Source organism: Numenius arquata, chromosome 5 (assembly GCF_964106895.1).
Source record: "Numenius arquata chromosome 5, bNumArq3.hap1.1, whole genome shotgun sequence".
Lineage (NCBI taxonomy): Eukaryota > Metazoa > Chordata > Aves > Charadriiformes > Scolopacidae > Numenius > Numenius arquata.
The window spans coordinates 21,568,966-21,712,471 of record NC_133580.1 but is presented as its reverse complement, the minus strand read 5'-3'; the positions used below and the strand labels follow the sequence as shown (position 1 = coordinate 21,712,471).

At 45.2% G+C, this 143,506-nt stretch overlaps 2 protein-coding genes across 2 annotated transcripts in view; one reads left to right on the top strand and one right to left on the bottom strand.

Annotated features, from left to right (window-relative positions):
• Positions 1-79,578: 79,578 nt before the first annotated feature.
• Positions 79,579-126,171, top strand: HTR2C (5-hydroxytryptamine receptor 2C). The gene is made up of 3 exons (XM_074147897.1): positions 79,579-79,963; positions 111,622-111,822; positions 125,339-126,171. The coding sequence occupies exons 1-3, from the start codon at positions 79,579-79,581 to the stop codon at positions 126,169-126,171; spliced, it is 1,419 nt and encodes a 472-aa protein (XP_074003998.1).
• Positions 126,172-139,226: 13,055 nt separating this feature from the next.
• The window catches only part of IL13RA2 (interleukin 13 receptor subunit alpha 2), a 13,930-nt gene continuing 9,650 nt past the window's right edge, over positions 139,227-143,506 (bottom strand). Inside the window, exons 6-9 of the mRNA XM_074148095.1 lie at positions 142,457-142,614; positions 140,912-141,056; positions 140,174-140,276; positions 139,227-139,269 (exon numbers count right to left, since the gene is read on the bottom strand). Of these exons, the coding sequence (XP_074004196.1) occupies positions 139,227-139,269; positions 140,174-140,276; positions 140,912-141,056; positions 142,457-142,614 (449 nt within the window). The remainder of the gene's footprint in view (positions 139,270-140,173; positions 140,277-140,911; positions 141,057-142,456; positions 142,615-143,506) is intronic.

Sequence of the window (143,506 nt, the reverse complement as noted above, 5' to 3'; positions counted from 1 at the left end):
ATTGTGAAAATTGTGTCTAGACTTTGTAGGAGATATTATGATTTCTACAGAAATGGAAAAAAACCCTAGAGGATATTCATACTGCTCCACAGGGCCTGAAAAAAAACCACAGACACTTATTTCACCATATTGAGTTATTGAGATTAAATAGAAAAGTACCAAAATGATATATGGTGCAGTCTGCAGGCCCCCGTTGGGGCCGTGCCAGCTCTCCTGCGGGACCTCTGACAGCGTTCTCCCCGGTGGCCAGGAGCCAGGCAGGGTCCCGTGCCACCGGCTGTCTCTTCCTCGCCTTGGTGCCCCTGCGGTCTCTGGGCAGAGCAGGGTCCCCAAAGGCACAACCAGAGCAGAGCCTGGTGGGTTTGGCAGCGGGGGTCCCCGGACAGACCCTCTGTGCGAGGCTGGCACGGCCGGAGCAGCGTGGACCCGGGTCGCTGCGGGCCGTGGGGATCGGGAGCTGTTTTTACGGGAGCTGGTGGTCGTTGCGTGAAGCCGGTTTGCTCCGTTTGTCCCATCCCGCGGTGTGTCCTTCACCTGGGGCTCGGAGGAGCCGGCAGTGCCCTCCGAGCTTCAGGTGACCGGGCGGGCAGGACCAGGCAGGTCTTCATGGGCAGGTGTTCCCCCCAGCAGGACGTGTCGGGGTCTGTCCGTGTCCCTGGGAAAAGCATGGCGTAAAGTGAATGGATTTGAGGTTTACTTGGCCATTCACTTTCATATCATCCATCTTTAGAAAGAAATCTCCTAAAATAACGCTATTTTGATGACAGCGTTTTTTCATATAGATCTATAGGGAACAAGGTCTTCTTATGATAATCCTTTTGTATATTTCAATTCAGATGAAATTCATATTTAAATCATTCTATTTAGTTAAAATGTTAATTCAGATGCTAAACTGAACCGATCTGTCTGCTGCATATGCTTTATCATCTAACTGTCTTGACAACCCTTGTTAACATTAACATAAACTGTACAGGCTAATAATAATGATGGTGGTGGAATTAGCTCATTACTATCTTATTTTTGTTATATAATTTTAATCTCTGTAGGAAGGAGAGCCTCTATATCTTTTGAATTACTCGATGACTCTGCTTTACTATTATTAGTTATTTGTATGCATTTATTTCTCTAGATAGCACAGAAAAACATGCTGGTTCCCTTGCAGGGTATCTAGAAAGCTGTCTGTTGTGCTTGTCATCTAAATTATTATATCATTTAATAATGATATTTTAGCACATTTAACTGATCTTTCTGGGAAACGTATTCAGTGCTGGATCTAGTCGACAGTAATTTGCAAAGTGATTGTGGACAACGTGATCATGCATCTCATCTGCCCTATATGAATTTTTTGGAAGTCGTGTCGTGGACTTGCGCAGGGGAGCGAGTGACCTGGTGTGGAGCTGCCGAGCCCTCGGTAGAGCGAGGGGAGAGGTCACAGTGTGTGGCCTGGAGGAACAGACCACAGCCATCTTACACACCTAGGGGTCCTGAGCTTTTTCAGTTCCACCGGTCTCTTTGCAGTTTTTATAAGATATGTACGTTTGGTGGTTAATATATTTCTGTATTTTTTTCTATATTGACATACAGGGGTTTTTTCCTTCTGCTTCTTGTGTCAGTAATACATAAAGGCAAATATAGGTAATTTAAATCTTTTATATTTTGAGTATGAACTGCTTAAAATTTATGCAAAGGTATTTATGAAGATTTTGAAATAGGGAAGTAATCGTGGTTGTTAACCAATGTACCAGAAAGAAAGAACCATAAATTTAAAATGGTTATATGAAATATATATATACTCAAGAACATAGTTTCACCACGAAAAATGGTTTATTGAGCTAGTTTAAACTTCCTATTTAGGATTTTCACATGAGCAATGATAGCATACAGTTTTGCAAAAAAACCTCACTAAAAAGCTGATTTGACTTTAGTTTTTATTTCTCTTGTAAATTGATCCTTTTTTAAATAATGTGAGGGAACAAGCTGTGTGACTGGCTGAAGCTTGAAATGCCTGTTTTATAATTATAGCTTCTAAATTATAGGAAAAAGGAGAAACTCCCTTTAATTTTAAACGTTATTTTTATGTGTAGGGAGCAAAAATCAGTGGTGCCAAAGCACAGAATTATAGCCATATAGATAGCACGGTATGATACTGTCAGGGAGAGACTTGAAAAAGAAAAAAAAACCAACATTGAAAAACTCCGCTGGCCATTTTGAATGACGGGAAAGAGATTTTCATGCCATAAATTCCCGCCTACCATACTGGCTGGTTTTGATTTGTGCTTTCAAGGTTCTTATCGGCCATGCTGCTTCTTTTCCTCTGTGCTTTAGTCGAGGACCTTCAAAGCCCCCCGGCACCCCCCCGGGGAGAGCTCCTCCTGCCCCGGGTCGGTGCCTCCGGCTGGTTCCTCTCCGCGGCTGCTCCCCTCTCATGTGCTTGGGCACAAGCCCACGAATCCGAGGGAAAACGTTGCCATTACATAAGGGATGTGACTTGTACCGTGCACAAGTGGTGTGTGGGTGAAGGCACATCTTGCGGAGAGCGCAGCGATGGGCTGGGTAAAAATAGGCATTGCGGTACGTGCCAAAATGAGTAAGTTATATTGTCGCCTGAACAACTAAACCTAATCCCCCTTCTCCTGCCCACTTTCCTCCCCCAGCTTCTAATAACTGTAATCCAATAAAATAAATGACACGAGCTGAAAGGAAGTAGAAACTGGCTTAATCTCTGTCACTTGTCAAATATTCAGTCATTTTCCCTGCTGTGAATTGCGTTGACAATCGGCCACTTTTTTGAGTTTGTAAAATATTTTAACGTGCAAACAGAAAGCACTGGTCAGCACTGTGTGTATATGTGTGTGTGTGTACAGGTATATACATATACACATATAAATAAGAATCTACACGAAGGACCGTGCTTCACTGGCTTATTTAAGGATCATTCAACTGCTTTTAAAAATGTGTTAAATAGCAAACAGGGTGGAAGTTGCGAATAGAATGGTTAAGTGTGATGAATTAGTGTCAAAATGTGGAGTTGATTAGTCATTTTATATCAGCTGTAATTATGGAACATTACTGCAAATAAATCATGTACACTGGGATATACCAAAAGGTAATGTTATTGATTGCATCTGACATTTAGATAATAAGCTCCTATTGAAATCATACAAAAGGTAATTTTAAATCTTATGTCTTTGTCAGAGTTATGGTTTTATGGTCAAAACATCAAATTAGTTAGTTTTATGCTACAGCCGTGTGCAGTTCAATGTTGCAGCGTTGGAAAGACAGCTCTGTGTGTAAGAGGCGAAGTTTTGAAGACGTTTCTCACGGTGCACTGATGGGGACAGCCACCGAGCCAGACCCTCCGCTGCCGAGAGCTCTCTTTTAATATTGCACTGGTTGGCAAAATGCCTTTGAAAATCCCATCTGTAGGGGACTTCCATCTTGCACAAACCTAGAAACCATTGGTCTGCACTCCGGCTTTGGGATTTGTGACGTGTTTTCTGTATGCGTTTGACTTAGAGCCAGAGGAGAGCTGAAACTTCCTGCGCTGCTGCCATCTTGCCAGCCAGCTTTGGCTCAGCCTTGGAGCTCGCGAATGGCTCCCACGTGCCAGGAGTCACCAGTGTGAGTGTGGGATGATTGGAGAAGTTCACAGTGCTAGGAAAGGGGCAAGGAGCTTGTTTTTCTCCTTAAAAAGGGTGGTTTGCTGGTGCGGTTTGAGCCAGACTGGCCACTGAAATGAACAGCAGGTGCTCTGAGAGAAGGGAAAGGAGGAAGAGAGAGAGAGACTTATGAATTTAAAAGAAACTACTTTAATGTAATTATTAATAAAATCATAAAAAAGAAAATAATGAAATATACACAGTACATACAAAACCATATTGAGCTCCCAGGATGACGATGATGTCACCAAGAGGCACTGGGAAAGTGTCCCGGTTTGAAGTAAAACCGAACCAATTTTCTGTTCTGTAACTTTACATCCTGGCCAGGCCTCCTCTAACTCTCTGAAATTAACGGCACATTGTGGAGAAAACTGCTCGTTCTCAGAATGATCAGCCCAATGTTTGTGCTCCATGCCAAGGGATGGTGAGCAGGGAGGCCCTTGCTTATCCTTATTGCTGTAACAACCAAGGGCAGCCAATTTCCTTATTTGCCCCCTTAGAGGGTCGGAAACGGAAAAAATGTAGAGGGGTCACATCGGTGGGGAGGAGTGGACGGGAGAGGTGACCCAAACCTGACCAACTGGGGTATTCCATCCCATCTGCCCCACGCTCAGTATAAAAGCTGAGGGATCAAAGGGTCAGCCCCTTCCTGCAATGGCCGACGTCCAGAGAGGACTCTGTCTGTCCATCTGCCTTTGATCCCGATCCGTGTGTTCCTGACTCCAGAGCTGGAATCCAGTTCTCATCCGTCGCTGAGTCCAGTCTGGGACTCCCCCAGTGCCTGCCGGTGACGTGACTGTCATCCTGGGAGCTTGATACAGTATTGTATATATTGGATCTATTTCATTATTTTCTTCTTCATTTTTATTTTAATATTAATTCTTCATTAAAGTAGTTTAGTTCATTCTAAACTTCTGAATCTCTTTATCTCATTCTCCTCCTCTCTCCTCTTTTTGGGGGGGGAGAAGGGGGGGGAGGGCTATCTGTCGGTCCGGTTTTGGTAAATTCGGCCGAAACCACGACAGAAAGTCCCAGACTGGACTCAGCGACAGACAGGAACTGGATTCAGGTGTGGATTCGGGAATGCACGGATTGGAATCAAAGGCAGATGAGCAGACAGGGTCCTCCTCGTACGCCGACCATTGAAGAGAGAGCTGACCCTTTGATCCCTCAGCTTTATACTGAGCGTGATGTCGATGGGATGGAACACCCCGTTGGCCAGCTTTGGGTGTCCTGTCCTGTCCTGTCCTGTCCTGTCCCTTCCCGCAGGTGCGACCCCTCTACGCTTCTCCGCTGCTGACCCTCCAAAGGGGAAAATAACAAAGTGAGCTGGCCTTGGCTGTTACGGGAGTAAGTGTAAGCAGGAGCCCCTCTGCACACCGTTCCTTGGCATTCACTATGAACATAAGGTCTTACTGGAAGTGGACAGTGTCTGAAAAACACGCTGTTAGTTCCAGAGAGTTCAGTTAAGTAGAAGAGGCTTAACTGAAAAGTGAAGTTACTGAACAAACTTGGTTCTGTTTTACCTCAAACCAGGACGTTTGCTAGGATGGGTAACACCATCCCATTTATGTGCCTGTTTGTCCTCAAGTCCTGGGTGGCCCAGGGGAAACCTCTTACTGGATGTGCACCAAGAGTGGTTTTACGTCGCCCGGCAGCCGCTGGTGGGTGCTCGAGGCAGCTGAGCAGCGCCCACCTCAAGGTACGGCTCTGCTTTGCTTTGCCCGGTGTTTCAGAGAGAAAGGCCAGCAGTCTCAGTGAAAACAAGGGATTTGGCAGGTCTGAGCTTTCAGCAGCTTGTGAGATGTCCCCACCTAAGGAACAACTTTGAGCCGCGTGATAGAGATGTGTGATGTCCACTTTGGGAAAAGAGTGCGCTGTTTGGGGTGTGTGCTGAGCTGCCTGTTCCCTCCCGTGCTGTAGGGCCTGCCGACCTGCAGGGCTGTTGCTATGATGGGTGAGCTCTCTTTCTCTAGCAATTAGAGAAATCTGCTATATACTAATTAGAAGCGCAACAGTAAAAGGTTTTTCCTGAGAGGTATGTCAGTGTAGGTTAATTGTGCTCAATATACCTGTGTGTAATTACATAAATCACAGATTATTTAAAATTGTGACTGTGATTTGATGAACCTGACTATTGAGCATCTTGGGGGAGCGAGGGAGACTTCCTAGGGTTTGTTTGCAATAAAGAAGCTTAACTCTAATGCTTTGCTGTTCATGTTTGTGATGCGTTCGCCTGGTCTCTGTTTGCAAAACTCAGAGTCAGTGGGCCAACACTTAAAATCTTTGAGATCCAGGCAAATTGCTTTTGACTTTATGATAATCTCAGCCTGGGAGCGATAAAAGACTGCGTGAAAACAAACACAGGAGTCGGTTGACCTGTTGTTTGCAGATTGACTCTGACAGCCTGGCCAGGGACTCGCCTGTACCTAAAGGCGTCAGAGAAAGCATATGCCATACCAACCTGAGCTTGCCAGCAGAGGAGATAACTCACGTGTGGCATAACTCACACCTGACTTCTCCTTGTTGTAAATATTGTGGTCATATTAGGATTTTTTTTCTGAACTGCTCTCAGTGCTGTCTCGGTCAGAAGCACACGACTGACTCATTCTTACATCTGGGCATTGACGTCATCGTGATGCACTTTTCATTCTAGCATGAACGTTCTAGTCTCTCCAGTAGGGAATTTAAAATGAATACATGATGCCATTTATTATTGATGAGAAGTAAATGAACTAGAAAAATGACATTCATGGGCTTTCCAACTCATTCTCCATTGCATTGAACATATTGGACATCAGAGCCTGTCAACACAGTCATCTGAAAATGTCTCCTTCAGTGTTTCACTCCTAAGAGCCTGAATTATTCATCAGAGATTTTACTATGTTAACATATTCTTATGATCACATTGAATTTAATTCCAGTGCATGAAAAAGCAAGTTCGCTGTTTCTGTTTGCATAAAAACAGATAAATGTATTAATGCTTTATCAGCCACCCTTCTAAATCCATTGTAGCAAGTCAGAGCAGAAGGAAGCGCAAAGTAGTGTCAGATCACGTAAAATTAAAATGTTTATAAAAGCCGAGGTGATCATGAAGCACTAGTGGAGAAGTTTCTAGTTCTTGGATGAGCAGCATGAAATAGCAGATGTCTGGATTTAGGAAGGTGCAGTGTTTTATTCTGCGGGATGGGGAGGCACAGCAGGATGCCCTCTGTGCTGGGGTCCAAGCGCGCGGGGCACGTCACAGCCCTGGGGCACAGGGGGTGGGAAATGGATGAAATACTTCAGAGCACAACAGAAAGCGATGCAGGAGGCCTGGAGTTCTGATTCAGTTACTGCTTGGTAAAAGGGTGGGAGGTTTATTTTCTAGTCTTTTTTTTCTTTTTTTTTTTTGAGACAAAATAAATGTATTCTAGAGAGCTTCTCAGAGCTGATATTGAGGGGCTTCTTTATGACCAGTGCTGTGACAAGGGACATAGCAAAAGCAAATCGATTTTTGGGGGGAGAGAAATTACATTCTGTTGTGTCAGCAAAAATGCACTGATGACTTTTTTTGAAACCTAATCAAAGTATTGTAATTATAGGGCTATTTACAAGCTTGACAATATGTTTTCAGGGTTAACACACGTCATAGAATCATAGAATCATCTAGGTTGGAAAAGACCCTTGGGATCATCGAGTCCAGCCATCTACCCTACTCTACAAAGTTCTCCCCTACACCATATCCCCCAACACCACATCTAAGCGACTCTTAAACACATTCCGGGATGGTGACTCAACCACCTCCCTGGGCAGCAGTCTGTCTGTCCATCGCTGTGGATGGTGTCATGGATTTGGTTCTGCACACGTAGCGTCGTTTAACCTACGAGTGGAGGTTAACATGCTGGAGCAAAGCTCTGCGCCTGAATCCACGCAACTCATCTGCTCCGAGCGCTCACTTGGAGAGAGGAGATGATTTTGTTTCTGTGCGTTCACTGAATTTCACTGAATTTTTAGAGTTGGAAGGGACCGTAAAGATCATCTAGTCCAACTCCCCTGCTGAAGCAGGATTGCCCAGAGCATGTCAGAGCATGTTACTCAGGACTGCATCCAGGTGGGTCTTGAAAATCTCCAAAGAAGGGGACTCCACGACCTCCCTGGGCAGCCTGTTCCAGGGCTCTGGCACCCTCACTGTGAAGAACGTTTGTTTTCATGTGTCCATAAAGCATCGTGGTGGCCGTTCCCCGTCAGTGCAGCAGTGACATCTCGGGTCACGGGGGCCGGCAGCCCTGCGGCAGCGGACGGCGGTTGCGTAGGGAGCGGGAACGGTGGTTCCCAGCGTCCACAGCAGTTCTGCTCCTACGGTCGGGGAGAGGACCAGTGCTGTGGACAAAGCTAAATATTTCGACATAGCGTGAACAGAGTCCGGGAAACACATTTGAGTCCCAAGTGCCTCTCAAACAACTGAACATCCGTCCTTTTGCAAAAAGAAAAACATCTCCTAAAATTACTGGCATCATTTAAATGTGTGCCAAGTATGAATTTATCTTAGATACTGAATTGAAGGATAAGCATAAAGTAGGCCTAATAGGCCTAATAGCAGGATTGTGGGTTCTGTTTTTTTGGTTTGGGTTTTGTTTTTTTGGTTTGGGTTTTGTTTTGGGGGGGTTTCTTTTGTTCCCCTGGCTGTTTTCTTTCTTTCTGTTGGGTTTTGGTTTGAATCAGATTGAACACTATTTTTAAAAAACTTCGGTGATTTGGAATTGCTTAGAAAAGTTTATTTAAGAAATCCCAGTCCGCAAGCCTTCTTGAATAAGATGTATCCAGTGAGTGCCGCTGACACAAAGCCAGTTTAGAGGATGTCGGCAGAGGGAAAAGGGGATGTGTCGAGTACAGATTGCCTGACACCACGGGGAGCCTGGAGTCTCTCTCATCCATCTGTCTCTTCCCCGATCAATTTTAAAGCCCTCTGCAGTTGGTCGCCTGAATCCCACCCACAGACCTGATGGCCCAGTTAAAGTCTGGGCTTTCTGTCTGACGGCCGGAGCAGGGTTTCCTGGGCTGGGGGCTGCCGGGAGCCAGGGACGAGGGGTGCCCGGGGGCGGCGGGCGAGCCCTGCGGAGCTGGCAGAGGGGGCCCGAGACGCTGGGGGGCAGAACTAAAGTGTCCCCTCTTCTCCAGGGTGGAATCCTTCAGGCAGAACAGTGGTGTTCTCCACTCGCTTTTACTAGAGTAGGCAAATCAGCAGCATGGTAATTACAATCTGGCTGTTTTGAAAACTCTTTATTACTCTCTTGCCACTCAGCAAGCATAGGCTTTTGATATGTATATGGAAAATACACAGATAAGAAAGCATTAGAGGTGTTTGTGTGTCTAAAGTACTGCAATTCAGTGTGGAATATTAAAGGAGAAACTATTTTAAAATTTGCTGCCTAGGGATACATGAGTATTTTTGTAACAGGAACATTTATGTAAAACCAACTTAATTTCAAATATTCCTATTTTATGAATGTGAAATTCAGCATATATATTTGATTATTGTTGGGAAGGGGTGCTGCATTGTGCTGACTGCTAATGATTGCATTGGTATTGCAGCTCATTGGTAACAAAATCATGACAGGCGTGCATACCTAAAAGCTTGAATGATGCATATTTCCACCTCGGGTTTGCAAATGCAGTCCTGTCAAATGCTTTGCAAAGAAATTAATAAGTAATGCTTAATTTGACACCTTTTTGCACTACTCCTACCTATTTTGCAAGCAGAAAAAAGCTAAATTCAGAAACAAAATATTAATTGCTAATTACTGCTTAAGCCTGTATGACCTTAGATTTCCTCTGGAGTTTAGCGTTGAACAAATTATTTTTTAAAAAGCCCTCATTGCGTCTTATGTCACTGTTTTTAGCACATTTTTGTGAGGTTTTGAGAGCCATATACGGACCATGAATGTATGTGGTGTAAAAGAGGTGGAGAAAAGGCTACAGTAGATTTCATGAGATGGTTTTGTGAGGAAAGAAGGCAGTAGGCAGTACTGGAGCCTTTGTGTCAAGTAGGAGCATCCAAGCTTCAAGCCCTGTGTGGTTCTTCTGCCAAAGAATGACGACAATTCTCAAAACAAAGCAACCCCCACCCACCCCCAGCCCGTACGCTTTGGATGCGAGTATCACCTCCGTGATGCGTGACGACTCATGGCGCTCACCAAAAACACCCTCTTCTCATTTCAATTAATGCTTTTTGGCTTTTTATTTTCTACTTTTGTGTTTGGAAATTGTCAGTTTTCAGTTCTGCCCCCTTCACCTCTGACTTCTAGGTTGCTGGCAGACTTTCACAGCTGGAGCTGCGCTGCCACTCGGATCTTTAAGACAGTGGGTTTTCAAATGGCTGTTTATAGGCAATTGCTCAAATTTGGTCTTGTGCATGAAGAGTTGCTTCTTGTCTCTAGAATTTCATGTAGTGTATTCTTGGAAAGGAAGTAGCATCAGGAATGTCTCCCCTTTAAAACTGCTCCTGTTTATAAGGTGAAGGGCTGAAGGCACCAACAGCCATCACCTTCCCAAGGGCTGGACTTCGGCTTCGGGATGGGAACAGCTCCTGGAACAACCCACACATGAAGGCACTCAAGGGATGCGAACACCAAACAGATCAAATCCAAACTCAAAATGAACAAATGAGCACAAAGTTCTTAGCTTTCTTATCAGCATGATGCCTTCTAGGAACTTAATCTTCTGCACTTCACTTTGATTACAAGAATAACCAAGTCTTGCAATAGTGGTTTGGTTTTTTCATATATTGATTTAAGCTGCAATTTAATATATAACTAGTGGATAACATATTCTAGGAATATAGTGTTATGCTAAAATGTGATTGAGAACTGCAGTTTGATGCATAACATCTATTTAAAGTAGCCATGTAATTTATTGGCGCTGAGATTGTACTGAAATAGTTCTGCAGTTTCATTATCATTTCTGTAGGCAGACCTCTGATCTAGATAACCAAGTGAGTGCTATTTGGGAAGAAAATATTCTAAATGCTTTCCTCTTTGTGAATTACAGGGGGATGAAAGGGGGGAATACTTCCCTTGTGAATCAAAGGATGGTATTTATTTCTCAAGTATTCCAAGGCTTGCTTTTCTTGAAGATTAAAATAGAACTTTGAGAGTTTTTCACCTTAACAAAATGCTGGGTTTCTAAAATGGAAAGATTTCTGACAGTTTTTCTTGTAGGGTTATTTTTGTATAAACTGTGATTTTTCAGCCCATTCTGTAAAGGTGTGCCGGACCTCTTCTGCAAATCCATAATGCAGGTTTAGCAGGTCTGAACAATATACATGTCTGTAGGCTCTGCATTGTGGTAGGAAAGGTATCACCCTGGTACCTTAAAAGCTGGGTTCCATCTCAGAAATGTCAAATTGTTGGTTTTTATGTAGAGACTTTCAAAGAGACTCTCTTTTGGGGGCTGGGCTCTTCTCCCAAGGAACAGGCGATGGGACAAGAGGAAATGGCCTCAAGTTGTGCCAGGGGAGGTTCAGATTGGAGATTAGGAAAACTTTTTACACTGAAAGGGTTGGAATGTGCATTGGAATGGGCTGCCCAGGGAAGTGGTTGAGGCACCATCCCTGGAGGGATTTAAAAGCCGGGTTGACATAGCGCTTAGAGACATGGTTTAGTGACGGTTTTTATCAGAGTTAGGTTGATGGTTGGACTAGATGATCTTAAAGGTCCCTTCCAACCCAGACAATTCTATGATTCTGTGAAAGTTGCAGTCTGTGAGTTTCTCTCTCAAAGGTGGCTTTGGACAGGACCTGCTCGCCGCCCCGGCCTTTAGGGCTCCAGAAACTGCAGCTAAGTATTGAGACTTGAAAATTGTTGTGAACATTTTGGCTCTGCATCAGCAGCATCCGGTGATACGTGTGATGCAGGTGATCCTTCGTTTACCTGTGTCCGCGTTTACATTAGCCTATGGAAAACTCTTGGTTACTGCTTTTCTCTGAGCAGCCCTTTTCGGAAGGGCTCAGCAGGCGCAGGGAGAGGCGAGCAGAGGGGCGGCAGCGAGCGCTGCGAGAGCTCTGCTCTGAAAACACATCCCCGCAGCCCGGGGCAGACACAAGATCAGATTTTGCAGCATGTAGAGCTGTGGTCCTGGCTTTCAGAGAATCACTAGAGCTTCTGCACATCGTTTGTTTGTTTGTTTGTTTGGGTTGTTTGTATTTTGGGGGTTCTTTTGGAGGGTTTTTTTCCTTAGCCCTTCATGTGCTGCTAATAGCAGGAGGTAGCAAGCTGCTGAGTCTGCAGCATGATTTTGGCAGATTTCCTTGACAGAGACTGAAAAAGCTTGAACTATACTCCACACCTCTCCTTCCCTTGGTAGCAAAAGCACAGCTGACCTCTTATACCTGTAAATGTTTTAGTAAGAAATAGTTAGGGAACTTATGTAAAACTCCAAGCCATGAGAAGGCTGCCTTTGGCAGCCAAGGAGATCTGTGGGTCTCGTCCTGGCTCTGACTAAAACCAAAGTTTTCATTACATGATTATTTTTTCCTTGGTGAAAGACCTGATTGCTGATCTCTCTGACGTGTCATAAATATCCATTGCGTTTATGTGATCTGGTGGTTTGGGGGAGAAATATTCTTAAAAGCTCTGTGGTTTTTTTTGTGAACAAACTTTCTGATTAAAACTTGTCTACAGAAAGATGCTTTCTGCTACTTTTTATTTTGGGGGAGGAGGAAGGGAATAATCGTTGCATATGTGTAGGTAGTGTTAGAACTTCCTACTTTTTTTTCATTTTTAGGCCCTTTCTTCTTGGTGCTGTGGGAACATTTAGCCCATCATTTTCTTGTGTAGCTCTCTAAGCAAGAAGTGACCTACGGTGCACTGTGCAGTCACCTACATGTGCATTTTGGCAAACTTCTCCAGTGCTGCGAGCTTTGTAGTCTGGGAAAAATTGGAAAGCTAGGGAAGGCTGTTCATAACAACTCCATGGAGCTCTAAATACTATTGTTTATTTCACTAGTAAGATGGGATCTTTGGAAGGTTCTTAGGAAATACATCCTGTAGTTCAGAGCTGGTAAAAGAGGAGCTGGGAGGGAGAAGGGAGGGAGCGGCGAGGCCGTTTGATTGTGCTGCAGGCTTTAATGTCTCTCTGGTCTTGTTTCAGAGGTTTGGAGTCACACTTTTGCTTGCTCAGCTAATAGTACACAAAGTGATCGTTAATCAAAGTAAATAATGTGGCCGTAGCAAGAAACATAAGGCACTGGATGCAGAGAGAGTTTGCATTGATTCCAGGGGATTTTGGACAGATGGGTATCATTGCCGCAATGTAAATAGATAAGGTTTCGGGTTCATGATTAGTTTTACAGTTCACCTTGCGTCACCTGGGCTGTAGTTCGGGTATATGAGCCCTTAGCCTCTGGGAAACGCTGGGGTTTTTAAATGCAACTGTAAGCCTCTTTTCTCTTTAGTGCGGGCCAAAATCATGCATTCTCACAGTGACTGTTGCTCAGTCCCTGGTGGGCTGCGGGGCATTCGGCTGCCACGTGTGAAGGGTTCCCGGGAGGAGGCTGCTGTCACACCAGGTCCCCACTTGCCGGGTTCACCAGGTCATCATCGGGTTTTGTGTCACGCTTACAGAAAAAATATTAGTGAAGAATGTAATGAGGTGATTGTACTTTTAATATTTTGTACACGATGCATAAATTTTGTCTGCTGTTCGGAAGGCTGCACTAGAATCAAGCAATTTGAAGCGAGAACGTGCTAATTATCAAGCAGTATGTAAATCCACGGTCCGGCAGGCAGGCTGTGTGCGGTACCAGGGCGGGCACTGCAGTACCAGCCACGGGGGAGGAGGAAGCCCTGCTCAGCCGGCAAGAGATGCTCCACGCTTGAGCTGAGAGCATTGGCACCTTAACAAAGAAATCCTGCTTTACCTCAATAGCAGCAGTTCTCACTTAACCACAGAGCCAGGGCTGTGAGCTAGTCGCTTTAGCACGGCAGGAGGACTTTTTGTGTGTTCTGTGTCAATCAAGTTTTCTCGTTTTCTCTCTTTACAACTTTGGAGAAAAAAAAAAAAAGTTTGAAGTGATGTAATTTTTTTTTTTTGTCTGGTGATGGAGTTGGTGGGAAAGTGCAGCTGCTGGGCACTCCTGTCCCAAGGATGGGGTGATTCATAAACTTGGGATACATAGATAAACAGAGGGATTGAGAGCACCATCAGCAAGTTTGCAGATGACACCAAGCTGTGTGGTGTTGTCGATACATCGGAGGGACGGGATGTCATTCAGAGGGACCTGGACAGGCTGGAGAGGTGGGCACAGGTGAACCTCATGAGGTTCAACAAGAGCAAGTGTAGGGTTCTGCACCTGGGCCGGAGCAATCCTCAGTATAAATACAGACTGGGGGATGAGGTATTAGAAAGCAGCCCTGAGGAAAGGGACTTGGGGGTGCTGATGGATGAGAAGCTGGACATGAGCAGGCAATGTGCACTTGCAGCGCAGAAGACCAATCACATCCTGGGCTGCATCAAGAGATGTGTTGCCAGCAGATCCAGAGAGGTGATTCTGCCACTTTGCTCTACTCTGGTGAGACCTCACCTGGAGTACTGTGTGCAGGTCTGGAGCCCTCAATATAGTAAGGACATAGACCTGATGGAGCGGGTCCAGAGGAGGGCCACTAAAATGATCAGGGGGCTGGAGCACCTCTGCTACGAGGACAGGCTGAGGGAGCTGGGGTTGTTCAGCCTGGAGAAGAGGAGGCTCCGGGGAGACCTCATAGCGGCCTTCCAGTCCCTGAGGGGGGCTACAGGAAGGCTGGGGAGGGTCTGTTTACAAAGGCCTGCAGTGACAGGGTGAGGGGCAATGGCTTTAATTTGGAGAAGAGGAGATTTAGATTGGATATTAGGAATAAGTTCTTTACCATGAGGGTGGTGGAACACTGGAACAGGTTGCCCAGGGAGGTGGTTGAGGCCCCTTCCCTGGAGATATTCAAGGTGAAGCTCGACGAGGCCCTGGGCAACCTGGTCTAGTTGGGGGTGTCCCTGCTGTCTGCGGGGAGGTTGGACTAGATGACCTTTGGAGGTCCCTTCTGGCCTGGACCAATCTATGAATCTATACTGGGACATCTTCACTCTCCAGCCCCCGAGCTCCCGGGTGGGAAGCGGGTGGTGCAGTCAGGCTCCACGGGCTGGCACAAGAGCTGGCTTTGTGGTGAGGAGGGGAAGGCAGTGAACGCTGGGGTGGATGGGAGGTAGTGATGGTGATAAGATCTGCTTTGCTATGTGGTGTGGGAAACTCAATCCCAAGTGAGTTTATGGCATACTTGGATTTAAACCCAGAATCAGCAAAATCCAAGCACTGGGGAGTCATAAACTCATGAAGTAGTTCAGGTCAGACAGGACCTCTGGAGGTCTCTAGTCCAACCCCCTGCTGCAACAGGGCAAAATTAGATGAGATCTCTCAAGCCATAATCCAGTTGAAATTTGGATTATGTCCAAGGCTGGAGAGTTTCATCCTTTGTTTTCATGTTTAGATGATATAATTAAAGAATCTTCCCTCACCTTGCCCAATTATGGAAGTTACAGAACATGATTTTCCGTGAACATCAAAATAACGCAGGTAGGATTCGATTATTAATTAGCAGCTTAACTGCGAAAGCCACCTAAGTAAGTGTTGTTTTACAGCCTCAGGACTAGTTAAGGTAAATTGTGCCCCTCGTGAGGTGAGCTACTGGCCTGGTCGAGGCAGCACAAATTGCTGAATTGTTATGGTGGGGCATGGCTGGAAGTGGTGATTCTGAGGGCTTCCACTGCCGTGGGGACAAACCCAAGACTAGTAAGGTTATAGCCCAGAGAGAAAGATTTGTATTTCCCCCTTTCTAACCCTAGCATCAACTTTTTTTTTTCTGTTTTTTTTTTTTTTCTTCTGTTTTTTTTTTTTTTTCTTTTTTTCCCCTCTCTGGATAGATGTTTAATTCTTCATTCAAGATTTTTCACCTTCAGTTGTGAAGGTGGTGCACAAGAACTGGGTTGAGAACAGGATGTTAGGTAAAACATTTGGGCACCAAAAAGGCCATCCACAAGCTAGAGTAAAAGGAAAATCAGAAGCTTCTTTTGCCCTCTTTTTTCCTAATCATCAGAACAAACGACTTTGTTAACATTTTCCCTAGATTAGCCTCAAGTGTTTTTATAAACATATGTATACTTGACAAGAATTTGGGGCTTTTTCCTAGCAGAAAAGCATTGTAATTATTACTCTTTAAAGATGCATCATTGTGTAATTTGTAAGAAATTTAAGGGGCTTGGAAAATGTTCCCTTTGAAACCTGCACTGCATTTTGTCTGAAGAGTCGTAACTTTCTATAGCTGTGCATCCTGGCAAGTGTTCAGAATGTATCTGTGAGCTTTTTGCTGTATGGGAATATTGCAGATCTGACCATATAAAGATAATCTGTCTTGTAGTACCCTACAACACCATAAATTCTTGTAGACCTGATAATGAAAAGTTATCCAGTAAGCTGGCACCCAACTTGATGGGGTACGGTGAGCCTCTAACAGTCGGGCTCCTGCAGGGGATTTCAATTCGGTGCAGCGCCACAGTCACTTAGTTATCTACAGACACTGTATTTGTGTGTTGTGTGGCATGGCATCTTGGTTTAGATGAAGCTGTATCCCCTTTGCAGTTGGTCTCTAACTGACTGAGCAAGTTCTGGCGATCGAGGCCCAAGGCTGGGAGCTGTGGTCTGTCTGGGTCGTCTCCCCGCCGCCGAGGCTGGCACTGTGCGGCGCTGAGCAGGAGGTTTGATTTTTTCTGTGCTATTGTTTCCTTCCCTGTAACAGCCAATAAATCTCCGTTGCTTGCAGAGGATTTTGAGAATGCAGATATGTTAACATTGGCTGGCTCAGATCCCTTTGTAGGAAAACCCTTGGAAGGGCTTTACAGAAGCTGTAGAAGACTGCAGCTGGTACGGCTCTGTAGTGGGTCCAAAAGGTCTTTTGGCACAGACCCTGATCCGAATGAGGAGGAAGGGCCTTGACAGCAGGAAGTGAGTTACAATCCATGGAAGCTGGTCTGCTCCCCTGGGTAGTGCCAAGGGGCGTATGAAACACTCCTGCCCTTTCCTCATACAAATCTGCAGCTGATGCCCTCCTTCTTGAGCCTCACATGCACTGAAAGTTATTGTGATGGTATGGGTGGTCAGCTGAAGAAATCATTGCTTTTGTGTCTAGGATTTGCTATTATGCATTTGATGCTCTGTAACTCAGCCGCATTGAGTGTTAAAAATAGTTTCAGCCTTCAGCACACGCAACTGCAAAGAGCCCCGTGCTTTGGTGGCGGCAGAGAAGTGCGAGCGGCTGCTCGGGGAGCACAGCTATTCACATGCTAATGCTCTTTGTTTCCCCAAACCGGTACCCTGAAACTCATCGCTGGAGTAAGTGTAGCACAAAAATTTGGCGTGCCCTGTGTTGCACCAGTAGAAATCCGAAAACTGTCTGTGTATATAGAAGTAATGGTACTATAAAGCGGCGTGAATTCAGTGAATAACACACTGAGGAGGAATATCTAATGACTGATTTCTAAATACTGGGCCTGAGAAAATGTCGATATTAAATCACTCATCACACTGGCTTCCTAGCTGCAACGTACCTGCATTGGGGCACAGCCCTTCATTTTGAAGAGTACGAACACGTAGGTAGCAGATATGGACTGGTGGTGTCTCTCCAAGTACAGAAAGATCTCAGGATCTGCCGTGGCTGCAAGGTGATTGCTTGGGTGCCATGGAAATCAGTGGCAAAACTTGCACGGGCTTCAGAGGGGCTCAGAGGCGAAGGGGCATCTGCCTTCCCCTCCTGTAACTCAAAACTTCTTTATCTTGGGGATTATTAAGTAGTAGTTGTGTAGTTGACAGTGTGCTGGTGAAAGAAACTGTAGAAGGAGGACAAATAGTAGTAAGGAGATAGGAATGGAACAAATTCTGAGATCAAGGGTGACATTCGTGTGCCAGGCTGTCAAATTAGAGACAAAAGCTAACGCAGAGCAGATTGTGTTAAGTCATCTGACCTGCTCTCGTTTACACATGGTGCCATGCAAAGTGACTTTGGAAATGATTTGGTTTTCTACTGTGCACACACAGGGTCCTGAAAATAGCACAAATACTTGAGCAGATTTACTTTAAAAAACTGAAAATTTTCCCTTCTGTGAGAGCTCCTTTGGTTGTTGTGGTTTAAAATAAATCACGTTTCCATGCATTTTGACTTCCTTGGGCATTATGGGAGATTATAAACTACTTCATATGCAGGGTGACATTTCAGATGTGGGTGTATGGCGCCCTCACATACATTTTGCAGCTATTTGCTTTGTCACTTACTTCATCTGTATGTGACCGGTCTCCGTCAGCAGAACTTGACATGTTCTCCAAAGTTCCTGCAGGCTCCAGTTTGCTGAGAGGATCTGTTTCTTCATTAAACTGTAAATACGTGGGCACTATCACTCAGCTTCTCGGCCATAGCTGCTAATGCTATAAACAGTCTCTGGGGCTCTTTGATCCCAAACCGCTTGGTGACTCTTGCATGCCTGATGGCAGCTGTAGTTTGGACCCACCAACCCAATCAAGGAGGCCAGAAGGGACTCCCGTGGAGACCAGAGAGCCTTAAGCACCAGCCCTGTAGTAGCATCCAAGACGTGGTGAGAATCAGAGGTGCTTTAGACGCTGTGGGGTGGCTGAGGATTTGCTGAGATAGGAAAATAGTGAGCTCAGGCCAGTTCTGAGGTGCCTTTGTGGCATTGTAAGGTGCATCTCGTGGGGTATCTGATTCATCTTGCTGAGTAGGGCGGAGGAGGCTGGGAACAGAGAAAAATGCCCAATGGAGTAAAGCAGAAAGGCTGAAATGGAAAAAATGAGAAGAGAACTTTCTCCCAAAGAGACCGGGTGCCAGAACTACGCAGCTGAAGGTGGCCCTTGCTTTTTACGAAGTACCACCAAGTACCTCCCAGCGGTGGCTCTGGCAGCAGGGAGAAAAGTGATTATTGTCGTGCGTGACTGTAAAGAAATGCTGAGACCCTGCAGATCATGCTGACCCACGGGCAGCTGTCTTTGAGCAAATAAACCCTCTGGTCCTCTAGGTAACAGTCAGCTGTGGAGCAACACCTGGAAACTCGTTAAATGTCACAGACAGCATTTAAACCAGAAGCCTCCCACTGTCTCTGAACAGTAAAGTCAACTCCAGCAATAATGTCTGCAGTGAGAGGTAAATGCTCTCTCAGCACAGAACGACACGATCGCCCCTGCTGTGCGCTTTAAGATCGGATTTGGACCGGTAACACCTTGCTCTGAGGTATGGAAATCTGAGATTGGGATTTTTCCAGTGCCTCACCTGCGTATTGGCAGTTTGCGACCCGCAGCCAGGACACCTCGATCCCTCTCAAACCAGTGCAGCCTTGGGCTCGTCCTTTCCGGAGGTGGGTATGATCAAGCAAAGAACTTGCTTTACTTCTTCGGGAAGTGATCACAGCTATTGCCTAGTTATGGAGATTTGTCCCCAAAGGCAATATTCAAATATATCGATTGATATCGTTCCAGCTTCGAAAAATAAACACAGGGACATTCCGGTGCCTTTTCTCAACAAGGTTTGCTCACCTATTACTTCTCATCAACTGCAATATCACATGTTTTGCAAACAAATAATTTACTTACTGCTAGCTAGTACTTCTTACTAAGATTTTTTTTTTTTTCCTCAGGATACTGTGAGAGACATTTCTTTGATATGATTAACCTCAACGATACCCTGCAAAAGAATAACTTTTGTACAACTGAAAAGCTTTCTGGGACTACCAGAGAAAGATAAAATTTTAAATTAAAGATTGACACATTGATTAAAATACAGTTGAAAGTAAGGAGCGATAGCTGCGCTTGTCCAGTGTGGATCCTGTTTTCTTGTTTGCAGAGGTTATTTATTTAGTCATGCACTTGCAAAACAGCCCAATTATAAAAACAATCCCTAGCATAATTTTTTTTTTTCTCCAAGTGCTTTAAACTGAGGAACTGCCTGAGTAATTTTCTTCTGAGTATTTCTTCTGAGTAGAAGTAATTACCCAGGTTTGTACTTGGTGGCTTTCCTTTTATTAAGGTTTAGAAGCAATGCTGTATTTTGAATCCCGTTATCCTCTGCATCCCTAGCGTTAAGCACAATGTTAGTGAGCCAGCGGGGGGGCACAGGGTCAGCTCAAAGAGGTTTGCTTTGCTTGGGGAGGAAAAACATGATTGATGTTTATCAGTGGTTAATAAATTCTGTGGCTAATGTCGATCTGCAGCAGCAGCAAAGATTGTTTTATAATGCGTTTTCCTCTGTAAATGACATTATAGAATTTCCTTGATTATTCAACTTTCTGGTTTTGAAAATTTCTAATTTATTTTGGAATCCGGGTGGTAATGAGCTTGCAGGCAGCTTATCACATCATTTCCAACTGGCAACAACACTGGTCTGTGATTGTGTTTTTTGCTTCTGATAGCGTGTGTTTGCTTCATGCTTTACCAAGCATTAAGGTAAAAAATGCTCTCTCTGGTAATTGGGAGCTCTGCCTGTGCTCCCCTGGAGAGAAGATGAGTTTAGGGGTATCTTATCTATCAACATGCCCCTGGAAGCAGGTCTGAGTCTCTTTGTGAAACCCTTGCAGTGGGAGATGGCACTGGGGAAGTGGCTGTGCAGCTGCCACCCAGCACTATATGATGATGAATTCCCATCGACGGCAAAGGGATCGCCTTCATCCTGCACAATACTTCTTTTCCCATGTCAAACGGACTTAGAAAATGAACTCCACCTTCTCTGCTCCTCTGTGCCGCGGCTCCAGGGCCTGAGGAACTGGATTTGGGCCATGAAAACTTGTCTCCTGGGGTACAGGGACTTTCCTTCCTGCGGCCACAGGCTGATTGAACCTGCAATCAGGGACACGTGGCCGAGGCTCCAGGAGGTTTCCTCCCCGGCACCCGGGGGTTTGCAGCCCCCTTCGCTGAAATGGCCACGCTCTGACCATGGCAATTTCCCCCAGAGCGATGCGCCCACGACTGCGGTCAGACACGGGTACAGCCGCGTCTCTTGAAACCAGTGCTTTCGTCTGCACCTCCAGTAGAGCTCCCAGATGGTCTGTGCTAAATGAAATGGATGTGTTTGTTCATTTAGCCTATATCTTAAGAGCAGGGTTTTCAAATAATCATGCATCAAACCCGTCACATTTTGGAAAGCATTACACTCAATAAAATAAGCAACTAAAGCCATCATCCTCCAATATTCTTGCAGCAAGTAAATTTAAAAATCAGGTGGTGTTGGGGGCTATCACAGCAATTAATACGCTGAGACAGGGTTGAGACTAGATTTTTGGCAGGTCAGAGGAATTATTCCCGATGCTCACAGCGGATTTAGTCCTTTCCATGTGGGGTTCAAACCTTGCTGCTCTGAAAGAATTAGCATGTCGACCACAAACTCAGCATGAGTTACATAAGATAAAAATGGACGTTTGTTATTAAATCATGATGGGTAAAAAAAAATACTATTTTGAAAACTTGAGGGAACTATTATGACAGCTTATACCAATTGTGTATGAGCTCACAGAGGAGATACAAGGATGACTACAGAGCTCATGCAGGCTCTGCTGGTTTAGAGTTGGGGTCAGTTTCTAACTTGGCTTTCTTCTTCCAAAAATTCTTTACTGTCAACAATAATTACACATTTTTGTGTTGGACTTCTTCATACACTTGCCTTTCATGAGGAGAGGTGTACGTACGGGGCTGTATCATGCTCTGTGCCGGAGTCGGTGCTTGTTTGCCACAGCTAATGTCTGAAGCATGGAGATGTTGCACCACGAGGGTGTTGTGTTGTTTTTTGAGCCTTAGGTTACAGGTGAAGAAAAGTTTGATATATTTGTTCTGGATATTTATAGAGGTTTATTTACATGAAATTACTTTGAATTGCTCAGAGAAAGCAGGCTATTTTCTCCCTGCTTCACCATTCGAGGGGTCTGATCTAGCTAGGGAAGAGTGGAGACCTTGGGCTGTGCTGCAGGATCTCCTCTGGGGTACAACTTGGCGTGTCGGTGCATCTGCCTGATGCTGAATTGCTGTCAGCCACTCCGTTGCCAACAACCCATCTGAAGACCTTTCTGACTGATGGCTGTGCCTAGCTGCGGCCATTAAGTTATACATACGTAGGACGTTACAGGCTGTTGGTGGCTTTGGAGAGGCCAAGGCTTGGGAGCGAGTCCCCGCGTGGGCATGTCCTCAAAAGCAGAGGCGCGGGGCTGCAGTGAGCGCCTGGAGCTGGCCCGGGCACCGCGCCAGGACCACAGCATCTTCTCAGCAGCTTTACAGGAACATAAGCAATATTTTCTCCTCTCTTTCCTGGTGTGACAAGTCCTTTTGAAATAACAGCAAAGAGATCTTTCAGGTATAGAGGGAAGAGGAGATTAAAATGGAAGAACAGGTTTTTATAGAAATCTGCACCTCTGTGTAATAAAATATTGAATGTTATGAAGTGAATTCAGCCTCATAAAGTGAATTTAGTCTCATTTTAGTCCTCTTAAGGTCAGAGGATGATAATGTAAAGGAAAACCTATTCTAGACATTTCTTCAGGCAGTGCAGTTACTTCATTAGCCTTTAATTCTTCTCACTTCTGCTCTCTCACAGCTTTTCAAGTCTCAGGTTCTTGCTTTTTGAAATGCTTTGATGTGCTCGTCTGTCTGACAAATTGTTTAAGGTCTTCATCTTAATTTAACATTTGTAGATACCCACAAAGAATTTTGTTAATGAAGTCTTTAAAATACTAAATTAAGTTCTAGTTTTCTTCATGAAGAAAGTTTTACCCTTGCCATTATTTTTCCTTTGGAATGATGTTCCTATTTAACATCTAGAAAACTGATATTCCTACAAAGCAGCAAGGGGCTTTTAGGGCTAGGGATGTTATTAGAATTGTAGAATTGTCTGGGTTGGAAGGGACCTGGGTTGGAAGGGAAGATTATCTAGTCCAACCATCAACCGAACTCTGATAAAAACCACCACTAACCCATGTCTCTAAGCACTATGTCAACCCGGCTTTTAAATCCCTCCAGGGATGGTGCCTCAACCACTTCCCTGGGCAGATGAGGACTTCCCCATTAAATGAGGATTTTCTATTTCTTGGCGGGGAATGTAGGGCTTTTGTTAAAAGAATAAGAATACGACACAAGCCTTTGATACAGTAGAGGCATGAGAGCAAAGCAGTTGCCTGACCTCAGATTAGGAGTGCTCCTATAAATTGATGTATAGTACAATGTTGTCTGGATTGAAGCTGTGGTTTTCCCTATCTCAAGTTCGGTGTAAGGTAATGAAATTGAACTGAGCTTTGCTCATAAACTGTATTCATTAATTTTGGAGCTACTGACGATGATAGCAATCCAAATTCCTGAATCTGTAACATGGGACTGATGGGAATAATTCATGGCAATGTTGGAGCCTGATTTGGCATTTCAGATCCATAACATGAAGCGCAGTGGCTATAAAAGCCTCCTTGAGGCAAATGGAAGAGACGTATATAAGAGGAAAAGGTTGACATTAAGAGGAAGAAAACACTTCCGATAGGCCTGTGAAATTAGGAAGCCATGTCTGCCTTACTGTTTCGAATATTTGGGGCTATTATGGGAGCCCTGCAGCGGTGTTTAGGGACCACTGCAGCCTGGAGGAGGAGCAGGGATGAGAGAGGAGCATGTCCACGCTGTCCTACGTGCCCTCACTGACATTGGCATCTGCAAACTTCCAGTCTAATCTGAAACTGCTTTCTGCTTGAATCACACACAGTATTTCTTTGCTATAGTAATGTCTGCATTTTTTAAAAAAAATATATCAAAAATTAAAAAATCCGGTGACAGCTTTCCTGGCAGTTTGAATGCCAGTTTTAAGGCCTTTGTCGTAACCTTGGTCGCAGCAGACTAGTAGTCAAAATGTGATCTCTTTTTGAAAAGCCTAAACAATCATATTTTTTTTCAAGGGGAAACTTTGGGGAAAAAAATTACTTCTGAAATGTAGAATTTGCTATTGCTTTTAATCTGCCAACAACTGGCAGTGTTTTGGTTGTTTGCTGCTTTTTTTTTTTCCTTTTTCCTAAGTGCTTTCTCTCACAAATGAAATAATGTAAATAAAGTATTTGCATTATCTAAAATAACGTAAAGTAATTCCATTTGGTTCTTCTCAATTTTGAAAAGAAAAATATTTTGCCTCTGGCTGAAGTTAAGACTTGGCGTGCACAGCCCTACCACTAAAAGGGAGACCTTTACATCATAATGCTGGCTCATTCCTGAGATAGGGACTTGAGTGATCTTTAAAAGTGAGAAAGCCGCATCAAGAGGTTTGACAAGATTCATTAAAGTCCAATTAGAAAATCCATTTTAACACTAGGCATCCAGCCCCTTTTATCTCCCAAGCGAAACCAATAAAAGTTTCATCACATACAAGTATATGCATATTTAAAATGTATTGTGGAATTAAATAATCTTCATGTCTAATTCATCTCCTTGTATACTAATTGATGTCCATTAAGAATTCTGACCAGGCCATAGGTAGGACCAGCTTTGTCATAACGCAGTGTAGCATTGCACGGGCGGTTCTCGATTGACCATAGTGGGACTTTTATCGAGGGAACTGAAATAAAACTTATTTTCAGAAGAGTTACGAAAGATCTTTTTTAAATACTTCATCTGTTTTCTGAGCAGTGCAGTCTTGGCACACACTCAAAAAACCCTGACTCAGCACCTTTACATTGAGGGATTTTTTAATGGTTCTTTTAACTACTTCTGTAAGTTTTATTCATTTTAGGATCATATTATTTTCAGTTGTTGGTTCTCAGCCATGGGGAATAACCTCCTCCTCCCTGCTGCAACATTGCGAAAATTGAAATTTCCACTTGGCTGTTGGATTACGGAATACGAGTTTTGTGAGACTCATAATGATGTGGACACTTGCAGCGTGAGTAAATCCAGACGTAACGTTCACGCGGTCAGCAGCCCTTTCCTCCTGCGGCTCCTCAGGCTGCTCTTAATTCCCTTTTTGCGGCACCAAACCTGCCGAGCCGCGGTGTGTGTCACCCCACGGCAGACCCGTGCGCCTGCAAAATTACCCATTAGAAAATAATCGGGGAAAGGTAAATGAATTCTGCGAGGCTTTTTAAAATTGCATTTATCACAATTACAAGCAATTCATTTAAAAGGAGGAATCAGGAATCTTAAATATAGAAAGCAGAGTTTTATATGAGCAAATTTCAGGGAAAAAGATACCCGTCGCACTCTCACTCGATTTCTTGGCCATAATGGGTTTAGGATGGTTTTTAATTCCCAAACTGATGATGTTTAAAACTTTGCTGGAAGTTGCAGCTGCTCAGTTCTTAGTCCTGTTGCACGGGTCATTAGGGACTGCAGCGTTTTGGCTGCCCCGTAAGAAATGTATTTCCATGAGCTTTAAATATTATTCATTGGTACTGACCTTGCAGTAACAATATTTCCCAGAGGAAACTCAAGTTTTAAGGCTTCATAATTTTCAATGTAAATCACTCTGTAACCCTGCATTAAAGGGGAAAACCCTCATAAGAGATTTACTTCACAACTGTAGTTATAAAAATAATGTTCTAATCTGAAAAAGAAAAAAAGACTAATAAATGGAAAAATCCAGAGAGAACCCCTTAACATCTAAAACCAAGCCAGCCCAGTGACTCAGATATTATTAGTTGTTATTGCTTAGTGTTCTTAAAGAACTTTCTCTGAGACTGTCTTGAAAGACTAATAACTAAATGAAATAAGCTGCGCTTTTCCTGTCTTTGCTAGGCTAGGTCTTAAAGCCAACAGCGCGAAGTGTAGCCTCATAGCCCTTAAACATTAAATAAGCATTTTGCAAAGCAGTGGCTGTAACAGGGGCCCTGGTGTGTGTTTCTTCACTCCTTTGTCAGCACTCGGTCCGTTATTTTGGTGAGTCCCACCTGAGGGGCCAGAAATAAGCACACCCGTTCTCGTAGGAATGGCTCAGTAACTTTTAGATGGTGACAAAATTAGGCTTGTGACTACGAACTCCTGGGGTAAGTACGCTTCGTCATTCCTAAACAGTTGTCTTAAATTCGACCCGAATGTTTCCTGCTGATAGAAAAGCCACTTCCTCCACTTTGGGTATATCCCGAGTCAGTACCTTACGTGATGCCTGGGGGGTGGGCAGTGCGTGTCATTCTGTGAAGGACAGAGCAAGCTAACCTGGAATTTGCTCTCCCCAGTGATACTGTTTGGAGGTTGGGCTCTCTTTTGGCTGCCTGTACCGGCTGTCACCCAGGATTAAACGCTGTAGACATCCCAGGGCTGCAGCAAGGGCTTTCAGCAGCTTGGATGAGGACTGCAAAGATGCATCAGAACGGTGTGGGCAAAGACTTCTGGGAAGATCATGAAAAAATAAAGTGTGGCTAATGGACCTGAGTCCCGCTCTCTTCCCTCTTGGCAGTCGTTCATGGTAACACAAAGTAAGTATAAAGCCTGGCGCCAAGATGAAACGCTAGTGATTTATGCTTACTTTAAGAGATCGAAAAGCCAAGAGGGATCTTTAAGGGCTTCCCTGAATTAATTCCTCTTTGAACTGAAGCTGGAAGCTTCAGCCAGACCTTGCAGGACTGTAGCTGCCTGTACCATGGCTCAGCACTGGGAAGCTGAGCTCATGGACCGTCTTTGTGGCAGGGCTTGGGTCCAGCTGGGCACGGGGACAATCCCGCCGGCAGGTTTGAGGGGCTGGTTTGCAAGCTCAGAGCTGAGCAGGGGGAGAGCTTTGCTGGATGGGGCTGTGGGGAGCTCTCTCCTGGGCTGCCCTGCATCTGCTGCCCCACGGTGACATCCTGGTGTGTGGGGACGAGCCTTGCTGAGCATCTGGAGCCCCCGGAGACCAGCATGGGTCACGTTTGTGATGTTGAGCATAAGTGATGTGGCAGAACTGCCAGGGCAAGTAGCATGTGGAGAGTTTTCCCACTTTGGCAAGCGGGTCAGTGGGAGCCGGTGAGCATCAGAGACTGGAGGAGAGGGTGTCTGAGCCAGGTGATGAGGTGAGATGAGCCCGATGTCCTGCTCAGCCCAGGCGCTGCCTCCTGTTTTGGGCAAGACCCCTTTGCTCCTGTGAATCAGCTTGGGGGGGGGGGGCGGGGGGGTGCTGTTCTACCTTTCCTGCCCCATCTGCTCAGCTGGCATCGAGGATTAAGTTTTTGGATCTGCCTTGTGCTCGTCCTTGTTGATGGCATCCTGCAGATCAGTTCCATCTCCAGGGGGTGTGAAGTGTCATGGCTTTTTTGTTGTTGTTTTTTTTTTTTAATCTTATTAACTTAAATCTGGTATTTGTATTTGAAATCAATACATTTGAAATAATCCCCTTCAGAATTAAAGTGGCATCTCATAATTTCTCCATTAAGATTTAAACCCATCATAATATCTTAAATTTACATAAACCCAATATTTAAGCATTAAACGTTTCCTAATAACGTGTAAAGAAAGCTACAACCCAGGGAATTCTCTGGCTAAACACTTGAAATTATGCTTAATTGCAAACCATTTTAGTTTGGTAGAGCAGCGATCATCGATCCTTTCTTAGGCAAAGGTGTAGGTGAGGTGAAGTCTCTTCTAGCCCTTTGATCGCATTATAAATCAGCAACAATTGTCTCAAGTCACTAATTATGGGGATAATTTTCTTCGTATGATGACTCTCATTTAAATGCAAGTCATGTTTGATGTTTTGTAGCCAGTGCACCTATTAAAATACTTTTTTCTGTATTGTTAATTGAATTCCAGCTTCTCTCCAAAAGCAGTTTGACACAAATTGCAGGTAAAATTAATCATTCAGTAAAAAAAGAAATGTAAAAATTAGGAAAAAGTATAGTCGCAAACCAGTGTGCTATCAGCATAAAAAAAAATGAAGTTACTGTAGTGATACAACCAGTGATAACTGTTACCAGGCAATCAGAATCCCTCTTTTCCTTTGGGGGAAAGTTAACAGGTAACTGGGATTACAGAATCAGGTTAACAGCAGTTACTTGAGTGAAAATGTTTTGGCTGCAGCCAGTGGCTCCTCGTTCAAAACTCTCTTTAGCTCATACTTCTGCTTTGCAGAGCATTCCCTCCAACGTTTCCTGCTCTTTCAGTGCCAGGTTCAGCGCGTGTCGATGGGGAGGTCAGGGGGTGCTGAGGCTGCTCTGACCCTTCCCGGGAAGTTGGGCCGAGTGCCTGGTGTAGGGAAGGGAGAAACCAACCCCGGCACTGCACCAGTGCCACTGGCTTTCTCACTGGGGGAGTTGGCTCCATCTTTTCAAGGGACAACATTTTTCTCCGTTACAGAGGAGGGTCTAGACTAGAGACACTTGGGCCATGTCTCTGTTATGTGCCAGGGGCAGGAAAGAACTCCTGACCTGGTAAAATGTGGACAACCCAGTTGAACTTCACCAGTGAAGAAGGGATATCTTCTGCTCTAAGGCATTTCAGGAAAGGAATGTTGTCTGCTGTTATTTTAGAAATCTATTCCCTTTCTTATGCAAAGCATATAGTAACAGAGAGCACCATTAACCTTCCTCTCATTTGGGGAGGAACTGGTTGACTGCACCAAAATTATTACAGGTGATATATTGGGTAACAAACAGGAATGCTAATTGGAGACAACATTAGAGGAGAAGTGTCTGAGGGACAGAGGGAAAGGTGATGCTTGCATCTGTCTCGTTCTCTGTGCAGAGGTGGGCTTTAAAAGGGAAAATGACTGAGGGCAAAGCTGAAGCCGTGTAGAATTGCTGAGGGCTTACGTGCTTGCTGTACCCTGCCTTGGTGGCAGAGAACCTGCCACTTTGCACCCAGTTTAACTTCGGCCCCAGGCCAACTTCCACGGGATGAAAATTGGAGTGTGGTGGAGAATGTTACTGCCTGCTTTTCCTGGCTGAGAAAAGGCTTAATTGTTCACTCTTTGCTCTGCTCTAACCTATTTTCTTTCCTAAGAGTCTTCTATAAAATCTACATACCCCAAAACTGCCTGTACTGACATTTTAATGAGGGAACAGTGATGTCCTCCATACCCTGGGAATGTCCCCGATTGAATCGGTATAACAGACTGAAGTTAGATGATGGCAGGCTGAAAATGCTCTCTCGGTGTGTGCTACTCTGAATTGCTTGATGACCACTGGAGAAAATACAGTTCTGTGTCAAAATTGTGCTGTTTCTTGTCAAAAGATGAACATGAAAGTTAATCTGCCCTCTTATGAACGTGTGTGTGGGGATTGCTGTTGTGGGGTGTTGGGTTGGGTTTTTGCAGTGGGTTGTTTTTTTTCTAGATCACTAAGTGTGCTGCTGGTTATGAATTAGAGGTTTTAAATCAGGCCTCTGGAGATATGCAGATATCTTCTTACTATCCTCTTATATGCCATTAAACCATTCAAAGGAAAACTGAAAGCCATTTTCTGTAAAATAATAATTTTCCTTTGCTTTAGTTAGGAACATCCAGTATTACTGAAACTGGGTTTAAATGTTCTTTCATTCTGGTTTTTTGGGTTCTGTTTTTTTGGGTTCTGGTTTGGGTTCCTGGTTCCCAGTTGAATCCCATTGAAGCAGTTCTGGGGTAAGCCCGTCCCCCCGCCTCTGGCTCTCTCCCTCAAGCCAGTGTGCAGAGCCATGCAGGGAAAAAAGTTGTCTGGTACGGTGTCTATAATGTGGTCAAAGTGCAACTACAGTCTACACAGTCATACTTTCAAGGATTAGAACAAATCGAAGTAACATTTTTAACTGTTTGTGGGCTAAGAGAGAAAAAGACTTGGAGTTGAATCTGAGATTTATAACCCTTGGAGTTCATTCTTCTCTAGTTACTTCTTCCCAAGATCTGTAACCACTGTATTGTCCCTGTTTCTGTCTAACAGTTAATTACATTAGTTCACTGACAAACTATTATTAAACAACTTCAGTCTACTTTAATAGCTAGTTTTCTAATTAAATATCTGTAATGGCTTTGTTCTCGGTCCTGGACTTTAGGCATCTAATTCGTTGCTATCCAGTGTCTTGCATCTTTTATGTATTCTTTTTTTCCTTCTCAGACATGTTTGTGGTGAGAGGCCTTTTCTCTGGCTGTGTGAGGGTGTGGGTGGAAATGCCGGGTCTGGGGCTCTTCCTTCCCGCAGAGGAAGCAGGCGCGGGGTTTTGGCTGTATCGAGAAGCACCCGGGAGTAGCCCGGGGCGCGTTGGGTTTGGCTGGTGCAGGGTGTCCTTCTGCCATGCGGGCAGTGGCTCCGTCGCATCTCGTCAGGTCCTGGTACCCATGGCAGCCTGTGGCTCGCAGTGCCCGCCGGGGAAGCACTGTGGTTCCATAACCACGGACATCTCTGCCTCCTGCCCGTACTCCTGGCTTGAGCAGGATGCTCTGAAAGCGGCACCCTCGGGGCGGGTTCAACGTGCTGGGGACGTGCACTGAGGTGCCTGGGCTACCCTTCGGTCCTCCTGGATTTACTTAGTGGCAGGGGAGGCTGTGGGTAGGATTCAGGTATCGTACCCTCGTGCAAGGAGTAAGTATTTGTCTTAAACAGGATTGAAACTGGCTCAATTTGAAAGAATAGTGTGAAGTCAGCATAGGTGGCTTTTCTTCCTAAAGCCATAGAAATCTCTGTGAGGCTCCTTCGTTGGACCCAGAAGAAATCCAGTGGGCTCAAAGGCACAGGCTCAGAGCTTTGCCTGTGGAAAGGAAGGTCTGGAGAAACTGGGCTTAAAGTAGAAATAAAAATGGGGGAAAAAAAACTGAGTAAAACCTTGTTCTGTGTCTCAGCCACAGCAGTTTAAAATTGAGATAAGGTTTCACATTTTTTTTTGTAGTTTTTTGTTTTGTTTTGTTTTTTTTAAAGATGATTCCAAGTACTTGGGTAGCAGCTCAACTACGGTGCTAAACTGAAAAATGTACTAATAATGGTACAGAATCTTAAATACCCTGATATTATCCCACTACTGCACTGGCTTTAAACATTCACACACTTCAGGGGAACAGCAACTTAATTCTTAATTAAAATCACTAAGCAAATGCAGATTATATTTAACTTAAATATTTATAGAATTTGTTTAAGCTTTCAAGATAAATTAGACATTGAACAGCAAAAGTGCTAACATCTGAATGATAATTTTACTTCTGAGCCCAATTAAGAAACTAGGCAGCAATACAGCTAATAAGTTGCTATGTTTGAGGAAATACTTTATAATATATATACAGAGGGCCTTTAAAAATGAGTGCTCTCAAGTAAAAGGGATATTTTAGAAAAAATGTATTACTTCTGAGAGCATTTTATAATCTTGCATCATCTCTTTGCTTTCTGGGAGTTGCAGTTATTCCCGTTATCCTGAATACAACTGCAAAAAATATATAGTGAACCAAAGAGAGATGAAAATATACCAACATGCCAATCCACTTGATTTTTATAGTGCTTAACATGTTAAATCGAAGCATGTGATTATTCCAGTAGATTTTAATTACTCAATACATATAAAGTTAAGCATGTATGTAAATGTTTTCAGAATATATATGTTTTCAGTATAAGCCTGCTTAAGGAACACTTTGCAATCTTAAGGATCTTCCTGTCTATAAAGAAGTTTTTTGTTTTGAAACCTATCACAATCTATTCCCCCCAGCAATATTGTTGTGGTAATCCAGTATATCCTTTGACACAGCATCCTCTCCAATATGGTTCAGCCACGATTATCAGGGCGCCAAGGTTTTGTCACGGACAAGTTCAAGCTCTTGGCTTTTTATTCCTCTTTTCCTCAAAGCCCATTTTATTCCTGCTGCACCCTCTCACTTTGGGAGACACCTTCCCTACTGCATATGTCTGTCACATACCTGAAGGTGATCAGATACTACGGGCTGTGGGATGATTTAATGTAACTGCAGGTTTCATTTTGCAAAAAATGTTAATGTTCCCCAAATAACCTGATATCTATGAAGTCTTTCAGGATTGGGTTTGAACCTTCTGGAGATCTCTTTGGCAGCGTCTCACATTTTTCAGTGCTCCTGTGATTGTGCCTTTCATACTGATGTTTTAACAGTATCTCTTAACTTGCCTTAAGGTCTCCTGTTGTTTTTTAATCTGTATTATCAAGTCTGTAAGAGCTGAAAGATCTTTTCCGGTTTTCCTGTAATGCTACTAAATGTTATGTGAATTGTTTTAGATTGTATTTCCTGTCTATTTGTACACTGCTGTTTAGGCTGGAATATAGCATGTGTTTAATTTTTTCTTGGCCTCATTACATTTCATTCCTCGCTTCACTGCATCGTCTGTCTTGTTAGTCCATAAATCTGATCTATTCTAATCACTGTAAATTCTCTGTTTCCCCAAGCTGTGTGTCACCAGCAAGACTAGTCACTTTGGAAATTGCATTCCTGAAAGGTCATTTTATAAAAGATAGAAGCGGAGGCACTGTGCACTGCTGGTGCTGCGGGCTGGGGGCTTGTCCCTCACCCTGCCCTGAAGGCTGCTGCTACAGCCTGCTCTCTGCTCATAGCCTGATCTTGGTACCTCTCGCACGCCGAGATGGTCTCCAAGGTGAGTGCCTTCAGCCTCAAACCAGGAGCACAGCAAAGTCTCCCCTGGGATTTGTGATCTGTACGCAGTATAAATTGTGCCGTATTTGTAGGATGACCTGGTAAAGGACAGTTGCCGGTCTCTTTTGTTGGAATAAGGACTTTTCGAGGCCGGATGTTTTGTGGTACTTAGAAACAGACAGTGATGCAGAGCCAAGAACATGCAATGGCTGTTCCGCCACAGGATCCTCTTATACAAGAACGCACTGTGTGAGTCTCCTGAGCCTCATGCTTGGCTTTCTCTCCTCTTCCAAGAGCACTGATGGGTTGGTACTTGGTGTTTTGACACGTCAGTAGGTCTGTGGTCTAGCAGAGATCCGTTACATTCAGTAACTTTCTCCTTTTTTCCAAGCTTATAGATGTCAGTGCCTCCACTACGCTCTTGTTTCTGTGCTGATTCTGCTTTGGGGCTGGTTTGGTGCCGCAGACACTGTGGGCTGCAGCCAACATGCATCTGATGATGGCCTTCCTTGTACTGCTGCTGCTTTTTCTCCTCCTTCCCACTCATTTAGCGCTTCTGCATTCTGTTAGATACCCACAGGGAACTCTTGGGCAGAGATCTCCATCTTTCTTGGATGCTGTACATGCTGTGGCAGAGTGAGCCGTGGCAGGTGCTGCTTCGATGCTCTGGGGTCTGTGTGAGTGTGCAGGGTGCATGGTTGAGTTGCATCATTTTGTTTTCTTAGGCTGTGCAGCAGTGATGTTTTGGAGCAAGAGCTGTTCGGTTCCTCAAGCTATCAGGCTCATCCCTGGCCTGGGCTCCCGAGCTGGACTGACTCCCCTCTCCAGCCATGCTGTGTTCCACGATACTTGTAGTGGCTCATGGCTACAATACACGCGTGCAAAGGGATACTGTTGACTGAATTTGAGATTCATGAATGAGAAGAACAGTATGCAAGCTAGATACTAGTATTTGTTTTTCTTCAGTCCCTCCGTTCTGTTTTTTGTGTCTTTCTGGTGTTTCAGACGGGTGTCTGATGATGCTGTAGACATAACCATGGAGAACAAGCAGAGATGGAAACACGCCAAGGTTTGGTTGGGTTACTGCAGGGCAGTTTCCAAAGGCATGTCATACTACTACAGCAAAATTCAACTCTGCTGTTTCATGGACTTTATAATTAATTAATGTATTTATTTAATTTTGTGAGCTTTACCAGCTTTTAATGACCTTTTGAATTTGTTTCTATTTGTGGGTGACTCAGATTACTTACTTTTCTAGCCCGGGGATGCTGCAACATCGTGTGTCATGCTATACTGGCTTTGATAGTCCACCAGTGGCTACAGAAGGTAGAACTTCTCCCTGTTGCACAGAAATATGCCATTATATTCCCTTCTGCTAACTTGTCAGATGTGCTACTTTAATTACAAAAGTTAATGCTTAGGGATCTCATTGCTGAAAAACTTCGGTGATGGCTTAAAACTTCATGGCTGGAGCTGGTTTGTTGTGTTTGCAGAGGAGCAATTCAAACAAGCACGAGCTTGCGTCACTTGAACCCAGAGAAGAAATTCAGATGTAAACCAGACTAAATAAACAAGTAAAGTGGATTGGATGGAGAGTGGCGTGAGCTCTTGATGGTGTTTGTGTGATGAAAGCTGCTCGTATTTGAAGCTGTTAATTGTGGGCAATTTCTGCTTGGTGTTGTGAGGTTTGAATTACCCAGAACTGTGTTTGATGGTAATATACTAAAACCACAACAAATTCTGAGTAAGTCTCAGCTGACCAAGTCATCCAATTAATAGGATTTTATCTAATGGACTAATTCAATGGGGATGTTTGAAATAGACTGTGTAGAAGCCATAGATTTAAATTTCAAGGATGAGCATCATTGTTCATTCCTCCCTTTCTATCTCTCTCTTCCCCCAAAGGTCTCCCTGGCGTATTTGAGTTTTCTCCCTGGTGAGCAGTTCAGCTCAGTGCCATCCACAAATGCAGAGCGCTTCGAAGGAGTGCACTGAAGGCATGGCAGCAAGACCCTGAGTCACGGCAGAACTCGTCACCATCCACCGGCCTCAAACCCTCCTTGGAGCAGCTGCCAGAGGGGCTGAACTTTGTTGTTTCCTGCTGTGCTGCCTGGGACCCTTTCCGTGTTAGCAAAGGCTGATGGAAACCTGCGTGTAGGTGGCTCCGCGTCCGAGGGAGACGCTCGCCCGGCGTTGGTCCCTGCCGGCCCCGCTGCCTCCCCACGCACCAGATGTGCCGGCACCTCCAAAGAGCTTCCCTCCCTGTGTGCGGGTGCTCTCTCTCCAGGAAAAGTAAGTGTTGGTCAGTAAATGCCAGGCAAATGTATTACTACATGGTTGGATAAACCCAGTGCTGCTCCTTGGGGGCAGGCGAGGGGGAGAGGGCAGCCCAGAAGCCTGGCAGTGGCTGGGTGTGATGGGTTGGGAAAGTGCCAGTGCCAACCCACTGCCCTTCATTTGCCTGGCGAGGCAGCTCCCCTAGACGAGGTGAGCTGAGGTGAACCCAAGGCTCTCTATAGGAAGGCTTACTTGGTTTAAAATGCTGTGTTAGCAAATGCTGCTCCTGACTTCTTGTAACTTTTAACTAGCCCCAGTTCGTCTCTGTCTTTATTTTAAATTGAAAGGTACTTTACCTAAAGCATTCTCATCAGCCAAACCCCGCTGGGTTCGTACACAGAATAGTTTAGAGTTCATCTGTCTCATTTCTTTACTGTCCAAGGTGAATCTCAGGGGAGTAAAGCTCTGAACCGAGTGGCTTCAGGCTATTCATCTGGAAAACACAGCCACTTAGACCTTTGTAAAGAAAATAATTTACTAATCAGTGCAAGAGACCCGTCTCTAAGCCAACCCATTTGGAAAAATTGCCAGGGTAGTAATTACAAACATTTTATCATAATAATACTGATGATACCTTTCCATTATTGCCAGCATTTCTTCTTCCCTGCGACTACAGGACTGAGATGGTTTTGCATCCTCCTCCCTGGCCCTGCATTAGAAATGCTTTGTAATCTGCGTTGAGACTGCAGAGCTGGGCGTTGAGCAGAGACGTTACTCTGAGAGTTTCCCTGCAGACTGATGCAGCCAAAACCACTGGGAGGTGAGGAAGACCTTGCTGGGCAGCAAGTGGTGCCTTCCCAGCTCTGTACGTCCTCCCTCTGGAGCTGGAATGGATGCGGGTCTCTGCTCTTTTGTCTGAAGGGGAAGAGGGGGCCAGATAGGTGGGTTTTGGCCTGCACCCCCTGCCTGCCAGCCGGCGCCAGGCTGCGGGTGTCCCTGCCCTCCAGATGAGCTGATTCTCAGTAATCTCACCCTAACACAGACATTTCTCACTCTCTCATAAAGAATCAGTGGCTCAGTGTTTCTGTGCATTCTGCCGATTAGAAATGTGTAGTGACTCTTAGAACTTCTATCTAATTTCAGACTTCAGGTACTTGTCTTACAGTTTTTTTTCATGCTTACTGCAAACAAGAAAATACTTATTTGTGTTCCTGAACACAGATTTAACAGTGTGGTTTCTGTACCTTCCAACCAGCAGGATCCCCTGCTGCTTGATATTGCACAAATATAAACAATACTGCTTTCCATTTTGAAAAGTTTACTGACAAACATAGAATTTGGTGTGAAATACCGCTTAAAAGCAAAGCGAAGGGTAGGCTGGTCTACAGTTGCAATGTTAATCCCAAGTTTTTGGCTGTGTGGTTTTCAGCTTTGCTTTTGTTTTCATTATCAGTTGCTTATAATAATGTTGAAAGCACAAGTATCCGGGTAAGGATGGAGTTCCTGTCGCTGTGCTGATGAGATGCTCGCTACTGCCCAGCCACAGTTCCATGTTATTTAGGCCAAACTTCTGCAGGGGTTTGCTCACCTGACTTGGTTGCTGTGGGCTGCTATGGGGGAAAAAAAGACATGGGGCAGAGCTTCCCTTGGAGCTGGGAGCAGGGAGACAAGTAGCATGGGTTATTGTTTCAGACTTGGGGAATCTCAAGGGACCGCTTTTTCCTGTAGTTCACAGCAAGGCAGGCCGGGCACAGCACATGTATCAAATCTAACATTTTCCCATCTTGGTTTCATGTGATAAAGTTTATTGCATGTTTAAATTAAAAACATGGAAAAATACAACAAGGAGCAGAAGTGATGTGCCTTGAGGAGCTGCGGTGTTACTTGTAGTCTGAGAAGCCTTTTTGGTACCTTTCACAGACTGGATTACATTGCTGGCAACTATTTTCAGCATAGTTTTTTGAGCAATATTAGTGAGGAGGGTGCAAGAAGAAAATAAGTTTAAACTGATGAGCCCTAAAGGTTCATCTAGAAGATTTTCACTAGCCTCATAAAGCTCCTGTAGACTTAATCTAAGATGGTTTATCTCCTTTTCATAGTCTTGTCTTTAAGCCTCTTGATTTTTAAGGCACTACCATTGTCCCTTAAAATCCAGAAAAGTATATTTAAGTTTTAAAAAAAAATCTTGGAGAATGCTTTGGGCACCACTGTAGTAGGGAGACAGAGGTCTGCACGCAAGGAGAAGACCCCAGGGGGTTCTCATGGGTAACAGGAGACTTGTGAAGGCTCAGGCTGCTGCAGCACATCCTCCGTGGATGCAGGTAGAGATGGGATATTTTTTGCCCCAGCGCTCTGCATGGTTTCTAGTTTTGTCAAGTCCTTGATTCTCTAGAGATTTGGGGGGCAGCAGATCCAAGTGGCCAGAGTTTAATTTGAGAGAGACTTCTCAAGCAGGTAGGACCAGAATCAGTGATGAATGGGCTGACATTGGCAGCAGAGGTAACCAGCGAGTCTACAAAAGTTAGAGTTTTCTCTTGTTCTTTGAGAGATTTGTACTATTTGGACAAGTCCATCAAAGAACAAACTTTAAAAATATATTTATTCCAGAAATGGCATTAAAGAGGATGCGGAGGCTGTTATGCAAGTTCTGCTCAAGGAAAACATTTGGTTTTCCTCTCCTGGCAGGGATGGGAATGATTTGTTGTTAGAATTTGTCTAAAAATTCACAATAAAATAACTTTCTGGTAGAGAAACAACAAAAAAAACCCCTTAACAGCACTGACCCATTATTGCTTGAAGATTTATAATTTTGGAGAGGGTAACAGAATCACAGAATGGGGCTGGAAGGGACCTCTGGAGATCATCCAGATCCTCCAGACCTCGGGAGATCATCCAGTCCAATCCCCTGCCAGAGCAGGTCCACCCAGAGTAGGTTGCACAGAAACATGTCCAGGCAAGTTTTGAATGTCTCCAGAGACAGAGACTCCACCACCTCTCTGGGCAGCCTCTTCCAGGGCTCTGCCACCCTCACAGGAAAGAAGTTCCTCCTCGTGTTTAGATGGGACTTCATATATTTGAGTTTGTGCCCGTTCCCTCTTGTCCTGTCACCGGGCATCACTGTAAAATTTCCATGAGAAATCCATGGTTGCTGTCTAGCAGTAAAAAAGCTGTGAAGAACCACGCAGTTATTCCTGGGGGAGCATTTATCCCTGCCGTGGCTGCAGTAGAATTGCTCCGTGCTTCTCTCGGGAGAGAAAAAGCTGCCCTAACCTGCTAGTGTGCTCCACATGATCATCTACAAGATTGACCACCCGCCCTGCTCACTGCCTGGGGGTTGTAGGTCAGGATGTCCTGACAGCAGTGTTCAGGGACCAAGAGGAAGGGAAACCACCTCCAGCTGAATTTTACACAGAGCTATTTGTCTCCAAAAGTGCCAGCAGATTTTAATTGCTGCTGTTGTTGTCAACAAGTTCCTCCTGCGTGTTCTCTAATGATTGAGGTCCTTGGAGGTTTTGGATCACTTATGTTTCTCAGTGTAGCTACAGATTGTGAACATAAGGGTTGCATCAAGTATATTAAATAGCGAATTGAAAGGCCGAGGTTCCTTTCCTTCTGTGTGCTTTGGGTAGAAAAATTCCTGCTGACTCCACGTTTCTTCTCACTGAAAAAGATAACCTGGTCAGGTAGCTAAATGTTAACTCGAAGCTTGCCAGCTTTTTCACTTGACGTACAATTGCTGTTAGAAACAGCTGCTGCCTTGCTGTTCCCAGTGCCAGAGAGTGTTTTGTTTGATGACTTAATCAACTTGTTATTCTATCAGGAACCATTTGTGGATTCAAATACAGATGTAGGATGATAATTTTTGGGAAAAAAAAAAGTTCATTTCCTTGAATTCAAAACATGCTCAGCATAAAACAGCCTGTGTCCTATTCCTGATGTGCTCTGAAGCCAAGTCCAAGCAGGTTGTGCACCTCGTCCGAACTATACAGGGCAGTGACTCTGCTCTTCTTATTTGCAGCAAATTCTCTTAGAGCATGATGGCTAAAAAAAATGAGGCCTTTTTTTTTTTTTTTTAATTGTTAAAACTCTATCCATACCCCTTTGCAGTTTATTCTTTTTTGTGTGATTACTTTCTGTACAGACTGAACCATGCAGCAGCAGTTTGAGGCTCACCCTTCAAAAAGTCAAGAGTTAAAATGAAATGCCAAAGCCTTAGGTAGACCTGGCTTAAATATGGACAAACAGTGGTGTCTTCTGATCAACTGTAGTTAGTTCTGTCCTAAAAAAGAAAAAATAAAATTAAAAATACATATGTATAGTCTTGGACTTTCCTAAAGCAATTGCAGCTGAGGGAATTTGTCAGGAAGTGTAGTGACAGGACAAGGGCTAATGGTTTTAAATTGGAAGAGGGGAGATTTAGATTAGATATTAGGAGGAAATTCTTTACTGTGGGGGTGGTGAGACACTGGAACAGGTTGCCCAGAGAAGCTGTGGCTGCCCCATCCCTGGAGGGGTTCAAGGCCAGGTTGGATGGGGCTTTGAGCAACCTGCTCTAGTGGAAGTGTCCCTGCCCATGGCAGGGGAGTTGGAACTCAATGATCTTTAAGGTCCTTTCCAACCCAAACCATTCTATGATTCTATATGGAAATTGGTTGGGGACTCTTTTTGCAACATCACAATTTTGGAAGTCTACGGAGCAGGAACAAAACCTTTGAACAGTGGGTCCAGTTCTCCTGCTTCAGTGGAGCGATGCTGAAAACTTTTAGCTGGTATGCGAGTTGTTCCTTAAACCCAAGAGGAAACAATGGACACTTGCAGTTTTCCAGGCAACAGAAACAGTCTTTTCCTCTGAATGACACCCACAGGTTTGCCAGTTTCTTTTTTTGTCACCAAGTATGTAGAGCCAACTGTGTTATTGAGCAAGTGGGGGAGGAGGCAGGGCAGAAAAATGAAAGGCCCTGACTTCAGATCATGAAATGTCTAGGTTTAAGCCTTCAGGGAGTCTGGGCAGTGCTCTGCTCTGCCAAAGAGCAGGTCCTGGGTACGATCACCATCACCACGTCCTCTGACTTGTTCCCGGCTCAGTAAGCGATGCCTGAAGCAGGCAGTCAGGCCTCATTGCTCTCCCTCGATTTGTGACTGTGCTCAGCAGTGCGCATGGGTGGTTTCTCTCTTCTCTTTTTAAGAGTTGATGCACTGCAGAAGAGCTGTTGTTTGTCCGCTCTGAAAGCGGAGGAGCTAAATATTTGCCAGTGCTTTTTGTGGTACCAACAGTAGTGCCTGGAAGCGGGCTTCTGACTTACAGGTTCGTTTTGCCCTTTCCTTTGTTCCAGCTCTCTACCCATGGTGGGACCAGGTCAGTTGGAGCATCGAGAGAGTTCAGATTACTAATGTGCTCAGCATTTACAGAGCTTTATTTCTTCGGAAAAAAAAAAAAAAAGAGAAGAGGATGCGTCTTTCTGCTCCATTACAAAGATCATTGCTTTTTATGCTGAGCAGAGGTTTGCTTGGTTGGTTTTTTCCCTGGAAATAAATTTCATTTAAACTCTTTACTGCAGCATTGAATTAAAAGCTGCTTCTGTTTATAGGTATTTTGGTAATATTGCAAGAAGCCAATATCTGGTGACTTCTAGAAGAGACTTTTTCATTCAAATTTGTCTTGTGCTGTTCTTGATTTTAGCCGGTATTAAATACTTCAGTAGATCCAGTATATTCAGGTTTTTGGGGACAATGTAAAACAGTACAATTAATATTATTGACCTTTGATTTGGGAGAGCATGTCAGTTAGATTCCATGTTACATTTTCTTTTGAAAGGCATTAGAAAGTTTTCCTTTGGCAAAAATTCAGATGAAACCAAGTGAAGGTCAGCTTTTCATTTGATATGACCCTTTATTAGCTGGGCTTGCTTCCAATCTTGTTCTCTCAGTTTTTCTATTGCTGCAGTTCCATTGTGCTTACAGTAAGTGGGACCAAACCCAGGGCTATTGTGTTTATCCTGAAGACCTTGATGGCAAACTTGCTTTGCGTGTCTCAGGAGAGTTAACAGTTCTTTTGCATCCTGACCTGTATGTACCGTTTAAGTACTAATTTAGTGGCTAGACTGCCCCAAACTTTCAGCATTAATGCAGGACATAAGCAGCAATCCTGGCTTTCACAAGGAAATTTCTTGCATCTTATTAACAAGAACAAGAAGCTTAAAGCTGGTACAAGAGAAGGTTTATTTTTTCCGTTTCCTGGGTCTGATCATAGCATGCTTCCTCAGTTTGCAGGCAAGGATGTGAACTGCATCTCACTGACAGCAGCAGCAGATTTGCCCCCGCCTCTGCTGGGGAGACCAGTGGTCCTTAGACAGCCGTGTTTCCTCTCGCCTTTCTTTTCTCCTTAGGATCTTCCTGAGCGGGACTGCCCAGTTGCGTCTTAATTGGCCTCCCCTTCTGAACGAGGGTCAATGCTGACCTGCTTTCTCTCCTGGATATGCTTGTATATTTTTGTAGCTCTTTTGAGACCAGCTATTTAAAAAAAAAAAAAAAAAAGAAAGAAATGCGAATTTATCCGGCTTGTGGATAAGCAGGATTTAAAATGCTGCAATTTGCTTCATAACTCCCTGTAATGGGGGGGGGCACCTATCTGTTTTCTTAAACCTAGCAACTCTGGTGTATCCTATATGAACAAGGATGTAACTGTTGTTCCTTACATCTACTTTCCTCTGCTTGTTTTAACACGTCCTGGGTAAGTTAATCAGTAATTTTAACTGCAATATGTGATTATGACCTGCAGTCATCTAGCAGAAGTTGCATAAGGATGTCTTTTAAGGAAAACGAGGGTATGCATGCTGTATCTCTCGGCTCATTTGTTAGCAGACCTTTCCGGAGGCTTTTCCTGGTTTATTCTTAGCTTCTCCTGACACCCACAACTGACTGCAGAAAGATGGGTTATCTCTGTTGCGTAAGGTCTGTCAGCAAGCAGGACTCCTTCACTTCCTCGGGCCAATAACAGCAGGAAAACATCTGACCTTCACCCTGTCTTCTTCTGAGTGATGACGCTGACTCACGGGGCTCTGTAACCTTGTGGGGGATTCTGCCATAACAGCAGTGATGTATTGAGAGTAGAGCTAGATGGCATCAGAGAAAATAGCTTCAGCTGCTGTGCGTTATTTGGGTCCATTTGGCAATCTGTTCTTACCCTCAATTAAACACCATATTGCCCTGGTGCTCCAGCATATGCATTGCTACCCAAAACAGGTATGAAATAAAAACTACTCTATTAAAGGAGACGTATGGCCAACGTCTGGTCAATACCCACGTCAACTCAATAAGACTGGTTGATGCTTAGGCAGATGACCGCTGCAACCTATTCTTAAATACTCTGATTTTGTAAGTAGTAATTTGTACCGGCTGGAGAAGGCAGGATCATATTCTCCCTGTCTGACCTCTTCCTCGGTTTGGGAGAACCTGTTTTACATTAGGCGTCATCACGGTTCATGCCCTGCCATTTCCACATGGTAGGAGGAGACATTAGGAGATCCTACCTGCTGCCAAAGCAGCTGGTAGGTACATGAGGCATGACATTAGAAAGCAGCTCCTATTATCATGGGAAAATACTAAAGGCCCTGTCTTCAGACCTTGCAAAATGTCCTTAGTTTAGCATTGTGAAAATACAAGGTGGCTCTCACATGGTTATTCTGACTTCGTATTGCCACTCAGCAGGGAAGTGTTGAGGGGACCGAGCCAGCTCATGCCTGTCTTCGCTGTGGCCTGGTGGAGCGGTTCATAGGGACAACCACAAACAAGACGTCTGGCTGAAGTCTCGTAGCTGAAGTTGCAGCTACTCATGCAACTGTCCATCGCCCACGCCATTCTTTGGCTCTTTAGCAGGCCAGTGGCATTTTCTTGTGAAAATCCATGTTGTTACTTTTGTGTTTCACTAAGAAGTAAAAAGGGACTCTTGGACTAGAGACAGCCAACTCCCAGTGACATTTGCCATGAGGAAGACACCTGTGCTGGAAATGAAGAGTGCTCAGTACTTCAGTTTACATTTAATGTCCTGTCCAGTGACCTTTTGTGAGAAGAGAGCTGAGAGTGCTAACACCCGGGGTAGTCTGTGAAAGGATATGTGTTTTTAATCAGCTTCCCTATAGTAGGATAATAAAAGCAATAATCTTTTTAGTATTCTGCTTCTCTATCTACATTTTCCAAGGTCACTAAAGCAGTAAGCAATGGGGAAGAGAAGCTTCCAAGGAGTTGAACTGTAGAGGAGGGAAAAATATCCCTCCCAGCAGTATGGATTGTTCTCCTGCTTCCAGCTCTCGCTGAGGGAGTCAAACCAGGCCGAGAACAGAGCGAGCAGTTTTCCAGGGCACTGGTCACAACAGATTTCCAATTCAGCGTGAGCTTCATCCTGTGCTCTCGAAGCATTACTTGTTACATTTAAATGGAGAATTTGGACTTTTTCCTCTTATCAGGAGACTAAAATATTTGGCCCGGGAGAGGGAGGGAAATTATTTTTATAGTTGAGGGCTCTGATTTGTTTTGGCTTCAATGAGTTTGTTTAGTTTCTTAAAAACAACAACAAAAAACACCCCACCCTCCCTGAAAAAATTGTCATCTGCTGCACATACTGATTTCTGTTAGTGAAATTTTTAGCAAAATAGGTTGGATGCAGTAGCAAAAAGAAGATGTCGTTTAAATGTCCAAAGTGTGCTGCTGCTCTCAGCTGTGGTGAGCTCTACCCCTAAGGAGCAGACACACATTTCCCTTGCCTTCATTTGTACAAGAACCAAATCTGGCTGTTTGCATATTGAAGCAGCATCATATTGAGTTTCCCGTCTCTTCTGAGCTCTTGGCACTAGAGTGTCTCCACTGGGTCAGTCCAAAGGTCCATCCAGCCTGCTGTCCTGTTTCCAACAGTGACCAGTAAAGCCTGCCTAGGGAAGAGCACAGGGCCAAGGGCAAGCACACAGCCCTCACCCCTGTAATCTCCCAGGCTCCAGAAATTTCTGCTTAGGGACTTCCTAAGCCAGTGCTGGTATTACCTTGTTTAATAGCCCTGAATGGATTTTTTTTTTCCTCTCATTATTTTGTTTAATTGCATTTTGAACTCATCTAAAATGTAGTATTCATGACATTCTGTGGCAATGAGTCCAGTAGTTTTAACAGGGCATTTTTATAAGAAGTATCGGAGGATTTCTATAGGTTACTGGTGGACTTCTCTGGTTTACCACCATGTCACTGGTATTGGCTACTCCTGGCTTTTCATGGGAAAGTATAAAACCTTTGAGATGAACAGTTATTTTTGAATTTCCTGGAGAGAGAAATGTATTCTTTGTGCAGTCAGTAATAAAATGCTGTCATGAACTTAATAGTTCACATCCATATAACTTGTGCCTGTTTTAACTATGGATGATGTCACTTTTGCCTATATGAATGTCTTTTGAATCTACCTCCTACCTCTAATTGTAGCATTTGCATTGAGCAGCAAATTTTATTCTCCTGCATAGAAAACACACTCCATTTTTGTTCAGGCCTTGATTTGTTCTTTCTGTTGTTTTAAGTAGACCAAGCAAGTTTTGTCCTGGAATACTAAATAATAATTTTACTATTGGTGTTTTGGTTAATTAAAAGATGCAGCCAATCCCCGATTTGTAGAACAAGATTTGTTTTGCTTGTCAAAGCCTTGAGCTGCCCTCACAGCAGAGCTCTTGTCCGTCCATGCCCAGGTTCTGTTCCCTACACTGTTCCCGTGGAGCTCTGCAGGCAGCCGTCGGTCGAAGGACCCCCCGTGGTGGATCCCTGCGTATGGGGACAGCACTGTAACATACGTGTTGTGTGTGTTCACAGGGGATGGAGAAGTGAGGAACAGTGGTAACAGATTATAAGCAGCAGGATCAGACAGTATGATCAAATCTGAGCTTTTTGCATCACCTAAATTATAAAATTTAATCCCTTGGGATTCCAACCTGGGGACTTCTTTATTTTAGGTGCTGGCCACGTACCTTTCTGCTCTGTAGCATTGCTGTTAAAGCCCAGTCTTATTGCATACTGTGCCACAGCAGTGCTTTTGTTTTGTATACCGTGCTGTAAACATCCAAGCCAAATTGTTGACAGTCTTAAAGTGTTCTGGAGCAAACGCGTTTCCTGAGGTACGATGTGTTCCACCTTATCCTTTAGTTAATGTATCAGTTATTCTGCCGCGGGCAGAGATGCTTAGGCTTGCGTCTCTTGGTTGTTGCTTTTAATTTGAATTCAGTTATGAGCATCAAAGCAACTGTCTCAGACATTACAATTGGTTTAAATTCACAACAACAGTGGTCTGTGAGGCAGCACATGGTTTTCAGACATTCACGCTGCTGAAATTCAGGCACCCAGCTTAGGCTCTGCCGGGCAGCTGTAGATCATATCTTTCCATGTCGGCTGCTTAGGACAGCAGTGATATCCAAGATACATTGAAGTTCCATAAGAGGAGTTGTGCTCCTCTGCTCAACTAACTGAGCATCGAACTGCTCTGGAAGGAGTGGTCCTGCCCTGGTGTCCCCATCCCACCTTCGCTGGGGCTGTATGTTCCCGGCACTCCTCTTGTGTTAGTTCGTTAGTTCTTGCCTTCACTGAACCCATTTGTGAACTAATTCAATTACTAATTAGACAGTGAATATTAAAAAAAAAAAAAAAAAAAAAAAAAACCAAAAAAAACCAAAAGAGAGAAAAAGCTGGGCTGGAGAAGGGATAGAGCTTACTTCCAAGTGATGGATGTCAGGCATGATGAATAGCCAGTCCAAAACATGCCTGAAGTCATGCTTTCCCTCTCGTATCCGATGGAACGGCACTGAAGCGTGAAAGTTTGCTGAAATACATTCCCAACTATCTCACTTTTATTATCTCCCTCTATTTTCTGCCTTTCTATTACTGCTTCTAGTCTGGCAAGCAGAGTGGTTATCAAGTAGTTCCAGTTTATATAGAAGGTTGTGCTTTGCTCTCATGGCCAAGCAAAAAGCTTGAAAGCTTTGAGTGTGCTCAGTCCAGGTTTCCCGCAGTGAGAAGCCAGGGGTGCACCCAGCTGGGGCACGTTGTTTCCTCTACTGCTTCTCTCGGATTTTATTTCCAAGACAGTAGGTCTTGATTTATCTACTCGTAAATTGAATATAAGTGTGTTTACCAGTGTTGTACAGGCATTGTGCGGCTGAAAGGCTGTCTGAGAGTGCGCGGATAATTGAGTTGCTGTATAAGCACTTGTAATGAAAGAGTTCTGCTAAATTATCTGTCAGTCTTTCTGTAGTTTTTTTTCCTGTGAAGATGTACCAAAGTACTGGTGTCTTAAGGATGCTTTGAAAAATGGTCAGGTGAATAGGGCTGATGGAAAAGCCCCAGTTCGGAGTTTCATTGAGATGTGGGGATGAGCTGATTAGTCACGTTGATTTACAGCAATGACTAACTAATTGGTGAACGTCTGGGTGCAACCTGAATTTCAGGGAAGGCTGTTTGCTCTGTGACAGTTCCCTGGTTTTGTTTATGATTGAAACGGAGTTGTCTTTTCTCTCGGTGTTTGGCTGTAGGTGAAGCAATTGTACTATTTTGGCTGCCCTCTGACAGCTTCTCACAAGGATGCTGGGACTTGGTACAAGCATGAATCAGTTGGCTCCTCAGAAGAATTCTGAGAACTGGCTGCCTGCCACTCTGTCTGGAAGTGGGACAAAAATAACGTCATTGCTCCATTCTCTTCCACTTTGCTGAAATGCCCCAAAATCCTCAGGCTAGAAAAATGGTCTGCAAAACCAAAAATCCAGCAGTGTGTTTCTGTTGTCAATAGTGATGGGATTTAGGGTGACTGAAAGACCCAAAGTATTTGGCTTTGCTTGGTGAATGGGAGCAGAGAAATATGGAACGAGCAGTCAAGTGCTAATCTGCAAAGAGCAAGTGGTGTGATTTTTGCCTGGGACAGGGATCCTGCTCGGCAGGAGTGATGCAGGGTAGGGGAGAAGGAGAGTTAGTGGAGCAACAGGAGGAGCTGCTCCCTCTCCAGCCGAGGCGCTCCGCTCCCCGGTTGTGCACTGTACCCGCCGGTTCTCTGCAGAATTTAGGAAACCGGTCAGGGTGGAAGGGTGTTACTTCAAAGGCAAGGTAGCAGAAGATGTTATTGTGGTCATTTAGTCTGCCTTCCCACATGCGGAAGATGGGAAAGTGTAAGGGCAGGTGATAAATTCTAACCGCATGAAGTTCAACCAGGCCAAGTGCAGGGTCCTGCACCTGGGACGTGCCAATCCCAGGCACAAATACAGGTTGGGAGGAGAATGGCTGGAGAGCAGCCCTGAGGAGAAGGACTTGGGGGTGTTGGTAGACAAAAAGCTCAACATGAGCCGGCAATATGCCCTGGCAGCCCAGAAAGCCAACCCCATCCTGGGCTGCATCAAGAGAAGTGTGGCCAGCAGGTCACGGGAGGTGATTCTACCCCTCTACTCTGCGCTCGTGAGACCCAACCTGGAATACTGTGTCCAGCTTTGGAGTCCTCAACACAGGAAGGACATGGACCTGTTGGAACGGGTCCAGCGGAGGGCCACGAAGATGATCAGAGGGATGGAGCACCTCCCCTATGAAGACAGGCTGAGAGAGCTGGGGTTGTTCAGCCTGGAGAAGAGAAGGCTCCAGGGAGACCTCATAGCAGCCTTCCAATATCTGAAGGGAGCCTACAGGAGAGCCGGAGAGGGACTCTTTGTCAGGAAGTGTAGTGACAGGACAAGGGCTAATGGTTTTAAATTGGAAGAGGGGAGATTTAGATTAGGTATTAGGAGGAAATTCTTTGCTGTGAGGGTGGTGAGACCCTGGAACAGGTTGCCCAGGGAAGTTGTGGCTGCCCCATCCCTGGAAGTGTTTAAGGCCAGGCTGGATGGGGCTTTGAGCAACCTGCTCTAGTGGAGGTGTCCCTGCCCATGGCAGGGGGGTTGGAGCTCGATGATCTTTAAGGTCCCTTCCAACTCTAACCATTCTATGATTCTATGAAACGCAGCAGGAGTCTTTGGGGGAAATGCTGTGTTGTGGTTGAAGGAGGGAGCACATCTGTGAAGAGCTCGGTGTCCCATATCGTTTGTCACAAGGAAAGGTAATTTTCTTTCAATAATACAAACACACTGTTTTAAAAATGTTTTAAGGTTCTCAGGATCCAGTTTAGGAAGCTGGCCCCTTGGCAGAGCTGTGTGACCACGCGGGGTCCCCCCAGTGGGCTCTGATGCCCCACGGCTGTTCTGTGGTCCCTGCAGCATTCCCACTCTGGAGCCAACCCCTGGCAGCTGAAGGTCTGTGTCTCTTCCGGCACCTTAACTTTTGTCTCATTTGTTGACAAGATTAATATGTTCATTTTTCATAGCATTTCTGAAGATACAAAACCAGGCTGGTTTCAGCATTGTCTCTGGAATGTTAAATGCTTTAGTGTGACTTCGCAGGTTCAGTTATATTCAGTAACACAATTTGCTTTTTCCATTCTTGTTTAATTAATTTTGAATTAAAAGGATATGTCTAGAATTAAGCATGTTCTTACCGATTTAAAATCACTTATTAATAACATATTTGGACCTTGAACAGAGATTAAAATTTAGTATATTAGTTACTTTTAGGCAGCTTAACATTTTTAATAGAGAGAAAAATCCATCTTATGTAACTAAGCCTATAATTCTAAATGAAACTGATTTCGCTGATCTGATAAATAATTAGTGAAATTGGATATTAGATAAATTCTGATTCATTAGCTTCTGGTTTTAGAATGCAATTGTAAGAAAACATGAATGCTGGAAGTAGTGTATCTGTTGGTAAAGTAGTAATTAGAGAGCACAAAAGTAATTGAGTCAAGATTTAAGATTGCCTTTAACTGACAGTACTCAATTTTTTCCCACAATGAAACATAAAACAGTGCTAAAGATTTCTCTGTTGTTTTAACATTGAAGTGAAAGTGAGGGTCATCAAAATTCCTATGAGGACCGTGAACATATTGAATGAACTTAGATGAATCAGTAACTTGTATTGAGTAAGAAATAATAAATTTATCTAATTGATTGTTCTCTGGAGTTTCACCTGGGGTTTATGGGATTGCAGGGTAGAAGTGGTGGGAGCGGGATGAGGCAAATGAGCTGAAACACAGCAAAAGCTGAAGGAAAAGCTTATCCCGCCCACTGCAGAGGAGAAACCTCAAAACCGAGCATTAATTTGTCCTAGTTCGATATATCTGGTACAACACACACTGCAGTTATGTAGCTGTTTGATATGAGCTGTTGTTAGATGGTGCTAACACTTCTTCCATATACAGGATTTTCTTCGGCTTGTTTGTGGACAGCTGGTGGTCTGTGAAGAATTGGCTGTTGATGTGGCTTCTGTTCCTCATTTCTAATCCTAAAAATACATGAAACGCTTTCTTCATCTTGCTCTTCGGTGCAGCAGAATTGCCCCAAGGCTAACCACATGTCTGTGAAGTGTAGGAAGGACAGGATCCAGGAGACAAGGTGCCTGGCAGGGGTCGGTCTGGGCTAGGGAAACGTCTGGGAGTCTCGTTGAAGCACCAGAAGGAGTCCAGTTCCTTTAAAGATTTTTAAAAGTTCTGGATCCACAAGAGACTGTTACTCCCTGCAAACCAGCATCTCTGCCAGTTTGAAAATGCTGGTTTTTCAGCGGTTGTTCCCCACACATTGCTGTGCCTTAGGTGGCAGAGAAGCACGTTGCTCTCATCTATTGGGAAACTTCTTTCTTGGTGCTGGTGGTGGGGTACGTGCCCAGGCAGTAACCATGGGTCCTCCCTACCCTCCCTGTGCCCCAAAAAGGGGTTGCCTGTACGGTGGTTATTCCATTCTCTGACAACTGTTTTGGTGAGCAACCAGAGCTTGTGTTCTTGTGGAAGAACAGAGCTTTAGGTGCCAAACCAGACTTTGGACATACCGAGATGATTGCATGAGATCACAGGAGTCTGAGCCTGAGCTGGAGGTGAGGATCCATAGATTCATAGATTGGTCCAGGCCAGAAGGGACCTCCAAAGGTCATCTAGTCCAACCTCCCCGCAGACAGCAGGGACACCCCCAACTAGACCAGGTTCCCCAGGGCCTCGTCGAGCTTCACCTTGAATATCTCAAGGGAAGGGGCCTCAACCACCTCCCTGGGCAACCTGTTCCAGTGCTCCACCACCCTCATGGTAAAGAACTTTTCCCTGATATCCAATCTAAATCTCCCCTTCTCCAACTTAAAACCATTTCCCCTCGTCCTGTCACTGCAGGCCTTTGTAAACAGACCCTCCCCAGCCTTCCTGTAGGCCCCCCTCAGGTACTGGAAGGCCGCTATGAGGTCTCCCCGGAGCCTCCTCTTCTCCAGGCTGAACAACCCCAGCTCCCTCAGTCTGTCCTCGTAGCAGAGGTGCTCCAACCCCCTGATCATCTTCGTGGCCCTCCGCTGGACCCGCTCCATCAGGTCCATGTCCTTCCTATATTGAGGGCTCCAGACCTGCACACAGTACTCCAGGGGAGGTCTCACCAGAGCAGAGCAAAGTGGCAGAATCACCTCTCTCCCATCGTTGCGGGATGACGGGCTGAGAGCTCAGTAAGGCATCCTGAAAGCCCTTGAAAAAAGGGGTCAGAGATACCGACTTCAGATCTGTGTGAAGCCATTTTTTAGCTCTTGCTCATGGTGTTTGCGTAAGTTACAGATGGCTGAATTTTGTGTCCTCTGCTTTGTATCTGGTGTGCAATGAGTCGTTTCCTCAGTCTGTAGTGAGACAGTGCACTGTCACCGCAACGATTCGTTACCTCACCGTCCTTCTGTACGCAGTTTAGCATCCCGAAACCAACTTCTAGAAAATGCCCAGTATGTTTACCATATGGGAAGAGTACCCGATAACGGAACTAGCTCTGTGGATAATTAGGGGGTTGGGGTCGGGGCCATAGCTAATACATTATTGAAATGGCCAGTTCTATAAATATGTTGGTAAAATTCGGAAGTACTGGAAAGCAAATTAACAAAGAATAAAGGCCCAACTGTTCAGTTGGCCCCAACGTAGCCCCTAAATCTGTGTGAACAAATGTTTATGAACAGAATTAGCGCATTTGGCTATACAATCTGTGCATTGTGTACTTGCTTTCATTTGCAGTAAATGTGAACAAAAAACTTTATATTCCAGTGTTATGTATGCAAATCCAAGCCCTGGGTCTAGATAATGTTTGGTGATGCACAGTGAATGTTGGTGCAGAAGCCAAACTTTAGACCAGTTCTTGAAAAGGCAACCAAACAGGTGAACTACAAAACTGTGCTCAAGGTCCACAGTTCTGGTTTCAAAAAGCAACGCCCCAGGACTCTCCACTTTCTCCTTCCAATACCTACTTACTATTTTCAGCACCCCAGTGCACAACTGGAAAAGTCTGGAAAAACCCAGACTGAGCGTGCTTTCTTCTTCAAGGGCTTTTTTCTTTTATTGGTCCTTTTAAGAGAATATAATAATATACTTTTAATAGTCCTCTAACAGAAATCTTTTTTTTTTTTTTTTGCCTTTCTTGCAAGGTAGATGGGTTTTATCATTTTGTTGAACACACTCAAGAAAAAAACAAAGTCTCCGAAATAGGTGTTGTGGTTTGTAACTGGCAAACTAGGCACCCAGACTAAGGTTCATTCCTAATACTACTTTCATGTGGGAGTAACATTTGGTTCAACTTCAAGCTTTTCTGCCAAGTTCAGCTTTATAGTGATCCCGTGAAAGACGAAATCAGGACTCAATAGTCGGGATGACTATTAAGCAGGTATCCTTTATTGCAGCGCTGGACGCACAGGGGATCGCTCCTCCAAATGTGCGTACCAGACAGAGTCAGTTTAACAACATATATGCACACACACATACATATTCATACAAGGGCTAATTAACATGTTCATTAGTTTCCAGTAATTCATTACCATATGCTACCTCCCTCTTGGAGCCCCCCATTTGTCAGAGATAAGATAACATTGTGCTGGCCTCACAACTGCTGCCCACATACATACATGCCTTTATCGTAGCTCTGCAAGGGGGTAAGCCCCTGTTTGTGGTCAGGCAAGCTATATTTGCTAACTCATACTTAGGTAAGCAAACCTTCAAGCCATACCTAGCCTTATTCTTTAATTCAATAGGTGTGCAAAAATCCAGGAGGTTCTTGAGCCTTCCTTAGCTGGAAATCTGAGACAATGTGGGTTTCCATTTTTCCTCCCTGCCTGCTTCCACCCTATCTGAAAATCGAGACAGAGGTGAAAAGGGAACACTTCTGAATTTCAGAAGAACGCCAGCTTGGATTTATGCCTAGTACCAGGGGAAAAGGTGTGAGCATTTTCTAACTAGGATTGCTGTTCTCCAGGATGCAGCGCTACGATTGACTCGCTTCACATGAAAAGGAAGTAGTTCCTTTTATTTTGTAGGTACCAGAAAATACTCAGAAAAGTGACCCTACTGGGTTGTGATTTCCTGCTGGTGATCCACACAAGCCGGTCCCCTGGCTGAGTGTTCCTGAGGATGATCTTCCTGTAAGACAGAAAACTCCCTATTATTGCGTTTGGAGGAAATGAAACCTGCTGCCACCTGGAGCAGCTTGGAAGTGATAAAGGGAGCTGAAGGGAGCTCAGATGCGGGCAGGAGGCCTGCGCGGGTCTCTGGCCCTGGATGTGTGCACCCTACCAGCTCCGTCCTTATGCTCCGGGGACTATTCAGTTAAGAAACATTTCCCTTTGTACAAAAACTGTGTGAGCGATATATACCAAAATGGCACACAGATTGTCACACGTTCGGGCTTTCATATCTTCTGTTTTCCAGGGAAAGCATCAATTATGGGTAGGTGGACAGCCAACGCACCTTGGGCACTAACATCTACAGTCCCAGCGCTGCCACAGCATCAGGCTCACAGAAAGGCAGCCCCAAATCAACACAAGTTAAACTTTTGAGAAGTTCTGAGGACTCTTACTTGTAGTTGAACCATAGCTAACAGCAACACATTAAAAAAAAATTATCAGGTAATTATTAGAGAACAATGACATTGTTAGGTTGACTGGGCTATACAGCAAGGGGCTGTCAATCAGGGCTGTTGTGAAAGGCAGAGCATTTAGAGGCTGTCAGTCATACCTGTTTGTAAAAGCCCAAGGACTTCAGGAATTGTTACGCCTGAATTTACCAAAGGCAGAAATAACAAAAGCACCTGAGTCTCATGCAGACTGATACTACGTTTACACGTAGAAGTTCATGCATAAGTGTGTGCCTTTATTCATCTGAAAATACGACACGGGGAACTTGTAAAGGTTTATTTTTCAGCTGGCTCCTTTGTGTCACTGATTTTTTAAAGTGTGTCAAATCTGTGAACAAAAAAGTAAGTTTTGTTACATTCCTTTGCTGTGGAGCACAAATGTTGGAGTTAGTATCCAAATAGCAGAGAGCTGGTGCTGGAGCTCTGCAGTTTCCTGGGGAGTTTCACACATTTCTGCATATTCAAAACTCTGCAGCAAATACCAGCTGCAGAATTTAAAAGGACTTGGGAAATCCTTAACGTGGAGGTGCTCAGCTAGAGATGCTATGAGATATGGTCCCCATGAGATCAACAAAAAAAACCCCATGGAATGTTGCGTCTGATTATTTTTAAGAGAACTGTAGAACACATGTACTCTCCTGATTTAAACCAAAAGTAGTAGTTAGTTGGTTAGGGGGGTCTTATTTGTTGGTGTTTTTTTGTTTGGTTGGTTTGGGTTTTGGTGGGTTTGGGGGCTGTTTTGTTTTGCCTTTTTTTTTTTTTTCTTAAATCAAATTGAAGAGCTTTTGTGAGAAAATGGCTTTCTGACAATATGTTTCTTCATTGGAAAAAAAGGAATTTCCTGTACTCTGCATCACCCCACTGCGTCCTGGGTGTCCTGGATTTGTAAATCACCGCCAAGTGGAAGCGCGTGTCTGCACATTCAGTGTTTGCGACGCTGTTTGTTGCTAAATAAATCATGGATTTCTACTTCTTTGAAAGGTTTCCATCAAGGAATCGGTATCATCCAGTTTTATCCCAGAGGACCAAGAGCTTTCAGGAGGTTTCTTGCTGCTCGGGGCTCTGCGGGGGCCCCAGCAGAGTAATCCTGGCAGTAAGCCCTGTCTAGGCATGAATTTTTATGTTAATTTTTTCTCCTATTGGGAACTTGACTTTACCAGACACAACATCAGGAGCATGTTCCCTGAGTACTGATGCCTTTCCTCCTTGGCAGCAGTTACTATTGCAATGATGACCTCAGTGTCCTATTGTACTGGGCACTTCATTAAGCATGGTGGGACTGAAGAAGGAGAAAGGGCAGGAGAAGTCCCTGCTGCAAACAATTCATGGCCTGACCATCCTAGATGGGTTTCGAAAGGAAAGGAAAAGGGGTTCACCTGCCCAAAGGCATCCAGTGAGCTGATGGCAGACCCAGAGGTAGGAGCTACCTCTCTGACGTTCAGAGGAGTTTCTTAGGTGGACATGGACCACAGCGTCTCCCCTGGTGGCATGGCCATGTACTGCAGCAATAAGCATCGTCCCACCAAAGCAGTAGCTGCACTCACACAATTGGTAGCTAATTCAGTGAATTTTTAAAGCAAATGTTAATAATTAAACACAAGTGGTTAATGAGTTTCCAGAGAAAAGATCAAATTATACTCTTCAAACATGGAGTTAGAATTTTGTCTAATTAGAAGAAATATGTTTTTCCCGTGAGGGGCAGTTGCTGAAGTGACAGTTTGGAGACTGTTGTGACAGCATTTGCAGAGATGGGTGCCAGCCAAAGAACAGAGCTTTTTTAGTATCTCTGGTAGTGTAGTAGTTTCTTTTGAAGGCATAATTATGTTGCATTCTTTGCACAGTTCATTAGGAAAAGAAAAACAAAGAAATTGTATTCCATGTGGTTGATGTTCACACATTTTTATCTTAGCGTGATAGAAGAAGTTGTTAGATCCGGAGAGTAACATGGTGTCTCTCTCTCTTTCACTGCTAGCCTAATAACAGAACTAGTGCTAGGTGGAAAACAGCTTTTCTAGCCCACAACTGTTATTCAGGAGCCCTTTTTTTTTTTTTCCTGTGTGAAATCTCAGAAAGTGTAAAAATGTCAAAAGGCCTATGTAAACTAAAAATCTCAACAAGAAATAAGTTTGAGTCAATTTGGGTCATTTTGATGTCTTGAAATCTTTGATTTCTGTATAATTTATAATATGACTTTTTTTTTTTTTCTGCTACTTTGATAATATAAAAATGAAAAAGTCATTTTAAACTTCAGGATTATTTTTGTTTTCAAACCGTGAAGCTGAAATTGTCTCAACATTTTTCCCCGGTACTTTCTGTTGAGAAACGTATCAAAACTGTTTTCCCACAAAAAAAAAAAAAAAAGTTTTTATGTTGATATAACACAATTTTTTGGCAAGAAAAAAAAGTTTTGTGGAACAATTCCCAACCAACTCTAGTAATAAATATTCTCTTCATTACATCTTACCATTTGCAAGCGAAACAAGTAAACAGGATTGCTACAGAGCCAGAATTTATCAGAGGTGTCAAGATAAAGCAGATTCATTTGCTTGTAGTGTACATAAGGCAGTCTTTATGGCACAAGAGCATGGGAGAGAGTAAAAAATCTTTACTAGTCATTAAATGGACATAGCAGAACTGAACCATCTCGTACTTCCAGAAGCTAGCAATTACTTTTTCACACCTCTGGTTTTGTCCCTTTATACAAAGGAGAAACCCTAATAAATACATCCCAGTACCTATAACCTCCCTGAGACCAACACAGCCCATTGAACCAGTTGTAAATGGCTTAGCCCCCATTTCTGTTTAGTGATACCCTGAATTGCCCTGACATGGTGGGAAATTGTCTCCATGACCTCGGACATCCCAGTCTTGGTATGGAGCCTGTTGAGCGATGCCTGATCTCCTCAGATGGAGAGAAGGGTATGCTTAATGTCAGAAGGACTAAGGGTCTACAGTAACAGCTTGTGCACTTGCCAGCCTTAGTTTCTGCATTTTGAAGAACCTCAAATTCTGCAGATAAGGCGCAGAAAACTAAAGAAAAACATAATAAGTACCAAGTTACTAATAGTAAAATGAATTAAAACCGCACTAGTGTACTAAAAGTGCCTCTTATCTGCAATTTCCCGACTTGTTTCTCTGTAACAAAATTGTTATTGGGCATGTTAGCTCTGGTCTCCTTTCAGAGGTAGGTGTCTCCTCTGCGGTGGCGTGGGGTGGGCAGGGGCGGGGGGTCCAGGATGGGAGTCCGAGATGCTGCTCCACGGAGCGAGGTCCTGGAGCCCCCCCAAACCACACAGCCTGTGCCAGGCCCAGAGGGAAGTTATGCACAAGAGCTGCTGCTTGACTGGCTCTTCTTTTAGAAAAGCTTGTGCACCTGTGACAGATACTGCAGAGATTTTAGGGGTAATTTGAAAAAAAAAAAAAAAAAAATCCTGCAATTCTCTGTTGGTTTATCCACACTTGCAGAAGCCTTTTCCTCTGCCTAGGGCAAAGGGAAACTTTTCCTGCTGCAGAAGCTGGAGAACTCAACAAAAACAATGATAATCTCCCAAATTTGCAGAGAAAAATAACATGGAACTAGTCAGCTAGGGATGCTGCTTCAACCTTCTCAGGCAATTTGCAGCACCCTCCTTGCTGCTGAGGGAACTCTTCCAGCCTGCAGGAACACAGAGTTATATGTATTTTATTATATGTATTTTCTCTCTGTAACTCTAAGCTGTGAGCTTTGAAGATAAGTCGTAGCAGCTGTGCCACATTTGTTTTGGAAAGAACCTAGTGGTACCCCGGGATACAGCTGTCACTGGGAAAAGGAAGGGTGGAAGATACTATTTTCAGTCCCGTAGGAAGATGGTGCTCAGCTCTGAATTCTGCCCAGACCCGCCTCCAGGTAGAAAGGTCCTTTCCCAGATAACAGGGGTTTGAGGCAGAGATTGTGATAGGGGAAATACCCAAAACTCAGGAGTTTGAGTCTCTTTCCTTCCCCCTCTCCCCCCTGATTTTTTTTTAGAAAAAGAAATTATTACTGAGTTATTTATTACTGGCAAATAGATTGGGATAGAAATCATGCATGGATTTTATGTATATGTATATTTGTGCATATATATATACACACACACATATATGTGGGTTTTTTTATATATTTATACACAAAAAGCTTATTACCTTCCAGCCTGAGCTGGATGGTAGTAAACTGGGAAGAAATCTCGGTTTTCAATGGCAAGCCATTCTGGTAGGTCCCAGGCAGGGTCTGTTCTAGAGACCTCACAAAACAGTGCAGAGCTTAGTATTCTGTTGAAGATCTCACAAGTACACACACACAAAAAAATCTCCTAAAATAAGGGCTACTCCTGGCATGGAGGAATTCCCTGATGGTTTGCTGCTATCACTGTATGAGCTCTGCGAGTGAGGCATATTGAAGCCTGGGGAGAAGAGAGGAAGAGGCTTAAGTGCACAGCTGCTGTTACTCAAAAATCAGGCTAAAGCTCATAAAAATCATCACACCAGGCACACCTGGGTATGTATGGCTTTGTTTTTGATAGCTCTGTGTGAAGAACATCAGAGCAAACATGCTTCATGCTGCCTGTATTGATAAAAAGATCTTCTAAATAACATTTAGCTAAGCAAGAGAAGAGGTAAGGGGATGTTTATAAAAGTCTTTCATGGTCTTGTCTGGAAGAATTGTTTAGGATTATAGCTTTGCTCATGTATTATTTGTGTGCATTTTGTATCATTGAGAGCCTCTGTTTTTATAAAAATGTAGGGGAAAAAAACTCCCATGCAGTCAGCTGCTCACCCCCGGGGAGAAGGCGATCAGGGAGCACAGCCTGATGGGTTAAAGTAGCAGGGTCCTGTTGGTGTGTTGTGTTAGCCCTTGGCTGGTGGGGCAGTGGGCTGGCCTTGATGGGACCAAGGGACAGGAGGTTAAGGTGTGTGGGTTTGCCTTTTTCCTGTGTGCCTGCAATAGGTTTTTTTGACCTTTCACTTGAAACTTTGTTGTGATGCTGGCAGCAGAGATTAATTCCTTCTCCAAAGCGGTTCCAATCTGGGGTCTTCTCGCTTGTATGGAAACGTGCCCAGCTGACCACCAACATGTCTGTAGGCAGAAGGCTTGTGAGTGTCAGAAGCCTTCCTGATCTAGGTTTGTTGTGCAAACTGGGCATGTACTAAGTTTGTATAGACTTTGGCTCATGTTAAGTTTCTGTGATGCTCTGTAGATATTAATTAAAAAAAAAAAAAAAGAAGTTTTCCAATGCTCTTTCCAATGCAAAGAGGTCTCTTGGCACCAGCAGCGCTCTCAGGCCAGAAAGCCCAGTGCTGTGGGATGCCCTGCTCCAGGCTCACTCCCTGCTGTGAATGCTCCTCTCAAGAGCGGTTACTCACCAACTCGTGACACTAAAAACTAGTTTGTTACCCATCTGAGCGAACATCCATAGTGCTATAGGAGAAACTTGCCCTGATGTAGCTCATCCCAGTGACTGACTCGTCCCAGCTGTGGCTTTACCAGGCTGTGGATCCCACTGGCATCATGCTGGGAAGGGATGAGGTCCCTGGCCTGCTCACAGTACAGTGTCCCAGGGCATCCTTCCCTGCTGCCCTGCATCTCCTGGGGTTTGGCATAGCGGGGACGTGCGGGTTTGGTTTGGGAAAGAGCAGCGTTGTAGAACCCTGCAAACTTGAATGCTAGCTTTGGGGAGTAGAGTGTGTTATTCTAGGGATATCTGCAGATAATGTTGGGGTGGAAGGATGGTGTCGAATACAAATCCTGAACCCTTTCCTTAAATTTTAACTGTCCTGGATGTAGAGCTTTTAAGAATCTCTCATTGAAGTTTTTGAGTGCAAATTCACTGGCCTGGAGAGCCTTTTAGAACCATGAGTCAAGTGCCTGAGGTCAGAAAATTCAGAAGATAATGCACCCAGCTTTTATATATATTGTTTGCTTGTATTTCGTTTTCTGGTTTTGAAGCCTTTAGGAGACGTATTTTTCATCTTTTGTCTGCAGCCGTGAGACCTAGTGTCTCAAAGGACTGGGATTTAAAACCCCAAGACACTAACAGGCTTGTGAGGAAACCCTGTGACAGCTGGCAACACTAGGCTAGTTTTATTTTTCCCAAAGTAATATGAAAGCAGGAATCCGAATAACTCACCCTGCTTTTACCTCTCTGAACTGGACTGTGCTTTTGCAGCTTAAAATAAATGATTTGATAATAAATAGTAGCAAGGGGGAGCAAGAAATATCTGAAGATGTTTATCAGAATTCTTTATAAGGTTGTCTAAAAAAAATAACTTTGAAATTCCAGCTCTGTCCTGTATGTCAGTGATTCCTGTAAAAAAAAAAAAAAAAAAAAGCTTATTCTGTATTTTTCCTGTTATATGTTAAGATTCAGACCTGTGAGGTGCTATCTCTGTTTCTCTCCTGGGAGCGAGCTGCACCGAGTATTTGGCTTTGATGTAAGCTCTTGCTTTTCCTGGGTCTTGTTTTTCTTGCTATGTTTTAAATATGCAGATTATTATAATGAGCAAGCTACCAAAATATCTCTAGTTCTCACGAGCTAAGCCCTGTTCTTCCAGCCTTTCTTCCCTGCCCTCCCAATCGCGCTCCCGGGTGTTGGCACACACAGCCCTTCTGGAGCTCGGTGAGGAGTGACCCTTTCTGTCAGCTGTGGAAGGAAGAGGTTTTATCTCACTTGCCACATAAGTAGCAGAAATGGTTTGTTCTCGGTGGGCTGCCGTGGCGTGGGGAGCGGGATCAAGGGGAGAAGTGCAGCACTGAATGAATCAGCTGCTCTGATTCAGCGCTGGGTCTCGTAGTGTCTCAGGGCTCCCGCGCTGCAGCACGGTGCCGGTATTTTTGGCAGAATAAAGCCATTCTACATCCGAATAACTACAATAATGCTTTTATCTAGAGAGTACAGAGTATTATGTCTTTCAGTCTTCTAAATGAATTTAATGCTATAGAAGCATCAAATATAAAAAAAATTTTGCTTGGTGCTGTTATGCCTTATGAATCCTCAATGAAGTTACAATCTCTAGTTTTTGGAGGTTGGATGTTTTTCTGCTTTCCTCCTCAGTTCTGTGCTTGAACAATGTCTGTCCTCCCACACAGCTTTGCTGGGGAAGTGAAAGCAGGATTAAGTTCGCTTTTCCTTACTTTCAGAGCTGTTCTCTTCTGTGCCCGGGGCAGTGACTTGCTGGTTTTGTGGGGCCCAGGGCCCCACATTTGGTGAAGTTTCTGCGCCTTAGATCTCATAGTAATCATGTATGATCACACGGATCACATGCCCTAGTAATAATACTTAGATCATCCCTTGGTCCTCAGCAAGCATGAAGTCGTATGACTTGACTGGCCATGACAGAGGTTTCAGATAACATGCCTTACCTTCCACTTGCCGATGGCTCAAACGGGATCCTCTCTGTGTTCTGTGGGTATTTTTGATTGATACAAACTACTGCAAGAGGATTTCTTGGGTTGCATCAGCTGTGCTTAAGTGACTTTCTCCAGTGTTTCAGAGGCATTTGGTTTCTAACATTCTGCATCTCAACAGCTCTCTCAGCCATACGTAAACACTGGGACTGCAGCTGGGCTCAAAATCCTCGGTTTTGGTCCGGAGCTGTAAACTGACATTTCTGCCCGCTATATTTAATGACTGCTGGTTGCCTCTTCCATCCCTGAGGTTTCTATCGGCTTGTACGGTGCTCCTCCTCGCTTTGGAGAGCATGTCTGCCTTCCTCCAGCCCTCTGTTCTGGTGCAGTATCGCTGGCGGGTGTTCCCAGGTGTGTGTGTTTTGGTTGCCTTGGTCTGGAATAATGCTCAGACCCTGTTCTGCCAGATCTCCTTGCATTCTAGGAAGCTCTTGCAAAGTGCTGTGCTGTAGCACGTCACCCCCAGCACAGTTTCTGCTGTCTACTGCCTATTGATGTTCTCCTTGCCCAAAGGGGTTTCCCAGCAGAGAAGATCATCCTGTTTTATGTCAGTATCTGTACTGAACTCCTTGGTTTTTTGACAGCTCAGACTTGCAGAAGAAAGTGAGTAAGATATTATTTTTAATGACATTGAGAGGTCTGTTAATTTTGGAGTGGAACATGAAGCCTAGGCCTGCCTAGGGCAACCTCCTGGAAATTTGTGTATTGTAGCTGGAAACAAGGCTTGGGTCACACTCCACACAGGAATTTCACCTCAGTAAGGTTCAGATGTTCATGTAGCCCAGTGTTACGGGCTTCTGCATCCTCCTGCCTTCCTCATCTTTCCATAAGGATCCTGTATCAAGAGGAGGGAAATTGTTTTTACTTTGGGGATTTACAGACGCAGTTTGTTAAAGGGCCTGCAAGCTACACTCAAGGGTTCAAAAACCGTGCGTCTGACAGATCAGCTGGAGTGACTGGCCCCAGTGGCTTTTCCCCCAAATCACCAAGGAGGTAGCGGGTAGTGGTGGCAGCAGGGGTTTGTGCCATGTCCCCTAGTCTGAAGGTCACAATTTTAGCCTCAGACCGATCGCCACCAGCCAGGCACTGAGGCTCACGGCAGCATCGGCGGGGTGGGACGTGGTCCTGCTGACCCCTGGGGATGAGGCTGATGTCGGCCCCACTGAGTAGTTAGCGTTTCTAATTGCTCTTTGTGCCGCTTTAGTGTAATAAAACTGGGAACGGAGAAATGTGTTTGCTCCTACTTTGACCTCTGTATGCAAATCTTCTTTGAGGGTCAGATGTGTGAGAGAAAAATGATGCCAGTGTAATTTAAAAATTATATGATGACATTTGTTAGCTCTTCTGCACATGTAAGTCCATTATTGCCTGTTAATCAATGGAAGAAACGTAATTGTTTCATTTTTAGAGTTCTGCCATTTATCAAAACTTGTTTGTAACGGTTACACAGCCTGCTGTAAAGCTACTTAAAATATTAAGTTACCTGGCCTGATGCTACTTGTTCTTAAATATTCCCGTGATCATTTCTTCGTATTAGTTGGTGGTGGGTTTAGAAAAGGAAAATCTAGGATACACTTTAACTGTCACAGAACTCGAGAGGTGTTGGCGTCGTCGTTGCACAAATATACTGGGCATGTTTAGTTTGGAGAAGAGGAGGCTGAGGGGAGACCTCATTGCCCTCTACAACTGCCTGAAAGGAGGGTGTAGAGAGGTGGGTGTTGGCCTCTTCTCCCAAGGGAATAATGGCAGGACCAGAGGGAATGGTCTGAAGTTGGGGCAGGGGAGGTTTAGATTAGATATTAGGAAGAATGACTTTCCTGAGAGGGTGGTCAGGCACTGGAACAGCCTGCCCAGGGAGGTGGTGGAGTCGCCATCCCTGGAGGCGTTTAAGAAACGTGTAGACATGGCCCTTCAGGGCATGCTCTAGTGCCCGAGATGGTTGGTTTGTGTCTGTTTGTGGGTGGGTGTGGGGTGTGGTGTTGGTTTTTTTTGTGGTTTTCTTTGTGGTTTTTTTTGTGGTTGGACTCGATCTCAAAGGTCCCTTCCAACCATGAAGATTCTGTGATTCTGTACCCAAGCCCCATTTCTGCAGCTGCTTCAAAGGCTGGTCTGCTGATGCAGGACAGGAGATCTCCCTTCAGCTGGGATGTGGCCAAAACGGGAATGACACAGGCGTCGGGGCTTTGGGCTTCTCCTCTGTGGCTTTCCTGTTTGCTAATAGGTCATCATGCTAGCATAATTAGTTAATCCAGCCTGCCCTGTGTGTGTTTGGCACAGCGGGGGTGTGTGTCGGGAATGGCTGCTCCGGCGGACGGAGCAGGAGTGCCCGACGGAGCAGGAGTGCCCGCCTGTGGTCGCGTCACACTAGTCCCCACGCTGATCAGCAAAGTAATTAACAGACCGTGTGCCCAAAGGGAGAGGTCTCTGCCGCGGACTCCCCAGCCTCAGCCCCACTCTCTGTGCGGCGCTGGCTCTGTGCCACAGCTCTACTTACACACTAAAGCCATCTCTGTCACAAACTGTTGGTTTGTTGGAACTTCTTCTCTGGCAAGAGACCCGCTCTTTAAGACTTCGGGTGTCAGGAAAGGTATCGTGCCCTTCGAACATACTTTTGCTCTTTGTCAAACTAAACCTAAAGGAATTAAATTGCAGCTTAGCTGGAGTCAGTGGCAAAACTCTCATTCACTTATCAGTGGTGCCAGCACCCAAATTATTCTAGTTTGTGGTGACACCGACGTTGTTAGAGATGAGAAGCCAGGAGCTATGGACTGGCCCCGTTGTTTCTGATAGAGTATTTCCCTCCTGTGAAGGGCTTGTTGTTAGCAGAAGAACACAAGTGTTTCTCTTCCAAACATGCTTTACCCAGAGGGGGGAAAAATGTGTTTCTCCCTACTTGACAACTGATGGTTTGTTACTTCCTTAACTCTGAGCTCTTCACATGGATATTACCTTGCTGACAAAGTGAAAGCAATTTAGTAATCGCTTGCAAAAGAAAATTGACTCCATTAGAGTTCAGTTGCCTTTGTTCCAGCCATTAAATCACAGACACTACCTGATTCATATATAAATTATTTTGATAGTTTCATTATTTTTCCTTAGTTGAGTTTATTAAAAGTGCATTTGACCACCTCCCTGTGATATAATTGTGCTGGTGTGACCTGCGTGAGGAGAGGTGGGTCCCCCGTTACCCATCTCTGACACGGGGACGGCTCTCGCTGGGTCTCTGGCCACAACCCAGCAGTCATGCACAGCCTGGCTGGAAAACACTGCTGGGGTACCCGACAAATTTCACACAAATTATAGGTAAATGTAGGAAAAATATTCCTTTAAACCAGGAAATGGCTGGTTTGGATCCTGTTTGAATGATGCCACTATTTTCGAAATGCTAGCTTTGCTTCACAGACTGTCATTGAGAGCAGAGGTTGCCTTTACATTACACTGTCTGCTTCTTTGTTAGTCTTTAACCTTCCTATTTTCTCCACCGTTACGATCCTGGGTTTGCCTTGAGCTTCCCTCCTGTTCTTGTGTTCTTTGCCGTGGTCCTAACCTTTTTGTTCAGTGCAGTCGGTGTCTGCCTGCCCTTTGCAGCGGCCGCCTCGGGACTGCCTCCCGTGCTGCAGCTCGCACGCCTCCTGCACCCTCTTTGAGGGAGAATCCAAAGTGTGCAAACCCCTGATTTCACCTCTATGCTCACAAGGAGAACCGGCTCAATCCAAATTGCGCCAGCTTTCGTAGCCCTCCTTTGCCTTTCACGTCTGAACTATTTTCCATTATGTTTTGTCTCTTCATTTTTCCCGACTCGTTTACTGGTGTCGTAGATGACAGTTTGTGTCATCGCGATTTGCTCCCCTGGGTATCGCTCCTGCACGTGGCATCCGACTCCTCGCTCTTCACTTCTAGCGTAACTGGGGGGCTGTCAGAGCTCTACCCCAACGTGCCCATCTGTCTGTTCTCTCAAAGTTAATGAGCCTTTTTCTTCTTGCTTCAGGCATGTTACATGCCCTGACTTATTCATAGATGATGTCTATTAGAATTGTCAAATGCTTTGAAAATTAAATTATTTCTCTAAATAAAGAGCCTGCTTCTGATATCATTCTGATATCATTCTGAAACATTGAAGATGTTTTGGTGCAATTGGCCTGTTTTCTAGTATAAATCAAGAGTGACTACACTGAGACCTCTCTGACCAGTGAGGCAATTAGGCCTTCTTGTTTAATTGAAGGTATTTGTGATTGACTGTAGTGTGAGAGCTCAGAATCTGCCCCTGGCTTAATCTGGAAGCAGCAGCACAATGCAGAATTTCCCTGGAATAAGGCATCCAGATGAAAGTGACCTCTCATGGCACCAAGCAGTCAGCGTGAGGGGGTTGGTTTGTTTGCTTTTCGAGTGCTGGAACATGCAGGAAAACATTCCGTGTTAATTATTATATTTCTCAAAAGGGTGAAAGGGAATGAAGGGGAAAAAAGCTACAGTTCATAATAGAGTTGCTACATCAGTCGAAGGAGAATTAACAGGGAATTATGAGTATGAAATAGGGCATTAACTGAAGTTGGATAACAATGAGCAAAGTGGGGGAAAAAAGCTCAAATTTGTGTAATTGTATTCAGAAAATCAGTAACAAATTCACTTCATACTGGAGTGTGTTTTCCCCAGAACAATTTTTTGGGAAAAAAGAAAGGTAATTTAAGACTTCTAATAGTCACTCTTTCTATTTTTTTTCTTTCTTTGTTGCTAAACCCGAAGCTGATCAAACATTTTGATTTCTGGCCCCTTTTTTCTTTCTCTCAGCTATAAGGCCTAGGAAAAGAAAGAAGCTAGAATTAAAGAAATGAAACAAAATACTGTGTTTATCTTTTTAAAGTCAAGCTAATAAGATTTTTTTTTTCAAAAAGCTAGATAAGATTTTAATCAAAAAGCTGTTGTTGTTAGAACAAATTAAAAATAGTATTAAACATTCCCTATTGAATGCTGAAAAGGGAAGGGAGGCTTCAGCATGCTGGTGTACATGTGCAAGATGCAGGGAAAACAGAAAGTGGGTAAAACTTGGGATCTTGGATTTTGTGAGGAGAACTGGCCCGAGAGAGGGGTGCTGGTGGCACCATCTTGGGTGAATCTCTGGGTCAGCCTCCTTGGAGCTGGTCTGGGTGCCTGTCAATGGGAGGGTAAGGGTGGCAGGACTGTGGGTGACATTGCTGGGGGATAACCCATGTCACCACCCCGGGGTGCTGTGGGTGAGGAAGGAGCCGGGTGAAAACTGATGGAGAGAACCAGAGCAGGGCGTCTAACGGTGTGGGAGTGAGGAAGAGGGGCGAGAGCAAGTTGGTATGCAGAGAACTGTGCAATCATTTAGATGCTAAGGACCTGTTAGATGATTGATGTAGCTGAAGAAAATGTACTTTCTTGCAAACACAGAACTTATCAAGAAAGGCAGAGGAATACTTGGAATTCAGAAATGTGTTACAAAGGGCTTTGCTGAGGTATCACAAACCTGCTTGTGCAAATAATCTCCTTTCTTCAATGCAAGAGTCATGACTAAGACCCTGCCTCAGTGGAGCCTATGGAAAGAAATGCAATGGTGACAGAGGGATGCGATGGTGGACACTTTGTTGGAGTCCCTCATATTGCCCACTTGTACAGTTAAACAAGCCAAGCCTTTTAGTCTTTTCTCAGATGACTCTGATCACTCAGATGATAGGCTTGTTGGGGGAGGGGGATATTATCCAGCTAGCTCTTGACAAGCCAAGGGATGATGCTCCAAGATCTGAGGGGTGGGTCACTAGCAAAGGCCCTCAACCTGTTGCTCTGAGATGTGCTGGGTATGCTGCAGCACGTCAAAGTTTTATGGGGACGAGCCAGGGGCTCCTGAGGTGATAGGAAACAGGGCGTCGCAGATATAACACCTCAAAGGAAGACCACCTGAAGAGCAGCACGAAGGAATTCCAGCCAGTAATTCAGCTCCATTGGGCACCCAGCTGAAGTGCCTTTATACAAATGCACGTAGCATGGGGAACAAGCAAGAGGAGTTAGAGACGTGCATATGCCTCTAGGGCTACAATCTTATTGGCATCACAGAGACATGGTGGGATGGCTCTTATGATTGGAGTGTTGGAATGGAGGGATACAGACTCTTCAGGAAGGACAGGCTGGGGAGATGAGGGGGCTGTGTTGCCCTCTAGGTCAATGACCAGCTGGAGTGCATGCAGCTCTACCTGGGGATGGATGAAGACCCAATAGAGAGCTTAGGGGTCCAGATTAAAGGGAAAACAGGAGCAGGTGATGTTACAGTAGGGGTGTGCTACAGACCACCTGACCAGGATGACCAAGTGGATGAGGCCCTCTGTAGACAGATAGGAGCAGCATCATGTTCACAGACCCTGGTCCTCATGGGGGACTTTGACTGCCCCTATATTTGTTGGAAGGACAAGGGCACAAGAAACCCAGGAAGTTCTTGGAATGTGTCGATAACTTTCTTCTTCAAATGGTAGAGGAGCCAATGAGGAAAGGAGCCGTGCTGGACCTTGACCTTACCAACAAGGAGAGGCTGGTGGGGAATGTCAAGCTCAAGGGTAGCCTCAGCTGCAGTGATCACAAAATGGTAGAATTCAAGATACTTAGGGCAGCAAGGAGGGTACATAGCAAGGTCACTACCCTGGACTTCAGGAGAACAGACTTTGGCCTCTTTATCCTCCTAAGCAGGTAGCTCATGTGGGAAAAAGTACTGGAGGGGAGAGGGGCCCAAAAAGCTGGTTGGTATTCAAGGATCACCTCCTCCAAGCTCAGGAGTGGTGCATCCCAAGAAAGACACTGTCCCACATGACATCATGGTCTCAAAATTGGAGTGTCATGGATTTGATGGATAAGGAACTGGCTGGATGGCTGCACTCAAAGGGTTGTGCTCAATGGCTCAGTGTCCAAGTGGAAGCCGGTGATGAGTGGTGTTCCTCAGGGGTCAGTACTGGGACCTGTGCTGTTTAACATCTTTGTCAGAAATGTGGACAGCGGGATTGAGTGCACACTCGGGAAGTTTGCCGATGACACCAAGCTGTGTGGCACAGTTGACATGCTGGAAGGAAGGGATGCCATCCAGAGCATGAAGTTCAGCTAGGCCAAGTGCAAGGTCCTGCACCTGGGACGTGGCAATCCCAGGCACAAATACAGGTTGGGCGGAGAATGGCTGGAGAGCAGCCCTGAGGAGAAGGACTTGGGGGTGTTGGTGGACAAAAAGCTCAACATGAATCAGAAATATGTGCTGGCAGCCCAGAAAGCCAACCACATCCTGGGTTGCATCCCCAGCAGCATGGCCAGCAGGGCAAGTTGGGGGGATTCTACCCCTCTCTCTGGTGAGACCCCACCTGGAGCACTGCATCCAGCTTTGGAGACCTCAGCACAGGAAGGATGTGGACCTGTTGGAACGAGTCCAGTGGAGGGCCACAAAAATGAAGAGAGGGCTGGAGCACCTCTGCTGTGAGGACAGGCTGAGAGAGTTGGGGCTGTTCAGCCCGGAGAAGAAAAGACTCCGGGGAGACCTTATAGTAGCCTTCCAGTACCTAAAGGGGCTCCAGGAGAGATGGGGAAGAACTCTTGATCAGGGAGTGGAGCGATTGGAGAAGGGAGAAGGGTTTGACACTGAAAAAGGGGAGATTGTGATGAGATCTCGGGAAGAAATTCTTTGCTGTGAGAGTGGTGAGACCCTGGCCCAGGTTGCCCAGAGAAGCTGTGGCTGCCCCATCCCTGGAGGGGTTCAAGGCCAGGTTGGAGGGGGCTTTGAGCAACCTGGTGTGGTGGGAGGTGTCCCTGCCCAGGGCAGGGGTTGGGACTGGATGATCTTAAGGTCCCTTCCAACCCAAACCATTCTATGATTCTATGACTCTTTTGTTCTGCTGTCCCCACGGGTGAGCGCAGCCCAGCCACCACACTCACTTTGCCCAGCTCTGGGCTGGCTGGGAATGCGCTGGTGCTGGTCTGCATGCCGTGTCCATATGGCACAGCAGTCTCCGCTGCTTACTCAACTTCTCGGGGCACCAACCCATCTTTGGTGCAACATACCCATGGCCCCCTGCCTGGAGCTGGCAGGACGCTCCTGCCTGTGAATGCACAGGCTTGTTCCTCTTTGAATCATCTTTCTTGAAAATAGAAGGTTAGTGAATAAAAATACAGGTGTTAGGGATCAAGTGTCTTGTGCCACTGGCATTAATTCCTCCTTATTTTTACAAGAAATCCTTTGCTTGGTGTGTATATGGCTTAGATTATATTTGTCTCTTTTTCATGTCTCTCATGTGCTGACGTATGGCTTTGTGTCCAACTGATAAACTCTTAGTTTACAGCCAAATTCTGTTAGTTATTTATAGCTCGTATTATTATATTTAATTATTAGTTCAGTCCTCAAAGGCATTCAGCTTCTCCTGTGTGATGTTCCAGCCTTTCCCAATGTGGGTGTTGCATCCTGGGTTTGAATCAGTACATTCAATTCCCAAAGTAAATTTTTTGTTTAGGCATCATTTAAAAAAAAACAAAACAAAAAACAAAACAAAAAAAAAAACCCACAAAAAAATAAACCAAAACGAAACAAAACAAAAAAAAAAACCCAAAACAAAAAAGACCCACAGAATGAAATGACTATCAAGATCAAACTTTGCCAACCTCCCAGGGTTTGGTTTTTCACCCTAATCCATTTTCATCTCCTCTGCAGCCAATTCCATGGCAGTTTCACAATTTCTCTGTCCTTTTCTCTGGAGTCTGCCTAATAATTTCTCTGGTGACACCATATCAAATGGTTTAATGAATTCCGTGTAAATTAGAACCGCTGCATTTGTTTTGCCTAGAGAATGGGGTGTTAAAGAACAGGCAAAAAAAAATCCCAAGGCACCTAGTCAAGACTCTTACAATGTACATCTGGGAAACTCATGTCGCACTTTGTAGCGCTTCCCATGTATCTTCATGTCTTTAATTTTCCTTTTAAATCTATTCTGAAACTTTGCCTGGTTAAGGTCCAACTAGGAGGTTTACAATTGTGTGGATCGTTTTCTATCTTTAAATGCAGGCACCACACAGACTTGTTCTTTTAACTGTTTCAGCCTGATGTTGTCCTTTATCCATGGTGGTTTTTTTGTTTTGTTTGTTGTTTTTTTTTTAATAATGGTTGTTAAGAATTTTCTTTTCCACCTACTTTTGTCTTTAGGTTTTCCCTGGTTTACCAGCATACCCACTTGTGATATATTTAGATCACAGAAGTCTTGGCTTTCTGACTTTATATTATCATACCTTTCAGGTCCATGTGGATCCATTTTCCAAGGCAAAAAAAGGAAAAGAAAAAAACAACAACAACCCACTAAAAATGGGGAAAAAACAAAACAAAACCAAGCCTTGCATTTTTGCAGTGTTCTTTGGGTCTGTGGCTGGTTAGTTCTTGCTTCGTGGTGTTTTGATTATTTTTTTTTTTTACTGTGGGTTTTTTTTTTTTAAATCTCTCTAAGGAATTGCTTAACTTACCTTTTATAAGTCTTTGGTCCCTGACATTCCAACATATTTCTCATACATTAAATAGCCATGTGAGAGCCTGTAAAACTGGAAGAAGAGTTAAAATACAGCTGCCAGGTCATGGTCCCGTTCTCTGCTGGGGAAGGCAGAAGAGCATCTCCATAGACCTTAAAGAAGAGGTGCGGTGGTGGGAGCAGGGCTCTGGGATGTGAGAGGCTGCCGAGGGTGGGAATCATTTCGTGATTCCATACAGTACTAACCCTTGGCTATTTTTGCTATGAATAGCTACATTTTTGATGTAATTGTTCTTATATTGACTGTTGTTATGTATGAGATACAGATAAGTTGAGCAACTCATGAATATTTCAATAATCCCTTCCCTGACATTGTACAGGTATGTGAAAACACATATTTAATTATACTATTAGAGTAAAAGGCCTCAGTGGTTTGTCAGTTCATTAGGGACACTTTTTATTATGCTTTGCCCTTTGCTTTGCTTTTGTCTGGCTTATCTGATGCTGTGATTTTTTGAAAGACGCCTGGGCAGCACTGACAACAGGAGGGGCGCTCAGTGGCATATATTAATAATGCACCAGCATACTAGGTAGGAGGCCTCTATTAAGCATCTTATAATTTAAAATAAATAGCTCTCTGAGCTTTGAATTGGAAGGTTCTGCAGGTTCAGGTTCTTACTGGGAAAATCAATTTAAGGGAGAAGCGATTTTGTGCGTGTGACCCCGCGGGGAGTCACCGTGTCCTGATTGGGTACCTGCAGGACGGTGGCGCTGCCTGAGCCCAGGGTCCCCGTGGAAAAGCGAAGGGGAGATTCTCCCTGGATCGCGGGTGGTGCAGGCTGTGCCCCGTGTCACTGCGTAATACAGCCCAGCTTCTTCATGAGAAGAGGAGTGATGTTAGCAAGCTAGCGTGATTTCAGAAGACTCGGAGAGATGGAGTGAAAAGGAAGCTACAAATGCAACATCTTGCTTGATTACGAAATCAGCCTTATTAAGTAGTAGATGAATCACCACCATTCCCCTAAACACGGGCACATGTGTTTTATGTAATGGTATGTGTATGTTCATGCCATGGCTCATGATCTGGCCTGATGAATATGCGTGCTCTTCCTTTCCAGATTACCTGCTGCTCTCTATTATTATTGCAAAGTGTACACAATAACTTAAGGTTCATTTTCATTGAATCTGAGGTTTCCTCAAAAACCTAATTTGAAACTAAATCACTTCTTGATTTTTTTTTTTTTTTATGTAGATGTACTTATTTAGGTGTGTTTTCCTACTCATGCATATGTGCTGGTAACAAATGCCATGTATATGGTAACTTAGAATTATGAAGATAGAGCACTGTGCTGCAGGTCCACCCAGAGCAGGTTGCGCAGGAGCTTGTCCAGGTGGGTTTTGAATGTCTCCAGAGAAGGAGACTCCACCACCTCTCTGGGCAGCCTCTTCCAGGGCACTGCCACCCTCACAGGAAAGAAGTTCCTCCTCATGTTTAGATGGAACTTCTTATGTTCAAGTGTGTGCCCATTTCCTCTTGTCCTGTCACTGGGCACCACTGAAAAAAGACTGGCCCCATCCTCCTGACACCCACCCTTTGAGTATTTATAGGCATTGATCGGATCCCCCCTCAGCCTTCTCTTCTCCAGACTAAAAAGACCCAAGTCCTTCAGCCTTCCCTCCTAAGAGAGATGCTTCAGGCCCCTCATATTTGTGGTCCTCTGCTGTACCCTCTCCAGCAGTTCCCTGTTCTTCTGGAACTGGGGAGCCCAGAACTGGACCCAGTGCTCCAGATGGGGCCTCCCCAGGGCAGAGCAGAGTGGCAGGATGACCCTCCACCTGCTGGCCACAGTCTTCCTGATGCACCCCAAGAGACCATTGGCCTTCTTGGCCACAAGGGCACATTGCTGGCTCATGGTCATCCTGTTGTTGACCAAGACTCCCAGGTCTTTTTCCTCAGAGCTGCTCTCCAGCAGGTCACCCCCAACCTGTCCTGGTGCAGGGGGTTATTCCTCCCCAGGTGCACGACCCTACACCTGCCCTTGTTAAATTCCATCAGGTTCCTCTCTTCCCAGCTCTCCAGCCTGTCCAGGTCTTGCTGAATGGCAGCACAGCCTTCTGGAGTGTCAGCCACCCCTCCCAGTGTTGTACGGTCAGCAAACTTGCTGAGGGTACATTCCATCCCTCAGCAAGTTACTATGTTGTAAGGCTGAATTAAAAAGGGATGGAGGGAATGTCACCCCAGTGATGGCAGAAGTGGGGGGGTCTTTACAACCACAAGAGCTGCCTTGGGGGATTCTGCAGACTGAAACCTCCACGTGCTGGGGAGCAAGGGCACACAATGCCTGTAGCAAGTGTTGACATTTTCATGTTGGTATTATATGCTTTCCATTATTTATCAAAAAGGATGAAGCAAAATCTCAGTTTTAATTCACCGTTAACTCCATGCGCTGTGGCATGGTAAACATCCCACACAGTGATAGGGGTCCCAAAATATACCCGCCAAGGCTGAGGGATGCTTAGCTGGTCTTTTTACAAAGATGAACTTCAGCCACTGGGGAGATACTTATTTTAAAAAAAAAAAAAAAAAAAAAAAAATTAAAAAACCAAATCCCAACAACCACAAAATCCCCACACCAAAAATGAAAAGAAAAAAAAAGAAAGGTAGTTCGGAATGATATTTGCACATAGAAAGTATGAATAACTATGGTGTAATCACTGCAAGAAGTTAGGGCAGTATGTGATGAGACTCAAATTTATTCTGTTTTGGTATTTCTGCGTGTCGGAGCCGAGAGAGCAAGTTTATCATTGTGGGGAGTGGCAGAGTATCTACATCTTCTTGTGAGGTTCCCGGGTGCTCTTCCACCAAGGGACAATAAAAAATAGGGATGCTAGTCTTACTGCCAGAAGGTAGATTAAGATCTCTTCTGTGTGTTTGTGTTGCCTTGAAACGTCTGGAAAAGAAATTAATGCCTTTCTGACTCAGTATGAGGGAAGATACAGAGAGGAAAATTAATGCTATTTGGTTTTGGACAGAATGGTAGTGATTCATTATTATGACCCTGCAAAATATCATTACTTGAGCTTGTGTCTGAGAAAATCCATTTTCCTCTTGCTGTGAAAAAGTGAAATATTATTTCTTAGTTTGCAAGTAATTAAATAGTTATTTTCTGTGTTGGAATTAAAAAACAGTGGTAAAAAGCTGTGTTGGGGGAGGTTTCCTTAAGGCTTTATTAAGTGTTTTTTGCACTGATGTATCTCGAGTACCTGCTGGGAAAAATTCCAGAATTTCTTGCAGAACTGAAGGAGTATTGAATACTTCCTTGGAAAGAAAGTCCCTAATCAAATTGCGGGTAATATGGTCCCCAGTTCAAGAGTGGATCTGGAAAGTATTTAAATACTTAAAATTAGGCATAATCACATCCCTGGACTGCATCTTCAGTTAATTTCAAAGTGGGTATCTACAGAATAATCATTAGGTTTTGATTTTTCTTTTCCCACTGCAACGATTGTGAGAATGTGCCTCTGTGTTGATGGAGCAGGTATCGCTTTCAAAAGATGGGAAAGCTTCCTGATGCTACCAAGGGAGTAAAACGACTTGGGGCTTCCTCCAGCTGCTGCTTTTCAGAATATACTTGAACTGTGGGCTCCTCAGATGCCTGCGACCCCACCAGAGGACCCGAGGGGAGGAGCTGGCATCCCTGCGTGCATCTCTGCGGTGTAGCAGGGGCAGGGCCCTGGTCCCCAGTCATGAAGACTGGTGTCCTCATGCTTGTGCCATCCCACCTGGGTACACAGCATTATTTCTGGCCCTGGGGAAACAAAAGGGACAGGATGTGCTGGTCTTATCCCGGGCTTGAGTGGTAGGGACAAGATCAGGTGTGTATCCAGGGTCTGGAGCTCAAAAAAATCCCCCAGGTTGGACAGCTTTGCTCAGAAGCACATTCCTGATCCAATTATAGAATAAATTAGGCTGGAAGGGACCTCTTGAAGGTCTCTAGTCCAACCCCATGTTTGAAGCAGACTAATTCCAAAGTCAGGTCAGCTGCCGGAAAATAATCCCCAGCTGTGTTTTGAGCATCTCCAAGGATGGAGATCCCACAGTCTCTTTGTGACCCACTTCCCTTGTCTGACCACCCTCACCATGATTTCTTCTGTCTATTTTTTTTCCTATTTTATACATGATTTCCTTAGATCTATCACCGTGCTTCTTGTCGTTGTGCTGTGCAGCTCTTGGAAGAGTCTCGCTGTCGTCTCTCTAAGCGCCAGCAGGTAGCTGCAGGCAGCAAATACGGCCCTGTTCAATGTCTTTTCTCTGGGCTGAAGCAAATGCGGCGCTGAACCAAACTCAGTATTTGATGTGCTTCAGCCCCAGTCACCTTGGTGGTCTCCGTTGGATGTGCTGCATTCTCACACACCATTTAAAAATAGATCTGCACAGAAATAGGGATGCATCTCAGTGCTGCTACAAAAAGGAGAAAGATGAGTTGCAAGTGCCTAAAATTCAGAATTTGGTAAGTATAAAAATACAGTTTTATTCAGTCACTAAAACTAAAGGGGCCCTTGCAAGTGTGTCATGAAAAGATGTATTTTAAAGCAACCTTCTGTTCCAAAGAAAAATGAAAATGAATTTGGCAGTGCCTTAAAAAACTAATTTAGTAAAGATGCAGGAAATACAGAGTTTAGAGTGAAGAATGAAGCCTTAAATCTGCCTTCTTGAGCCTAAACTGTGTATGCTATTATAGAATTTAAAATTATTTGCCGTTTTGTAAAGGCCTTTGTGGAGCTATAACAATTTACGTCAGCTGACGATCTGGCTCAGATAGTTGTAAACTATCTGCAACTGTTTTCCTGTTAAAAATTGCAGTACTTGCAGTTCAGTTTACTTGACTTCAGATTTATTTTTACCCTTATGGACATCTACCATCAAAGCCAAGGCTGAGGGAAAAACTTTTGGTTTAAAAATAAGTTTGATTTTTAACATCTTGTTGGCTTGCATCTGCTTATCAATGAAATGTGAGTGCAACTCAGAATTGAATAGTGCTGCCAGCTTAGGAGGAAAAAACCTCTTTTGCTCACATATGGCCTTTGTGCCTTTGCAAACCATCAGATATTGCCTATTTTTCTTGCTGGGAGGGAATTGCAGAAAGTCATTGCTTTTGATCATTAAGTACTTTAGTTTTTTATGGCAAGACTTACCATGAATTAATATATTATTCTCCTCACTGAGTCTGCCTGAGACTTGGGTTCTTTTTTGGGGCTAAATTGACAATCCTTGATTTCTTATCCAATTTCAAATGCATATTGTTAACATGGAGGCTGTGAGTCCCAGAGAGTTATTAAATGATTTACGAGAGCGCAGGAGCTCTGCAGTCTGTCCAGGAGAGGCAGGATCCTGGCTGGGGGCTGGGGAACGGCTCGAGTTCTCAGCAGGCAGCTGATTTTCTCCAGGAAAAAATATTCCGAGCTTTGAAGGATAAAACAATTGAAGATGAATGCATTTAATTCAAGGGAAAAAATAATTGTGTTTATTCCAAGAAAGGTTGGTTGGTATGTTTGGTTTTTATCTTTTAGCAAGAGTAATGGTGGTAAAGGCTCTCAAAGGCATGTGAACCCCCCAGTGCCCCACCAGTACAGGCTTATGAACCACCGTGGGTTTTGTTTCCCTTCGACTTAACCTTCTGGAATATCTGTAAACTTCGGCATACCAAACTCTTGCTTTAAATAATTCATGTGCTCTTGATAGAAGAGAAACAAAAATGTTTATCTAGCTTCAGCTTATTCTAAACTGGACTTAAAGACTGAAGGAAAAACCATGGCCAAAGAACTCATTGCTTACCTGTATCAAAAAGCAAGAGTGGCACAGGCAAGGACTTGGCTCTGCTGAATGTTCAAATTATAATTTTAAGGATTACCAGCAGTAGATTGAACTGGAATTGATGATTGACCAAAAAATTCAGTATCTGTGCTTTGAAGCTAGCTATTGGAAAAAATCTGTGGTAGGCACAGTTTTTAATTTAAAACTATGGAGATATTTCTTAAATATATGCAGAATTCATGAATAAAATGTGAATTATTTTTCTGGTACAGTGACGTGCTTAGAAGACTGTAGCTGAAGGAATTAGTCATAAAGTTTTACCTTGTGGAGACTGAGGGATGCAGTGAAAAAGAAGGCAGATGACTTTAAGCCAGAATCCATGCAAAATAATATAAAAGTATTAACAAAGCAGTGGGACGGTTAATTCTGAAAGTGGAGCCCAGTCTCGAGCCTTGCTGTAGTCAAATTCCCACATATTGTTTTTCAAAATGAATATGCATAATGCTTCCTCTGTTGATTTTAAGGCAGCTGAGATTGATTGTTTTCATTTTATTTTTTTTTAACCATTGTAGTCTTGGTTAAAACTTTAAACAATTTTGAAACCTTTGTTGTCCTGACGGCCACTCCAAGGTATTCTTGCCACTAAAGAACGTGATGCTATTCTGGGATGAATAACAGTGACTCTCCAGGCAGTGAAAACTTAAATAAAACAGTAACAAAAGCAATGTAGAAAAAAAGGGGGGTCAATGAGACTTGATAAGGACTCTAGCACAGGGTTTGTCACAGAAATGCGGTAGATGGAGCCAGAAGCATCGGCTCAGACCTAAGGGAAGCCTCTCTTCCATGTAATGGTTTTTCTTCCTGTTTATGCCAAGATATGAAGCTCCATCACTGTTTATGCCAGACCTGATGATGGCTGAATTTAGGCAGCATCAAGACAATGTGATGCTATTCTGGTCTGAGGGAGTCTATCCTCCTTCCTCCGTTTCCCAGGCGTGGGGACCTGGTAGCACCCAGGGCTGGGTGTCGGTGGCAGCGAGAACGAGGGCTGCCAAGTTCTTCCTGGTCACTGTGAGGGACAAGGTGACATACAGAGCAGTGCCAACACCTTCGGTCAGTTTAAACCAGCAGTTTGGGGGCTACAGAGCTCCTGCCAGTGTCATGGCCTTTTTTTCTACATATCTTCTACATACGTACCCAGTTATTTCAGGTATTGCATTTCCATAAGTGCACTTGGAAATTGTTTTCCTAGGTGTCTTTGTGATTTCCTTTTCTTTTCCTAGTTCTGTAATGGCACAAAAATAGTCATGAGTCACTCCACAAAACAGATGAATGGGCCAAGTTCAAAAAAAAAAAAAAAGACATAATTTCTTCTAATAGCAAAGGTGGAATTTGGAGTCAGAGATTCATTTTTACCATTATAGTCCTAATTCAAAAAAATTGATTTCTCAATATCATAGCATAATTTTACTGTTGCACGTAAAACATGTACATTTTTAACTACTGACAGGCGGGGGGGGATTATTGAAAAATCTGTTAGACTTTAGAAAATGTAATTTTCCTGCTGAGAAGCTGGCGTGTACCAGATTTGCAGAATTTACTTTGTATAGAAAGCATTTTGCTCAAAGTCTGTCTCTGTGTGTGTTTGAAAACTGCTCGTTTAGAGCAAGCAAATGAGTTTTAAAGTCTCCCTTTCTCAGACCTTCCTGACAAAACCAATTTTTCTCCTGAGGATAATTGAATTCAAAGCAAGTTGTATTTGGTGACTAGTATAATTTTGAAACCCCATGCTTTGCTGTACATTGGTAGCCAAATAACATACATTTTATTTTTATTATTAAAACTAATGAATAAGCAAGTGATAATTCTGGCTACTGATTTTTTTAATGTCATGCTTGGATGCAAACGTCATTCATGGAAGAAAATGTTATTGCAAATACATTTGTGAAATGCAAGAGAGAATGACCATTTTGGAATTGAGTCCTGAGCAGTTGTAAAATTAAACATTTTTAATTCAGGAATCTTATCTTGCAGTTATGTTGGTTTTGAGTTTTGGTTTGGGTTTTTTTTATGATCTAAAGCTGAGGCATCTCTCTGCCCATGTTCCTTCGGCAACCCCAGCTAGCACGTGCCAGGAACATCGAGCTCTTCACATCCATGGCGAGAGTAGTGGTAGCGTCACCTTCTCCGAACCCTCCAAGAGCTCAGAGCTGGGGAGAAGTAAGGCCAAGGCTGGGCGTCCTGCTCTCTGTCCATGTCCTCATCTTTGGGCATGAACGTTCTGCTCGTCCTGCCAAAGTGCATGGTGAGGAGTGCCTTCGTGTTTGTTGCACTGTGGAAAAGGGATTTGGAAAAATGGTTAATTTTGTTCACAGCTTTAAAGTAAAAGCTGTATTTTGGAAAAAAAAAATACTCTGAAGTATTTTGAAACTTTCTAGAGACTTTTTTTTTTTAAACCAGTGAAGTTGGAAAAATAAATGGTCCAGTGACTACTTGCTAATTCATCTGCATATGCAGCTGCAAAATTATTTTCTGTGCACATAGTGCAAAACTTCTTCCTAAATATGAGGTTTAGAGACCCTTTGGGAGTAATTAACTATAATGCAGAAGCAAATCTGGGTTCATTGTACACACTGCTCATTTAAGACATGTTTTTGTGCATGAAGCCCATTAGTAAGTTTCCAAAACCTCAATGAATGTTAAACATTTTATTATGGGACTCTGAGTGCTTCTTAGTTTGCATAAAATTTAATGTAATCCCATGCATTACATTTATCTTTTGATCCCTGGGTAGCAAATTGCTGTGTCACGTGTGCGCCACAGTGTATTCAAGGGCTAAAATCTGGCTTTTATTTAGTTATGTATTTAACAGTGATAGAACAGCTCTTTTCCTGTGGACTACACAAGAAGTTGGGGATACGCTCAACATAAATTGTGTGCTATTGATCTTATTCTACTCACTGGTCAACTTCCATACAGCGTGTGGGGGTTGTGTAGTCCTGTGCTGTACGTGGTTGGTGGGATCCTGACCCTGGTGTAGGGGAAATGCCAGGCAAAGCTGCTGTTTCCATCAGTTGTACAGCACTGGCAGTCGAAACGGTTGAGCTCCGAGGATGTAATTTAGCCAGGACTGGGAATACATGCCCTTAGCCTCAGCGGGTGTAGGCAAGTGCCTGAAGTTAAGAGTATGTTTAATTTGCTGAATTGGGTCAATGCCTGAGGCTAATGGGCTCCCCCAGAGGCAGCAGTGTGATGCTCTCTGGGCTGTTTTCCATGGGCAGGAGGGGATGTACTCCGACTCGCCCTCACTGTCAACTAATTTGTGAAGAAGCGTAAATCACCTGAGATACTCTGAGGAAATCTGTCCCAGCAGCTGTGTGTGGTGGGTGTGGTGATACTGGGATGTGCTGGGCAGCGGGCTGGTAGGGCTGGGCTTACTGGCCCTGCTGCGTGCTGGTGATCAGATGCAGATGAACAGAAATAACTACTCTGCTTTTATGAACGGTTGTTCTTTCTCTTCCCTTAACTCTTTGTTACCTGTTTGGAGACATTAGTGGCACAGTACCTTATAATGTTACCTAACGTATATTGTGTCTTATCCACCATTTATTTCCCAACACAAACCAAACTATAGTCTTCATTATTGCAGGAGAGTTAATCGTTAACATCTGACGGTTTTTACAACACCTGTGCTTTATCTCAGCATATGCAAAATATATCCGAACGCTTCCATTTAAGGAGGTGGTTTACATTGTGCTTTGGTGGTGCTATCTGGATTGGTTGGGATTTCATGCAATTACTATTTTACACAGCGGCAGAGTATCTGTGAAGTGGCTATCAATTGGAACATATTTTGCTCTTCAGACTTGCTTTTGCGGGTTTCACAAAACATTTAATTAGTGATAATCAGCTTCTAACCAGCCAGAGCACACTGATGTGATTCTCTCCCTCTCTTCCCCCATAATTGTAGGCATCGTCTGTACCCGTAAGATAAATTACTTGCAGTCTGGAGAACATCCTAGCCAGCAGGAAGGGAGAGAATAAGAATGTGATTTGCATGGGGATAAATAAGGTGTTGTATGTACTGTGATTTCAGTGAAAAATATATTTTTCTTTTCTTTCCCTTCCAGAATGGTGGACCTGGAAACCAGCTGGAGATTGCAAAGTCTCCTTTCCCTCGAGGTTGCTGGTCAGTGGTCATCTTCCACCACAGCCAAGGAAACTAGAAGAGCTCCATGCTGACTTCTGAAAGGTTTGTTTCGCTATGGAAGATCAAATTATTTTCTGTCTCAGGTTTTGTGAAGTTCGGCATCTGCCTTGGACCTGCAATTTGGAAAAGGGATCATCTCTGAGGCACGGTTAAAAGACGGAAAAACCAGTCCCAGACGATGAGCACTTTAAGTAGCACTGGAATATTACTCAGCTTAACGACAGTGTCTGTTACGCTGGATTTTAGTTTGCATGGTGGTCTGATGGCTTGGTCCTTAAGCAGCAATTTGACTCTGAATCAGAGTTTGCCTACATCTGATCCGCTGAATGCCTCTGAGAAGGGTGAAGTCTCTCGGATGTCCGTGAGGGAGAAGAACTGGCCGGCCCTCCTGATCTTGGTTGTCATCCTGCTGACTATCGGGGGAAACATATTGGTAATTATGGCCGTGTCCTTGGAGAAGAAGTTGCAGAATGCCACAAACTTCTTCCTGATGTCCTTGGCGGTGGCAGACATGCTGGTGGGTATCCTGGTCATGCCCGTGTCCCTCATTGCAGTCTTGTACGGTAAGTGGCTTCCCTCCTTGTTTGACTATACACTTTTGCAGGGAATCCCCTGAGGCTGTCGCAATCTGCTTTGCCCAATTTTTTCACGCGTTGGTAGCTTGGGGAGCATCGGTGTGGACTTGGCCATGGGTGTGTGCTGAGATTCACGCTCTGCTGGGTGAGGGTGATGCTCTGCTGGAAGCAGAGCTTGTTTCTGTGCTGCCGGGAATGACCCAGAAATGGTGTTGATATCGGGTTTTTTTTGTTGCTGAGGCCACTGAGAAAAGCTGCAACAGTGAGTCAGCTTTTTACCTTTCGGTTGGACTGCCCCAAAATTCGCTAGGACACCAGGGGTTAGGGAAAAGCTGAGGAGTGTGCTTGTGACCGACCCAGCCCTGAGCCAGGTCAGAATCGGTCCCTGAGCTCCCACTGCAATCAGTGGGGTAAGAGAGCGGGTTTGCGCTGGTAGATTTGCCATTCAAATAAAAGCCTTCACTCCATTCCTGAGCTTGCCTTGTGCCTTGCAGGGGGTCATTGTGCCTTTCTGTGCCTCAGTTTCCCTGTCTCTAACCTGAGAACTCTGGTTTAAACCGCTTTGAGGTCTGCATGTATAGGTGTATTTATTGCTCCCCAGCCATCCCAGTGTTTGCGCTGAAGTGGGGATTTGCTCCCGCGCTCGGGGGTAGAATCACTGTTAGTGCTTCAAAGGAGTAAACTGCATTAAACACATCCAACTTTCTCATCTGTCTGAGACTTTGAATCTGATTAATTATTTTTTTTGATGTGGTGCTGGGAATCTCCGTCCCTGGATATTATAAAGGGGTATTGTGTTGGCCTCTGCATCTCTGATCATCGTGTTCGTATACTCACGTATCAATATAATGTGTGTGTGTTTAATAGATAACGCTTAATCATTTTTGAAGTCTGTTTTCAGATTTTCTTTGAAAAGTATTGTTAATATTGATATTTCTTGGAAACAAATAATGCTGTTTACGTACAGATTTGATTAGAAATTGGTTTACTGTCCTATAAAGTAAAATGTAGGGATATTTATGTGACTTCTTCCCTTGCCTAAATGATTAAGTCAGACAGAGATTCATTTCTAAAACACATTGATCAAGCATACATAATTCCAAAGCTTATATAACTTGTCTACAGTGAGTTAAATCAATATGTGATTTAGGTACACTGAGATCTTACGCATAAAGCTTTTTATTTTGAGCTGTCAGAATAGTTCCATCCCTAAATCTTCTACGTATTAGAACATGTGTATTTTATTTTTAGCATTTTACTCCAGTTCCCTGGAGCTTGAAAGGGAGCATATAAATACTGAATGATTTGATTGACCTGCACTTGCATAAATTCTGGGTTACCCAGTGACTCTAAAAAGGTGAATTTATGGAAGTGATCTTCCTACATACATACTTTCTGAGTCTTTGGAAACTAATGGAAATGGATTTTCTGTTCTGCCTAGAAAATGATTACTTAAGGTCATTTAAAGGTGTAAACCATGCTGCATACTTAGAGGCAAGTAAATATCATTGATCTGAAGAGGAATTGTAATTATTCCTCTTTTCTACCCGAGCACCAGTATTAGCTGTTGATGGCCCAAATGCTTCTCCACAGGCAAATGGCACTAAACATGTATTTTGTTTTGGCAAAAAATTACAATTTCAGCACAGGCATGGAAAATTTGTAGGAATCCTGTGAGAAGCGAGAATAGCTGGTGCTATTTGAGGGGTGGGAGGATGCTGCCGGAGCCGTGCCAGCATCGCTGCCCTGGGCCCGGTCGGGAGCCCCGGCTGGCATGTTGCCTTCGGGCTTTGTGAGGGGGAGAGGAAAAGCTCCGTACGGGGAAAATGGAGCTTCAGGGGAACTTGGGGACTGATTTGAATAGGACCGCTGTGAAATCACTTTTCCATGTTATTTAAGCTACTAATTGTGGAAGTAAGCAGCCAGGGCAGTGCCTCTCCAGCAGCAAGGGCAGAAGGCTGCCAGAGGGAGTGGAGAAAGTCTGTCCCCTCTCCCAAGTGATTATTTTCTAATGCATCCTGAACATAAACTCTTGGTTTGATACCCAGAAGCTAAAAGGCATGGACTGACTGGGTATGTCTGAGACAGGAGCAAAGGGAAAAGACTGATGTTGTGTCAAGGGTATTGCTGCTCTTTAAACCCACCATAACATGCGGATGCACTTTTATGGCCATCTAGAAAAATAATTTAGGATGGAAGAATTACAGGGCATATCAACAACCTCAGCATTTGGTGGTTCATATAAATAAAATGTGCGTGCAAGAGCACAGAGGGTAAGCAAGTTAAACCTGTCACTCATCACCACTTACAGCTTGGATCAAATACAGCTGGGTCTTCCTCAGCTTCAGGTGTGCTGGAGTCACCAGGCTTTTTGGGGTCCCACACCCATTTCTGGCTTTGGCAGGGAGGGCAGGCGGGTATCTCCTATATTGTACTCCACTTGGTGGGCCAGTTCTTACGGACACAAGAGACAGCAGCTGGAGAGGCTCTTGGCAGAGTCACAACGTTAACAAATGCTGTTGTTACAACCAGCAGCCTCCAGAGACCATCACTTATTCCCGTCTGCCTTATCTGGTGTCATAAGTAGCAGCTCTGCACCATTGCACACAATAGTTTTCAGGACAAAATCTGGCCTCTTGTGTAACACAGGGGTTTCTTGGCTTAGTTTGCTTGGAGCTATAGTTTTTGGAAAAGCAGTTCTCCTTACAGCAGCCTGCAAGCACTCTGGATGCCACAGTGGCCAGTAGGACAGCAGACTTCTAGGTCAGACCTAGAACAAAAATCTGCTTTTTAGGCTTGCTTATATTTGTTTTGTTTCTCCCAAAACTTCCATTCATTGACACGCAAATGCTGCTGAACTCAAACCAGTAAGCAGGTCAGAGATTAGATATTATAAATACTATATATTATTAGAGATATTATAATGGGATATTAGATATTAGTTAGATATTACTATTATTATTTGGATATTAGAAACAAATTCTGCATTATGAGGGTGGTGAGACACTGGCACAGGCTGCCCAGAGAAGTTGTGGATTCCCCATCCCTCGAAGCGTTCGAGGCCAGGCTGGATGGGGCTTTGAGCAACCTGCTCTAGTGGAGGTGTCCCTGCCCATGGCAGGGGGGTTGGAACTCGATGATCTTTAAGGTCCCTTCCAACTCTAACCATTCTATGATTCTATGACTTTATCTTGATTTCTAAGAGCTAGAGGTCAGGAATCCAAACATACGAATGCTATAGTAGGTTTTATATTCTGCTGGAAGTGGTAGCGCACAAACCGGTATCAGTGGTTCGCACATCAGCAGAATTCCTCTGAGTGTAACAGGGTTCCTGGCCGTGGACCGATCAGGGAGAGCGTTACTGCTTGGAGATGTAATTGTGAATGTTCGGTCGTTTTCACTCTGTGTATCTTACCCTGTGCGTTTGATGTAGTCTATATATTACGACACTGGGCTGTTTGAAAAGCTGCCATATGCTGTATGGAGAAGTGTATGCAGCACATCTCTTCCAGATTTGTGGAAGTCACTTTTAATTTATGTAATCAGAAAGGAACATTAAAGAATGCATATAATAAATAGAAGAGTGGTGAAGTGGCTTTTAAGTTCCCACATCAGCTCTCTCAGCCCCAGTGATAAATTCTAGTTTGCAGAGTAGGTTTGTTTCCTTACTTTTCGGCTAATGAGGTAGAGGAAGTAGATTTCATTTCAAGCATAACCACAAAATTGAATAGACACCCTCCACAAAGACTTCTGGTTTTCAGTGGTTTTCTTTTCTTAATTAAGAGAAGGAAAAATCAAGTTTTCAGTAAATTCAAGAATCTTATTACCAAGGAAGGGATGGCAGGATGCATCATGCTGGATTTTTCACCAATTAGTCAGCGCTCTGATATACTTATCAATTAGTTTTTCTTAAATGTCTTGGACTAATCGATGAGTTGCATTTGACAACTTAGAATGTTTTCCATGGCATGCAGTTCCCAAAGAACTGAACAAATTAGTATGCTAATTTATAAGCATGTGTCAGGGAGAGTAAATGAGAAATTAACACCATGTTTAATCTCAACGGAGAAACTTCTGATTAATAAAAAATACTGGTATGATAGAGCATCAGCTATTCTGCATGTAATGGAGCTTCTGAGAACACATGGAGATTGTCTCCTCAGCTTGGAGAATTTTAGGGACGGGCAGTGATGGGTTTGCATCATCTCTAGTGTTCATGGGGAAGAAAGAGAGGGCTGCTCTTTGCCTAGGAGGACTGGTGGAGGAATGTGAGAGAATCTTATCAGCTGATCCGAGTGGACATTACAGGCGGTATTAAACTTTCCTCACTCTAATGAAACGAGTTCACAGCTGTGAGCAAGTTGCCCGAGCGTGGCCAGCAAGGGGTCAGCACGCTCATCTGCCACTCCAGGTGCCAAGGCTTCTCTCCTCTCTTTTGAGTTTCAAAAACCACTGTAATGCTGGCAGCCTGACGCAGCTTCCAGAAGGCTGGTATGAGATTCAGCATCCATTAGCCTCAACTGCTGGAGCAGCTTTACATCCAGATTATTGTTATTATTGATAATTATCATCATTATCATGTGCTGACAGAGACGCACTGAGCACTTGCGCAGACTTGGCTGTTTGTTCCCCTGCAGAGGGACGGGCTGTCGGTCGAACAGCCTGTTCTGCCTCTCGTTTCCCTGCTCCAGGGCGGCACTTGCTGTCAGCAGTGGATGTCCTACAGAGAGACCTGGTCGGGCAGGAGAAGGGCAAGGTGCTGCTGAGTCCGTTCCTGGGCACAGCCGATACCTGAGAGGACAGAGGGAGGGTGCCCAGGGTGTTGCAGACCTTTGGCAGTGCCAGGGCATGCTGCACGCCTTCACGATGCCGGGTATTTTCTGAAGGTGCAGCAAGGAGCAATGTGCTTCTTCAACAGCTGGGACCATCTGCTCTGTCATTATTTTTTGGGAGGCTTTTATTTTTTTAATTTAATTTTTTTTCCCCCTACTGATTTCTAATAATGTCTCTGGAGTTACTAGTCAGTATTTAGTGCTGCCGAGCAGCCACGGGCACCTGTGCTCAATTGCTGTGAGGGAAGGATACAAGGAGTTAAACACAGTTGTTGTTTTGGCCCTTCATTCTCAATAAAAAAAAAAAAAAGACAAAATGAGAAGCGATGTTTCTTATACTGGAGTTTCCTTAATTCTTTTAGTGTATTCGTGGTTGTGAGTTAAGTGACTGCAGTCGTGTGTATGTGTCAGTCCACATGGATTAATTAACAGTCTTCCCCTTCTGACAAACTCCTGGCTTAGTTTGTAGCTAGTTATTATCTAACGTAGTCATTGCCTTGTGACTGACGTAGTGAACTGCTGAGATCGCCCTGCCTTGTTTTAAACATCCTCAAAATCCATCAATGATCTGGAAAAATGGTAAACCCTAAATCTGTGACCTGGCAGTGGACATTTTACCCCTGACCTGTCACCCACCACACTGCTCTGGTGTTGTCCTCCCTGTGCTGGGGCAGCATCGTCCCACCGGTGCTGGGCTGCTGGATGGGCGTTTGCTCACCTCGGTGGGGACTGAGGGTGTCCCTTTCCTCTCCCAGCTGGTTTAACTGTCTGTGTTACCGCTTGTAGTAACTGCTCAGCTCTGCTCATGATGGGGTCAGCTGAAATTTACATGTTCTGGGATTCTGGAGCCCTCCCAGCCTGGCTGATGGGCAGAGCCCTGGGGCTGGTGGCACGGCAATGGAGAGCAGAAACATCATCTTGAGCAAAAGAGTGAAAACCCACACAGTGTCACCAAGGCTGCATCCCCAGAGAGCACCGGCAGCGTCTCCCGGCACAGTGGAAGCTCAAGGGGCTCTTTTAACATGAATATTTATTGGGTTTAGCATTTGGGCTCTCCTAGGGCTACACAAATGCTTCCTAATTGCATCTCTCAAACCTGTAGTGAGGCTTTTAATATCAATCATATAAATATTTAGTATTAGCATGATTACTGTCGGGGTAAGGTGGTATCTCACCTTGTTAAAATAATGCCCTTACAAATGATGCCAGAGGTACCTTCACTCAAAAGGGGCCGGTATGGATTCTGGTTCCTGTATCTGTGTGCGACCTCTGATCAGCGAGATGGGATGGTGAGAAGGAGCAGAGGGAAAAGAAGTTTTTTATGGCTTATAACCAGGATCCTTGGAGAGCAGCTGAAGGAGAAGAGGAAAGTAAAGCCAGAGACTGGCCTAAGAGCAGTGAAGACAAGGCAAATGCCTGCAGCAAACCCCAGAGGTGAGGGTAAAAGCCGTGGGCTGCCAGCCCAGCCGTGGTGTGAGCCAGAGCAAGCTGAGACCCCCCCGCCCCAGCCTCGAAACACCCACCTCTGCCCTGAGGACACTGCATTTTGGCAGAAGTTCGGGCGCATTTATAAGGAAATTTTTGGAAAGTGGATGGACCTCAGTTCTCTGATGCCCAGAGGCAGATGGTGATGGTGCGGGTGATGCCCTGCTGTGGGCAGGGGGGCTCTGACCACGGTCCAGGTGCCCTGGGGATGGCTGCAGGCATGGGAGGAGGTGCTGGTGAGATGCACTTCCCTTCAGAAGAGACAACAATGAAAGGAGAGTGGGAATGATTTGAAAAAAAAACAAAACAAAAAACAACAAACTACAGAGTTACAGGGACCCTAAGCCTACCACCAGCTGTGATGAAAATAAGAAAGGCAGCAGCAAAATAGGAATGGTTACTGTTATCTAAAATATAGACTAAGGTCTTAATGAATGGAAAACCCTAGAGAGTGAGTCTGGAGTATAGCTGCCAGACCAAATCAGACTCTAGGTCCAACCAGACTAACACTCTGTCTCTGACAGGGGCCTGAGCAAAGCAATGGATTTTCCTGTGCCAGGCTGTTACGGAAAAGCTCTCTCAAGGGGGTGTTTCTTCCTAGGCTGTATTGACTGATATTTGACTCGTGCCCTCTATTATGAGAATTATATCTCTAGTTATCTGTGTGTCTCAAGGTCTTGTTTAGCACTTCGTGATATGATTTTCGGCTATCTAGAAATGGTAATTTTAAAAATCCTGCCAACTCGTGGCCTTAGGGGCATCTTGTCTGCACCAAGTTCCAGATGGCGGTCGCATTATCTTCAGAAATTATTTTTCATGCATGTTAATTTTAAATGCATGACTTTTCTGTTTGTACTGAGTAACCACTACAGTTTCTTCTTGTACGAGGGTGTGAACGAATGTCATAAACTCAGAGATGGGCGGTTTTTGCTCTCCAGTGACACTTTATACTTGGGAGATGTACAATGAAATTTATATCCAACGGCATGTATTAGTTTGTTATTTTTTTGCCATCAGTAAAATCCATTGGCTGCTAAGCTATGTACTCATCCAAGAGCATTTATTCTCTTTTGAAGTACCCACAGCTCTCTTGTAACCTCAGCTAACCTAAATAATTCTGTGAAACCTAAAAACACCCAACCTCATTGTTCACCCTCTTTCCAGTTTATTAAATGCATAGAAAACTTTAATTCAGATATTGAATATCCTGCTGCTGAATTTTCTCCACATGAACAACTGCCTGTTTTCCTAATGTGACAAATAGGATTAAGTTGTGGCATGTCTGTGCTGCTGTCAGGAAAGAAAGCTCTGGACGGTGTGCCCTGAATCCATGTAAAAGCTTCTCTCCTCCTACCAGGTCTAAATTGTGTTTAGAGTGAGGGGGGGAATACTAAATATCTTCTTGGATGCTCTCCGTATCCTGTTGAATACGGGACCCTGGTTGTAAAATATTTTGAGGCAGCTAAATGTTAACTTGCAGGATTTCCCATAAACCTTGAATATATTGCACCCTATGATGACACTCTGCTGGATCATGTTTGGACCCTGTGTAGCTTTAGCTTGCATTGGTGGAAAACTGATGGCTTCTGGGCAAGTGAGAGTCAAATTTCAGTTGAGGAGCTGAAATTGGTACAGGAGACACCAGAGTCTTCTAAAAGTGCAGTATAAATTACTGAAAGAGAAATTAATCCTATGTCACTCAAACCAGGACATCCATACACATAAATTTCTTCTTAATTTCATTTCTGATCTCATCTGAGCTAATCCATACCTTGTTTTTGGCTTTTCATCTTGTTTATTTATTTTTTGGTTAATTTTTTAATGTTGAAACTTTGCACAATAAAGACTGAAAGGCAGACTAGTGGGGAAAGGGTCATCATCTGAGCAGGGCAAAGCACTTTGAAATAAAGACCACAGCGCTCCATGGTCCTTCAGAGTCATCTTCTTGCTACTTTTATTAAGGCAGAATTGTTTTTAAAAATTGTCACAGGAATTTAACTTTTCTAGACTTTTTGTTATTCTTTCTCATTATTTTGACATGTCTTTTTATTGATGTCTTGTCTGAAAATGTCCTCAAGGTCTTTGTATTCTTTTGTTATGAGAGATGAGAAATCAAGTTTGATATTTGCAGAATGGCGCTGGTATGAGCTGGATTTTTGTCTAACTGATGTAATTCCACTTGTTGATTGAAGAAGCAGCCCTATACCCAGGACTTTCTCAACAGGCAGGTTGTGTATGACTCTAGTGCAACATTTTCCATAAAGATAAATACTTTGTATGAAATTAGCATGAATCTTTCTTTCTGTGTCTTTCATTTTCTCATTTAATGTCCATAGATAAAAATGCTGGACACTCTTCTGGAAGGCAAGACACTGCACTCCTGTAGTAGCTATGCAAAATAAAAATATTAAAAAAAAAAAAAAAAAGCTTAGCCCTTGGTGAAGGTGGGTTGATGACATCTTTGATTTTTATTTTTTTGTTGTCTTCCTCTCTAAGAGGTCATGCAACAGTCCAAAGAGAATTAAGAATATTGGGTGGACCAGGAATATAGAGGAAGCACAACTGATGACAAACCATGGGTGCAGTTAAGTGACAAAAGGTGGTCGTGTGGGCACAGCTACCCCCTGATAGAGAGACATGGGGCTTAAACTTGTTTTTATTTTCAGTGAAATTACATGTCACTGGTAACATCTGTATTGATTGTTCCTGTTGTCTGGTAACATTCATTTGACTGAAGCGGCTTCTTCGTACACTCCTTCCTAAGCCCTCTTGAAGTTTTTGTCCTCGTCGGGTTGAGTGGGAGGAAGATTAGAGAGGTGATTCTGCCACTTTACTCTGCTCTGGTGAGACCTCACCTGGAGTACTGTGTGCAGGTCTGGAGCCCTCAATATAGAAAGGACATGGACCTGATGGAGCGGGTCCAGAGGAGGGCCACCAAAATGATCAGGGGGTTGGAGCACCTCTGCTACGAGGACAGACTGAGGGAGCTGGGGTTGTTCAGCCTGGAGAAAAGGAGGCTCCGGGGAGACCTCATAGCGGCCTTCCAGTCCCTGAGGGGGGCTACAGGAAGGCTGGGGAGGGTCTGTTTAAAGGCCTGCAGTGACAGGACGAGGGGCAATGGTTTTAAGTTGGAGAAGGGGAGATTTAGATTGGATATTAGGGAAAAGTTCTTTACCATGAGGGTGGTGGAACACTGGAACAGGTTGCCCAGGGAGGTGGTTGAGGCCCCTTCCCTTGAGATATTCAAGGTGAAGCTCGACGAGGCCCTGGGCAACCTGGTCTAGTTGGGGGTGTCCCTGCTGACTGCGGGGAGGTTGGACTAGATGACCTTTGGAGGTCCCTTCTGGCCTGGACCAATCTATGAATCTATGAAGATCAAAAATGAGCAGCCCATAAAACTGGAGAAGGGTCGTTTCCACCTCTTCTGTGATGAGCTGCTGCCGTGCTGTGTGAAACAGGACACGGAGACAACGCTGATGGTGGGGTTCAGCTCTAGGAAGGAGACAGTGAAAAGCTTCCTAGTCAAGCTTATATCTTGGCTTTTGATCTGCCGAGTTTCTCCTTTTGAGAATGCATGGATTTTGGTTTTAAGGATTGCAAGTAAGGGAACAATCCGTAAATAAATTGTATAAATTCAAGGAAGGAAGTCAGGGAAGTCTCAGCTGCCTGCAGAAGGACTGTTGTCAATTAGGAGGGTTAACTATTTTAAAGCATTGCTTTGAGCTGGATTTGACTTCTGAACAATTCAAAACCTAAAGATGGGTAGAGCTAGAAGTGCTACAGAGTGCAATTAGGTCCTCTGGACGGTACTTTTGCATCACTTCTAACATCTGCAGGATATGTCTTTCTTCTAGTAGATTAAATTATAAGAGTCTTTAGCGTTTGACCTGCCATCACTTCCTTGGGCAGATGGTAATGTCCTTTATCAGTAACTGAGCTGTTTTTTCTGTGTGTGCTGCAGCTGCATGGACAGATTTAGAAAGCTTCTGGCTTTTAATATAATAGGAACTGGCCCCATAAAAATCCAGATTTTAGTAAAACCTTGGCTTGCGTTGTAAATTCCTCCTAAAAAATTGCATGGGACCCACTGTAAATCCTCTCTATGGATGCTCTTTTCTCTCCCTCAGGACAAATCTGTCCCTTCCTTAGCAGGCCTCTGTGTGGCAACAACAGCTGGTAAATTTGCAGCATTATCGTGGCAAGCAGGAGGTGGCAGCCAGGGATGTATTTCAGAATATTGGGAGGGAGAGGAGCAGGCAGGTCTTGCCGGTTGCGCACCCCGGGTGTTGTCTGCATTGCATCCTCGGAGGTCCTGTGCCCCACAAGAAAGGATCGCGGGCAGCTCCTCGTGTCGGCGATTCCCGCAGTGTTTGGCCCCTGCACGTCGCAGCCAGCGAAGCCCTGGGCTGGGCTGGGGTTTGGTGCGGCTACGCTCCCACAGGGGCTGCAGCGGAGATGGGGATGGTCCTGGCAGACAAAGTCAGAGCGAGCCTCGTGGGGCAACGGTGTGTCGGTGCAACCAGCCGTAGCTATCAGCCGGCCGCCGCCGCGATGTTTTGATACCCATCTTACCTGCACTGCCATCTGTTACCCCAGGTAGGACAAGTGACCTGGGTGTTAATAACTGGCTATAATGAATGCACAAGTGTCCCTCCTGGGCTCTCGGCAAGGCTTCATTAGCTTCGGTTATGGACCTGAAGGTCACGTTCCACAAGGTGTGCGTACTACCCTGTGCTTTCCTTCTGAAAATGAATGCTGTTACTATTCATTACACGCTCTGGAAACGAACGCTGAGCTCAGTGAAGCTGTCGCTGCTCCCCCGTGGCTGGTGGGACCTGGGCTCCCTTGTGCTACCCACCAGCTGATGCCCCATGTCCCAGGGGAGTGGGGAGCGAGGGCTCTCTGCAGCCACTGCTCTGGGACTCTGTAGTAGCATCCCGAGCGATTGGGTCACGGCAAGACTGCTCAGAGAGCTTTTGTCTAAATACATTTTTGATTAAAATGTGGTGCTTTGCCAAAACTGAAAACTCTGTAGAAGTGTCTCCATGTCTACAGTGCTCCTCCTGGGAAGCTGGAAGAGGAATGGGTTGATTCTTGTTGCTGGTGAAGTATTTTTGCAGCATGTGGGAGTCCAAGTCCCCATTCTGCCAGCTTCATGATGATCTGTTGTGCAAAAATTAAAAGTTTAGCCAGTAACATAATAATCACTAGGGTGTATCAGACTATATTTCAAGCTGTGAAGTAGAACTTCTGTCTTGAAAATGTGTATTTTTTTTTTAACATTGTTCTTGCAAAAGTCTTCAAAAGTTCTTATGTTTGTTCTAATGCCGAATGAAAACAAATTTCCAGCCCTGTAATGCTGCTGGGAAACTCAAATGCTGTCCTGCAGCCTGCTCAAACAGCACGAGCCACTCCAGCACTGGGAAGCCCAGGTGGGAGCCTGTGGGAAACAGGGGACAGTGCCTGCGGTCAGCAAGTGCCTTCCTCTGAGGAAGGAAATTCATCTCTGGCAGCGATGAAGACGGCTCTGCCTGAGCTCTAGGATGCACTGGCTCATGGGTGAGCTCTTCCCCGTCCCTACGGCATTGCTTGGGTTCACTTGCCTGTGGCAAGTCTGGTCTCTTTTTCCAGGAGGAGATCAGAGAACCGCTTGCCTTAGGTCTCTAATTGTGCTTCCCCTACTGCTGAGCTCTGGATGATGTAGCAAAGGGTTTGCTGCTGCAAAGAGGCTTTTCCCCAGAGTAAATCAGCGCCAGCCTTAAGAGGGAGTTTGAATGGCACCGTTCCTACCTGCTGTGGGTAGAGCCTGGCAGTTTTGTGCCAGGTCCTTATGACTAATTTGAGCTCAGCTATAATCCACATTGTGGAGCATCAGTTAAGAACTCTGAGGACCAGTTTCTGCTGTCAGATACGGAGACAGAACTGTGACTATTTAATTTTTTACCACCTGCCTCTTTCTTGTTATTTCTCCGCTCCGCACTGCCTGTGTATCATCCAGCTCTGGCTTCAGGCTGCTGCTCGGTGGAGGCAGAGGGGTTCTTTATTGCCCGTCCACGTTCATTCCCATCGACAAGGGGACCTTGTCCATATGCCAGCTTTAGGAAAAAACACCAGAGAACAATTAACGTTTTGCATTTGTAAACATGACTTTTCGTTCCTCCTAACCTCTTGCTGTTGAGCAACCAGCTGCTTTGCCTGCTGTGGGTTAATGGAGCCTTTTGCCCGTGATCTGCCGGAGCCGAGGCTGCTGAATGCAGAGCTCAGGGTGCTCAGCCCAGCACGGATGAACGGGGCGCAAAAGCCTCCAACAGCTTCTGTTTCTGGTAGCTTTCATTGTGAGGGCTGGTGATGGAGAAGGCTGCATGGCTACTAGAGCATCTATTGATTGCACACCCTTTGAATCAGCTTGTGTTAGATTTAATTAACTAATGAGCGGCCGAGGGGATGAGGGAGCCCTGGGTGTGAGCTCAAGAGCAGGGTCTGGGGGCTGTGCCCACATCCCGGGTGGGTGTCAGGCGTGAGCAAGCTGTGCAGGCACCGCTTGCCAGTCTCTGCACGTTACGGCACTGCCAGGCTAATCCTGGCCTTTTGCAGAAAAATGTGCTTGTGGCCCCCATTTTCACAGATTGTGAGGGATGCTGCAGAGACTCATCGTTTGCCCTGTGGGTTTGACAGGTTTTTTTGTGGATGGAGCCTCTTGCAGAAAGGCCTGAATAAAATTGGTTGTGCTAATCTGGAAAATGCTGCATGGAAGCATGAATCCGTATTTCTGAGACGGAAAAAGGTGACCTGTCAAGTAGAAAAGAGATGTCCTTTTTCTTTTTTTTTTTTCCCCCTAAATTTAGAAAAATGAAAAACAGGAATGCTAAAAACCACCCCAGATCTTCTTTTCTAAGTGTGTTACTGCCTCCTTTGCTTGGATCTGTGGCAGCAGGGTGCAGGTAAGCAACACCATGTGATTTCTCCCCTGTGCTTACAGATGGACCTAGGGAATGGCTTCCTGCAAAATGCACCAGGGGAGACCCTGGCCATGCTCAAGTCAGTGGGACCATTGGCAGCAAGTTCAGAGAGGCTCAGGCTTTTGCCAGAGTGCTTCTCTGCCTTCCCCAGCCCTCTTTACACTCCTCTTGCCTGGTCATGACTGGAGCTCTTGGCACGAATAGGGCAGCATCCTTCATCTGGAAGGATCCCACATGTTTTGCTCCTCTCCTCTGAGTCTAAGCAAATCTTTCCTGTCACTGCAACCCAGCTGCCTTCGGGGCATTGCTCTTTATTAGGTTTCAGCATCCTCACACGAAGCATGAGCCGCTCTCCTGTTAAAGCTTTAGGGTACATGCAGGTAAGAGAAACGAGCTGGTGCTTGTTCAAGTAAGATGACTTAATGCAGTGTGGAACGTTCAGCTCAGTGCTGAAATGTGCTCCTGGCCTGTGAGGGCCAGATCCTCAGCTGTGTTTCAGTGGGCATTCACTTGCTTAATGTGGTTTGGGATTAAAAGCTCCTTGGGTTCGCCTTTGCATTGGCTTTGTGAGGCTGCTTCTTCCCAAGGCTCTTCCCTTCGCTCCGCATCTCCTGCTGGAAAAGGGGTGGACCCCTCTCTTTGGGTTGGCTAAGACTGTTGAGGGTTTTTTTGTTTATTTCACTAGTTTTGGTTAAAAACTAAAAATTTTTGAAAGGCAGAGGGAGTAAATTCACCTTAGAGAAAGAAATCATATTTTGCTGAGCAACATGATCCAAAGAGGAAAATGAAATCACAAAGACAATCTAAAGAGTTTCCTGATCCCAAAGGAATAGAGGAGTGAAAAGGACTTTCTGACTCGCTGTGTCCTGTTGGTAGCAAACATGTTTGTAAGATGTTACATCTTCCAGTGCCCGTTTCCTTCCAGGTCTGCCTGCTGTTGGGATGCTGAAGCCAGGATCTGTATGTGTCAGTGTGTAGCAACAGAAAGCCCTGACAAATCTCTGAGCACCTCATTATAAAATCAAAAAATTAATCTCTTTGCCAACCTCAACTTCCTTGCAAGAAGTAGTTTTTAAATAGGAGATCCTAACGCTGCAGAGTGAAAAAAGCGGAGTCTCCATGTACCTCTGTACTTTCTAAGAAGTAAATGTGCTTTGCAGCTTTCCTTCAAAAGTCGATAAACTGGGCTGCTTCCCCTCTGCAGTTTCAGTCAGGGGAACCTGTTATCAGTATTTCCTCTCTCACGGCTCTACCAGGGCACAAGAAGTCATCCCTACGTCAGTTAGGCCCATTTTCTCTAGACCATTTAAGGCTGTGGTCTGAAATAAAGCCAGAAGCGAGTTGGCAAAGAAAGCAGGTTGCAGAGCAGGTTTCTGTACCGAAGCCTCGGTGGGCACTTGCTAAGTGGAGGCGGGTTTTTTGCACCACTTCCAGCCCTGCAGCTCAACTGGAGATGTGCTCTAACATCCATGGTAAAGCACTAACCATGTAAAATGTCATCCAGGCGTCTCCTGAAGATGTTTCCTTGGATACAGCCCCTACAAATGTGGCAGAAAAGACCACAGGGTCCACCTTTGTCCTCCTCCCAAGTTCCTGAGAGGTGAAGGGAAATGTTAAAATACTCGAGATGATTTCACTGGATGAACTCCTGCTTAACACTAGTTGAACTAGTTCAACAAGGGCAAATGTAGGGTCCTGCACCTGGGGAGGAAGAACCCCAGGCACCAATATAGGTTAGGGACGGATCTTCTGGAAAGCACTACTGAGGAGAAGGATCTGGGGGTCCTGGTGGATAACAAACTTTCCATGAGCCAGCAATGTGCCCTTGTGGCCAAGAGGGTCAATGGGATCCTGCGCTGCGTAGAGAAGAGTGTGGCCAGTAGGTGGAGGGAGGTCATTGTCCCCCTCTGCTCTGCACTGGTGAGGCCACAACTGGAATACTGCATCCAGTTCTGGGCTCCCCAGTTCAAGAGAGACAGGGAACTACTGGAGAGAGTCCAGCGTAGGGCAACAAAGATGATTAAGGGATTGGAGCATCTCCCTTATGAGGAAAGGGTCAAAGAGCTGGGGCTCTTTAGCCTGGAGAAGAGAAGGCTGAGGGGAGACCTTATCTATGTTTACAAGGACCTAAAGGGTGGGTTGAAGGAGGATGGAGCCGGACTCTTTTCAGTGGTTCCCAGTGACAGGACGAGGGGCAACGGGCACAAGCTGGAACGTGGGAAGTTCCATTCAAATCTGAGGAGAAACTTCTTTCCGGTGAGGGTGCCAGAGCCCTGGAACAGGCTGCCCAGGGAGGTGGTGGAGTCCCCTTCTCTGGAGATCTTCAAGATCCGCCTGGATGCAGTCCTGAGTGATGTGCTCTGGGCAACCCTGCTTCAGCAGGGGAGTTGGACTAGATGATCTCTAGAGGTCCCTTCCAACTCTGACAATTCAGTGATTCTGTGATTCAGTGAACATATGGCCTTATAGTTTTCTAATTTACCCACAGCTTGAGTGCTGCATCCAATCAGGGAGCTATTTTTCATATTTTAGACACTAAATTGGACAGGCATGTCTTGCCTGCCCAGTGTAATTGAGAATTGCTCATCCAAAATAAATCTTTTATATTCAAGTATGACTCATTAGAGTGATTTTGAATGGCACAAATTTAAACGCTGTTATTTAATGCAAATAAAGATTTAGATCCGATTATATTTTTTTTTTATTTCATCCTTTAGCTAATTTTTTTTTGGAAGATGCAATGGGTTTTAGAATTCACAGACGTGTAAAGCCCCCAAAACCTGGAGTGTGTACAGCTACATGTCTGTTTTACAGGAGTTCTGATGTCGGTTCAGATACAGCAGCAGTTTTAATGCTGTCAGTGCAATCTTCTCATGCCCGATTTCCTTCTAGATCAGCGAGGCTAAATGTGCTTTAAAATGCATGAATCTTTGTTTACTTTTTATGACAGTAGCCTGTTAGACCCAGGAGTAGCTTTGTAAGTGCATTGCCTCATTGTAATTAACTTTTATGAGCTTTGTTGAAAAGAAATATAAACTTACATGCTTTGTAGCTAACCAGAAATTGATACAAGACAATGAGAGAAGCAGAATTGTTATATATAAAAAGAAAGACCCTATGACAATAAACTGTTCCAGAGATAAATTTGCTGCTTTATAAAGGTGCCAGGTGGATCACCGAGATAACAAGTAAAATGAAGACAGCTAATGTGTTTCCCACAGATAGATTTAGCCTCACCTGAAGGGAAGAACAGCACCACCTCCGGGCGTGGGGGCCACGTGAGACACGGCTGCCCAGTCTTCCTTAGGTGTGTTTAATCCCCTATTCTTAAAATTAAGGTTTAAAGTAAAGAGAAAGGATTTAACCAGAATTGCAGACATTTTACCAAGCTTGAGTTCATTTTAGTCTATGTCATTGTACATGTGTATTTACCTGTGATAGCTTCCTACAGGGACTTTATCTTAGATATGGATGCTACTCCCAGCCTAGGTGCCCCTTTGCAAAACTCCCCTGAGTTTGGCTTCAGCTGCAGCTCGGGCCTCCCTAATTCTCACAGTCTGTTGACCATCTGGAGAAAGGTCCAGTTAACTGTGCACCGCCTCTCCAGCCACACCAGGAAGCCTGGTGCTCAAGCAGCACCTGCTCAGTGAGCAGGGGTGCTGCCTGTGAACTGGCATTTACTTCTATTGATTTTTGTAAACAGTGTCATCTTGTCTTTTTTTTTTTTTTTAAAAAAAAAAAGGGGGGAAAAACAAAAGAGAGAGACAGAGTACTAGTAAATTCCACAGAATAGCAGAGTGGAAAGGATAGCAAATCCTCTTAATCTTTACTCCAACATTAAATTAACTTAGGAAAGCGGGAAATAAAATATTCTCCATTTAGAAGCAACATATGTGTGACCTGGAGTTTAAAACACAGATGTGACCACAGCAGCCTGGCCTGAGCAGTGACAGAGGAATGCATCTCAATGGCTTCATCCATTCTGTCCATCCTGAACACCCAGTACTGCTTATTACTTTTACTTCTGTTTTCTCTTACCCATAAAAGCCTTTGCTTCCCCTCCTAGAAGGTGCCTGCAGCTAAATCTAGCAACACTTTAACACACCAAATATTTGGGATGTATTATCTCATGCTGAGAACTTGCTATCTCTTCTCACTCACCCCAGCAGAGTGAAATTGGGATGAGGAACTAGTTAGTGGCACGTGTTTCTCAGCACTTGCCAACGAGCAGTTATAATTTCCAGGCACGGTCCTACTTGCAGTCTGTTGTAAAGATTAACATATGGCTCATTTTCCTGTGCTGGCTGCAGCTGCAGATATTGGAGAACGTAAGGGGAAACACAGAAGGACTCCAAGGATGGTCAGCTGTATTTCTGTACTCGTCTTGATTTAACGTGTAATTGAAAAACTCTTTCACCCTTGTTCTGCTTGGAAATTAGGCCCTGTATTGACTCAGGAGGACTGTTGTTGCATGCAGATAGATGCCTCATGTCAGCATTTTGCTGTTTGGTATATCTGTGTACATCCCACCGTATTTGTTGCTTTTACTGTATTGTGTTATGGGCAGCATTTTGTGAAAATAAGTATGGTTTCATTTCAACCTTAATGTTCTTTATGTGATTAATACAATGATATTGTAATTTGTTGCCTAAGGGCTCAACCCAAGTGATGGTGACGTGTCAAGGTCCTGAGGAACAGACTACTGCATTTTTAGAAGAGGTGCATGTAATGGGCAACCCAGCCTTTGAGCTCATAAGTATGGGAAAATCACTTGCCATTATGCAGGCCAATACATGTATAGACAGCTGCTTTACACGAGATGGGGAGAAATACAGAGAAGCAAGGTGAAATCTCTGAGAAGCACTTAGATATATTGTAAGACAAATATACCAATGTAATACATTAGTTTGAATTATGAATGTTTCCAGGATTGGGTCAATTAACTCAGAATTAACTCAAATTTTTCTTCTACTTCCTTTCACATCTGTCTGTTGAATTGATATCATTAAATTCTCCTCAGCAAATTATGATTTTAATGTCTCTATCCAATTCACATGACATATCCCTTGAAATTCTGGTGCTAGAGTTGTCTAATATTCATTAAAATATGCACAAATATCCTTGTAGGTTCGTTTGCTTCCCTTAGACCTAACGGTAAGAGTAGCATTGAGTTCCCACTTTATGTTTTATCAGCACATGCTGGGAAAGAGGCTCTGATGTGATTCATCTGCTTGGGTGGTAATTAAATGGAAATTACATTGATGGAAGTGCAGCCACATGCCAGTTGCTCTGCCTTGCACTAATTTGCACGCTGCCTCATTGACGCAATACAACCCTCTTCTGAATGGACAACTCACAAGAGAATCAGAATGGATCCTCACTAGCTTTTCTGCCAAAATTGTCATTAAAGATGCTAATGAGTTGGGGGGAATTTGTTCATGAGCCTGTCACAGAGCCTAGGCTGTGATTACCAGTATGTGCTATATCAACATTTTGGTTTCACGCATTAGTTTCAAATACATATTCCATTTTTCCAACCCTCTCTGTTTTCTGGCTGTAATAAGTCTCGTCGTTGGAAAACTTTATTATTCCTGCAGGAACTCTGATAAGCAGAGTGACAGCAGTGAGTGAATCTCTCCTCTGAGATGCCGTCTTGGTTCCTAGATAGAAAAGGTTCAGAGCTGCAAAGTTCAACGAGTAATGCACAAACATGAAATACCTCATTCTTCTACCAATTCTTAGGCACAAGACCGTCTGGGCAAGGCAGGACGCTCAATAAGATTCTGTTGATTCTCTGTTATTTTTCAGGCAGTTTGATTTCCACTCCTGTCGACATGTTGGCAGCAGGCTCTCTTCTCCAGCTGTGCTGGAGTTATCGGGACAGACCAGGTGTTACCCTGACCAATCCGTTTCCACCTCCTGATGTATAATTTTTTTTTGCAATGTGTTTATTTTAGGTAAGTTTTAGGTGTTTCGCTTCTTTTTATAAAAGTCTATTTCCATCCCCAATGAGAGGCAGCAGCTGTCGAAAAAGGTCTTGGTTCTGTTGAGATATGGAAACTGTATGACAGGCTTTTACCATGCCTATTTGGTACCCACTGGGATGCAAAAGACTGTAAATGTGTCTCTGACACCTATGAATATTGATGGCTGGTTTTAGGAGGCAGCAGAGCTCTGTCCTTAACGTCCGCGCATTTGTTCTGAATGGTAACTACTTCTCACTCCCCTATTTAAGTTTTGAATTTGTTGGGTAAAGTTTTGAATTTGCCATTTAAGCTTTTATTGATTCCTTCTGATTAGATGATCTGAAATGAATGGAAAGAGAGATTGCATTTGAATGCGGCAGAAGCCAAAAGTTGTGAGTCTACTTTTCTGTTACAGTCTAGCTGGCTGTCTCCATCCAAGGCGCACAACAACAGAACAAGATGATTTGCTTGATAGGGTGAGTTGATGTTGACAAGCAGGAGCACAGGAAAAAAAACTTCCAAGATGAAGTCCTTTAAAGATACCCTTTACATTTTACTTTGTCTGCTTTCCATAATGATTTCTCCAAGCTTTTTCTAGCCCATACTGGGATAAGTACCTCTTGTGTCTTGGGAGTAACTAGTTCTACCATGGCACCCATATTACTCATGTACATTTGTTAAATCTACGGCAACACTTATTTTATTACATTTTGCTAGATTATTATGTGAACACATAGTTTTATTATCATAGTTAACCCTGGTTTTGATTTGTAATCAAGTGCAAGATTACACTGTAATAATAGTATAACCATGGTAATAAAACAACGTTGCACTCGATTACAAAGCAAAAACAAGTCTATCAAAAACCCCAATGGTATAGCTTAACTAAATATCATTTCTTTAGTTTCCTTTTCCACCTCATGAGACCACTATAATTTTCTGGGTAATAGTATTCCTTCTAATATATCAGTACACCCACACTTCATTTATCCGTATTAAATTAAACTTCTACTTTGTGTTAATGGAACTCACAATAGGCCCACAATTTCTGCCAAACTCAAAAATGAAGGAGTACAAGTATACCCAGATGGTGGCCAGATGTTAAGTTTCACTTTGCCTCTGGTATCACTTCACCCTACATTGCCGTTTTCTACACAGACCTCCTCCGGATTCACAACCGCGTCGTTTGTCAGCGAAGGACATAAAACCAGGCAGGACTGACATTGCTGCCTGTTTGGGGTTTTTTTTTTGGCTGAGGGATGTCCCCTGGGTTCCAGGATGCGAGGGTGAAGGTACCTGTGTTGGCTTAGTCTGAGGTGTCTCTCAATCTTTGGGTCTGTAAAGAAAGCGGTGCCGAGTTGACTCTTACGTGTTCTCATGCAGCGGTTTGACAGCAACTTGGCATTTTGTAGGCTGTAAATGCTGCAGTAGGAAAGCACCATAATCTAAGATTAAATCTTATTCCAGCTTCAAGACTTTTATAGTAGACCCTGTTAGCAGTGAGCAGTTTTAATTAGTAACAAGTTGTGTACAAAATACTTCCAATAATGCAAATCCTTGACATCGTATTATGTGGTTTAACGAGTTGGGCTGTTGCATTGGATAACAAACTGGTGGCCTGGACTAAAGGGCTGATTTAAACCCAGGAGCCCTGTGTTCCTCAGAGAGATGGTGCAGCTTCACCCAGGTGCAGCTTCCCAGAGCCAGCTCTCCCAGGGCTGCTCCGGGCGCTGGGATGCTGGTGACGGGGTGACCTGCCCATGGACCAAGCAGTCCTCTCGGAGTGCCAGGCTCCCAGCTGGGTTCCCAGGCTGAAGGAACCAAATCCCCTGGGAAGGCAGGGGCTGAGTCTCATCCATGGCACTGGCTACTCCTGGGCTGAGGACAGCATTAACCTGCAGGCTCTGCAGACAAGCAAGGAAGAAATACTGCAACATGCCAAGGTGAAGTCCAAAGCCTTCTTCCCTCTGAGGATTAACGTAGAGACATCCCCAGACTGTGGTTCTGTCCATACTTCCCCACGGAGAGGTTCAATTAAACACAAGCATTCAAAGCTCTTGCTCTCCTGCGGGGATGGAAGTGGAACAGGTCATGCCAGGGGCTCTCTGCTCACGGGTCCACGTCCCGCAGGTGTCTGGGATGTCGAGGAAAACCTCCTGTGCACCTGGTGGAGAATCCAGCTTGCTGGCAGGCACCATGCGGTCCGGCTAATCTGCCCATGGAACTTCCAGACCTAGTCCTGCTGAGGAAAATTATTTTCTGGGCCTGTGAAAGGAGCCTCCGGGGTTCCTATGGCCTGGCAAAATGGAGAAACATCTAAGTATCATGGGATAACAGGGGGAAGAAGTGGGGAAGGACAGCTGGGAATTTAAGGCTGACTGGGGAGGGAAGGGGACTCCAGAGTTTGAAACATTGTATGGGAAGATGGCAGCTACTGAAATGTTATTTTTCAAGTATTGTGCAAGATTTGAGAAGAGCTCAAGCACTTAAGTAACTCGGTCTAGTTTAGCTGCACTTGTTTGCTTCACCTCATTTCTACATCCTATTCCTCAGTTAAAAGAAAGTTATCAGCAAAATTCCCCAAAGTGTAAGTCTGGGTCATACCACTACAGGAATTCTGGTGGATAACTGGGTGCAATCTGGGAGTTGGTTCAGCAGGTTGTTCCTGTATAGAATTGATTAGCAATACATGCATTTTCTAGATTGTTATTAGAATTATTTAATTAAATATCTGAGTCTTGTTTGCATACTGGATGAATTCTGTTCCACTCCTCTTTCAGGGAAGGACAGCAATTCTTCATTGCATTGCCTTTTAATTGGGGCAGACTGCACGTGCACAGAATTCTGTGCTGAGTTGGCTCGTGGTCGCCCTTAAACTTCTAGAAAAGAGTGGTGCTTGCTCACACGTTTGCAGATTTCCTTGGGATTAGTGTAATCGTGTTCACAGCAAATTATTTCCTTGAGAAAGCCAGTGAAGTTGCTGTTCTATCACCTTTCAGCCTCCCACAGTGAGGGTTTCCTGTGTGACAAACCCCAGCCCGACACTTCTCCTGTAACGCAAGATGCGCTGGTCCTCGGTCAGCAGCAGCCTGGGCAGGGTGGCAGAAACGCTTTGCAACTGGAGGTTTGCATCTAAGGTGATGGGAGGATAGTGGATGGCACTCAAGGATACGGAGCAGAATTTCTAGGCTTCTTAGCACCCCCTAAATAATTTCTTTTTACAGTGGCATCTGTGGAGCACCCTCATGCTGGCATTTCTACCATTTCTAATCACAAAGAATCAGAGATGCCCATTGGCTTGGAGGAAGCTAAACAGGGAGTGTGTTTTGCAAGTCCTTTGCTCTGAGAAATATCAGAAGTGGAAGTAAGCATCTGTAAGCGTGACCAAAATATGGCTTATTTCCCTTGCTTGAAGTGATTTCTTGCCATTATCAGTCTCCCCGACTGCTTGTACTGGCTTTTAACCTTATCAGACAAGCAAACTGTGACTCAAGCTGGCATGAAGTTCAGCCAGACAATTAACCCGCTGTCCCTAATAGCTCTCCTGCTGCTGAGCGGGGTGCACTGGACAGTAAGAAGGAAAGCAGACTCGTTGAACTCCATTGATATCCCTAAATTCATCGAAGCACTCGAGGGTGGGTTGCACCTCCCATTGGCATTAGAGGGGTGTAGCCTCGCGCCGTGCAGGACCAGAGCGGTCGCTGTCTCCTGGTCTCACCCCGCAAAACCAGGCAAAACCACGGCTGCATCTCAAACTGCACGTCTGCTGTGGCCTCGCACTAGATCCCGAGATGCAATTCTTTATTTCCACACACACAGGGGGAAAGAAGTACGGACCAGGCACGCAAGGTATACCGGGCTAACAAAACTCCTGAAAACATCGGCATCTGTGGGCTCATTTAATGCCAGTGATTTGCAGAAGTTGGTTTAGAGTAAGTAGGTCAATTCTTACTAAATTGGCCATCTCCCTGGAATATTTAGTAAAAGCATTGGCTAGTTAAAGACGACAGACCCGTGCTCTCTGAATACGGAACCCTTTACATCAAATGAGGGAAATCCTTATTATGTCTCTTCCTGAAATCAGATGTTTTATCAGGATTCGGAGGCCCCTTTGTTCGGCTGCGCTGCCAGGAGGGAGCCCGAGCTGAGAAGAAGGATTAACGCCAGGCGGGCTCCCAGACAGCTGTCAGGATGGCACGGACATCTGAGTTGCTAGAGTTATGCTGAAATCAATCCGAAGACCTAAAAAAATCCCCTCTGTATGGTTCTGTGTCCTCTTGGTAGCCCCAGAGCCAGTGCCAGGGTAGGACCAGAGTCTAAGCTTTATTTGACCTTAGAAACTCTGGGTTTGTGGAGGTGGCTGCTTTGTTCCAGCCGAGGTAACTGCTCAGCAGCCAGCTGTAATCTGAATAATGCCACATCGTTTTCAGTTCTGAATTTTAGTTTTCTCAAATGATCTGTATGTTTTGGCAGCTATTTCTTGTGATAATGGATCTTTTTCAATTTCATCAAAAATTGGGAAAACCACCTGTTATTTTCACATGTTTGTACACTTTGTTATGAAACAATTTTTTAGAAAATATTTATATTTTTACATTTAGAAGGTATTCATTTGGGGTCTGTGTTTGCTCAGGGGCTTGTTTCCCAGTGTGGTGTTGGTTCCACTGTTGATTAGTTGTTTAAATAACGGGTGAAGGCTGATCCATAACCTGCATGAAGGAAATTAAAGGAGAGGCCGCTGTCCTGCCATTGTGCTGACGCACAGAACATCGGTAAAAAGAGAGTCTCTACGGGCGTGAATATTTTGTTAGACTGTGGTTTCATTTAGATAAAGTATTATGAAGAACTTAGATCTCAGAATTGTGTGAAGAGATCGTATCTCTGTTGGAGTTAAAATGCTGCAAGGAACCCTCGATACAAAGTTGGTGATACAATTCAATTAATTGTACCATTGCCCCGTTAACTGCCTGTATCACTCAACGTAAAAACTCCAGATACAGCTACAGATGCTTAAACTGCGAGCAAAGAACGTTACTGAGCCCAGAAATTTTTCTTCTGATTCAAACATAGTTTTAGGCTCCGCCAATAAGTTAAAAGATGAATGTGACATATGGATTCATGGAATGACAGACGGCACCGGGATAATTTGATATTTCCCTCAGAGAAGAGATGCTACCTTTGGGATGGCAACAGCGTTCTCTATGCTCGCTTCTTAGCAAACATCTCATTTTATTAGCAGGGTTGTTTTAAGTATAGTGTGTGATAAAGCTGGCTCCTCGCATTTAAAATATTACTTAAATGATATTCAAGAAACCTTTCCCTAGATCAGATAATTACATCGATTCTGGCTTTAAATTTGCTTCTTTCTTACAAGTCCTGTCAAGGCTGCAAGTCGTTGCTGTACTGGATAGAAAGCAAAATCTAACACCGTTATTCAAAATTCTCGGAACAGCATAATGGGTGCAATTGTTTAATTTGCAATAAAATGCAGTCACATCAATTAATCGCTATAATTTGTGAGGTAAGAACCAAAAGGCCTTTGGAGGCACATTGGCTCCGCTGGACTTTCTCTCAACGGTGGGGGGTTTGCGAAGGAGACCCCACCGTCCTGTGCCCATCGCTTGCTGCTCCCTGCCCCGGGGCTGCTTGTGCAATCCCAATGGCTCCACGGGGTGAAAAACGAGTTGCCCGGAGGAAAACCGAAGCTGAGGAATGGTGGCACAGCCCTGCTCGGATGTGACCGGTGGCGCAGGCTCAAGTAAAGCCTTTGTGTGGTGTTGCACTATGGCAAAATAGCGTCTTCCAGGCAGAGAGGTTCGAGTCGAGGGCAGGGTGCCGGCAGTGGTCTCACCACACCGTGTTGGGACCCAGCGTCACCCTCCTTTTCTCCCTTGGTGGCCTCTTCCACCCTCTTTGCCATCGTATCAGCCAAGAGCCCATCCTCTGCTGAGAATCTGTTGCTGAGCCCTCAAGAACTTGGACTTGCAGCACTCAAGAATAGAGTCCTTCTCCTAAAAGTCATCTTCATCCTTTGTATGTAGATTATGTGCTTGGCTGTGCTCGAATATCTGCTATTTAAGGGATCCAGATCTCTTTAGGATAGCCTTTTTTCCCTCCAGAAAAATGCAGGCTAGAAACTTAAAGGTAAACTCAGTATCTCATGTAACCCAGCACCCAGGAGTTTAATATGTCAGAAAAACATTAAATCATAGAATCATAGAATCATCTAGGTTGGAAGAGACCCTTGGGATCATCGAGTCCAACCATCTACCCTACTCTACAAAGTTCTCCCCTATACCATATCCCCCAACACCACATCTAAACGGCTCTTAAACACATCCAGGGATGGTGACTCAACCCCCTCCCTGGGCAGCCTATTCCAATGCCCGACCACTCTTTCTGTGAAAAATTCTTTCCTAATGTTCAGTCTAAACCTACCCTGTTGGAGCTTGAAGCCATTCCCTCTCGTTCTGTCATTAATTACCTGTGAGAAGAGACCAGCACCAACCTCTCTACTCCATTGATGATAACTTCCACTCCGTTGATGATAAAATCGGGAGCATTGTCAGTGCTGCCCTTGAGACCAGCTGCTCCTCTAGCCAGGGAGCGAGGCGGCACGCGTGGGCCCTTCCGTGGAGACGCTGGTGACGGCTGCGGGGGGGCAAGCAAGACATTCTGTACTTCTCAGGCGCGAGGGAGATTTTCAGCACTCTCAGTTGTGTGACTCTCAGGGTGACACGGATGTCTCCGAGTCATTTGTCTGTGTAATTCTGAAGGAAATAAATTAGCCAAAAGAGAGATATGTAGCTTTACACTTACCGATGTGGTATTTCAGGCTAAGAAATGTTTTACTTCCTAGAAAAGAGAGAGAGAAGAGAATCATTTAAATTCTTTCATTCCCTTGGGAATAATGCAATGCAGTAATGTTAAAACTGTATGTAATTGCTTTCTATTTCTGTAAAGCCTGTGGCAGCTATGAAACTTTAAAGTGAATCCTGGAAAGTCTGGTTAGTATAAAATGCTTCAGCTGCAATACGTTAATGCGCACGTGATGCAATGAAGGTAAAAAGACTTTTAGCAGTGGGCAAGGGTAGGCTTTTTTCCACAGCCCACAGCAGTGGATTTCCCTGGAACGTGTGAAAGAGTCTTCAAAAGCAGGAAAATCTATCAGAAAGTGACAGCTTTTGGGTACGTCTTCTGGGTTGCAGATTCCCGTCGCCTGCCTGCTGCTCGGAGTTAGAGCAAGGAGACCTGAGCCAGCACCGATATTGAGAATTTCACTGTTCTGCTCATTTCAAAAGGCCGTATCCTCATTTCCCAGGGAATTTTTGTCGTTGACCTTTTCGAGAGTCCGAGCATTCCACAGAGCAGTGGGTCAGTGCACGGGCTGGAGCGGACCCGGAGGGTGGCCGGGGGGTGCTGCCAGCAGGTGCTGTGTTCCCACGTTAACTGCTGGGACGTTGTGCTTTGTACTGGGATTAAGTCATTCAAACATAACGATTCCCTACCGTTTTTAGTTCGATTCGTTCAAGGCCTGCGAGTAGTTAAAGCGAAACGTAAATACAGTAAATATCAGAACCCCAAAAGGAGAAATATTCCATGTGGTTTAGTTTTCGGCCAAGCCAATGAACAACGATAAAAGAGGCTGTATTTGAACAGATGAGCATCTCTAGTTCTTATTCTGCATCTCTTAGATCTGTTTTTTTCTATATATATGCATATGTATATATACATTATATATGTTATGTATATATACATTATATATATATGTGTGTGTGTGTGTACACAAATATAAGATGTCATCCTGAGCCTAAAAGACAAAATATTCCCTTATTCTTCCTGTGTGATGTTGAAGGGTAGTTTTCACCCTTTTATCCATCTCGATAGATATAAAGCGCTGGCTAAACACAACAAATGTGTTCTGAAGCCTTTTCCAAATTCCTCTTTATGGTTGGAAAGGAAACGATTGCTGCAGCTTACTGTGAGTTTGCCATAAAAAATTTCTGAAGCCACAGGGATGAATTTTACGTTACTCTTGGCTTTATTGTCGCATAAGCAGGTATTTTGTCACTATTTTTCCTGATTTGTCCCGAGTGTTACACTGCATATTCCCAGGAGGTATCCTGGGGCAGGTTGCGCTATAGAAGTAGTAAATGTGTACAAGCAGTACTCATTTTTTAAAATGTAAATATAGTGAGCCCGTCCATTTGTAGCGTGGGGTGCGTTTGTCTGTGTGTGTACACACACACCTCCTGACTATTCCAGCTTAGCACAAAAAGCTGGGCAAAGCTCGTCAGGTTTTGTTCGAGGTTTTGGGGAGAAGGAAGGGGTTTGTATCAGCCTCCATCTGTTCTGCAGCCCCACGGTTCGTTTCAGCCACAGGTTCTAATGCGGTTTGGTTTTTTTCCAGTTCAGCCATTCTCCTACAATCTGGAGTAATTCTCTTTTACCATTGGACATAATTAATTTTGCTTCCATTTGCTGTGTTGTGGATTATTCAGTAATTTTTTGACTCCTGTGCAGTGAACAACACGAGAATCGTAATAACAGTGTTATACAATACTTTTTAACACAAGTGCATAAAAGCTCTGACAAAAGTGATTAAATTTCATTGTTGCCATCTTTCTTGATGGAAAGAACAAAAAATTTAAGGGAACTCTCATCCGACAGCAAATTAGCTACACACGGAGATGGTCTGCGGTTTTGCCAAAATGCTTTTGAGCTTCTGTATTTTGCTGCCAACAGTTTGTGCCCATCTCAGCTGTTCGGTGACACGCAGGAACCGTGGTTTGCTTTTTTGTCCCAGCGCAGGAGATGGAGCCCCACCTGTGGACCAGGACCTCTGGTTAAATAGGAGCGTTTCACCCACGTTTCCCATGAAGAACTGCAGCATCTCGGGTTCCAGGCGCTGCTATTCAGCATTCACAGGCATTCTGCAGAAGTTTCCTTCCAGGATTTTTCATACACAGTGTTTTTATCCTGATCAGAGCCAAAACCTAACACTGATCTAAAAGTAATATCATTGCAATAGTCTTCCATACACTGTTCTCCATGAATTTGTCCAGCAGAAACTCCTAGCATCTGCAAAATGTCTGGAGGCAAAAAAATCTGCAGTTTAATTACACGCTGGGTAAAGAAATACCGCCTTTTGTTCTGACCTGCTGGATTCATCTCGTTCCCTTCAGCACTCTCCTATCTGGTCTACCAGCCAGTGCATTAAATATATGACCGGTTTTAAAGGCACAGATTAATTGGAGTTCCTTACAGAGAATCTGGGTTTCGCTTACCCAGGTGTTTAGTACCGTTTCATTCTTTCTGGAGCCAAATTTGGACTGAGATTTCCATTGGAAATGCAATTACTAAAGCTTAGAAGCGTTGGGGTCCAAGAATTCATTTCACTCAGTCATCTGCACTTCTAAATATATGGTAATTGCTATTCTTTGTGTATGAAATGAGAGAAAATAGAACAAATCAGAGAAATGTTACCTTCTGCAGATAGGGTATTTCTGAGGATAAGACTGTTTTAAAAGTGTAACATCATTAACAGAATTGGTTTTTTAATCCTTGTTTGCATCTTGGCACGGTCACAGGGCACATTTCTTATGTTTTGTACATTTATTTGAAACAGAATTAAAATAAATTCCTTTTCTTTTTGTACAGATTACTGGCTTTGTAGGCTGTGTAGGTGTTTTTCAAATGCACACACCATACTTACTTAAAAGTAATTGCATTTTGAGATAGCATGTATATTATGCCCTTCCTATCGAGGTATAGGCATGCGTTACAAGCTGCTTTTCTACAAATTTCCAGGGTGACATTTTATTATTGCAGATCATTTTAGGAAACTTCCTGAGAAAGTAAAATGTCTCCTCATATAACTGCCTTTTCAGCCAGAAGCATAACGGAGTGCCTCAGGACTGTAAACACTAAAAGGATTAGCCATTAGGAGGGCTCTCATATCACCTCTGTCTTTAAAGCCATCCTGACGGTTTGCCCGGCAGTAATTCTGGGCAGCGTGATTTTGATCTGCTGGTGGCTGTGGTTCCTGCAGTGCCAGGGCTGACAGCAGGCGACACCTGCTAACCTCACACCATGGCTATGAACGTGTACTGTCACTTTTGCTTCTGCTAATTGTTTGGTTGTGATGCCGTTGCCTAGTTCACATCAATAGCAGAAGCTGTTCCGGGGAATCAGTCATAGGAAGTGTTCGGGTAGCTCGAAGGAAGAAGAAAGGCTATTCCTCATTCAATAGGGCTGAAAAGGTGGTTGCTGTAGAAACCTCTTCCAGGTCTAGCAAATGTCAAGAACCAGACCGTACCCACTGTAGCGCCATGGATCAGACTGGAGATGCTCCCACGCACTGGGAGCCTGCCGGCCAGGCATCCCTTTCTGGAGACAGGGAGGTTTCCTGGCCGTCTGCCTGGCAAGGGGAGCAGCCCTCACCATCCCCATCCCCATCCTCATCCCTCCGTGCACAGTCACCATTGCCCCATGCGTGTTCGCAGGGACCGCTCCATCCATCAGGGCATGATCCCTGGTGCTTTCCTCCAGGTCTTGTGCTCGCAGCTCGCTTCAGCCTGTCCGGGAAAGCTGGCTCTGCCAGCTCGGAGGGAAAAAGCGTGACGATGTGTTTTAGCTTGGGCTGGCAGAAGAAGCCTGGGGCTGTACAGGGAGCGCAGGTACCACTTGGAGGAGATCAGACCTGTTCCTCCCTGGAGCGTTCGCTGAGGCACCGTCAGAGACGCAGCAGATCAGAGGGGTGCTTAGCTGGAGCTCCGAGCTCCGTTGCAGGCTGATGACAGCTAAGCTATTGCAAAGCGTGAACGAGAGAGGAGCCACAGGATTTGATCGCAGCTTCATAAAGGGGCTGAGTCATAATTTAACCAAGCTCAATTCACATGTGCAGCAGAGGTGCCTTTTCAAGTAAAGATGCTGCAGAAGAAAAGTGCTTCACTTATTCCTTTTGATGAGGACCTCTTCAGCGCTTGCTGCTTTGGAGTTCAGCCCACTTACAGTCCATCTAGTAGGGGTGGTGCAAATGTACTGAAATGAATGGGTTTTCTCCCCAGAGCTGAGGTCTTGTTGTGTGGGTTTCATGAGTTACCTCGTGCTTCTTGTGTGGGTTTCCCACTGGTGAAACGAGCTGAATTGTCCATCTCGTCCTGCCTTGCTCTTTGTGAAGGGTTCCTGGGCTTCGCTGGGACAATTTGTAATAATTTGCTCTGGTTCAGTTCATCTCGGGTTTCTGCATGGAAGGTGTCCTGGGTGTCTCTTGGCTGGGTGATTTGTTTCAAAATATGCTTTCTGAGACTAACGTTTCTCCCTTTCTATTTGAGGGACAGAGCTGTATTGTTCTTACTGTAACGTTGATTCTGCAGAGTGATGTTTCTGATCCTTGGGGTAAACTTTGAGAGATATCCATGTTCTGAATGAAGACACAAGAATATCTCATTATTCAGCTATTGGAAGTCTCTCATGTTTTCAGCTGCTCTAGACACTGTTGATCTGTTTTGATAAGTGTGTTAGAAGCCCAGAGCTTGGCAGGACACGTTATTGATCTCACACAATCCATTCCGGGCATTAGCATGGGAGTATCATTCACAAATCAATTTCTCTGAGCTTTAATTTAGATACCAGCACCCCGTGAGGATCTTTCTGGGTCACTTTTATTCTCAAGCCGTACTTCAAGCGCTGAGTAAACTGATTAATAAATGCAGGCACCCAAATTAGCTGTGTGCCAGCTGCTGCCAGATGTAGCTATCTAGTCTGCTCGGTTTGCTGGCGTGTTTGTTTCTGTGAAGAATAATTCTCAGCTCTGTCTAACTTCAAAACAGTTTTCAAATTTCAGCCCCTCGATCCCAGCTGCTCTGTAAGGAGGCAAGTATTCCTCTGGTATTAAGACACACTGCCTGGGAAGAGTATTTAAGGTGAAGTAGTGTCATTTAGCTAGTTGTGTGGAAAAACTGCCTGCTGCCCTTCTCCTCAGCAGAGAGGAACTGGGAAGTACTGACCAGGAGAGCTTTAGGAAGGGTTGGAGTGAAGTTAATGCCCCAAGTGCTGTGCAATCCATGGAAAGAGTATGATGAGGCACTTAGAAAAGAATGTAATACTCGATTTGGTAAGGATATGGGGGAATGGTTAAGAGCGAGGAATGGAGCTAGAATGGTCACTTGGAGGCGCTGCCAAATTGATTCAGCTACTGCTCATGGAAAACAGATGTGTGGGAACTGGCTGCGGGTTTATGGAGCGTCTGGAGAGGTTTCTTTGTTCATTCCTCGTGCACGTGCTCCTTACTGGTATTGTAGAATTAAAATATCCCAACGGTTTCTCAGAAATGATGGCCTAGCTTCCCAAATTATTTCCTTTTCTTTTTTCCTTTCATTTCTTTTCTCTCTATGTTTCAGATTATGCTTGGCCTTTGCCTAAACAGTTGTGCCCTATATGGATTTCCCTAGATGTGCTCTTTTCAACTGCATCTATTATGCATCTCTGTGCCATCTCTCTTGATCGGTATGTAGCAATACGCAATCCCATTGAGCACAGCCGCTTCAATTCCCGCACCAAGGCTATTATGAAAATTGCTGCGGTTTGGACCATATCCATAGGTAAGCAACGCGGCTCACGATCTTAACTGTGTCTTAATGAATAATAGTGTTGCTCCAATTTTCATTTTGGATTTTTTAAGAGGATACTCAAATTAATTTACCTGGCCTGCATGCCTGAGTATAATAAATGCTTTCTGGGAAACAGAAGTCTTTCATTGCGCTTGGTCGGTGACCAATATAAGTAGTCATTTTTCAGAATCCCACCACTTCCAGTGCTGAAGCATCGCTGCTGTGTGGGTATCAATACGCCGGTAACGACGGTAACACAGACAGACGGGGCTGTAAAACTGCCGGGAGAGCCACGCAGGAAGCAGCCTTAGCCAAGGCTCTGGGAGCAAACCCCGGGCGGTAGCGCTGATGTGTGGACGCTGCGGTGGAACTCCCCCAGATGCCGGTAGCGGCTGGAGAGCGGCAGCGCAGGACCGAAGGCAGGCGAAGAGCGAGGGATCTAGCGCCCCTGCCCAGGCTTTATCGCCTGCGTTATGCTCTGCCACAGCTGGATTGCTGCCGGCGCTGAGCTGGGGAGGTTAAAGTCATACTGAACGGGGGGTAGACACAAACGAAGACACTTTCGTATCACTGTGATGAAAAGCGATAAATAAAGGATCAGTAAAATAAGGAAGAAAAGGAAAAACGGTAACAAGATGACTCTGTAATACCAGGAATTAGGTGAAGAAGAATATTTTGGGGGGAATTCTTTCAATGTGCTCTATAAAAGGGATGAGGTTTAATAAGGCCAAGTGCCGGGTCCTGCATTTCGGTCACAACAACCTCAGGCAGCGCTACGGGCTTGGGGCAGAGTTGCTGGAAAGCTGCCCAGCAGAAAAGGCCCTGGGGGTGTTGGTGGACAGCCGGCTGAACATGAGTGTGCCCAGATGGCCAAGAAGACCAACGGCATCCTGGCCTGTGTCAGGAACAGCGTGGCCAGCAGGAGTAGGGCAGTGATGGTGCCTCTGGACTGGGCACTGGTGAGGCCTCACCTCGAGGGCTGTGTTCAGTTCTGGGCCCCTCACTGCAGGAAGGACATTGAGCTGCTGGAGCGTGTCCAGAGGAGAGCCACCAAGCTGGTGAGGGGTCTGGAGAGCAAGTCATATGAGGAGAGGCTGAGGGAACTGGGCATGTTTAGTTTGGAGAAGAGGAGGCTGAGGGGAGACCTCATTGCCCTCTACAACTGTCTGAAAGGAGGCTGCAGAGAGGTGGGTGTTGGCCTCTTCTCCCAAGGGAATAATGACAGGAGCAGAGGAAATGGTCTGAAGTTGGGGCAGGGGAGGTTTAGATTAGATATTAGGAAGAATGACTTTCCTGAGAGGGTGGTCAGGCACTGGAACAGCCTGCCCAGGGAGGTGGTGGAGTCGCCATCCCTGGAGGTGTTTAAGAAGCGTGTAGACATGGCCCTTCAGGGCATGTTCTAGTGCCCGAGATGGTTGGTTTGTGTCTGTTTGTGGGTGGTGTGGTGTGGGCTTGTGGGTGTGTTGTGGGAGGGTGTTTGTTTTGGGTTTTTTGGGGTTTTTTTTTTAGTTGTTTTTTTTTTTTTTTGTGGTTGGACTCAATGATCTCAAAGGTCCCTTCCAACCAAAAATATTCTGTGATTCTGTGATTCGGTGAAAAGGGACATTTGAGGCAGGATCAGAAGAATTGTATGACCACTTCTCTCTGCTGTATTGCCTTTTTTGCTTGAATAAAACACAGCCTTACAAAGATTTAACTTTTCTTTTATAAAGCAGTTGTCACTTTCAGCGCTGTACTGCAAGGAGAAGCATCTTTCAGGTGCTTGAACTTTTCTTGGGTTCTTCCTGCTTTAGAAGTGGAATATGATTCCGGATGGCTGGGTGCTGCAGGGGCCACTTTTGAAGAAGCTTGCCCTGGAAAAAGGCTATGGAAAAAAGCAAAAAAAAAAAAAAAAAAAAGAGAAATGTACCTTCTCTCCTCATTAATATAACAAGAATATTTTCGTGTGCCACAGCCCTGCTGAGGTTCCTCTGGGTAGTACAATTCACAGTGAAATTGGATTGGGTTTAATCAATTCATTTAAGGTGGTTTGTTGGGGGTTTTTTGGTTTTTTTTGGTTTTGTTTTGGGTTTTTTTTTTTTTTAATTATTATTTGAAACTCTGTGTGCTGCCTGTTTGGCATAGGAGAGCAAGCTGCTGAATTCAGCGCAGGAGCAGCCAGGTGCGGGATGCTTGGGCTGGGTTTGTGGGGGCAGTTCCCAATCTGCGCCTGCGTGCGGTGCAGGGCAGAGGGAGCAGCGGGTGCCCCCCCCTCCCCGGCTCAGCACGGAGCCCCGCGTTGCAAAACCTGTGAGATAAGACTGTCTGCAGCTGACCTGAAGATTTTTGCCTGTGCTGCCTTACACGTTGCAGACGCATCCTTAGAAATTTTGGCTACCGCTGGGTGCGACTGCCTGCACAAGCGCCTTGAGTGTTACGTTGTGGTTTGGACAATGGGTCCAAGGAGTAAAGTAAAGCAACGAGACCTTCTTGCGTGGCTCACTGAGTGAGCAGAGTCGTATGCAAAGCTGGGGCCTGACCAAGTAGATGTACAGACAGCCATAGACCTACCTCTTCCTGGAGTTACTGGGTGGGGAATGGGCTCAGGACAATGACAATAGGAACTTTATGGGCTCTGCTTGTCCACCAAGAACTACAGTACCTGAGCCAGGATAGGCAAGGGGACTTTGTGCTGCTGTAGAGTGCAAACACCTCACCCCTGCCCAGCTTTCGCGGGTGATGTCTAACGAGTCTGCATTTATAATAGGATGTGAAACAGGTGAAATAATGATCACTAAAAGAAATAGCTTGGAAAGGAGATGGAATGGCATTTTTCTTTTGCAGGCACTTGGCTCGTCAGCCCTCAGTAAGGCAAGGGGTCTTTTATTCTCCAGCTTCCAGAAGTCTCTGAGAAGAAGCTGTGAGCAGCCGCTCAGTGGGATGTGGGCAGCGCACGATGCTTTTGGGGACCAGCCCTAGGCAGTGGTCCTCTCCCCGGCTGGGGATGTGTGGCAGTGTCCCCACGTGCCCTCCTCTGCTGGCATCATAGCTGAGAGGGTGTGCAGCATGTCTGGGCTTTCTTCAGGTTCTGTTCATTCTCTTTGATGCGGATACAGCTGGCCCAGGGGAGTCTTTGCTTGCATTCCTTTTTTTGATGATACAGGCGGAATCAATACTCCCCAGAGAGTCTGTTCAGGGCACTGAAATGCTGTTGGATTTCCACCCTTGCCAGTGTATGTGATAGGGCTCACCCATTTAGCCAGGCTTTCTCCAGAATGTTGCATTAAATGGAGAAGGAAAAGTACTCTTGGTATGTTTCTAGTTTATTTTAGCCTAACTATTTTTAGTTCAAAAATGAATTTAGAACAGACACGGGAATAAACTGAACACGGACTGAGAGAGAAGAACTCACCCAAAGTGTATTGTTGCTGTCTTCAGCTCCTACCTACTCATCACTTGGAAAGGCCTGAGGAAATCCCAAGCAATTTTCAGGAGAATGGGTTAGATTAAGTAAATTCACTCTCCCTTCAGTATTAAGAATCACAAAAGAATTTGTGCATTTCTGTACATGATTAAGTATTGAATTCAAAGCAGCACTTAAGTGCAGGCTGGTCAGTTTGCGTTTCCTAAATCCTGCTTCAATTGGACTGAAGAAACTTCTAAATGCATCCCATGTAAATAATCCTGAATTCAGTTCCTGAATCAGAATTTAAAATAGGAAGTAAAAAGCATGTAATTTATCTTAATTTAGTAGCTTTTGCATTCCATTTTCCTGAAATGTTAATGCTGACAACGAAATATATAATAGAGGTTCTTTGCTCATTGAGCTATGAATTTGGCAGGTTGCACAAGCCTAAACCTATGATTAGGTTTTTAAGCAGGGGAACATAACAGAGTCCTCCTCTCTGTGGACAATTGCTTTATGAATGGGTCTTTTCCAAAGCCCTCTTTCTTCCAGATTAAAGTACATCGCAGCCAGTTGTCCTGTGTTTTAGCAAAAGTAACCTGAGCAAGACTTTTTGTGTTCAGTTAGAGAAAAAGTGAGTGCTGTGAAGTTTTGTGAGAGCACCGTGCTGAGGCTGGAAATAGAAACGTAGGCAGCAGAAACATCCACACAACTGAAAAGGAAAATAAATTCTAGATGTGAGCTTGCTGGCAGAATCTTGTCGTTGTTTCAAGACTTCAGATTTGCGCAATTGCAAGCGCAAAGGTTTTCACTAGTAACGTGTGAACTTAACCATCTCAGGGACTCCCTGTATCCCACTCTGAGGAAGGTGGCCTTGGGCCGCCCTGGCCAGGAGAGGGGATCCCCACGCAGCTCTCGGCAGGAGCGGTGAGGAGCAGGTCAAACTCTAAATGCATGCATTTAGTACAGGAATATGGTACAGGAGAAAGTAATGGGTAATAGTAATATAAAAGAAGTATCACTTTGGAAATGTGAATGGAAGAGCTTCAGTGATGTGGAAGGGTGCACACACATTGCTTCTGATATGAAAATAAGTAAACATTTCCATTCTGAAGCTCCTCGTGGCCCAGCTGTGCGCCTGCCATCACAAAAGGGGTTTTCCTCTGCTTCCCAGAAAGTTCAAGGTTTGGTCAAAATTACACATGGTACCAATTTCCCACCTCACAGTTTTACATCCTTAGTAGCAGTGTAAATTCAATTTACTTGATAAGTGACTGAGGTAAGGCCATCCTTTACATTCTGCTCTTTGTACCAGTGCCATAAGCAGACCCCACAGCGTTTGTTGTTTGAAAAAAGAGTAAGTAACAAAAAAAAGGAACGTGCTGTTGAATTATGGTAATACCGTATTGGATATACCATATAAATGGATATGTGTTGTGTTAAAATTGGACTTTTTTCTTTTCATTCCCTCTCTGACTCACTAATGATTTCAGACAGATATCCGGGGTTTGTATATATAACAAACCATTCAACTTTAAAAAGGAATTTTACATCCCCATTTAACTTTCACACTACTGCATTGTTTTATTGAGATCTACTTATAGAAGTATGAAAGACATGTGCTGCAAGGCTCAGTAAATGCTCAGCTCAGATTAAGTGATCTTACGTGTCACAGCTTTCTCCTCCTGCCCGAAGTGTTCCTCTCTCCCGCAGGCTGGGCAGCCCCATGTGTGCAGGTTGTGCTGAAGATGTCCTTAAAGAGCCTCCAGCTATCGGTTAAGGCCGATATAAGAGCTATCCCTCTCTCACCGGGGATAATCAGTCTGAGGAATGTGCTTGGAGCGGCACCACTGATATTAAAAGGAATTGTAGTCTCCTTAGAGGCTAAGAGCAGGTTGTGCATGGAGATAAAGGGGGGCTGGAGTAATACACCCAGCCTCCTTCGGGCCATGATTTTAGAGCATGTTTAGGGTTTGGGGTTGCACTTTTGCCCATCAGTGTGTCTCTGGGGCTTTCTCAGCAAGCCATTTGTTTTTTCCCATGAGACCTGAGCACCCTCTGCTCGGTGCTGGGCAGCGGTTGCTCCCGAGAGACTGTGCTTTGGGAGAGGAGCACGCACCCATCAATCTCTTTGCAGCCTTGTGCAAACCAACCTTTGCACACACTTCATGGAAAAAAAAATGGCAAAACCACTGCTAATCTAGAAGACAGCAGATGGAAGGTCAAAATGCGTTACTGGGATTTTACTCAAACCTTTCCCACCGAGCAGACTGGTTCTGTTTGTGGCTCATCACTTGGAGATGAGGAAGCAGTGTTATGGCAACTATTGCCAGCAAAGCAAAAATTAGAAAGGCACCCTTCACCTCCTGGAAAAGTGTACAAATTCCTGTCTTGGAAAAAAAAGTGTACAGAGTCCTGCTTTGGTAGGACAGTAATGCTGTGGCTGAGAAAAATGGTTGCATGTTAATAAAGCCTAAGAGACGGTGGCATTAGTTTCTCTCCGGATTTGGGAAAAATTCGTATTCATGTTTTTTTGTGGTTTTTGTTTAACGTTTAATGTCTGACAGTGTATGTTTGACTGAAATTCTTCCCTCAAGAGCATGAGGGTTGTAGTTTATCATTTCGGTAGGCAGAGGTGCTGCAGCGGTGGTGATCCTGATAGCTTTTGTTAGCCTCAAGTGGGCACAGAGGTGGCACTAGCATCACAAGCCAGGCTACTACTTGCTTCTGGTGGAGCAGTAGACCAGGCTTGTGCTCATGAAAATTTTTCAGGCCTGCCTTCTGGTCTTGGGTGAGACAGAAACCCTTGCTTTATGGTCTAGAGCATGACACTAAGGTTTCATCTGCCTCTTCTTTCCCATTTGTTTCAATTGACTACAAGGTTATTTTCTCTAAAGACGTTCTTTCGCTTGAGTGTTTGAGTTGAGAGTTTGAGTTGTTGAGAGTTTTGAGTCTTGATTCCCAAGAGGGGCACTGATGTCCCTAGCACATCAGCAAGAGCTATACGGGTGAGGAAGACCATAGCAGCTGACGACAAGCTGAGTTCCTAGCAAGGGGACTACCTTGGGATTTCAGGCACGGGTGCCTGGATTGGTTTGATGTTGTCACCAGACGTCAGTGAAATGTTTTGCCTGGGACAGCAGCAGGTGGTGATGGTCTGTGAAGTGCTTTGCACAGACGATGGAATCTCACCGCACCCATTCCCAGGGGCGAGGGAGCGTTGGGTGTCTCCTGTTTGAGGTTACTGATCCTGAGCCCCAGCTCAGGCATCCCGCTGTGATTTCTCGGGCAAGGCCAACCCCGGTAGCGGGCACGCTGCCGGCAGGGGCAGGACCCCATCCCCCTGCGATCAAACGCACCCTTGGAAACATGTGGCTGAGCAAGAGAGGTCATTTACCCAAATAGAAGGGCAGGTGGGAAAATAATTTCTTCTCTCTTTTACTGGCGTGTGCTGGTTTTCCATCTGGGCTCAGGTTGTTCAGTGCTCTCGCAAGGTTTAAGTAAAGGTCAGCAGCTTGTTCGGGCTCAGTCAGTAATTACATTCCTCTGTTTGCAGTTGTGTTTGTTGCAGGCAGATCCTTCAAAGTTCAGCCCCCTTTTATTGTTGACTTTAAAGCAATACAGAGCTAGCACTGCTGCTTTATTGGAACAGTTAGATAAAACTAGACCTAATCCAGCCCTGAAGGTGCATTGTTACTGTATTAGCACATGAAATGCACTGCAATTAGTCTCCTGACATATGGGGAATAGATGGAATTTTTGTGGTTTTGAACACTTCAAAAGCCCACGTTCTTCAATTTGACTCTGAAGAGATTTGCTTCGTGAAACCAGTGCCTTTTCTTTCACAGTGCAAGTCAAGAGCCTACTGTCTGTTGGGGTTTAGTTCTTGCTGTCTTTTAGATATTATTTGAGAAATGTGCAGGCACTTTCAGAGACACTTCTGTTAAGAAACTAAACAGATTTGTTTTAGTTTTCTTTTCCCTCTTCTGAGAGAGTTAAGGGAGTCAGTTCCTACTTCCACAAACCGACATGTTAAATGCATAGTTATGTTAAAACATAGTTACAGAAGCTGCTAACATTCAGGTAAAGATCTCTTAAAGTTGTAACTCACGTTTATTTTGTATAATAATAAATACGAGGTTAAAGATACGGATTTAAACATGCAGTTTTTAGCACGGACAGCAGTGTTCTTGGTTTTGCAGCATGGACTGCTTTTGTGGCAGCCATAGGCTTTGCTTGGCACGCAGCTCTATCTCTCTGCTTTTTTTTTTTTATTATGTGTAAATGCCAGGAGGGTGGTAGTGAGGTCCACAGCCCACCTGCATCACCAGAGCCCTTGCCATGAACTACAGTGGACTTTGAATCCAGTACTGACACCGGGAGAGGTGATCCCTGGTGTTCCCTGCAGCAAAATGTGACTCCTTGTGTGTTCTCTGGAGAATCCCACACATGGGAAAGACAGAGTAAACCACAGGCAGGACTCTGTTTTCTTTAGTGAGGTTGTTGTCCCTGGAGGAAATGAAATATCTTCTTGTATAAGAATGCTGTGAGAAAGAATGGAAATTACTTCCTTTCTTAGTAGGAATAATCATCAAAGACTCAATCTTTCCAGTAATCTCTATCAGTCTCATGGGCTTCCACAGAAGAAAACAAGATATTAGACACAAAAACATTACTGTTTTTCATTTAAGTCTCAATTCTGTGAATGTCAATGTGGACTTTTTAACCGTTTTTTTTTTCCTCTGGAGCAAGCTAGTAAATGTTTTACAAAGCCGTATTTATAGTCATTTGGGTTTCATTTTATTCAATTGAGAACCTGTGAACAGCATCTGTTACTCTGTGTCCACAGCATCATCTCAGCCCCATTTGGTGAACCATTATGCTTGCTTAAGAACATCTTTAAAGCTGACAAGAAGCAGTTAGGACAACAACTGTAAATGGATTTGTAATCTGGAGGGTCCCTGTCTTGCTTCCCACTGCTCTGTCGGACAGAACCTAAAGGAGGGGAGAAGAGATCACATGAATCTTCTCCCTTGTGAACTGCTGTGGTGAAAAGGGATGTCCTGCTCAAGCTGCTGCCTGGCAGAAGGGTGCAGAGAGCTCCCAGTGTTGTCTGGGAGGGACCCAGTTCACAGAATCATGGAATTACAGAATGGTTACAGTTGGAAGGGACCCTGAAGATCATGCAGTTCCACCCCCCTGCCCTGGGCAGGGACACTTCCCACCAGACCGGGTTGCTCCAAGCCCCATCCAACCTGGCCTTGAACCCCTCCAGGGATGGGGCAGCCACAGCTTCTCGGGGCAACCTGGGCCAGGGTCTCACCACCCTCAAAGCAAAGAATTTCTTCCTGAGATCTCATCTCAATTTCCCCTCTTTCAGTGTCAAACCCTTCCCCCTCGTCCTATGGCTCCCCTCCCTGATCAAGAGTCCCTCCCCATCTCTCCTGGAGCCCCTTTAGGGACTGGAAGGGGCTCTAAGGTCTCCCCGGAGCCTTCTCTTCTCCAGGCTGAACCCCCCCAACTCTCTCAGCCTGTCCTCACAGCAGAGGGGCTCCAGCCCTCCCAGCATCTCCGTGGCCTCCTCTGGCCCCGCTCCAACAGGTCCATGTCCTTCTGATGTTGGTGGCCCCAGAGCTGGTGGCAGCACTGCAAGGCGTTCTCTTCATAGTGGAGCAGGGGGGCAGAATCCCCCCCCTTGCCCTGCTGGCCACGCTGCTGGGGATGCAGCCCAGCATGTGGGGGCTTTCTGGGCTGCCAGAGCACGTTGCCAGGGTGTGTGGAGCTTCTCATCCACGAGCACTACCAAGTCCTTTTCCTCAGGGCTGCTCTCCATCCATTCTCCGCCCAGCCTGGATTTGTTCTTGGGATTGCCGTGACCCAGATACAAGACCTTGTACTTGGCGTTGTGGAACCTCATGAGGTTTGCATGGGCCCACCTCTCCAGCCTGTCCATGTCCCTCTGGATGGCATCCCTTCCCTCCAGCATGTCCACCACACAGCTTGGTGTCATCAGCAAACTTGCTGAGGGTGCCTTTGATCCCACTGCCAATGTCATCAACAAAGATGTTAACCGGTGCTGGTCCCAGTACTGACCCCTGAGGAATGCTTCAACCCCATCCCTCCTTCATGGCTTGCTGGCTGGTTTTGTCTTCTTACTGGGGCAAAACGAGTTGCCCTAGGCACTGCTCAAACATCAAGCAAAAGGACCAATTTGCTCTGAAGAGCAAAGTGTGATATACAATAAGCTTCCAAAGCTTCTACCTTGCAAGTTTTTGGAACAACACCGCCTCTCTTTGGGAATTCACTGCCGCCTTAGTTAGAAAGGGTTATTTGACACAACTGGAAAATGCCTCTGGGGCTGGAGACCTCAACTCACTAAATCAACCTGACATTTGTTGATGAAGAGTTTGTCAGTGCAGGTACAAGGCAAAAGCCCATGAAATGCTCTGCAGTGGGGCTTGAAGAGCCGAACAGCAGCAAGGCTGGACAGCAGTAGGCTTTGGAGCCTCTTGCCTGCTTTGGCACTCACCATCCTTGTGCTGGTGTAGTGAGGTTGCCTTTCTCTGACCAACTGACCTTAATTCTTACATTATGAACAGTTACAACCACAGTGTTAGTACTGTGGGTTGGTTGAGTCCAGTGGAGTTGAATGCCTTCTCCTTGCTTGCTCAAACAGCTGAACTCAAGACAGGCATTGGTGTTTACCCGTACTCAGGTGCCATGGGAATGCATGGTGGGCACATTCTGATCAGGGTAACCCTATTGAAATCAGGGCCAGGGTGTGAGCTGTGTCTGCAAGCAGGTATTTGTGCATTTGGGATTGTGGCAGTAGAAATTTTGCAATAATTCCCCATGAAGGAAGCCCATCTGGGGTGTCTGAGACCTTCCACACTTCACTTCTCACTCCTGGGGTGGTGTAGAGTTAGTACCTGCTGCCCAAGTTGTGTAACAGACTTAGTTCCCTTTATGGCTGGATTGTGGGGTGGATCAGTGATAAATCTCATATTAAAGAACGTGTTACAAAGACAAGCGTGAGGTGGAAGGAAGCACTTGAGATGAGGGTGATGCTGCCCATTCAGCAGTGCTGTAGGCTGACTGCTGAATGAAGGTGTGTTGGCAGCTCCTCCGAGGGCATCTTTCTTCCTACGGCTGTTAACGATGGGTTTTTCCTGGATTGGAGGAAAGACCTGTTGCTCTCTCTCTTCTGTGCTTTCTCAGTTTGAAGTCCCACTTTGTTATGAGAGGTGAGGGACGCTTTTCCATTCCAGCAGCTACCTCCTCTTTCCCCGTCATCAGTGCTGAGCTCTCTCATGCTCATGCAGAGTTTTAGGCTGCCATCAGTGGTCTTGATATGTATATTCATCATATCCCAGAACCAGGTTATTCTTCCCAAATGTGCTTTATATGTGTGACCATGAAGATATCCTGAAACCTCATCTCATTTCCCTTGGCTAAAGCAATAACACTAAATTCAATTATGATGACTTCATGAATGAACCGTTATTCATTTTGGAGTTTTATTTCAAAGGGCATGTGTTATAGAGGGCTCTAAAGCATAAAATTATCCATGCAAATATAATCCTGGTGTAATGCCATTGATTCAGATTTCTTCTTTGTGTGAAGACTGCTCTGTCCACCTCCCAGCACTTCCCAAATGTCTGCGGTTTGACAGAGCATTAGAAAGGCATTAGAAAGATGTCTTTAATGATAAAGAGTCAATGGCTTGATGGGATGAAAGTTATTTTGGTCACAGGAATTTGGCACAGGCAAGGTGACAAGGAGACAGGGGTTAACGTATTAGAGAGGAGGCAACTGCCTTGCCAAGGGTAAGCTGATAAACACGAGCATGTAGAGGGAAAGAAGACCAAATCCTGGAACTATCATTTGGGTTAAGGAAACATATGCTATAATCACAGAAGGCATTTAGAATCATTACTTTTCAGAAGAAATTCTTTCACTAGATTACTAGCAAATGGTAATTTTATGGTAATGACAAATTGCAGATGTATTCTCCAGAATTGTGGAAAACACTTAGCTGGAATGGGAAAAATGCCCTGGTTAATCTCTTTAGCATGCTAATCTTTCTGTTCAGAAACTCAGAGTCCCATCGGATTAGTTCTAGGACCTGTGCTGGTCACAGCAACCCCCAAAAAACAATCCAGACACAAGAGTGGCTTCAGCATTAGTTATTTCCTGGGTGAAGGTGCTAAGGAAGGGCATGGCCAGCCCCACAGACAAGTCTGCAGAGTGAGTGCTTGCAGGCAGCCAGGTGGCCAGAGGGCAGGAAGGGGAGAACAGCAGACATTCTGCTCCATTTTAACTGCTGGGATGTGCAGGTTTTTTCCTTTCTTTAAAAGGACAGAGAGGAATTTGAAAAGAAATGGAGAAAGATAATCAAAAACGTAAAATGAGTTTGGCATGAGGAGAGAGTAAATAGAATAGCATTCTTCAGTTCCAAAAGAGATATCAGGCAGTAGAGATGATAAAGGTCTATAAAATCACTGAGAAGTGGAAAAGGTGACCAGAGAGTGATTATTCACTGTTTCTCACAGCAGAGGAACTGAGGGGAGTCAAAGGAAACTTAAAATAAGCAAGAAATACTTTGTTCACATGACAAACAAGTTGTGGAACTGAATGCCTCTGAGTATTGTGGAGTTATAAATGAGATCAAGAATTCACAGAAGATAGGTCTCTCAAAGATTATTTTAAAAACAAGGTGTGAATGCAACTTCTTGCTGTGGAATTTTATGCTATAATGCTGACAGCTGCCCCTTTTTGTACCATGGCCCTAAACTTCTGGTACCTGCAAAAGACAAGGGACAGGGCTAGAGGAACCCATGATGGTCTAACTAGATCTGGCCCACCGTGGCTTTTCCATGTTCTCACATACACATAGGTTGTGATATTCCAAAATATGTTGTTGCTTTTGTTGCTTTTGGCTGTGTCTAGACAGATTTCTTTGGAAGGTTTCAGGTCTGTCCTGGTGTAGGACTGAGCTCCATAGGTCAAGGGAAAAAATTTGGATCCCAGGATGCATGAAGAATATTCAAGTGAGATCCAGTACTCTGGCATGAGTCCTGTATTCTGTCTTCTTTCTGTCCTCACAGAAAGTGTTGTGCCATGAGGATACAAGGGAAATTGTCTTGGCAAGTGCAGTGATTCCTGAGGCTTATTACTCTGCTTAGTGCTGAGGAGTAGCTGGAAGCTGCGCTCTAGTTATTGTTATAGTTGAATCATTTAAAGTTTCCTTCCTTTCAGCCAGAGGGTTTGTAGCTGGGGTTCTGATTTCAGACCGTCGTGTCAATCTGATTACCAGTTTAGTTACACCTTTTCTACTCTCTCACATGGTCTGTTGTTCCCATTTTTAGCTCCATATTGAAGTTAGAGGGGTTGGAATCGGGCAGCTACTTGTCCATGAATGAGGGATTCAAGCAGAACTGTCTCTGGTTCCCACCTTCTCACCTCCCCACTGCTTGTGGGTGAAGTGCCTGGGCAGGCAGAGCTTGCAGAGACCGCTCTCTGCTTGCACCAAGACCGTTGATAAGGTCCCAGAAAGCCAGGAGCTTTTCTTCCGTGTGTCCACGATACCATGGCAAAAGTGACCATTTTTCTATCAGGATTATTTTAATATTTTTATGGAACTTGCTTTTAAATCTTCATAGCTGTAATTCTTTTGGATTTTGATAATTTTCATCTTTGGAGTCTGCTACTATCTACCCTATGTCAGTGATTTCAAACACACTCCCCCCCCCCCCCCCCAGACTGGCAGGCATGGAGTGGCCTGCTGGAACAGAGCAGGGTAATGACTGCCTTCTCTACACCCACAAATCGCAATTAATGCTGGAAAAAGAACTTGATAAAGGAGTGATGCTGCATTTGCTGTGTCAGCTGTGGAGCACAGCAAAGCTGCAGTTGTTCCTGGCAGAGAGTGTTCGTGCCCTGGATCTGCCCTCCCAGGAGCGTTGTTAGATGAGGTTTTCCCTTCCATCTGGGAGCAGTAACTTCTCTTTCAAACAGCTTTAGGCAGTGGGCTGAATGTGTGCAGGACCTGCATCATCTCTGCTGCCTCTTTGGAGCTCTGTCCAGCAGGTAACCATCTCTTCTTTGGTCTCGTTCTTCTAGGGATATCTGTGCCCATTCCGGTCATTGGTTTGCAGGATGACTCCAGAGTGTTTGTAAATGGAACCTGTGTCCTCAATGATGAGAACTTCGTCCTCATTGGATCCTTCATGGCGTTCTTCATCCCTCTCATCATCATGGTGATCACGTATTGCCTGACCGTCCAGGTGCTGCAGAGACAGGCAACAGTGTTCATGTGTGGAGAGGTGCCCAAGCAGAGGAGGAGCAGCGTAAACTGCCTCAAGAAGGAGAACAACACAGAGAACGTTTCAATGCTTCACAATCACGAGGGGGCATCTCACTTGAACTCTCCTGTAAATAAGGAGGCAGTGCTTTTTCGGAAAGGAACTATGCAGTCTATCAACAATGAGCGAAGAGCCTCTAAGGTCCTGGGCATCGTCTTCTTTTTGTTCCTCATTATGTGGTGCCCATTTTTCATCACTAACGTCATGTCTGTCCTTTGCAAGGAAGCCTGCGATAAAGACCTCTTGAGTGAACTCCTTGACGTGTTTGTTTGGGTGGGGTATGTTTGCTCTGGGGTCAATCCCCTCGTATACACACTCTTCAATAAAACCTACCGCAGGGCTTTTTCCAATTACATCCGTTGCCAATACAAGACCAGTAAAAAATCAGCGCTGCGGCAGAATCAGTGTCTGAATGTTACTTCAACAGCTTTATATGGGAAAGATCTGACTTTAACTAGTTATCGAAATGGCAACGAATTCAATAGCATGGAACTAGATGAAGCTGAGGAGGGCCTTGAAATGCAACCAGGGACTTCAGAGCTCTCCATAAACAGCTGTAATGTTGTAAGCGAAAGAGTGAGCTGTGTGTAAAGGTGGCTCACAGAGCCTTTTGCTACAGTGTATCTGTAGCCAAAATATATTGTGTAAAAATGTAAGTGTTGGTCAAAGGACTATGTAAATATTGCATTCCGAACAAAGCTTTCTTTTTTTTTTAAAGAAAAAAAAAAAAAGAGTTATCTTTCCAGTCCAGTACTTAAAATCATATATATTAATATACTGCAGTGAAGTTTAAGGTTCTATATTTACTGTTAATACTAGATCAGAACTATTAGTTACTTTGCATATGTCATGGACAAAATGTTTGAATTCTTCTTCCAGTGCATGAACAAAAATGCTGAATATTTATCTCAGGTGGCATTTGCTGGAGTCCAGAATGGCACGTTAATAGTTATATATCAAATACATGCTATTAGACTTGGTCAGTATAACTTTCTTTTTCAAGTTGACAGTAAATATATACTTTAAATCCTCACCCCTATTTGTGCCGTGTAAAGACTGTACAGAAACCTGGCAGAGAGGCGTGGTGAAAGCGTAGTGGCTCTGCAGGCACCTGGCCAGATGTGGCCTGGCACAGGCAGTGGCTCGCTGCCCTACTGGGGCAATCTTGCACTTCAGGGGACCTCTGTTCAATTTTGGCTCCCTCTCCAATCCTGCTGTTTTCTTTCCGTTCCCCAGGAGGCTCCGGCTCCCCTACGGAAGGTGGGGAATGCAGTTCTGGTGTGGCTTTGCCATCCTGGCTGGGATCGCTTGAACGCTTGGAGAAGCATCATGAGAAACAGAGCGCACCCCAGTTACCTGCTTCAGGCAGTTTATAAATGGAGTGCCTCATTTATAAAAAGCCCTCCTTTAGTCTTATAGGTAATCATCAGCTCTGGGATGGAGCAAGCTGTGCTCGGTGTGGGTGGCACTGCCTTCACAGATTGCTTGGATGATGAGGGTCTTTGGTTGACCCAGAGAAGAGTACTCTGGCTTTGTATGAGCTCTTGTCTTCTCACTCCTCACATCTCTTTATTCCCTAGCTTAGTTTATCATTTCCTTTTATTTTTCAGCATCCTGGGACTTGCAGTGCTGATGATAAAACACTGCTTTGGGTGTAAAGCAGGCACCGCTGTGCGTGTGGTGTTGGTCGGGCTGTGTGGTGCAGGATCCATCGCCCTGGGGGATGCTCAGGAGAGAGGCACAAATGAGGGTCCCAGCTCGTTTCTCCTGTCTCGGGTGGGAGCTGGACAGAGTATCTGACTGGATTCATTTGCTGGTGACGTGGTTCAAAAACAGACGATGAGCAGGGACAGGAAGAAAGCAGAACTGGAGCTAGTCTACATGGAAGATTAATCTGGATTAACTTTTAAATTTGATTTATTTCCTTTCACTCCCAAAGTAAATTATAATATATCTTATTATCGCCACTTACATCTTAATGAAAGCATCCACATTGGGATTTAATGCAGTTTAAGTAATCTGCTTTTAATTCACACCATGTATAATTTGAATTAGTTTTCCTCTGTGTTCCTGTGTAGGCAGACCCTCCAAGGCATCGTGTCTTTCTGGCACTGTGCCTCAGGGGTGATGCCTCTCATGCAGTTTTCCTTGCGTAGAGTGTTGTCTAATGCCAGATATCACCCCTAAGGTTTTTACATCTTCGTTAACTAATACACAAATGCTGCAGTGCCCGTCTAACATCGACGTTTTTAGTATCACTGACAACCTCTGGCTATGAAAATTATCAGAACAAAAAGCTTACACTAGACATGGATAAATTGCATTTTGCTATCATGAACTGCTTGTTCTCTAAACTTGCTGTGTTCGTCCCACTAACATTAACTTGTAGAAGAAATGGAAAATTCTGCCAGTGCTTTAGCATACTGTTGTGCCATTGTGTTGCTGTGTACAGCAACCACCTCACTGAGGCCTCCACCGAAACACAACGTGCAGGTTACATCTGCTGCCGGGCTGCTCCCAGCTTGAAGCCTTGGAATTGATGACCCCATCTTCTCCCTCACCCCTGGGAAAAACCCATGGTACTTCCATGAAGGCAGGCAAGGCATCCCTGTGTGGAGCCGTGCGGCAGGGATGCGCCATGTGCCAGCCCACTGATACTGCCACACGCTTGGATGCTGGGGAATCCACTTGCCTCTCCAAAAAGTCTGGTAACCAGTAGGAAAAAGACTGGCCAGAGACACAAACTTGTGCCTTCAGTGACTGCCCTTTGCCCTGAGTGAGATTTGACTCTCTCAAACAGGACAGAAAAAAAGATCACATTGCTTTTTAAGTTCTTTTTTTTTTTTTTTCCTTGGGTCAATTCGTAGCACATCTTTTCCAAACATGTATATGTGTGTGTGTATATGTATGTGTGTGTTTGTACATATATATACACACACACATATATATGTATTTAAAAGCCAGCCACAGACTTTGAAAGCATTTAGCAATAAGTTGAATTACAGTAGCTTCTAGCACATGTGTGAATAGCTCATTTTCCACAGTGTCCTCAAACTCGGGATAAGTCCACATGCAGGCATCGTCTTTGCATAGGAGCCTTACCCTTGCCGGTTCTGCTGTATGGGCAAAAAGAGAACCTACTATATTTGGATGTAAATAATGGGAATTGAACAGAGAACTTACAGAATTTTTATAAATGTTTTTAAAAATTTCAGCACCAGAACTGTAAATACGTTGAGCGTCGCGACTCGGCTGGACCCGTACTGATGTACGTCACTTGTTTAGATAACCAGACAAGGGGACTGCCTTCCAGCGCCTGCGTTCTCTCCCGGCCAGCGGGTGATAACATTTCTGTGAGTGGTTAAATACTGTCACTTACCCAACTTCCTTTGGGTCATTCACATCAGGGTTTTGTGATGCTGCTATTAATTTATTAAAGAAAGTTTGTTGGTTTAATCACTCTTAATTTTTTTTTTCATGGTCTATCAGAAAATAAATAAAGGAACGTGCCCTCTCTTTCTTTCATCTGTCCCCAATTAAAATCTCTCCCGAGTGAAAAATATGTCCTGAACAAAAAAAAATACAACAACAGAAAATGAGGATGAGGATAACTTTCATTTTTCCTCCCACACTTGAAGTATGGCCCACAGTTGCTTAATCACAGAAATTAGTGTCAGCAGATACTCTAACACTTCCAACCCCAAATCTTGTTAAATACAAAGACAGTGATACACTGTTCCCCCTCTTCTCCTTGCTCCCTCCAGGAGTAACTCTTAAAAATGACATTTTTTAAATTACCTCAATTTGAAGAATGGATTTAGTTCTCTGCAACTTAACCAAAGTCAGGTTTTCCCCACAGCAGCTTTGCTTCTCCTGAGCTGTGGTCATTAACCGCAGTGGTGCCTCCAGAAGCCCTGCCCTGGGGCTGCCTGCGGGGAGTACCCGCTGCGAGTCGTGTGTGAGCCCTCGAACCTCGCTCAGGAATGGTTCTGTCTTATGAATAGTGTGGGTGGTGGTGGTGGTTTGGTTTGCGTTCAGACTGAACAAGTGAAAATAGTTCCTTGGACATGGTGCTGTGGGCTGAAGTGTGTTGGTTGCTTTGTTTCCCGCATCAGACGGGAGATGGCAGGCTCCTGCGAGCCTGAACGTGCGTGGAAAGACTCCAACCAGAAAACAGACCACCCCGTTGGATGTGCGTCGGGAAGTCTACTCGGTCAGCCCCTGAACTGGCACCTTCCTCAGCTGCAGGGGCTTGCAGCCTTCCCCACCAGACACAAGGCTGACTGCATTTGCTCAGGCACAAAGCCTTGTGTCTGAGCAACCTGGCTTCCAGACCTGAGCTGGCTCATCTACATCTGTGACACGTTGCCCCACACAGCCAAGTCTGGGCTGTAGCATCCATGGAGTCAGCTGTGGTGGCCTCTGAGGGCCCCAAAGGCTGTCCTTTGAGGACAAGAGCCTGCTCCTTCAGTCCTGTGCTCACTGAATGTAAGAACAGCTACCCAGAGGCTGTGGCATCTGGGAGGTGATACAGTCCAGAGCCAATGCTGAGGAGCCTCAAGGCATCCCACCTCAGCATTGCTCTCCCTGTTTGAATGACTTGTGAGTCAGCAATAGTTTTTATCTGACTGATAATTTGAAGATGCTAATGTCAGGTGATGTGTGAGTGGTCAGCCTGCGCAGTGAGGTTGGTGCCTTTTCCTCTATAGAGATGCTCATGTCCACCATCAGTGCCTTTCTTCTGGACAGCCCTGCTGGCATGGAGCGCAGCCAGTGCTCTTCCCTTCCAGGTCAGCAGGCTGACTGCAGCCACCTGATGTGCTGGGGCATGGTGGCCCTGGGTATGAAGACCCAAATTCCAAAGGAAAACAAATTTTAAAGAAAGAAAGAAAAAACCACAAGCAGCTCCTGAGAAGTATTGTTTAGCTTTGAGCTAAGGAAGGGTGTCTGATATTCTTGCAGACAAATTAAGCTCATCTGGCATTCGAAAAGCAGCATCCATCATGTGATAAAGATGCAGATGTCTCTTGGATGGGTTTCCTCCCTGGGTCACGGTATCATTAGGATAGCTCCACGCCAAGCCAAGAACTGCTTGGCTTTGTCTCCATTTCGGACTGGGGCGGAAAAGACATCAAAAGCCTTTTCCTGGGAAAAACATACAAAGACCACCAAGTTGAGGGCAGGTGCAGTAGAAGAACAGAGATGGAAGAGGTACGCACAAACACACGCCTCCCAGAGACCCCAGGGAGCAACAGGAGATGTCATCATGCTTCAGTCTTCCCTTGAAAAAATGGAAATAGCTGAACAGCCCGGGGGGGGACCTGTGATGGAGAGATGAAATGCAGCTGTCGGTGTCACTGTGAAATGTGGGCTGTTCTAGTGACAATGTAGTGGTGGGGATGCACGTACCAAAAAAATGCTTTTATTTTTTTCATTTTTAACTGTGAAGTTGTTATTGACTGTTCTGCCTCTCCCTCATTTTTCTTTAAGTCTCAGGTCTTTTACTTGTTTGCTTTTACCCACACCGAAACGTGTGCTCTGAAGCTGTCAGAAGTCAATAAAATATCTATGTGATGTGTCATTCTCTCTCGGCTGCACAGGGATGCTGCGATCCCTTAACAACATGGAGATGGAGAGTCTTCAGGTGAGTGATTTTAGATACGTACAAGACAGACAATCAATGCAGCAAGGCACGCTTGCCAATTAAAGAACTGCACTAGAAGATCTTTTAAAAACAGTCAAGCGCATGAGCTACACGCTGAAAAGTTTTGCTTAAAACTGCCCTAAATCATGGGTTCTGCTGAGAGCAGGAGGCTGTGTCGGTACATGGGGAGGGCTCTGGCAGTTTTCCCTGGCAGTTTCCTGGGAGAACGGCTGCGGCTTTGTCGCTCCAGTGGGCCACCAGCACTTGGGGGTTAGGTGACACGGAAAATGAATCATGCAGCATCACACAGGGGCATGGTAAATCCCCTCTTCCAAACTTCCCTGTGCTTGAATTGTAATTAGTTCAACAAATTGAATAAACTAATGTTTAATTAAAATACAGCCTAATTATCCAACGTATGTTTTTAATAGGATCTAATTGTGGCATTTTGAGTTATTTAAATTGCTGATACACTGAAACGATCTGTAGGCTGTGCCTGTTAGACCGCTTCCTGCTTGCATTTGTTAAAATTTAGAGCAGTTTTATGTTTGTGTGTGCTGCTGATGTTCGTGTCCCCTCCTGCAGAACAGGTGGGTGCTGGTGACGGACGCTCATCAACGCCACTGAAGATTTTAATCAGGGTCCTTTTCCCTGGCTGAAGGCTAGAACAGCTCTTCTGCGGCTTTTCAGGGAGGAAGACTTCAGTTCGCCTCCTGCGGAGCCCACCCTTCCCAAAGATCACGATACTGCTCAAAGCAACAGGTATGTGCAAACCCCCAGCAGAGATCTCAGCTGTGCTGAGGGTTCCTCCCCTATAGGCACCAACAATTCCTGTCCCAAAATGTCTCCGGAGAGGATCCACAGGTCGCAGTGACTCACCCATGAAGCCATGGCAATATTTATCCCCTTCAGCTAAGCACTCCCCCTTCTGTTTTGCAGCCACAAGGCTGGCACATGGGTGGGCTAACCCTCACAGGAGCAGTCAGTCTATCTTGCACCTTTCCCAGGTGTTGCTGCAGAGAAAACCGCCTGCACCCTCTCCCAGGCTGTCCTACCATGGCATTTAGCAAGGTGGTGGGATGCGTTCCTGACTCTGTGCAACAAAGCAGGTGATGCAGCAAACCATTTTGAACAGACTGGTATTCCTTAGCCAGACCTCATTGCCCTCTACAACTGCCTGAAAGGAGGGTGTAGAGAGGAGGGTGTTGGCCTCTTCTCCCAAGGGAATAATGACAGGACCAGAGGAAAAGGTCTGAAATTGCGGCAGGGGAGGTTTAGATTAGATATTAGGAAGAATGACTTTCCTGAGAGGGTGGTCAGGCACTGGAACAGCCTGCCCAGGGAGGTGGTGGAGTCACCATCCCTGGAGGTGTTTAAGAAACGTGTAGACATGGCCCTTCAGGGCATGTTCTAGTGCCCGAGACTGTTGGGTTGTGTCTGTTTGTGGCTTTTGGTTTTGTTTTTTGTTTGTTTTTGCTTTTGTTTGTTGGGTTTTTTTGCGGTTGGACTTGATGATCTCAAATGTCCCTTCCAACCATGAAGATTCTGTGATTCTGTGACCTTTACTCCTAAGAAATAGATGGGACTGTGTGTTGGGCCTGAGCAGCAGCCCCAGTGATAGGCACGGTGGGAGGACACAAGCCCAGGCAGGGGCATAAAGGGAATGAGAAGCAAGTAGAAAGCTTGCCTGGTTCCTCCCAGCATGCAAAGATGGGTGAAGAAAGCTCTCCATTAGGACGTCAGGGAGTGCTTGTTCTGACTGAGGAGGGAGAGGAGCTATTTAAGCTGGAGGAAAACATTGGCATACAAAAAGGGCTAGAAATAAACTAGGAATTAGAAGCAGGTTTCTAACAAGTGGAGTATTCCAAGTCTGGTGAGGCAGCAGTAACAGCAACCAAAAAGCTTATTGAGGGCTCGGCTCTTGCATTCTCGCAGGAACGGATGCCGCAGGGTGCGGTAGGAGAGCCCAGCCCATGTCCCGCTGGCAGAGCCCAGGCGCCAGGACAGCCATCGGCATGGTGGCACCTCCCACCCCCCGGCAGCGCGGCCCAGCGCCTGGGAGGAACAGGCATCTTGAAGCAAGAACCCTATTTTTATGCTATGGTCCTTCCAAGTCCTAGCAAAGCCATGAAAAAAAGCCACAATTCTGGAGGAAGGGAGGCGAGGCCATGCCAAGTCAGGGCATCTCCCACAAGCAGGACAACATGAAGTCAAGGGATCGTGAGGGCTGTGTGTTCCCAGCCCTGAGCCAGCCCCAAATTTTTTGAAGCAATATTTGATTTACATTTTCAGAAGCATCCAGAATCAACCAACTTTGGCTAGCCCAAGCCCGACGGCACACACTCACTTAAATAAGTTTTATTTAGCCACAGCAGCGTTTTCATGGACACTGAGTGTTATTGGAGCCTGTCTCAGTCTGGTCCGGAGAGCTGCAGCGTTGAGGTAATGTCCTGCGGGGCTGCCATTAGCTGGTGTAGCTGAGAAAATGCTGGGGAGCAGCTGTAAGGGCTGAGAGCCTGCTTTGTGCTTGCGCTGTCTGACTTTTTTGATGCTTGACTTTGTTGCTGGGTTTCCGACTGTGCAGCCAAGAACTTCATGCTTTTGCTTCAGTAAAATAAATTGTGTTGTTGGCCTTTAAGCTCTCAGATGTTAAAAGTGGATCCAGCTGAACCTGGCAGGCAGCAAGGTTATTGTTTTCTCAGTGTGAATGTTTCTAAATAAATTGGCAGCATGGGCACAAACTTCTGGGCAGCTACCAGCCAAGAACAATTTGAGAGTCCCAAAGGCTGGAACATATTTCCAGTTCAAGAGTTAAGAGCTGGAACATCACCGGATAAAAGGCAAGGACTGTCCTCTCTTGGGCTCTGTGCATCAGATGGGGACCTCTTGGTGGCACAGTGGCTCTCCCAGGCTTTGCTGTCGGACTCTGTGAGGGTGCAAAGGATGTTTGGGTACCGAAAAGGTGGGGTCTGCATCTGTTGTCTCTGGTTTCTTCTCCTGTCTAAATTTCCTGCAGCCATTCCGTGGAGAAAGCTGTAAGCACCAGATGGCTTAATGCACTCTGTGCATCTGTTTGCTGGTACCGAGGTTGTGCCTGTGCGCGATGGCCATGCAGGGAGCGCCACTCGGGGAGGGGAGGTCAGCATGTCCACGGGCAGCTGGGGGGCTGTAGTCCTCGTGAAGATGAGGTTTTGCACAAGCGGAGTGGCAGACAAGGCTTGCTGTGGGCTCTGCAGCACTTGGCACCCAGGTGGATCGGCAGCGGATCCGGAGCAGGATGGAGCTGGGGTCGGTTGGACGCTTACAGCGGTACATGTTCACACGGGGCACTTGGCATCTTCAGTTTATCTGGCGTAAGTTCCAGTGCAACCTTTCTTTCCAAACGTGGGCAGACAGGTAGCTCTTCAGTGCCCTGAACCTGACCTTGGTCCTGGGTGGTGAGGGACTGATGTGTTTACAGATTTTAGCCTTAAAATACAGAGCTTTCTCTCCCAAGACCGTCGTGTTTCTGTTTGGTATGCATGTTTTCTCCGCCACTGTGTGAATTCTGGTGAAGAACATTCTGCCACCCTTCATTTGTTTTTAAAGATATCTAGACTAAGTGAATTTATTAAAGGAAGGTGGTCCCTAGTTTGTTAAAAAAAACCCTGGTGTTTATTACTTCGGGTTTTTTTCTAAATGAAAATGTCTCCTGCAGGACCCCGGTGCTTTGGTGAGGTGGGACATGTCTTTACCACCTCTGTTCACAGCTTCCCAGGCAAGGAAAGGAAAAACACTGTTTGTGGATGATCACTGATGACCATGGCTCAGATCCCCCCACTGCAGCTACAGGAACATGGGGAGTACCTTTCGCAGCTTCCAGGAAAAGGCAGGGCAGCACAGCCTCGTTGTGTGTCTCAGAGAAGGCAGAGGTGCTGCGCAGGCTCTCGGCGCTGTCGGAGATGAGCACAGGCATTGCTGGGGACTGCGGCAGGGCTGCCACCACGCCTGGCGAGCCCCCGGGCTTAAGGATGCGTCCGCGCTCAGCTCTCCGTGGAGTGGGACCTGCTTCAACATGGAGGTTGTTTCCAGAGCAGAGCCATCAGAAAAGGAAATGTCAAGTCCGTGTTTAGGATTTTGGGACAAGAGGAAACGGCCTCAAGTTGTGCCAGACGAGGTTTAGATTGGATATTAGGAAAAAATTTCTTCACCAAAAGGAACAGGCTGCCCAGGGAAGTGGTTGAATCACCATCCCTGGAGGTATTTAAAAGACACATAGGTGTGGTGCTGGGGGACATGGTTTAGTGGTGGATTTGGCAGTAGTAGGTTAACAGTTGGACTCGACGATCTTAAAGGTCTTTTCCAACCTAAACAATTCTATGATTCTATGATTTTTAAATTCGTTTTCCTTTTTTGAAATGTGTCTGGTAGCATGACACTTGCTGAAATGGCATTTTGTTTCCTGAGCAGAGCAGTGCCTTGGCACGCCTGGACGGGGATCCGGCACGGGAGGCAGCAGCCCAGCATGGCTGGGAGGCGAGTACTCGGTTTTGGTGCAAGCCGTGTGGTGGCCGTCGTTTCTCAGCTGGTTGTTTTCTCTCTCTGTTCTCTGGGAAGAGGATCCTGACACAGACGGTTTGCAGAGCCGTTTCAGCTGTTCAGACAGCTCAGCCACAATATGTTGCCTCAAATTGTTTTGTTAAGCACATGCATCAGCTGTACTTGTTTGCCTTGAAGCTATGAGAACCACAGACCCTCCTGAGAAAATTCAGCTTCTACATAGTCATAAAGAGCTTGACAGTGATCTCAAATGTACCCTGCCACACAAGGCAGTGAGCTGCAAACCTGCCATGGCCCATGAAGCTCTCTAGATTTTAGATTATATCATTAGTAGAGAGGTTGGTGCTGGTCTCTTCTCACAAGCAAATAGCGCTAGAACAAGAGGGAATGGATTCAAGCTGCAACAGGGTAGGTTTAGACTGGACATTAGGAAGAAATTCTTCACAGTAAGAGTGGTCAGACACTGGAAGGGGCTGCCCAGGGAGGTGGTTGAGTCACCATCCTTGGATGAGTTTAAGAGTCGCTTAGATGTGGTGTTGGGGGATAAGGTGTAGGGGAGAACTTTGTAGAGTAGGGTAGATGGTTGGACTCGATGATCCCAGGGGTCTTTTCCAACCTAGATGATTCTATGATTCTATGATTAGTTACTGCACTCCCAAAGCCTTGACATCTGGAAGCTGAAGCCAGAGGGGCTGTGCAGCTTTATGTCCCTTCAAGATCTAGGTACTCCCTGGAGATGCAGTGGCTCGGGGGTGGGTGTGAGACCTGCAGAGGCTCTGGGATGGGTGCTGAGACCCACGGTGGCTCGAGGATGCAGGAGCTCATGGCAGAGTGAGGCAGGGACATACAACGGCCAAGCCTCCAGTTGGAGCCGAAGGGGTATTTCTGTGGGTGCTCGGTGGCAGGAGCGTGGGAGGGAGGGCAGGGGCTAGTTTTGGCTGGCACACGCCATGGGAGACGCAGCTCTGGTCAGCACAGCAGTGCTGGCTCCGTGGTCACGATGCCACGAGGGGTGACGTTACGCAGCAGACAGCCCCGCGCTGAATGATGGAGTGAAGGTGTGACACTTCTCCACTTAGCAATACAAAAAGAACAAACCTCATCTGTCTTAGAGTGAGAGCCATTGCCCCCTCTATTTAATTTTCGTGCAATAAATGCTGAATTTCGGGGGGGAAGTGATGCTGCACCTGCTCTCCTCCTCCTCTTCTTCCTCCTCCTCCTCCTCCTCCGCATCCAAGCACAGATGCTGACACCCAGCGGCCATGGAGTTTCTAGCGCACATACGAGATACTGAAAACTTCTGCAGGGATGCCTCAGCCAGTGAGATACATCTTCTACCTTTTCATTTCCTCAAGTGCAAGAGAAGCGAAGAGCTCCTTGAGAGATGCCAGCGTTTTGTTACGTCTTTCAGCCATTGGCAGGTTGTAGTGGTTGAAACACGTCAAAATCTTGTATCCAGAGGCCAGTCAGATAAATGAAAAAATACGAGGATGGATAATGAGGAAATAGAAGGTAAACTTGTTTTCAGTTTGTTCTCTTGTTGGCAGCCTGAAAATAGACCTGAGTGAGAGAAGGAGGGTGATTTTGTGAGTTCAGAGACTGTGGTGACCTTGGCATTCGCCTTCCCTGTGTTGCTGCTTCCCAAAAGCAGTTAGAATATGACAGACGCAAATTGATTTTGCATTTCCCTGCAGCAAGCACCGGATCGTGCTTTCATATGTTTGACAAGTATTGACATTCTCTAGGGAAAAAAACTGTAGGAAAGGTTGCTTTTTATTCTTCAACAAATGGCTCTAAGACTCAATCAGTCAAAGACAGAAAAAAGACCCTAAACTCAAGGGTATGCAAAGGAGTTCTCTTTGTATGTTTGGCAAAGACATGCCTCACCAGCCATGTGGGGCTAAGATGGTAAAAACACCGGGGAACCCAAACATGAGCTGGGAACAATAAGAGCAGAGGAAGCCAACGGAGGGGTTTTGAAAGCGCTTTACTGAAAATATTAATTATGGACTACAGCAAATGAATTAAACCACTGTAATGCAAATACCGTGTGAAAGAAATACATAATTAGTATAATTCTATAAACATAGGGAAAAAAAGCGTACGACTGAAACTCTAGCGTGGTTCAGGATGTTAGGAAGGTCTAGCAGCTGGCCACCTGTTAGGATTACATTTTGCACATGCTGCAGATACGGTGCTGTGGGACAGCGTGTGGGGGGGTGTCCTGCTGCTGCTGCAAAGGGGACCCTCTGCAGGGTGAGTTTGGGGAGCCCCTCGCCAGGGCCTAGCCAGTTTTCTGTACTTAAACACGCCTGGAAAGCTGCAGCATACAGATACCATAAGTAGATGTACTTAATTTATCACTCTGTTACTAGGCAGGTTTCTAGGCAGGCTTCAGCCTAACTTTTATATTTTGTGGTTACTGAAATAGCTCTGATCTTTTTTTGGGGTGAGTTCTAGCTGCAGAGGTAGAACATCTGTACCTTTGCCACCTCTTACCTGCACCCATTCTCTTTAATTCTTCTTCCCTTCTTACCTCTTTTGGGACAAAATTAGACTAGAAACTCTAATCCAACTTAAACCCACCCAGCAGGCTGGGATGGCCACACCATTTGGCCCACTCCAAACACCCATGCCCAGTGTTCCCACGTGGTGATGTGGGTGAGATCTCATCAGAGGTACCCAGGGCAGCAGGGTGGGCTCTGGCTGTGGCCTTGCTTTTCCCCTGGGGGAGGCTCACAATGCACACATGTGTTTTCAGTAGGCATTTGAACTGTTTAAGAGGCTGGCAGAACACCAAAGGTCTACCAGGAGTTATTTCCAGTAATGGCAAATCTCCATGGGACTCTTCCCAATAATTTTCTCTTTTAGCCATTATTATTAATGCAGTAACTGTTGCCCTGTGTGGCAGTTCTGAAAACCTATAGCCCAAATGCTATCCAGTTCTGGATGTGCCAAAATCCTCTAGTTTCTGAAAGAGCCCCAAACAACTAGAATGAGATTGGCTGAGCATCTGTGCTCATCCTGGTCTTGCAGAGCAGGAGATCCAGGCTTGGTCCCTCGGAGATTGCCCTGCCCTGATGGCTCTGCAGGGAGACACGGTGTGTGTGAGGTGCTGCCCTTCAGTGTGCATCCTGTTGACAGATTTCTAGAGACTTTAAAAAAAAACCCCAAACAAACCCGCAGAGCAATGTGTTATCTTTATTCATGGCAGTTTCCACTGCGTCCTTTTTCTCCCTTGTCCTGTTATCAGAAACAGCCTGCTCCAAAGTCAGATTAAAATGCCTCCAATGTTTTCCTGGGCTCGTTGAGGACTTGAATTGCAACAACCAGCCTTGCAAGTGGCAGCAGGTAGGGAAGACCCCTGTAGGCTACAGAAAGCTCAGGGCTTCTCGGCTGTCCTTGGGATGATGTTGTAAGAGCAATCCATCGAACACAGGCGGTACAGCAGTCACAGGCAGAGTTAGCATCCCACCGGTGCACGCAACGGCTTTCCTGCTGGGGATCTGAAACGGGCACAGACTGTTATTCCCAACACCGAGACACAGCTGGGGACATGCTACAGCGTCGCCATCACACATCGCCGCATCCCAGTGGCAATGCAGGAAGCACTTGCTTTCCATAGTTTTCTTGTTTGAAATTCATGGATGAATACATTTGAAAGGCAGATACAAAACAAAGATGAAGAAGCGTGTGTCTCAGACTCTATGTGTTCAGCTACCAAGTAAGTGTTAGTTCATCTCTAGGGGCAACATCAAGGTATTTCTTTAGCCAGTTCTCCCTCATCAGTGACACCTTAAAAGGCATATTAGAAAAACTACCCACTTGCTTACACTACATGGCCATAAGGAAAAGGTAATAGTTCTCAGTACCAGGGAATCAGTTCTCTCTAAGTGACCCTTCAGACCTGAAGAAAATGTCATCACTACCAAAAATTTGGATATGGGCAAATTCATCCGCTGCGTCTGCTTTCCCCACATTCATTGACATGGATGCAAACAACTGAGACGGGAGGACAAAGAGAGTGAGGCTTCAGCCCATAAAAATGGCAGTTCTTTACGACAACCAGTATAAATCTCTGCTGCCTGCCTGGTTTGGGGCAAGATAATGGGATTATTTATGCTGCTGCGCATGCAAGTAATTTTGCTGCATTTAACTGAAGCAGTCTGGGCTCATATGAGCAGGGTTTGGGTCTCTGCTGTGAGTTTATGAGTTGTTGTGAGGCACTTCACATCAGATACAACCACACTTACAAGATTGTTTCCTGAAATAAACTGTTGTTTGGTGCCCAGTCTTAGAGCATCTATTAATGTTTGGCTTTTAGTATTTAACATGTTGTTTTATTTATAACTGGAGTCTGAGACACCCACATAAAAGCACATTGCATGGATGAGCTGCCTTGGTGCTTACCTTTTCTTGCACTGGCCAATCAACATAAATATTAGGAGGCTACTTGACAAACTCAGAATGACTGGAATGAGGATAAGTAGCTGCTTGTCCTCTTTTCTGGCCACTGCAAAGATAAATGGCAGCAAATAAGAAAACCCTTTCTTCCAGAACAAGTCATTATTACCTCTTATGAAGCTTGGGCTCAGATGCAAACTTAGTGTCTCCACATTTGTTACCCTACACATATTTATTTATGTATTCCAGATATATGCCAGGTACGTGTTACTGTATAGGGTAACATACTCCTTCAGGGTAACATACATCCTGCATATAGATGTAGCCACCTCTATGTGCCTCTTCTCTGCTTGCTGCATCTCGCAGCACAGCCAGTGCCCTATAGATCCTGTGGGGTGCAAAGGAGCTGATCCGTGGTGCGGGGCAGCTGGGAGGGTGCCCTGTGAGAGACTCCGAGCACCACGTGCCCTCTCTCCCAAAGCCAAATCTCCTCCATCACAGACGTGCAGCGGGGAAAGGTACTGGTGCAGAAGCGTTAATATTTTGGGGCTTGCCTGTGAAGTGCACTGGAGGTACAAAGCTGTAGGGATGGCTGTGCTGGCGTAGGGTAAGGGTTTGACTAAACCAGGATCCCACCTCCAAGTGCTGGATGCCAGCAGATGCCCGTGGCAGCCATCAATGCTTGGTCCCAAACAGGATTTATAAAGGATGTAAAAGAAATGCTGGTTACTTTGGGTTCCATACCAGAGAAACACTCCTGCGTCCATTCACTCCAAAAGCCCTGGTCAGCACAGAAAATATTTGTTCTCCCCCTGACACGAACACAGGAAATGTGGCTTTTATTCGCTCTGGAAATTGTTAAAGCGGTCTCCATTTGGGTTGACACAGACTGAGAAACAAAACAGAGAGGACAGATGTCAAGGGATGATGTGCCACCACCAGTAGCTCTCTGGCATGGTCTGATGTTTCTGAATATACCCTCCAGGCTCTGCAAACCCTTGGGTTACGTTTTGCCAGTTTTATATGATTTCATAATAGTTTTGGACCAGCTAATGACAATAAGATATTATAGAAATTAATCTACTGAAAATACATATATTGGGGTGGGGTGGTGGAATCATGTACGTTGGCATTGATGCCTGTTAATTTATGGAATCTTTCATTAAATTAGCTAAGAAGACTCGTGTAGAATATGGCAATTAAAGAAAAAATATCCTTTGGTTGTCCCCTATGATTAATTACATCTTGCCATTTTTGCTACCAAAACTGTGCCTGGCTATCACATAAGGAGGAAGCACCGTGCACAGAAGACGTGCTGTGTCCCAGGCCACTTCCTCAGAGAGATCAGAATTATAGTTTCACTTGAATGAGTGAAGTTGAACTTGAACTTCAACAAGTTGTGCTGCCATATTCAGGAAAGCAAGCCACAACAACCTTTAAGTTTCTGTGATAGCAGCTTCCTGAGGTAACAGGCAGGAGGCTCAGGGACTTGCACTGGGATCTGCTGCAGCTAAAGCCAACGTTGCCGCCGCAGTCGGGGTGTTGGGTAGGAACACGTGGCATGGCACAGCCCGGCAGCATTGTCCACCAGCAAATCATAGAATGGTTTAGGTTGAAAAGGACCGTAAAACTCATCTCATTCCATCCCCCCTGCCCTGGGCAGGGACTCCTCCCACCAGACCAGGTTGCTCAAAGCCCCGTCCAGCCTGGCCTTGAACCCCTCCAGGGATGGGGCAGCCACAGCTTCTCTGGGCAACCTGGGCCAGGGTCTCAGCACCCTCACAGCAAAGAATTTCTTCCCCAGATCTCACCTAAATCTTCCCTCTTTCAGTGTCAAACCCTTCCCCCTCGTCCTAGGGCTCCTCTCCCTGATCCAGAGTCCCTCCCCATCTCTCCTGGAGCCCCTTTTAGGGACTGGAAGGGGCTCTAAGGTCTCCCCGGAGCCTTCTCTTCTCCAGGCTGAACCCCCCCAACTCTCTCAGCCTGTCCTCACAGCAGAGGGGCTCCAGCCCTCCCAGCATCTCCATGGCCTCCTCTGGCCCCGCTCCAACAGGTCCATGTCCTTCTGATGTTGGTGGCCCCAGAGCTGGATGCGGCACTGGGGGGGGTGTCTCCCCAGAGGGGAGCAGAGGGGCAGAATCCCCCCCACCTCGACCACACAGGGGGTAGCACACACCCGGTTGGCAGCAGGGTGCGCACTCCGATGAGCCGGTGTGCCTCCCCGCTGCTGGCCATCAGACCGGGATCCCCCCCGTCCCCTCCCCACAGCACAGTGTGTGTTGTCCCTACCGCCCAGGCGGCCTCGGCCTCCCCCTCCTCCTGGGCCAGCTGGACCTCATACTCCAGGCACTGGGGCGGCGTCTCCCCTCCCGGCGGACTCCAGGCCACCCGGAGCTCCTCCACCGCAGACACGGAGACCACCAGCTGCTTTGGGGGCGAGGGCTTCGCTGGGTGGGGATAAAACAGAGAAGGTCAAGAGGTGCGATCAAATGGCTCCTGGGGGAAAAGCGTCAGTTAATGACTGCCCACCTCTGCCCCCGCTTCCCTGCTTGACCCTTCTGAGCTCCTGTTGCTCTTGGCCGTGAGGCTGCAGGGTGTCACTGGGGCTGGAGTGGTGTGTTTATTGTATTTTGACTCCTGGGCTGGGTCCCTGCTCTGTGTTGGGGGGTTTGAGAGCCAGGGGGGTGAGCTGGGCATGTTCGGCTGGCCCTCCCCATGCTGCGAGGGCAGCCCCGGACCGGCTGTGAGACACCGTAGCAGCCTCCGCCGGACACTCTGCATCCCGGGAGAGGCTCAGGTTTATGTCAGATGCCCAAAGCCACACACAAAGCACACGGCAGCACTAATTGAATCCAGAAATCCCGCTTGTTAGCCCAGTGGCTCAACTGGAGGACTAGCTATTTATCCCCCTGACATTTCCACGTGGGTAAATGCATCAGCGTGGTAAGTGCCCAGAATAAAGAGTGAGCACATGCAGTGGGTTATACATCACGCTGTGCTTTGCCTTCCTTCTGATGGGTGTGAAATCCACCTTTGCTCTGGCAGACCCCATCACACCTTGCACTCCATTCTCCCCAGCCCTGAGCTTGGTTTGACCAGCACAGCCCAAAAACCTCCCAAAGACCTCGTGCAGGAGCGGAGCCGCGGTGTCAGTTCCAGCAGCAGTAAAATGGAGCCACCTCTGCGGCGGTGCTGCTAGAGCCAAAAACCCCTCAGCTGCCCTGCCATCTGCCCAGCGGACTCTTGGTGTCCCGGGTTGTCCAGCTGCTGAGCGCAGCACTTGGGAGGCACCCACCGACCCCCTCAAGGTGGGCCCTGGGTGGTCTTGCTCACCTGCAA

Bases quoted from the DNA above. Each gene is read 5' to 3' on its own strand.
- HTR2C (XM_074147897.1), top strand. From the start codon at position 79,579: ATGAGCACTTTAAGTAGCACTGGAATATTACTCAGCTTAACGACAGTG. The intron at 79,964-111,621 runs GTAAGTGGCTTC...TCTATGTTTCAG, and splicing joins CCTCATTGCAGTCTTGTACG to ATTATGCTTGGCCTTTGCCT. The intron at 111,823-125,338 runs GTAAGCAACGCG...TCGTTCTTCTAG, and splicing joins GGTTTGGACCATATCCATAG to GGATATCTGTGCCCATTCCG.